Source organism: Python bivittatus, unplaced genomic scaffold, assembly GCF_059951505.1.
Source record: "Python bivittatus isolate LINGU-HERP-01145 unplaced genomic scaffold, Pbiv_v1 ctg000700_np1212, whole genome shotgun sequence".
Taxonomy (NCBI): Eukaryota; Metazoa; Chordata; class Lepidosauria; order Squamata; family Pythonidae; genus Python; species Python bivittatus.
This window is the reverse complement of record NW_028277098.1, coordinates 83,156,656-83,279,625: the sequence shown is the minus strand read 5'-3', so window position 1 is coordinate 83,279,625 and position 122,970 is coordinate 83,156,656. Positions and strand designations below refer to the sequence as shown.

The 122,970-nt window shown below is 37.9% G+C and overlaps 3 protein-coding genes and 1 long non-coding RNA gene across 5 annotated transcripts in view; 3 read left to right on the top strand and 1 right to left on the bottom strand.

Annotated features, from left to right (window-relative positions):
- Positions 1-8,751: 8,751 nt before the first annotated feature.
- On the top strand, positions 8,752-39,006 carry PKIG (cAMP-dependent protein kinase inhibitor gamma). Its single transcript, XM_088154553.1, has 3 exons — positions 8,752-9,052; positions 31,888-32,063; positions 33,454-39,006. Exons 2-3 carry the CDS (start codon positions 31,916-31,918, stop codon positions 33,531-33,533), a joined length of 228 nt encoding a protein of 75 aa, XP_088010679.1. The 5' UTR covers positions 8,752-9,052; positions 31,888-31,915; the 3' UTR covers positions 33,534-39,006.
- A 147-nt stretch (positions 39,007-39,153) lies between these two features.
- ADA (adenosine deaminase) lies at positions 39,154-65,662 on the bottom strand. The gene is made up of 11 exons (XM_088154551.1): positions 65,340-65,662; positions 62,251-62,312; positions 61,091-61,213; positions 58,063-58,206; positions 55,202-55,317; positions 51,222-51,346; positions 46,700-46,771; positions 45,592-45,693; positions 43,942-44,009; positions 43,557-43,686; positions 39,154-41,983 (listed from the first exon to the last, which is right to left on the bottom strand). The coding sequence occupies exons 1-11, from the start codon at positions 65,373-65,375 to the stop codon at positions 41,879-41,881; spliced, it is 1,083 nt and encodes a 360-aa protein (XP_088010677.1). The 5' UTR covers positions 65,376-65,662; the 3' UTR covers positions 39,154-41,878.
- LOC148214265 (uncharacterized) lies at positions 65,411-70,824 on the top strand. The gene is made up of 2 exons (XR_015798608.1): positions 65,411-65,551; positions 69,807-70,824. It is a non-coding gene; the product is annotated as an uncharacterized LOC148214265 (long non-coding RNA).
- A 38,883-nt stretch (positions 70,825-109,707) lies between these two features.
- Positions 109,708-122,970, top strand: part of CCN5 (cellular communication network factor 5) — an 18,604-nt gene continuing 5,341 nt past the window's right edge. For both annotated transcript variants that reach the window (XM_007420837.3, XM_007420836.3), the window contains exons 1-3: positions 109,708-109,860; positions 117,333-117,549; positions 120,136-120,390. In XM_007420837.3, coding sequence (XP_007420899.1) covers positions 109,813-109,860; positions 117,333-117,549; positions 120,136-120,390 — 520 coding nt within the window. In that variant the 5' untranslated portion in view covers positions 109,708-109,812. The remainder of the gene's footprint in view (positions 109,861-117,332; positions 117,550-120,135; positions 120,391-122,970) is intronic.

Here is a 122,970-nt window from a genome sequence, read left to right as displayed (position 1 = left end):
GAACAAAATATAATATCAAATTGTAGTTCTAATTTCTGTAATTCTCACTTTGATGAAAGCCTAGATCTGATCTTTACTATTACATTGGGTAGGGAAAGAGGTGGCTTGCATAGCAGAATGTTTCATATATAAAGATAGTGATTGTTACAGAAAGAGATTTAGATATCCGATATATCACAGATTAAACTTTTCCCTAATATTTGGGGGGGGGTGTATAATTTTTATTAAAGAAGTTTTTCCACAGAGTAAAAACAATCCCAATTTTAAGTTAAAGATAAGAGAAATAGAGAAAAGTAATAGAAATGCAAAAAAGAATTTAAAAAAGAGATAGGAAGGAAAAGAAAAAAAGAATAATAAAGACGTGGCTTCCAATCTTAACAGCAGTTATAAGTACATTTATATTTTACCCTTTCTCTGTAAGGTTACAGTACATCAAAGTTTCCTTCTTTCCATAATCTACCCTTTCTAATCATCAAATCTATAAATCATCAGTTCATTTTTTTCTTTTTTCAGCAAAAAGTCTATAGGAGGTTTCTAGTGACTACTAAGTGTAGTAGTTGATCTTTCTCTAAGCAAACAAGTTAATTTTGCCACATTTGTTAGTTCCATTATCTTCTACCATTCCTCCATTGTTGGTATTTCAAAATCTTTCCATTTTTGCACATATAGTTGTCTCACAGCAGTGATCATGTATAAAAATAATCTTCTATGGTCTAACGTTTAGTTTTTTAAGACTTACTACTTTAAGTTCAATGGATTTCAGCAAGTAGCACTCACTTGATTGGGATCCAGCTAATTGTCTTCTTTTTGAGAGAATTGCTTTTTCGTTTTTCAGCTTGCTTACACCTTTCCAAATATGAATGTATTAAAGAGTTAAGATTTTTTTCCCTTAAATAACTTAACATTCTCCTTAGCATCTTTGCTGATGTTTTTAGGTTCCAGATTTTTAAAGAACAGTAGAAAGCACTTCAGATGTTGTGTTGTTTACACAATTTTGCAAATGAGTCCCTCAGGCTAAGAAATAGTTTCACATGATCTCCTCTGTATACAGCTCTCTTCCCATGACTTTTTATTTGCTGAACTGTATAATATTTGTCACAGGGCAGATCATGTAAGTTAACTGCATTAGCTGACATTCTCAATTATTTCATTTAGCAATTTCAGGACATTTGGAATAATTTACCAGCCATATCAGAGCAGCATCATTTAGCTATTCTTATTTTGGGTTTGTTTATTTATCCAAAGTTGGTTTGGTCCTAAGGCAGGACTTCCAAAAATCTTTCTAGGATAATAATAAACCTTTTTGGATCACCAGAAGTGTGGATCATGTCTGTACTTATACTTATAATGCCACTTTATCTGTCTCAACTTTATCTGTAAAGAGGCTAAAATAGCTACATTAAGCCTGTGACAACCAGCTTCAAAATCCTGTTTTACCATGAAGTTCGTTGGGTGATTGCGGGCCAGGCATTGAGCCTTACTTATCAGGAGAAAATGCATGCAACCATGAGCTCCTTGAAAGGAAGGTAAAATATTGTACTAATAAAATACATAGTAATATCTTAATAATGCCTGTTTGGGTAGGAATAAACAACTTATTTTAAAGTTGAATGAATAATCCAGAATAAATTCAAGAGATCACAGTAACTTAGTTGCGTACCATCGAACTAGCAAGCTTTCCCCTCTTGGGCAAGCTTGAGAGGGGGATTTTAACTGATCAAGCAGTTTAGGAGGAAGGGGTTCACACATACTGTATATCCAATCCAAAGCCCTTCATGGCAAGGGTCCAGGTTACCTGAGAACCTGCCTCATCCCGGTTACATCAGCCAGTCCCACCCAGTCTGTCAGGGAGGACATGTTGCGGACCCCGTCAGAGAATTTCTACTGGCAGGGTCTAGGAGGAGAGCCTTTTCTGCCGGTGCCCCTGCCCTGTGGAATATCTTGCCCCCCCCCCCAAGGTGAGGTTGGTCCCTACTCTTTTGGCCTTTCAGAAGAGCCTTAAGACCTGGCTCTGCCAATTAGCTTGGGGATATTGGGGGTGGCTGGCGCCTTGAGGATGCTCTCTCCATCTTTTAACTTTATCTGTAGTCTTTTAATGTGTTTTGTAGTTTTTAAATGTTTTTATGTTTTTTGTGAGCCACCTAGAGTCACTGATATTGAGATGGGCAATGTATAAATATGATTTATAAATAAAACAAACAAATTCAACCTCCCCATAACAGCCAAATAACATTTAATGTAGAACCAGGTGGGGACTTCTCCCAAAAGTTTTTTTCAGCTTCTGGATTGACCACTTAATTCTTAAAAATACTATGCAGATCTTAATCTTTACTACTACCATTGATATGACAGCTGCCTTTTTGTTCCTTTTAAATTTCTGTTTCTTCTGTACCATATATTGTTAAGGAGTAGAGGGCACATTGGAACAGAAGACCTGTGCACTCCATCTATCTTAGGCAACAATTTGATTTCCACCAATCCTTGACCATTGTCCATGCTAGTTGGGGCAGATGAGAGTTGTAGTCCAAACATATGGAGGACACTAGAGTTCATTTGAGCATATAACTATATTAATGAATACAAATGACCAGGTTCATGTTACCATATTTTGGACACATAGTGCAAAGATCTAGGACTCTTAAAAATCTATAATGCTGGGAAAGGAAAAAGGAAGGAGAAAAAGAGGACAACCAGTACAAGGTGGATGGACTCAGTGGCAATGGGTGCACCATTAGAAGATCTGAAAGACCAGGTTGGGGACAGATTATCCTGGAGAAATTCTATGTGGTAACTAATAGTTGACACCAACTTGATGGCACATAATTCTCTCTCTCTCTCTCATAACTGAGGTAAACTATCCTTCCTCTACTCACTTTTTACTAAGAAAAGAGCCTAAATATAACCTCAAGGCTATAAAATGAAAAGTTTAGAACGTGCATGTCTTACTCATATACTTTTCTTAGATAAATGTACTGTTTATATTTCAGATATAATTTACCATGAGTAAGTGATTAATAAGGTAACAGACCCTATTTCAGGAACAAACCGGCTGCTGATTTTATACAGCATGATTTTTCAACATGTCCTGTACCATGAATAATAACACTAATGAAATACTATCAATAGAAATTCCTATTTCATGTGCATATTGAATAGCAAACAGTGCAACATTATCAGCGACCATGCCTCAAATACAAAGAAAAGAGAATTCCACACTTGTGGAAAAATCACTGAGATGGCCTTTCTTTGCCTCATGTCATAGTAGGATACACAATATGGGTAAATCTAAGGAAAGTGTTCTGGAACAAAAAAAGGCAAGATTGTATGTGCTGTTTAGACAAAAACATCCATTTAGAAAGACGTGCTTTGCTTATTTGAAGCTGGGACAACTTTGGGCTTGGAAACTAAGTAGAGTGTGCCTTATTAATACTTGGAGTGGGGACCAGCAGGAAAAAAAAAATCATGGTTGGGTTTTAGGAGGTCTCTGAACTTAGTTTTCTATTTGCTGACATTTTATTACCATGCAGATAACAACTTCAGTGCTGTTCACTTCTCCAAGATCATAGCACTGAAGGTATTACCCAGTCAGGTAATGAAATATTTGCAAATGAAAAACGAAGCTCAGAGGACTTTTACAACTCAGTTTTTCAGTTCTGAGATATATTCTGTATGATCTCTACAATTGCAAAAGAAGAGAGTGGCAAATCACTTCCACTTGCCAAAATATGCATGGATGTGTTCATGTAGTCACCAGGAGGTGAGCTCAACTTGAGAGCATCTTTACCGTTGTGTTAAGTGGAGAAAGTAAAAAATCTGCTTTGTCTAATAATTACATCCTACCTGATTTATGAGAAACTCTTTCTCCACTACCTAATACGTGATTGCAAACTTACAATTCTCAGTGTTGAGGTTTCTGATAAAATGTTTGTTTCACATCAGACACACTACAAGAACTATCCACTATATAATATTCAGTTCTTGGAAAACTTGCATCTATATTCCAGGGTGTGTCTCTTAAGAAGAACAAAATACTTTTTGTCTTTTTATATTCTTTGTTTTAAAATGTTTTAACAATTGTAAATTCCCAGAGTCTCTGGGAGTTGGGTGCATATAAATTTAATAAATTAGTAGTAGCAGTAGTAGGTAATAGTGGTATTCAGACTTATAAATGATGTCACCTGGATGTTCTGTGAAATATTTCCATTAAGACGTCTGTTTGCAAGCAACTATAGAGACTTGCTAATTCTAGTAAAAAAGACTAAAAAAAGCAGAATAAAATTGCATTAAAATTGCATAAAGAATAACAAAAGATAAACATTCATTAAAATATATTAAATACATGCTTCAACTCTCCCTAGAATATATGAATAAAAATACCTGTGAATAAAGCTTTACCTTGCCAATCATTTCTTATGCCACAGTTTCTTGGGTGTATCCAACACCAATACTGTACTAAAAACTGTGCACAAAGCATTCCTGATTTAAAATTCAAGCTGTTCACAACCTCTTCGATCAGAATGCAATAAACTGCAGGTGGGGAACAGTTTTTGAAGCAACTGCAATTCAAATAGAGGTGCTTGTAGAGATTTGAATTCAGCAGGAACCCTTGTTAGAGAATGTACTCCTGGACATGAGCAGTGTTGAAAGAATACTGAGTAAGTAGCAAAATGTCCCATTAAAAAAAAACCTCAGTTGTCTTGGGTGCATATATAGACAGTTCAGCTAGTAGGTATTTATTGTATTTGAAGTAAATGCTAGATTTATTAAGAAATGCATAAAGCTAGAAAAAAACTTGCTTCTGTCTAACTGCATCCTGAAGAGGGAGAAAACTGTAATGAAGTCTGAAGCGAAATAAGAGAAACGGAGACAGAGACTCATTTATCTAACAATTGTCCAGATGAGAAACAGACACAGTAACAGCATGTGAAGACCATTGTAACTATTTCCCAGCATTTGTCCTAGAGATCAAATAGGCTTATAGGTACAAAGAGATTGTGCAGTTCCCAACAGTACTGAATTCAAACTCCTGCCCCTTCAAAAGCTTTGTGCAGCATTAGCATTGGGCTTTTTAAAATCCTAAACTAATTCAGATGATGTTAGCAAAACCTGTAACTATCCTGTCATCCAAATCGGAAGAGGCATAGCTCAGTAAAGAACACATGCTTTGCATGAAAGAAGGCCTAAATTCAATCCCCAGAATTTCCAGACAGTGCTGGAAACTCCTGTCTGAAACCTTGGAAAGCATATGTTGCTCATTGTCAACAATACCAGGCTAGATAAACCCAGTGGTTTGACTCAGAAGCTGGCCACTATGTCTATTCCTAAATCATGGTCCAACTCAATGGCACCAAGAATTAAAACATTTCCTCTCACCATCCCAGCCTGGAATCTCCTGTTTGCCAAGTCTACTAATAAAAATCTGATATGTAATACCTACTGCATAGTTGCCATCAGGTCTAGTTTGGACCTCAGGCGTGTTCATATTTGGAGTAAATGCTTCAGCTCATATAGTTCTATAGAAAAATCTTTTAAGAGATTGGTCTGTTGACTTCCTCCCATCACTTCCAGCCAACATGCTTTTCCATGTTTCCCAGAGTTACTGCTGGACGGGAAAAGCGGAGAGTCATGCTAACTATAGGCAATAATTTGTTGGAATCTCTTTGCGATATAGCTTTGTTAAACTGAATATTTTGTGAATTCTTCAATTTCAAAGGAAACATTTAATAAGCTGTCATTTACTAGTATGTCCTTTATTCCAACTTCAGTTGAAGGAACAATGAGGAAGTCCCCATCTGCTGAAAGATGAGGAATTCAGTTTTCTGATAAATACTATATTTGAAAAATATGTTTGTGTTTTTCCCAAATATGCATTCACATTCTTATTCCTATTATCAAAGAAACTGAGACTAACACTTTAAAACATATCTGTTTATGCAGTACAGGACCAGAGAGCAGTTTTTCTTGGGAAGTAACTGGCTATACTTACGGAATGAAATCCCAAGGGATGGAAAAAACAGCACTATCTTGCCTCTCCTCCATAGTTTATCATTTCAGTGCAGATTACTACAGCTATAAATAGCTAGTTGAGAGTAAACATTTGCCTTGGTCTTCGGTGCAGTGTTCAAAGAACCATGTTTTCTCTTTGCACGTCCACACTTCTCCAGAGACCAAGAGGTACAAACCCTAATAGTTAAGATAATGTGCTTCTTAAGACACTTTTGTACTGTTGAAGATCACTCTTAGACACTTGAGTTTCCAGAGCAATTTAGGTTTGATGGCTGACTGGAAAATAATAACAAAATAGCAACATTCCAGGGTTTTGTGATTTTTTATTTGGCCTTTGGGAAAGTTTCTAGGGGAAAAAAAAGTATTAAGGGGATCATCTGTAGCTGAAGACTAGCTGCCTCCCGTCTGGCAACCTCAAAATGTGTTGAATTATACTTTCCATCCCTCTATATTTTGTTTTTAATTGTGAAAAATATCTCATTGTCCTTTATTGGATTTTGTCATCTTTGTAAGTCCCTATCGGTAGGTAGGTAGGTAGGTAGGTAGGTAGGTAGGTAGGTAGGTAGATAGATAGATAGATAGATAGATAGATAGATAGATAGATAGATAGATAGATAGATAGATGATACACACGCACATCTTTTAAATTAGTAAACTTTATGTAAGATGGATCCAGGGTATTATTGCTTCAATCAACTTGCCAAGACAGTGTACCTCACATAAGTAGATTGTAATGTACTGCTGAGAGGCAATTGTCAATTGTTTCTCTTATATGTATGTAATTTTTGGAAATGTTTAACTCAGGCACCAAAATATCTCATGGTATCTCTGAATTGCTAATTTACAAATAATAATGTTGAATGTTTATCGTTGCTTAGACAACACTTGCAGAAAAACTCTCTCCCCACTGTTTTAAAGAAGTTTTTGGCAATTCTTCTGGTTACTAATCTGACTTACTTTTTTCTACTTACATTGGAAGAAAGTTTCTATTGCTAATGGGAGTCTGTATTATGTTTTCATAATCCATTTCTTTCTGTAAAATGGAAATATCAAATAGATGACGAGTTGAAAAATCTGCCTTTCTTTTTCCCCTTCTAACAGAAGAAGGCATAAGTACATGGCCTGACTGGGCTGACTCCTCTAATAGCATTCTTGATAGGAGGGGAACAGAAAATCTTTTGTTGACTTTTGTGAGGGAAATCGAAGGTAGCGGGCTAAACTATTACTGATGATTCAATGACAAAGCTACCAGGTATATTGTTGGGGACATTAAACGTCTAAGAAGGCTAAGGTATGGTGAACAGAACTCTCCACATGCCACCCGTCCATTCCTCTTCCTTCAATTAGTTATGAGTGGAAAACAACAAAGCTGGGCTTAATAGATACCCAGATACCTACCTATTTTCAGACCTACATGTAAAGCTATATGTCCTTTAGGTATGAAAACTGCTTTTAGTACCTACCTACCTACTTACCTAGGAATAAGACCCATTGAATTTAATGGGATTACTTCTGAGAAAACATGTATAAGAGTGTCCTATTAAAATGCTAAATTCTTCATTCACGGTATTATATGGTCAGTAATTGCAGACTATTTAAGCATCTAATTTGGTCCTTAAAGCCTCCTCCCCACCAAAGTCTGAAAAGGTGGGTATTGCTGGGTATACTCCATGTAGCAGGAATTTTTTTAAAAGAAAAGTAATACCCACCTCAATGCAAGAAAGTTGCCTGTTCTGTTTCTTAAAAAAAGTAAGAAGAAGAAACAGCAGGTTTGTTAGAACCAGGTATTATAATCCACCTAGTGTTATATAAATTTTGGAATTTCCTTGAAGACAAAAGATTATATGTTCTCTGCAGTTTAAATCTGTTCTTACTCCCACAGCACTGACTGAAACTTGAGATGTATAGTAATGGCTGAAGTTGCACTCATAATATGGTTTGTTTGGATTTTACTTATGTGAACCCAATAATCATGGTTTGTTAAGTGTAATTTATCACTTAGTTAATTATACAAATCCAGCCAACTATTGTTGATTCAACAAACCACAGTTAAATAAACCATTATGTGAACCTGTCAAAGACCACCTAGTGAATTCTATAGTGGTTCATATACAGAAAACCTAGATAAAATATCTGTAAAATAGCATCAATTACTGATAAATTACAAATTTTAGGGCCTGGTTGTGTTTTGAATCCAATGACACAATTAGAATGGCCCAGGATTTAATATACTACTTGCTAAACAGGTAGAATATTCCATGTTTATTTGGCAAAGGAGTTTGAACCAATAGTCACTTATGTCTCAAGAAATATAGGTTACTCTAAAGAGTAAAGGATACTCTAAAACTTCTGATAAAAGGTTGGCCTGTGGTAAACAGTTGGTCTTAATATTCTTTCATATAACATCAGGCTTACTACATTTTTGTACTAATAGTTTAAATGGCAGTTACACAATGGAGTTGTGTGTGGGAGTTGGACTAGTATATTTCTCTGTGGAAATTGGTAATCAAATTTTCCACCATTTAAGCAACATTCTGGTTCTGTTGAGTCATGATTCACATACATCTGGCCCAAAGAAGGACATTCGTGCACAGAAGTGGGTCTGCACCTAAATATTTGTTGGGTGAATTAAGTAGGAAGCCCTGTTGAATAAAGAGAAAAACGGAGGAAGGATGTTTCAGTGCACACAGCTGTTGGGAGATGAGGTTACAATGCAGCTAAACAAAGCAAAGGAAATAGATCCCTCCTGTGTACAGTGAGATGGAAGCAAGCAAGAAGCTCTTTGACATCACCCAGACTGAGCATTGGATTACTACAAACAAGGACTTACTGACAAAGGAGTGAGGAAACGCCTCCTAAGCTCTGCAAGGACAACTTCATCAATCGGCGGCGTTTAGAAACAGAAACAGCAAGTCTGAAGCGAGGAATACTCTAGGAACTCTGGCCATTTGCCATCCCAAGCACACATGTGGGACTGAACTGTATCTGAGCCTTGAATTTTAAGAGACCTTAACTTGTTGGTCCGAGAGCTGCTGAAGCCATTTCTGTGAGTAAAGTTGTGCAGCGTGCTAAACTGTGCTTGATAACAACTGTAGAAATGAATAATTTTACCCCTTAGAGTTAAGGGAGTTATACTGAAAGGACAGCCAAATTCTAACAGAGGGATGTTGGACTGATGGCATCAAGTCCTCAGGATACTGGTTTTAAATGTATTATTGTAAGCATTTTTTCCATAAATATTTGTGCCAGCCTCCTGCTAACATAAACTTTAATTAGGGGAAAATGTGTGCTTCCTATCTATCAATCATATATTATGGGAACAACTCTGAAATAAAAGTATGAAGTATTTCTTGGGGTAAAAGAGGCATGTAGTGGATTAAAGTTGTTAGAAAACCTGTCTTTTTCAGAAACAGCAGTGATATGTCTCATTGTAGTGATCTGTACACAATTGCTTGGCTCTGAAGATTATTGCATACTGCTGATGAAGGAACTGGAAAAAGAGAAGCTATTCATCTTTATCTCTATGATGTCACTAACAATTGATTATTAAACTGATTCATTTCTTCTGAAACATGAATATGTACTGCTTACACTTTTTTTTCTAATTAACAATTTATTACATAGAGCCAGGATTTTTTAATGTTTATCCTTACAATTATAATAAAGCATTGAACAACAACAATGAAAAAATTAATTTGGGATACATTTGCTAATGTTTGATAGCAAGCTTTTGAGTTTTAAAATACTGGCCATATGATCAAGGTATAGTTTAATGGCCAAAATAGGAGGAGTGGGAAATCTGAAATGATAAATTGGCAAAGTTTTCTGGTAACAAACTCAGATGTACTATTAAGTTGTCTTACACATAGATCATTGATTCATCTAATCAACTATTGTCCATTCTAAATTGGCAGGATTCTTCCAAGATTATAGGCAAATGTTCTTCTTAGCCTGTCTATCTGCAGTATTTCCAGCTTGAATTTTTTTAGGGGGTTAACTTAAAACTTTCTGCATTCAGAGTATACTTTCATACAGTAAAGTGTAGCTGCAGTAAGATGGTCCTTCTACCTTTACAAACGAATGACTCAACATGAATAATCCAGTCCAAGTGTTATTAAATGATAAAAACCTATAAGATGGGACTGCAAGGGATTAGAATCATAGATACTTGCAAAATAGACTGGGCAGACATCCATTTTACCTGAATGTATTCCTGTTTAAACTATTGTAAACTTGTCTTTAACCAAAATATATTTTGTGCTAAACTCTGCTATTTTTTGTTCTTATTTTTAATTATGCATTTTCTCTAATGGGTAAGGCATGCAAGCACCTTATCCTATTATGGCTGCAGTTTAACCAAGTTCTGACCAGTCACATAGTTTTTTAAAATTATTATATCAAATAGACCAACAAAAGCCATTTATATATATAAAATTGATAGTAGTGTGATGTAATATAGAAAGAAGAAAAAAAAAAAGCCTTGGAAATTTCCATAGGAAACAAAACATGGCTAAAAAACATTGACTTAATTACTAAAAAGCATAGGGGGCAAATAGCAAAATATACACCACGTGCCACTTACATAGTTGTGTGTGACATCATGATAGAAGTACAAATGGGTAGAACTTGAATTGTGATGTCCCAATCCACATTTCATCATTTTGGCATCATTCTGTCTGGCTGTGAATGCCTATGCTCAAAAGCCATTTTTCTTGTCAGTTCAATTAAAAAGCAGCAATCTACTGCTCAGTCTACTTCACATAGCAATCCACTGCTCAACATTTGATGCAGACTCATCCTTCTAATGTATAATATTTTTTTTTACTTTCCCTGAGATGCAAGAAGTCCACAGTTCCCCTGTATTAGAAAGATATAGCTAAGAAAAACATTTCCATCCAATATGCAGTTATGGGTCTAAAGTTATGTTAATGTCCATTCTGAAAATTTCAACTCAAAATATGGCATCATTAGAACAAGCCCCACTGTGTTAGTTAAGGTTTGAACTCTTGAATTGCATCTTCAACAGCAATCATCCATTATTCTATTTTCTGAGGTAACCAATATGTACAAAACAAAAAAGTATGTTGTAGTCTCCACATTTTAAGATGAAAACAAATTCTTAAAGTAAGTTTCCATTATTTCACAATTACAGGGCCATCAATCTCATTATTCCCAAAGTCATAAATAATTAGTATGAATTTCATCTGTTTCCTATATAATGGCCTCCTGTCTTTGGAGCTACAACTGGTTTTTCCAAAACCTTTAACAAATATGGAATTTCAGAAGCAGCAATGGCCTCATGTCCAAATAACAAATGCTTAAACGGAATAAACTGCCAAAAAGCACTCCAAGTAAATTAAGCTTAATGTTGAGTTCAACAAATGTTTTAAAAATTACTGACAGAACTGAGTTGGCCCAAGGTGAATAATATTATGAGAGTCCCAGTTTATTCCTCCTCAAAATATTTGTTTGGTATTTTTAATTTGAGATAATTCCATAATGTAAAGTGTTTATTCTTTGTATCTGCAACCCAATGGTTTCCATATATATCATGCAGCATTAAAATCAGATATTCAAACAAATCCCTAATCAAGCAAGGATCCTAATGCTTTCCAAGAATCCAGTCCAAAGGAGTCACTTTCAAGTTGAGTCCAAAGCAGAAATGAATTTTGAAATCCCTTGTTCCAGCCTGACCAAAGCTAAAATAAACACATAATGATAGAACTGCAAATGTGGAAAATTAAACCTACCTTTCCCAACGTGCCATTTATATAATGAAAATCTCAAAGGATGCTCCTGTCAAAAAATGTTACTTAACAGCATATAAATTCACTTAAAATAATGTGAAGGAATAAAAATAGGAAGAGCTTTTAAAATATAAATGAAGCTCAGAGTTAAATTCATGTAATCAAATTACCTTACCTCTAACAATCAGAGGAATGCTAGACCATCTATAGATCTTGTTTAATTTGTGTAAAATTGAGGATATGTTAAAATTTAGCAGGTTAGGGATGAAAAGGAATCTTTGTATCAACATAAAGGAATCAGAGTAGAATCTAAAATACAAACCCTCATTAGTTTAAGTCTTATATCTTCCATATATATATGTGTGTGTGTGTGTGTGTGTGTGTGTGTGTACATACACATACATACATACTGTATGTATATCCCACCCTTTTTATATATACTGTAACTCAAGGCAGCAAAATATCTAATACTCTTGCCACCTATTTTTTCCTCAGTAACAACTCTGTGAGATGATATATATTATATCCTATATCTTCAGCAGTTTTTTTTTTTCAGTTTTACTGCATGCATCTTCAAATATGTGGATGGATGAGAAATTTTATATGAATATGTTCATTTTGCAGTTCTGACTGCAAATGCATACTGAAATCTGTACTTATCAAAGTTTTCAATGTAGTTCGTATCTCAAGACATCTTAAGAAAAGTCCATACAAATAAATGTATATATTACTGGGAGGATATGTTTGAACAAAGTGGCATTTAATCGCAGAATATTCCACAATGAATATTCTTTAGCATCTTTTGAGCATATTCTCATGATAAATGCATATTGACTCCAATACATTTTGAATGTCATGACTGTTCCTCAAGGATTCTGGGAACTGTAGTTCTATATAGGCAATGAGGGCTCTCCACCTCAAGAGAGAGGTCATGTCTATTAAATCAGTCTAGTGCATAAATCTATCCTTCACAATGAAATGAACACCTTTAAATTAGGGATAGTGAATGAGATTATTTCTGGGTTTACCCACACTGTTGCAGCAGTGCATGCTATCTTGTGGTTTACTCAATTAAAAAGAATGTAAAGGTGAATTTCAAAGCATGACATCAACTTGGTTTGCCACATAAAAGGATTTCCTTTCTGGAACAAACAATAGCTTGTAAAGCATGTGCTTAGCAGCTGCAGTGTTAAAACATCTGGACTGACATCATTGGTGTAACTCAGATCATAATCCTTACCACCTTCATCTCCATCCATATCGAAATTGTATTCTTTTACTGTATAATCAAAGTCTCAAAGTTTGACTCCTGGTGTCTTTATAGATATGATTGTGTAGTTTATTTGGCACCAACACAGAAGTGGTTTGCTACTGCCTTCTTCTGGGATGTTCTCTTATCTTCCCATTCTAATCTTCAGGCCTGGCATTTACTGATGGTCTTCCATTTAAGTACTGCCTAGGTACAACCTTGCCTAACTTCTAGAGAACAGCCAAAGCTGGCTAGGTTCTGCCACTTTCTAACTGGGAAACCAGATATAACTGTACATAACTAGAAATAAGCTTACCTATTCTAAAACCAATTTGTCTTTTTGAGAAAAACATACTAGGTTTTGAAAAGGTTAATGCTTTAGGGTTGAGATACTGTATGTCAGTGAAAAGATATACATTTATGAAACCTAATATTTGCTTTTGGGGTTATAGGAAATTATGATTTTAATTTTTAAAAAAACTACTTGTAGGGCATAGGCCAAAATCTATCTACTGAAATTCATATTCATGTCGGCACATTTAATAAAAGGCCCCAAAGAGTATGCTTTTTGGGCTATTGGTTTTAACAGGCTTTATAGCCTGAAACTAGTTGTGACTAACCTGATGTGAAATCTGCTAAATTTGTGGTGAGTTGTTTCCAGCCAAACAGGCATACAGTTGCAAACCTTAAGAATAAAAGGCCATTCTCTACACAACAGCCCATTGGATAGATTGGGAACTGAGGCTGAGATAAATCTGTTACTTTAGCTCTTTACCCCAGAAAAGACCTATTGTAGCCATAGAAGACAGAAGCTGCTAAATGAGCATCATCTTAGAGAAGCTTCCCAGACCCTGGCTTTACTCAGATGTGTTGGATTATAGCTGTCATCATCTCTAGTCCCCTCAACAGCATTTGGTAGGCCTTCTAGTCCAAGACATCTGGATGGCAATAGGTTATCTGGTGATTATGAATCCAGTTTCTTAGCAGCGGGATGACAAAATGCTTTACTCTCTTGCTGAATATCTGGAGTCATTTATAGTTAGTTTTTTTCTTTGTGAATAATGAACCCTGCTCTTCTCTTCCCCAGATCTTTTGATTTTTCCTGGGGGCATAGTTTCCTTTTCAGTCCTCTTTAATTTCTCTGGTCCCCTTGAATATAAATACATTTTATTTGTAAATAGGAACAAAGTTGAATTCAGGACTTGTAAAGAAACTACAGAAAGTGAAAATCCCATATGAGAGACATATACGTGTGCATACACACAAAGATAATTACCTGAGCACCAGACATAATTAAATCAAAGCAGAAAAAAGTGTATGCAAGCTAAGATAAAACATATTCTGATATTCCTTTATCCTGGTATTTTTAGCACAGATGATAAAAAGTGACTGGAAGTTTGTAATGTGCCACAAAATTCAGTCCAAAACATGATATATGTACTGAGAATCAGATGTAACCCCCCCCCATATTTTAAAACATATTTATTCAGAATTATGTTAAAATTGTTAACTGCTGCTTTTCTCTATTATAAAAAATACACAGGAAAACAAAACGTGGGTAGGTATCAGTTCCAATACACAGCATGAATTTGGAGGGAAAGAGCTGAAGCTCATTGGAGTTCCTTTATTTGTAGCACCAACACAACTTATCCAAACCAGGGTCCTTCCAAATATGACATACTGGAAAGCCCATTGATGGACTGATTATGTGTAATCAAGTCCATCAGTGCTGTAATTGAGTCCATCCATCTTGATGCAGAAATCCGATAATCTTTGCCAAATATGGCAAGACCTTGTGGACTGAGGACTTTGGGAAATGAACCCATTTGCTCAAGTTGGCAAAGACTAAACAACATCAAAAATATTTTTGCCTGAAACCTTAGTCCAAATCGACAGTACTAGACCAAAAAGAAAAATTGTTTCAGTTTCATTTGTAGTGAGGAGTTCAGAAAATAAATTAAGGAACCCTGTATAATCTAGATGGGTTTACTAATTGCAAATCTACCAATTAATTGTGATTCATTAATTTTTTAGAATTTGAAACTTTCTATTGATTCAATTTCTGATTCAAATCTGGTGTTATTTTGACATTTGGGGTCACATGGTTGGTTTAAAGAATCCAAAGGAAGAATTTGCTAAGCACTAAATGCCTTAGGATTTTTTATCATGTTTATAATACCCTCAAAATACTTCTTGGAACCTTAAAGTGTTGATACTGGACATTTGTGAGCTGTCCTGTACAGAAATAAAATTAAGTCAGGTATGTTTGAAGTGGTTGGTCATCTTATTGTTTTAAGGGCAACTTCCCACTGTGTACATTGTAATGAAATCCACCCTCTGCAACCTCTGTACTGTTAATAGACTGTTATGTGATCAGAGTAGATGGAGAGAATGCTAAGAAAACAAGAAGATCCTCTATTTCCTTCATGCTGTATCAAACCAAGCTTGTTGATGCAAATCTGTCCCATTGGTCATGAAGTGTTATAGAGAACCAAGTGATCTAAATATAGCCTTAATTCTCTGCCTTATGAATAATCTACCATGTGATGACAAGACTGGAGTAAATTGCCTGAATACAACCTAGCTAGATTAGTATATATTTTGCATTCTTGCCACATAAAGCAATACTGTATGTCTGGAGAGTTTTCTAAGAGCTTTCTAACAGTATATTCCAAAATTGGAATTGTTCAGTTCTTTCAATGGCAAACTAAGAGAAAGATTACTAGCTCATATTTTTTTTAATCAAGAAGATAAAGGAATAAAAATAATCATGTCTTCAGAGAATAAAAATCTCTGTTGCCACTGGGCAAAACCTCTTTCCATAGTGATACCCTCCTGGGTGCTGTTTTATTTCTGTTTACTAAGAGCTGTAGACTGAGTGAAGGGAATTTCCTACTTTCCTACAGACAACATGAAATTCATTTTCTGTCAGGGCAAGCGTAGGCTAGGGGAGAAGAGATTCATCCCCTTACGAATATGAAGCCCCGTAGTCTACATTGGGAGTTTAATGTGAGGCAGTTCTAGGTCTCTTTGAAGAGAATCACTGGAGATCTAGTAGAGATCCAAAATCTGCCAGGCTTCAATAATGAAGTTCCTAAAACCTGGATAATCTCATGAAAGTGAACAAACAATATTTATCTGAGAAGAAAAACATCAATACTGAGATGCAAGACAAAGTGGAAGAGAAAGTGACCTAATTAATTCTAGTTCAGAGGTGAGGGTTTTGGGGGGGGGTTTGCAGCCAAGGGATGCATTTTATGTTGTTCTCCTCCTCCTAGGGGTCAGAGATAGCATGGCTAATGACACCATGATATCACAGTAATAGGCAGAGGTAACATTTTGGGCCCATTTTTGGTTTTAAATGGGGTGGGGGTGGGGGTTAAGGGGCAAAAGCCTGAGATGAAATTCACCCTGAATGGTGGTGATTTTTAAGGGTGAAATGACAGAGTTCCAAGCCACCTTAGAAAAAGTGAATAAGTGGACCACCAAACTTGGGAGGTCCCATTATGAGTATTTCAAGCAGCAGGGGTGGCCAAGTGTGAATGACAATGTTTCCTGGTAGTATAAGCTGTCTCATACTTAGATAATTGATGCCTGCTGAGAAATTTTTAAACTAAATTTCAGGGATTTCAGTGGGAATCTTCTGCATACAAAATACTGTATATATTCTTTCACTGGACTGTAGACCTCCAAGACAACAAATGAGTTTGTATAAAGTAGATTTCTATCTGAAGGGCTGCCTAGGCAAGGCCCAGGCAAGGAATAGCAGTAGGAGCCTTTAAATTAGCACCTGGATAGCAGACTGAACAGTCATAAAAATCTCTACTGTATACTGTTGGTTGTATTTTAATTAAAATAAGTGTTTCCATGTGTGGGATTCAGAACAGGATTGGGCCCAAGGGTTAGATCCTTCCTTTGTGGGCCTGTGTTGGTAGGGCCAAATTCACCCTCCATCCACAATTACATGATCTAATATCAGGAGCTTTTTGAAGCTGCTGCTCTGAGCACTTGCAAGAGCTCTAGCCAATTTGCTTGCAAGTAAAACTTTGTCTGATCCTTCCCATGAAAGCTGTTTTCATGGGAAGACACAAGCACAAATTCTGTTTTGGCTGCTGTAAGTGTGGCTATACTTGATCTTGGAATGATGCAGGGAGAGAAACTTGAAGGAGAAGGTAGAGTTTTGAGGAGAGGCTGATGGGCTTCACCTGAGGTCTGTAGGATGGCCTGTGGTCAGAGGCTGCTATTTCTGAGATACATATGTAAATAAGCACATGCAAATGATATGCAAAACTCTTACATACCTTTTGGGAGGGTAGTACATAACTGGTCACCTATTTGAAACCTAACCCCAATACAACTTAAATATTCTTTTTAAAAGCTACAAATGATTCCCAATTCTGGGGGATTATCTGTAGGGGAGGGGTTGCAAGGAATATCCTGACCAAACTGCATATGCAATGACAGGAGCAAATCTATTGTTCTGCCTTTGTGAAAATTATGGGCATTGAAACTACCTGTCCTATAAAATCTGACAGGATGGCCATGCTCTGGGTCCTTTTTATAAAACAATGTCATATTAGGACCCAGGAGGCATGCCTTTTCTATTGTGATGTTGCCCTTTGGAACATCCCACCCAAGATTTGGAAAAGAGCTAGCTTTGCCTCTGGGCATTGAGCAAGGGTGGTGAAGCTGGTGAAGAAGCCCACTTGTAGTGGGTGATTGAGAGGATTTTAGGTTGGTGTAGAGGGTAAGGAAAATTACCTTGATGGAGATACCCAAGATCCATCTCCAGGTATCTGAGCCATTTCCAAATGTTATCTGAATGTTCTGGACTCAAAATACATTTTACCCTGGCAATGGAACTTGCATATCTCCATGAAGGACATCTTCCTTACTCTCTACAGCTGGCCTCCATTACATCATGCTGTTTTGGTACTTTTATTTTTGTTGGTACTTTGTGTTTGGCCATCTAGAGCCACAATTTGCAAGTTGGATAGCCATATAAATTGGTCTAATAAACAAATGCAAGCAGAAATACAACATTGTCAATATACCTGCACAAGAATTAGAAACAAGAAGATCACTCTTTAGAAACAAATGCTTTCCAAAAGTACAAAAAAGAAAGTTCATGACACCTTCAAAGACTGAGGCTGCAATCCTGTACCAGAGTATCTGGATATAAGCCCTATTAAAATCAGTGGCACTTCTTAGAGCTCTGAAACAACTGTAAAAGATGTGGTGTGGACCTTGAGTACCAGTGATAATGAAATAGCGTCTTTCAGTGAAATATATACAGAAAAAAATGAAATTGCAGTTGGCCAAGACATGATTAAGTTAAAAAGAATATATATATATATATATAAGACACATGTTACACCTAAGTCAGTTTAAGTTGGAAATAAGTTGTGTGCAAATTTTTTGGTGTTTTTTAAGCCTCCCTTCTGTGCAGTGTGTGCAACCTTAAGCCAGATATGTCTTGTTCTAATGAGAAAGTTGCCCAGTTATGAATCAGTGGTCAAAAGGTCAAAAGAAAAAAAACGAATATAACATTCCAGAAATATGTTGCAAAGTATACCAAGTGGTAGGAGGCAGGTCTATGGCTGTAATCTTCCAAATGTCTTGAGTCGAATTTTGGGCTTGAGTTTGCTTCTTTTCTCACACTCCCGGAAGTGTTGTGTTCAGATTTTAAAACTTGATAATGTTGCCTAAGAAACTCAGGCACCCAAGTGGCGTGAAGCTGGAAACAACCTAGTCCTTGAATTTGACAGAGAAACACTCAATACCTTTGCAAAGTTGCTTTTTCACACACCCCATCCCCAATAACAACCAAAAGTACCACCCGGGGTTTGTTTCTTTAACACTTGCAACAATCAAGGATTCAGCATACAGCCCTATTGTTTGATTGACAGTCCCCAAAAGGGCTAGTTTTTGCACGTCAAAGGAAATGGCTTTGGCTCAAAGGAAAAACATGGTTTCCTAAACTTCAGAAGGAGGCATAGATGCCATGCTAAAAATGCTAGTAATGAAGCCTAAAATTCCAGGTAACAATAAGAATCCTCCATTAAAGTATCCTAGGGGGAAAAAACTGTATATGTGTATATGTACACACCCACAGACAGACAGACAGACAGACAATATATATATATATATTATATATAATAATAATAATACCTCTGTGTGTATATATATGTCCTAGAGGTGGCTTATCACCATGTTCTTGGGCAGCAAACAGGGAGATCTCACAGCCTGTGAAGAGCTCTTCCTTATTCATACCACATTGTTGTTTTGGACCCATAAAACCCAAGGCAATGCCCCAAGACCTGCATTTTTACAAAGTTAAAGTAGTAAATGACTCCGTTCTGACTTCTCAGAGCCTTGGGAGTCACGTGGGCACTTCAGTTGGCCTCACTGATGAAGCTGTCGGAGCCTAACTGCCAGGTTATTTGAAAGGGGTGCTACACGGGGAAAGAGGTGCAAGTCTCCCATTCTCTATGTCTGAAATGAGGTCAACAGGGCTAGGTGGATGGGGAAGGCTGTTCCGTAAAGATATTTCCCCTGAGGCTGGCGCAAGGCCTAATTTGAGGCCTGGCTGGCTTGTCACCTTTGGAACTAGGCCCCTGGTTGCCATGACACTCCCTTTATTCTGTAGGGGGGCTCTGTAAAGAGTAGAGCCTCAGACCAACACCAGATCCTGCAGCAGTCAGGCCCCCAGGTGAGGGTAGAAAATAAGCCAGGAACAGAGGGCTCACATTGGCAAGGGGCACTCCGAAACAGAGGCTGGAAGAATAACATGCCCTGCTACAGAAAATAGGAGAATTTTAGAATGAAATGTCCGTTTTATTCTATCTCCATGTCTCTGTTGCTACATTTGCTGCTAGCAGGAGTCTGGGAAAACACTGGTTTTTGGGTGCTTGTTTGGTCCCTATTTTTACTGTAGGGGAATCTAGGAAAAAGATCCTGATGTGGGTTGCTTTAATAATACTTGGGATTTAGACCCCTCTGAGTTCATGAATTAAATCTGCAGGTGGGGGAAGACCTTGTCTTAAACCCTGATGAACGATCAGGCAGAATGTAGTGTGCATTCTGCCGTTTCATGCATTTTGTTGCTGCAATTTGCTTTGAATTGCTAATACTCTCCAGAATGACTGTCTTTTATTTCTCACTTACCAGTCTAGTAAAAGAAAAGTAGCTTATTTTAGTAAAGGAAAGCTGGTACGGAAGCGCACACACACACACACACACACACACACCCCTAACCCCACATGTGAAAATGTTAAACATGCCTTTGAAAAAGGGTGTTTAAAACAATGACTTAAAATTTTGAAGACAGCAGAGGAAAAAGTCTATTTTCCCAGTAGTGTCTTAAGGAGTCTTTTAGCATCACCCAGCCATTGTTAAGGCAATATAAAGTCTTCATCATCGTTACATTGGCACAAAATGGGTGGATGACTCAAGAAGTCATTATTAAATCGCTAGTTGGGTTCCTGCCAGGGTGAATAGTAAAGACTTAACTATTTTACTCAGTCTCAGGGGGCAGGGCAGCTATGACTATTTCCCTAAATGAGTAATTATTTATAGATGTGTTCCTGGAATGTTTGATTCCCAGTATATCTTGGCTTTAATCTGTGATTATTATTTATTTTAACCCAAATTATGGTTTGTGGAGTGGTACACCACTCAAAGTTGATTAGGGTAGCTTATAAGCCCAATAAATAAATGAATAAATAAACAAAATAAAATAAATGGTGTGAAGGAAAGATGAAGATAGATTTCAAAGTCCAATGATTTGGTTGCCTGCACTATGGTTTAGCAAGTGGACATAGGCATGCTGAACTGTGATATGCTGTGGGTCCTATTACAATAGATGTAACTGCTTTGACCAAAATACCTGCTGTTGCTAAGTTGATAAAAGTTTTCCACATTCCCATTCACTGCAGTAAATCCAAGAGTGCTGAGCTGACCAGGTTAACATTTAGAATGTCTGAAAACAGAAAGGGAACCTTTCTCAGACAGTGTCAGAAATGCCATGTCAACATGAATGGAGACATGTTAGATGCACAAGGTGTTTGTCTTCACTGCAAAGATGAGGCAAGAGAGGAGCACCCAAAAAATCAGAAAAGCAGAAGGTAAGGCAGAGTAAAACAATAAGCTTGGATTATATTACAGAACTCATTACAAGAAGAGGGGTGATAGCTAGTGATTAGTTAGAAAGACTTTAAAATAAGCAAGCAATAAACAAACAAACCCAGGGACAAGTTGTCTTTCAGTAGCTGTTGGCCATGTTAAGACAAAGTGTTGAAGTTCAAAGGCATTATAACTCTAAATCAGGGGTGGACAACCCACCAGCTGCATGCAGTCCCAAAGTCCCCTTTTTGCTGTTCCAGGAAGAAAGTCCAAAATCAGGCCACTAAAATTCTGTGCCAAATCACTGAATAATTGTCACAACACTTTCCACTGAATTTGGATGGAAAATTAAGTAAAGTAGATGTTAGTAAACATACAAGAAAAATTGAACCCACTCCATTATTCAATTGCTTTTAACTCTTCATGTCACCATGGACATTGTTTTGTCAGGATTGTCTGTCAGTAATTGCTTCTTTGAGTTCTTGTAAGGTCATACTTGTGTCATCAGTGATGGTATGTAGCCACTTTGTCTTCATTTTCATTTGACTTTAATTTTTTTTTTTCCCCAGCATCAGGGTCTTCTCAAATGACTCTTGCCTTTATATTTTGTGCCCAAAATAAATAAGAATTAGTTTTATTATTAGTGATTTCAGTAAGTAGTCAGGTTTTATTTTATCTAGTATTGAATGATTTGTTTTCTTGTGGTACAAGTTATTCTCTAGTAACAGCTGGTCCACCCCTGGAGACTGATAGGCTCAATTGGGTTCCAAAGGGAGCTGGGGTTATACCCGAGGATCTGCTGCATGGTCTAGCAGAGGCCTTGGCCACCACCTGGAATAGGAAGGCGGCCGAGGCCTTGGACAAGATCGTGCCCGTGCGACCTCTCTTGTTTCATCGAGCCCAACACTCCCCATGGTTTACGGAGGAGTTGAAGGTCTTGAAAAGGATTAAGAGATGTCTAGAGCGCTGCTGGAGGAAAACAAGGACCGAATCCGACTGAACACAGGCTAGAGCCGCTATTAAGGCCTACCTTGTGGCAGTAAGAGTGGCGAAACGTAAATATTTCTCCACTCTTATTGCATCTGCAGAATGCTGCCCGGCGGCCATGTTTAAGATCACCTGATCCCTTTTGGGAAAGGAGGGCCCAGTGGCCCATTTACAGGGCTGTGCAGAGGAGTTTTCTGGGCATCTGGAGGATAAAATCGCTTGGATCCATTCCCAGTTGGATACCAAGCATGGGGCATGGCCTACTGAAATGCCCAGGGTATGGACTTACCCTGTTACCTGGGAACAGTTTGATCCTGTTGGACCTGAGGAAGTGGACAGGATCCTCCAGACTGTTAATGCCACCACTTCTAGATCCATGCCCCTCCTGGCTGGTCAAGACCACTCGGGAGGTGACATATGGGTGGGTCCAGGCAATGATGAACACCCTTGAGGGGTGTTCCCAGTCGTCTTTAAAGAGGCGCTGATGCATCCCCTCCTCAAGAAACTATCCCTGGATCCCACTGTACTGGACAATTTTCATGCAGTCTCCCACCTCCCCTTTTTAGGGAAGGTGGTTGAGAAGGTGGTGGCGTTGCAGCTCCAGAAGATACTGGATGAAACGGATTATCTGGACCCTTTTCAGTCAGGGTTCAGGCCTAGATATGGGACAGAAACAGCATTGGTCGCACTTACAGATGATCTCTGGGGGGGGGGCAGGATGAGGTAGCGCATCCATCCTCACTCTTCTTGACCTCTCAGCGGCTTTCGATACCATCGACCATGGTATCCTTTTGGGCTGGCTTAGGGAGCTGGGAGTCGGGAGCACAGTTTTGTGCTGGTCCACTTCCTTTGTCCAAGGTCGGTACACCAATTGGTGTAGATTGGGAGCAAGAGGTCTGGCCCATGGTCCCTCTGTTGTGCGGTACCACAGGGTTCGGTACTCTCACCACTCCTTTTTAACATCTGCATGAAACCATTGAGTGAGATCATCTGCCATCATGGGATGAGGTATCATCAATATGCAGATGATACCCAATTATACATCTCCATCCCGGGTGATTTGAGTGATGCTGTGACCACCCTTTTGCGGTGCCTGGAGGCTGTAAGGGTGTGGATGGGGAACAACAGGCTTGGTAAGATGGAATGGCTGTGGACTGGAGGCTCCTCTGTATCTGGAGGTTTACCATCTTTGGTTCTCAATGGGGTTGCACTGCCCCAGACAAACCTGGTGTGTAATCTGGGGGTCCACCTGGACTCATGACTCCTGCTCAAGGAGCAGGTGGCAGTCGTGGCCAGGAGGGCCTTTGCACAACTTTGTGTTGTGCGCCAGTTACAACCCTTCCTGGATCAGGAGTCCCTCCAATCTGTCACTCACGCCCTGGTCATCTTTCATTTAGGCTATTGCAATGTGCTATACATGGGGTTACCCTTGGAAGAGTATCCAGAAGCTACAGGTGGTTCAAAATGCAGCTACGTGGGCAATCTTGGGTGCCCCAAGGATGGCACACGTAATACCTTTGCTGCGGGAGCTGCATTGGGTTCCACTTTGTTTCCAGGTCCAATTCAAGGTGTTGGTTATTACTTTAAACGATGCTCCATGAGTTTAAAGCATGGGTCCAGGTTACCCGAGGGACCGTCTCACCCCCATTATATCGACCCGTCCCACCCGGTCTGGCAGGGAAGGCATGTTGCGGATCCCATCAGTGAGAGAATGTCCTAGGAGGAAGGCCTTCTCTGCCGTTGCCCCCGCCCTATGGAATACTCTCCCACCAGAGGTGAGCCGGGCCCCTACCCTCCCAATTTTTTGGAGGGAATTGAAGACTTGGCTCTGCCAACTTGTGTGGGGCGAGGAAAGATACAATCAAACCTGGGGATGGCTGGCACTTTGACGATGCTCCCTGAGTTTATTAACACCTAATTAACATCAGCCTCTTGGAAGTATTATAAAGGAAGTTTGTTTTTAGCATATTTTAATTAATTAATTAATATTTATCTGTTTTAATTAATGTTTATTCTATTTTAACTGCAAACCGCCCAGAGTCACTCCACAGTGAGATGGGTGGTGACAAATTTGAAATATAAATAAACAAAATACAAAGACATCACAGGGATTTTTTTTTTTTTTTGGCCTTTTTGATGGTCCAGCTTTCATAGCCATGTGTTACAACTGGAAAAATTATGACCTTGACAGTACATAATTTTGTTGTCAGGTTGATGTTTCTACACTTTAATATTTTGTCCAGATTTGCCATATTTTTTCTCCCGAATAACAGATATCTTTTTATTTCATGGCTACAATCACCACCCCTGTGAATAGATAAATCTATTACTACTTCATCTTACCTGCACTGGGTCAGCAATACCTATTGACATAATTTTAATGTTTTAATATTGAGCAGCAATCAGTTTCTGCATTTTCTTTTTTTCCCCTCAACAAGGGATTTCTTAAGTTTTTCCTGCTTCCATCTACCAAAGTAGTATAATTAGCATATTAAGTTGTCGCCTAGCTCTTTTAATTCCAATTTCTATTTCTTTATATCCAGTATTTCTCATAATCCATTCTGCATATCAGTTGAATAAATAAGTTGCCAGTATATAGCCATGGCACATTTCTTCCCAATTTTGATCCACTAAATTGCTCCATATTTCTTTCTAATTATTGCTTTCTGGTCATCATTCAAAGTCTTTAATAAGCAGATGTGGTGGCTTGGTACAACAACATTTTTAAGAACTATCCTAATACTCTGCCAAAGGGGAAAATATGGATCAAAATTCCCATTCTCATCCCTACTGTTGATATTATATTATTATTCCAATCTTATAGCCCTTGGTAGATGGGAAAAAAATATGGTCCCTGTCCACTAAAAGTTGCTTTCCCCCTTTTTAAAGAATATACTTTTAAATACTGTATCTAAATACAAACAATGAGGGAGAATAGTTATTTTCCAATCCTGTAAATCTCTTGAAATCATTTGGAATGATTTGACACACAATGCTGTGTGTCCCAATGGAATGTTAACACACAATGCTGGATTTGAAACCTCTTTTGTCTGATCCAGGAGTGATCTTATTTAAGAACATAAAAAGAAACTTGTTGAATGAGGCCAACTTTGAGAAGTTGGGGTTCATGATAGAGAAAAAATTGTCTACTGTTACTTAGTTGATCAGCATATAATGCAAATGATGCACTCTTTGCAAGGATTTGTATTAGTGCTGACCAAACCTGATGATAGTGATGATGATTATGATAATTTTGGAATAAACTCACTTCATATTGCATAGTGGTTAATATAAGGTGGCTTTCCTTAGATTTTCAGATGACAAAAATTTTAAAAAATACTATCTGAAAATAGTTTTCTGCTGATACTTCAAAATGGGGTCTTATCAGATGGGAGAACTCTTCTAAATGAAATTGGGAGAGAAATGTCATCTTAGGCAGACATTCCATCTCTTAAAATAGTTTTGTGAATTAATTGCCATAATCCACATTTATATTGAACATTGACAAGATAGTCTATCAAATTCTCTAATCTCAATATGTTATCAAATGAATATAGCAATCACATTATATTTAAGCATTTTCTTAATTTGCAGCACATTCATATATATTGTGCATCCCCACATGAAGATTCAGTCACCAAATTTCAAATCCCAAAATTCTTCACATTTAAGCAACTTTGCATCATTTAAATGGGCATTGTCTCATTACCTATGGCTTTTACACTGGACTAATTATCCTGAAAATAAAGTTCTGTGCATGCATTATAACAAGAGATAACTTACTACAGGTTCTTACAAAAAGCAGGCTGGCATTTTATTAAGTTAAATTGAGCCAAAAATGACTGTAAAATTAATCAGATCTTAATTATATAAGTTTTCTTTAGGTATCTTCTGAGAAGCTTGCTTTGCTGAAGATTTTCAACCTTTGGGTTCAATAATTTATAGTCATTCTAGGACCTACATTCTCTATGACCAGTTTTGTTTGTCATCATCTCTAGCCTCAAGAAAAAAGAGCTATTTCTGTAAAACTTCATCAGCTGTTGTCATATGGCATTCGATATGTAGATTTTCTTCCTTCTCTGCTTCTGACATTACCAAGACCTATGTGTACATTCAGTATTTCTCCTTAAAAAGAAAAACATATCAGGCAGCATTTTATATAGGAATCTGTTTTCAAAACATTTCCATGCAGTTCAACTAGGCCATTTATTCTGCTTGTCAGAGTAACCAAAACTGTTCTATGAAACAGATTTTGTCAAGACTCCACATAAGTTACAGTATTGTCTGTAAGTGGGGAAAATATAATCCACGACTGCCATCTGCTGGCCAAGCACGCACTGAATTTAACATGTAAAACTGTCCTCACAACCACAATTTTAAAATCAAAGCCAAGATTCCAAAGTTGATCCCTACAGTTACCCTCTTAAAGAATTTATATTTAAGAAGTAACAAAGATTCTGTCTATCTGCCTTATAAAAATGCTGTAACCAACAAAATAGTCCATCAAAAGAAATGCATTGGTCTTTAAAATGCCTCTGGTTTCTTGTTTTCCAAACAGCACAGTTGTCATGTAAAGTAGTATTATCACATATTTTAATATTTTAAAAAAAACTATTGATAAATATTTAACTCTTAATATAATTAATATCCAGATACAGGTTCATCAACTTTTAATACTACATTTTATACTACCTTTAGAAGGAAGTTGGGTGAGGCTTGTCAGTTTCATTCACCTGTTCTTCACATTCCAATTATTGATTTAAAAATGTGAACAAGAACAACAATGTAACTATACAAAACTCAGTAAACTAAGAGGGCACATCAATATTTTCTTATCAAATTGGAATGAGATACTGAATGAGGTGGCACAAAATTCAACGCTGGTCCTCATAAAAAAATAAAGACTTTGAATGACGCTCAAGTCCTGGTGATTATAAACGTCCATTTAATTTTCCTAGTAGTATTATGGAAGTGATTTGCCAGTGTCATCTCCCTGGATAAATTCATCAATGTTTTTAATTAATGATTTGGATGAAGATGTGGAAGAAAAACGGAAAACGTAATACATTTGTAGATGATAAAATTAAATACTTAATACTCTAGAAGACAGAAATGTGTTTATAGGTCATGATTAGTGCGCATTTGAATAGTATGAAATTTGATGTAGTGTGATTTATAAATTGATACCTTAATGTGAGCCAAAATTCAATTAATGCAAGGCTAGAGCAGGCGTGGTTGCCATTGTGGTTTTAGACATTAATCGTCATTTGTGCAAAATGGAGAAAAGGAAGGTTCTGTTTGAGGAAAGTTCAAGAACTACATCAGAATACAGGAGATAGCAGGTATGTTTTGGAAATGGGTTTATCCTGTTTTACTATTATATAGTGTTTCATTAATAAACATATAAAAATTACATTTAAAAATTTTAATTGCTTATTTCTGTCAAGCTGGAACCAATTACCCTATTCCCTATAGAAATATCACTTTGAATAGTGCACATTCGAATAATGCGACCATTTTGTGGGATTCATTAACCGCACTAATCAAGACCTACCTGTATTTATTTATTTATTCCATTTTTAGCCTGCTGTAATTGAAACAATTCTCAGATCTAGGCGGAATACAATAATAGGCTCAAAACAAATCCAAATTCTTAAGATAGGAAACAATTATCTTGTTTCCTCAAAGCTTAGGAGGGGAGATGCTTGATTTGGTATTGAATTTGTGACAAACATATTGAAATTATAATTAATTACAAACTGAATATGAGCCAGCAGTATGATGTGGCTGCAAAATATATAAAATAAAAGAGCAACTGCAATTTTAGGCTGCATCAAAGCAATTGTTCTGTTTTATTCTGTGATGGATAGATCCCACTTTGGTTACTGTGTTCAGTTATGGGCATCACACTAAAATAGATTCAAAGAAACTGAAACAGGTTCAGGGAAGGATAACAAGGATGATGAAAGGATTAGAAACAGTTTTAAAGAGAGATTGAAGAAACAGGGAATGTTCATTCTTAAAAAGATTGAAGGGGCAATATGATAGCACACCTCAAATTCCTGAAATAAATTCACACAGAAAAAGATAATTCTTTTCTCTGTTGTTCCAGAATGCTGGATGTTTTCAAGTGAGTTTGGATAGGAATCCAAGCTATCAGGAAAACTTTAACTTAAGTTCATGCATTAAAGGAGAAGTGATGGACTCAGTGACTTAAATGGCCCCTTCCAACTGTACAATTCTATAAATCTGGTATATGCTTGGTGAAATACTGTATTTATTTGAAAGAATCTCTAGGTTTTTTTCCCCTCAAGTAATTACACCATAGATTCTTTGGCAATACGATATTAGAGGCAGGTGAATTGTTGCTGCTGTTGTTAATTACTACTACTACTATCACTACCTCTATTATTTTGTCTAATCTTCTTTTTGGTAAGTCATTATCATAAATATGGGGTCACTTTCCTTTCAGATAGATATGGGAATTATTTCTCATCTTAACTCCAGAATTTAAAAAATATATTTCTCCGGATAGGCTCATCAACAAGCTAGAATGAATTAATTCCATCAGGAAGAATTTAGGATTGAAAAGGAAAGAGTTCTTTTGTGTAATTATTGTTCCAACAGAATGTATTGTCTATGCTAAATTTACTTTCTGTCCTGATAATACAGATATCATTCAGTATACAGACCAATACTTGTACATTCTTCCCCCTTATTTTTCCCTGCCATGGAAAATCCAGTTTTAACTCAAAGATCACCTGATATCATTGATAGCACTCAAGTGTCTATCATTTCATAATGCTTTCCAGTCCTCAGGGAAGGTTTCTCTATGATCTTTGTCTAAGAGTGTTTTCTCACTATCCTACTATGTCTCCAGGTTTGTTTTATGCTTCTCTACATACCTGCCCTATAACTTCTGCCCTGCTTCAGAATTAATGGACTCAGATATCTATTCCTGAAAACTGTTTCTGTCATTTCCAGGTTTAGAAAGGAGCCTTAAAACATCTCATTGAAACTATTGATCACCTGCTGTGGGATTGTGTTCACTTTATTGTTGAACAAGAGTTTGTGTGTGTGTGTGTATTAGTTCTACTGGTTCTACTATTTCTATTTAGGGATCACCACTGCACTCTTTTATATGTCTAAACCACTGTGTATTTGTACATGTACATCATGTGTACTCCAATTCTGAGTGGTGACATTTCAAGGACTCTAGCAATTATTTTGGATTAACTTTTCTTTGAATGAGGTCAGTTTGAAATTAATTGGCATTTTGTACATTTGTTTCCATAGGCCCAATGTTCAAGATTTACAGGATTAGAATATCTAATCCTAACAGGTATTCTAAAGTTCACTCCTCCCTGATTTTTAGGATAAAAACATCAAGACAATCAAAATTCTTCTGGCTCTTTCCCCAGTCTGATGTCAGCTGCAGTGATCAAGCTGCTTGTAGACCATTTTAGGAGCAATGCATAGCCACACCCCGTATATTGTAGAGCAGTGTTTTTCAAACTTGGCAACTTTACGATGTGTTGTTTCAACTCCAAGAATTCCCCAGCCAGCATGTTCTACCAGATGGGGAACATTCTAATCCCAGAACAAAAGGGGATTCACCTAGTTATACTGGTCTAATTGGTGTGGGTCCCTCCTTTCAACCCCATAAATCCTGAACAGAGCTATTGGATTAGGAAAAAAAATCTCTGAATTTCATAAGAAACTCCATTACATTGCACTACATTCTATTTAACCAAAGCAAATACACATTAACATCTATTTCTTAAAAGTAGACTATTACAAAAGTAACATTTTAAGGTTGCAATAATTATACTAAAGTTTCTGAGGGTACAAGGGAACCATGTTAATTTTACGTATTGTAATTTTTAAAAAGATAAATGCAGTTTTTGTAATAACAACTTTGATTCTAATGGTTCTGCTTTTATTTGTAGTTTTTATCCTACTCCATGCTGAGTTCAGTGAATCCTTTGCATTCCTTGTTTTGATCTCTGTAACTTCCCTTCAGTCTAAATGTGAGTTCTTTCCTTCTGCCTGGGGGCTCATCTTTTTTGTGGATTCTAGGTATGAATCACTTGCTCTCCATAGTATTTCCTTGCATTCCTGTCCTATTCTACTTCCCTTTGATAGCTAATCTGTGTTTCTAAAGCAAGAAGCCTTATTTCTTTCCGTGAATTATTTTGTCGTCTTCTTTGCTAAGAGTGATCCATCTGCACTGTACCCCAAGGAAGGCAAATTGGTGCATGCCTTGGAATGCTGTAATCTGTGAATAGCCTATTTGAATTGTTTTAGTGCCTTCTGAGGTGCTCTGCCCTATGTTTGAAATACTGGCTTTTATATCAGTGATTGTGGCCAAACAGGAAATGTAGAGTTTGAGGCAATTGCTGCCAAAGGTCTTGAGCCAATATTTAGCCCTAATCATAAATATAATCTCATACTTGCTACACTTGCCTGTGTATGTGTGTGTGTGGGGGGGGGGGGTTTCATATATATTCATTCCATTATTAGAAATAGTATAGCTGGGTAGAACCAGGGTATTAACTAAGCTGCTTTTCAGTTTTTTTATGGATGTATTTTTTCTTCTATGCATATATTAAAAATGAAGTTTGTTTGGATCTCAATGGCTGTTTATTTATTTTCTGCTTTATAAATAATAATTCTTCACTGTCTGCCTCCCCAGGCAGTTGCTCCAGAAACTCAACACAACACAGCTAGGGGAATTGCATTTTATTGCAACCCCAGAAGTCAACCTATTTCTAGCAGCTGATTGCCTCTGACTGCTAAACTATTGCTTTACATTATAACACTTTGGGTTCAGTTTCGGTGACCTTTCCTCTCACCTTTTCCAGAGGTTACATTTTCCACAGCACATGGTAAGAAGCTGTGTATTAATATTCTCTACATTACCACTCTGAGAAGCTGTAGTTACCAACATATTTCCCTTCACTGAAAACCAATATATAAATCTGCTATAGTGTGCCACACCTCTAGAAAATATGTGTATACAAGTTCACATGTGATTGTGAAAGAGGATGCATTATAATAGTAGCCATTTCTAATTATCTTCGGTAACATCTGAAGAAGAAGCCAACAAACCATTTCACAGTACTTGTACTTGTCTCAGTACAGAATGCAAATGATTTTTTGATAGGATGATCTTTATTTAATTGGGTCCTATGACAGTTGCAAAATATTTTTACATTCTATCTCTACATGACAAATTTTAATTTTGGAAACTTACTGACATTATGGGATGCAGTGAAGACAACTTATTTTAATACTTTTTTTTTTTAAGTAAAGATATTAATTAGCAAGTTCAGACTGTACTATCTTTTCATTATGGAATCCTAGACCAGTGGTGGTTAGACTGTTTATTATCTATGTTAACAAGTTGTCCAAAGCATAAGGCAAGGTGATGGTGCTAGTTTAGTGTGCACCAGAGATACCCTACACCTTTCTTCTGCTATCACTCACAATGATGTAACACAGTATCAACTTTGGTATGGTAAGCTGATAAACAGATCATAACATAGCATAAGGAAAAAGACAGGAATGCAGAATTTAAAGCTGACCGTCAAACATTTCATCCTTTCTCCTTCCATCAAGATTTTATATTTGTTTTATTGGATTTATATCCCATATTTTGTATCATTTATATCTTGGGACTACATAAGTAGGTTCATGTGATATATTATTTTAATAAGAATGTATCCTATACCCATTAATAGTTTCTTATTACTACACATCTTTGTTAACTAGGGATTCTGTCACATACAATGTCAGTGAGATGATGGAGACTGAGCCTGCCTATTCTGACTTCATCAGCTGTGACCGGGCTGGTCGGAGAAATGCAATTCATGATCTTCAGGGAGATGCAGCTGCCCTTAAATTGGAGAAACTAGCAAACACCATGGATATTTCTATTGCAGAAGAAGGTGAGCTGTTCTTTGTTCAGGATCATTCAGAGCTTCTCAAGCAGCTAGTATCATTCAGGAGGCTCAGATGTAAATGCTCTCTATAATTCATATTGTATTTGTTTGAATATTTATGCAAACTGTATATTATGTGATATTGTATTCGCCAGCATGTCACTATCATGACTATCAGGACATTTCTAGCCAACGATTCAAATTCCAAGGAGAGCCAGTTTGGTCTAGTGGTTAAGGCATCAGGCTAGAAACCAGGAGACTGTGAATTCTAGTCCCACCTTAGGCATGAAAGCTGGCTGGGTCTCAGCCCATGATGTCCGGCTCGGGCGACAAGCCGGTTGATCAATTACTGTCGCAATCAATGGATCAACATTTGGTTGATCCCAAAAAAGGGGACCCTGCACCTGCGGAAAAAACACTAGGAAGAAAAAAGAAGTGCCATCCTTCCTGCTTTTATATAAAGGGCCTGTTATATCTTTTGTAGCCTATTCTGTGGAAGATTCTGTCCCTCTGTGGTTTCCTTAGTCAGCATACCTTCTTTGAAATTCTGAATAATACTATCCTATTCTTCCTTGTGATAATAATCTACTGTTTTTTCTGTTTCATTAGGTTTTTCCTATGGCCAATATGTAAATATTACCTTTCTAATCTAATTCACATATCTCATCTTGGACTTCTCCCATTAGCATATAAACTCATATATGACAATTTGTACAGCTATTGGCTCACTATTAAGTTGTTTAGACAAGAGATCCATAATTTATTTATTTATTAAATCAATTTATATAGCCGCCCATCTCACCACAGGTGACTCTGGGCGGCGTACAACAAAGCTAAAAACAGTAAAATACATTAAAAATATATAAAAGAAAATAAAACATAGAATAAAAAGAAGTTAAAAATAAGGGAGCCACTTCGCTAATTCCACCGTCCAGGCCTTCTGGCATAACCAAGTCTTAAGGGGCCTCCGGAAGCTCAACAGTGGCGAGGCCAGTCTCACCTTGGGGGGGAGAAGATTCCATAGCACAGACGCCACAGCAGAAAAGGCCCGCCTGGGGCCCGCCAAATGTAGCTCCCTAGGTGACGGAACCTGTAACATGCCCTCTCTGCTGGATCTGGTAAGATGGGCAGATGAAATCGGGGAGAGGCGGTTTTGCATCAGACAGGCAATTTAGTATGCAATCTCCATACTAGTAACAAACAGTTACGTTAGTTTCTAAACAAGCCTTCTTTTTTGTACATGAAAGTCCCAAACTGAACTAGCCAGTTTGGAATAAAATACGATTCTCCCAATGCAGCTAATTATAGGCAAACAACATTTATGTTCAATTTTTTTACTGGAAGCATTTATTGGATCAAAAATATTTTCTCCACAATAGCTTTTCTTTTTTTGCAGAAAACCAAGGAAAGGAAGCTGCTAATGAGAAGGACCCTGGAATGATCCCTGAGAGGAAGAATGATAGCTCAACCTTCTGATTTAGGATGCAAAAGGTGGAAGACACTTGATAGTCCTCTATAGGCTAAGAAATCAAACTGCAACAAGGAGATCTTTACTTATAGATCTCTGCAGAGGCCATCTGGATGACATAGTCACTTTGTGTGGCAAGTAACTGGTACCTCCAAAGTTATTTCTGTCTATAATGCTACAAAACAAGATCTGTTCTGGTAACCTGAGCCACTCAGAGAGCCTTAAGCAGCTATTTTCTGTACAGATAAACAAAATTTCCATAATATGTACTTCATATTTTATTGTACAAGGTACATTTTGTTCACTTAGTAAATATAAACTATTTATTTCTATGTCCTGTAGATTATTAGATGACTTGTTGTGTCCCTCACTATGCATATATCAAGCCCCAGACACAATTGATCTTTTAGGCTGTGAACATGGGAATTATAGGATGTAATGTACCAGACATTTCTCCAGTATGAACCTCATTAAATAAATGAACTTGATACCAGCAGCAGTGCTCTTGATAGCTCCAGTTCAGTTCACCATATTGTGTTTGAAACAGATACTAATGAAATGTCACCACTTCTGCTATATGTTATTAACCAGTAGGTGTCACCAAATGATTCAGTATTTCTGAACAAGTACACTTTAACATTTGGTTTACTTGGCTTTCAAAAAAGGGAAGGTGACACAAGCTAATACATAAAATTTGTTGTGTACAATTCAGATTACTCTGATAGATTTACATCTTCTGTTAATAGTCATTTCTTTTAAGGTGAAGGTAAAATCTCCCTTAAGCTGAGCTTGAGTTCTGGTGACTACACAGATGCAGGCATGCTGTTTTCTTTGCAACAATCCTTACATTTTTGCCACTGCCTTCTTCCAGCATGTCTTGTAAATATTATGCAAATCTATAAACTTGTTTTTCAGCAATTAAAACTGAGTATTATGCATTTTGCTGTTTCCTACATTTATCTCCGTAGGCTTGCAATGTACTCTGCTGGTTTTATAATCTGACATTAAATATCAATATGACAACAAATATTTGCAAAATATTCTGGGATGTTAAGATTGGCATGGCAATCTGGAGGAACAAATATATACTGTAGAAATATATAAAATCAAAGTATCAATCCTGTCTACCCATGGAGTATGGCAGGGTTCTCAAATAAACATCACAATGCTGGTTTGTATGAAGGCTGGGATAAGTTATACTTGCCTGCCAGCTTACTGCAATATGAATTTAGCAGCATGAATATTGACAATTTAAACGCATAAAAGCTCTGCTGGTCAGACTGAGCCTATTTAATTCAGCACCCTGTTTCCCAAATGGAAACCTATGAGAAGCTGCGACAGTACATGAGACCAATCTTTCCCATTGTTGTTCTCTGGATGGTAAAATCCTTGGTCAGCAAAGGCAACATCCATTGAGAGATGCATTATCCATCAATGCATTTAATTCTTTCTTAAAGCTACGTAAACCAATACATTCAAACCTTCCATAATTTAACTGTGTACTATGTGAAGAAATCCTTACATGTATGACCCCAGGTTTTAAGTTTTAAAAGGAAAAAAACCTATTAACTTTCCCTGCACAGTTTCATATGCTTTGTCTTTTCTTCAGAAATAAAAGCCATCAAATGCTTCAGACCACAAATCACTGTAGTTGCTATCTGTATCTTTTCTGGCTCCACAATATCCTTTTTGGGGGGTGATGAACTAGGATTCCAAGTATAGTCACACCAAGGGTTATATAAGACATTGTAATTTTGCGACTGTTATTTTTATATTTCTTTTCTATTCACTCTTTAGCAGTTCCACATGGGGGCAATGCTTTCATTAAAATGTCCACCATGATTTTAAGATTCCTTTAGTTAGGTATTGCCAATTTCAGACTACATCAGTGTATAATGCAATTAGCATCCTTGCTCTCTTGTCTATCCTATTTGCATTTTACTGTCCATTCACTTAGTCTGAACACATCTTTTAGATTCTTACAATTCTTTTTTAAAACACTCAGAATTGGTGTTATCAACAAATGTGGATATTCAGTTGCTCATCCCTTAATCTAGAACTTTTACGAAAAAACATTAAAAGTGGTGGCCCTTACAAGTTCTTTGTTGGAACTTCTCATCTCCCTCTATTTTGAGAACCCTCCATCCACTCCAACTTTTTGTCATACAACTAGGTAGTTACTGAACCATAGGAATAACTGTCCTTTTATAAGATTGCTAAACATACAGATGTCTTGGTGAAGGATTTTGTAAAAGTGGATTCTAGGTATATAATAGCTATCAATGTGTTTACAGCATTACTGCTCGCAAAAGGAAGCCATGGAAGAAATTAAGACAGCACCCCACACTGGGAGAATAGGCAACAAAAAGTCTCCTGGACCAATCCATCTATACAATTGTTTTAATCCTCAAATAAACAATCAGGCAGGGGCTTCTTTTTTCAGATGCTGTTGATTCTGATATTTTCATCTTCATAAACCCTTCCCACCCATTTATGTGAAATAGATATTAAGCAAAATGCCTATTAAATTCCTGTATTCAAAGACTGCTCTTCAATAATTTCTCATCAAATTAAGGTACAGTATAGAGTAGGGTGCAAAAAGATTCAGTCCTCAACATTTTTATTTGTGACTTCAATAAAGAAATTAAGGAAAGTTTATCAGATTTGCAAATGACAAAATTTGGTGATATAGGTAATATTCTAGAAGTCAGAAATAAAATTCAAAATAAACTTGTTAGGGTAGAGAAATGGACTGAAAATAATAGAATGAAATTTAATGAGAGAAATGCAAACAGTGATCAGGTGTACAGATTTAGAGGCACAATACCTGCCTGGGTAATATTACATATGAAAACCTTGAACTGCTATCTGAATACAAATGGTATGAGTCAGCAGTCTGATGTGGCCGCAAAAAAAAAAAAAAAAAGCAATTGTTATTTTAGGCTGCAAAAACAGAAGTATAGTTTCCAAATTAAAATAAGTAATTGTTCCTCTGTGATAGTCAGATCCCACCTCAAACACTGTGTCCTATTCAGGGCACCCCAGTTTAAGAATGATACAGTACAGAGAAATTGGCATAAGTTCAGAGAAGGGTAATAAGGATGATGAAAGTATTAGAAACAGTCCTGAAGAGAGATGAAGAACCTGGGGATGTTTAACCTTGTAAAGATTGAAGGGCTCTATGGGAGCAGCCTTCAAATACTTCAACGGCTGGCACATGATAGGTCAAGACTTCTTGTCTGTGCTTCCAAATTGTAGGTCGCAGACAGTGGTTTCCTGCTTTTGTGAAGAGGAAAGCAGCACTGTGGCACTGCACTGCCAGCTCCAGTCCTTTTCTATATTCATGCAATGCCATGACACATGCATAAAAGGGGTGAGGGCTTGCATTGCAATATCTTGATGCTGCTTTTGTTCTTTTGCCCCCTCCTTCTGCCTCTCCCCACAGAATTAATTTAAAATACTGGGAGGTAGATTCCAATTAAATTCTAAGAACAGTTCAGATGTATAGATTGGACTACCAGCCGTCAGGGAACCATTAACATTATTTTGTGAATATAGTCATTTCTTATTACCACTTTTTAATCTGGTTTCTTAAATTATTTTGCTGAAAATATCTCAGGCAAGGGTAATCGCCCTACATTTTCTGCAACAAAGGTACAACAAATACCGTTTCTCTGCAATCTCTTTATTATCCTTTAAAATAAAATCTCCTTTGAGCTGAGCACTGCTTCTGGAAACTTTGCAGACACTCTCAGTAATAATAGGCAAGTGATTTGTTCTCCACAAAGTGCAGAACCCCTTTCCCCCGGGTTCTGCCCAATAAGACCCTGAAGAGAAGAATTGGCTATTCCTCTTTTTATTGAAGCGCTCCAAGAAAAAGGACTCTGTCTCGCTAAAGGGAGAGGAGCCCCAAGCAAACTTTTACATCTATTTTTATACTTGTTGGGAAAAAAGGGAATAAACATAATTGGTTACATTGAGATAAGAAAATAGGTATGATTGGTTACAATGTTGTGCAGATGCACCTGATTCCATGTTACATATGAACATCCCGTAATAAGCTTAGTATGTTCTGTTTTCTAAAATCCCCACCTTTTGGGTGTGCATTTTGCTATGCTAATTAAGCAAAGGTTGCTTCTCAGTCAAGCCTCCAGTTTTCTACATCTCTAACATTCCTCGTTTATGCCTGCGGTTTTTACATGACTCATACAAATCTCATCTTCTGACCACAAGGTCTTATTGCTGCTATCAGATTGATCATTACCTTCAATATATTTTCAAATTCCCAGTCTAAACTGCAGCCCTGCTATTTCCTAGTGCTTCTCTTATAAGTACTAACCTGGTTCAGCCTTGCTTAGCTTTTTGAGATCGGCCAAGGTTGGCTAGCAGTTGCCACCTAGATGGGCTATCATCCCTTAATATTCTTTTAACTCTTTTTGCCCTTTTGAAAAGTTGATTTATGTTTCACTGTCTGCTCTCCCACTCTATTGTTTGCAATAAGGAAAAAATCCTAGTGTTAGGAAGTGTATTCTAAACCAGCTAGTCTAATGCCTTACTTGATTAGGAAATCCAAGACTGGAGCATATCTCAGGAGATGACCCTTCAGACTATGACTGAAGATTTCCAGTGAGGGACAGTTCACCATTCCTCTTATTTGTTTTCTCCTAAAATTCAGCTGAAATGCATCCTCTTGTAAATTAAGCTAATTCAATTCTAATTCTCCTTTCTGGGGCAGCAGAGAACAAGTTTTGTAACAGTCTATATGTATCTAAAAAATGCTATTGTGTTCCTCACCAGTCTTCCTTCCAGGCTACATATGCCTATTTCTTTCTTAATTTGCATATCACTGCTTTTAAATTGTGAGAGTTACAACTGACTTAAGGGATGGACAAGTTTTCAGAAACATAGCAATTGTCTTGTTTTCTTTTGCATGCACCCCCAAAGGGACAGAGTCAGTGTAATGCTCCCTGGCAACTGTAATATTACAGAAGATATCCTAAAGTTAGGATTCGTAATCTGTAAGAGCTGCTTGAAAATTACACTTGAATAAATCAGCATAAAATTTCACCAGGATTAGTAAACAATAACCTACAATACAAAGCCTCCATTGAGTTAACTGCAACCTTTATTGTATCTGAGATATACTATAGTAACATCCACATCCCTACTATGGTCTAATCGCTAAAAGATGGCAGATTATGGTCCTCACTTATATAGCTCCAGAAGAATAAAAGAATACAGTTTCAGATACTATAGACTGATCAAGACAGTTTAAAGCAAGTTCCTATTTTTCTAAAACCAGACCTCTTTCCCTTTTGTGGAACCAGTTCCCCATTTTGTAAAAATCAAAGAGCCCAATGGGGCATGATGGTAATGTCACAATGAGGGCAATACTAAAATTTTAGGCCCTTTCTGGCTTAATGAAGATTGTTTTGCTTCTTGTTTTGGTAAAAGACTATGAAACATCCACTTATTTTCTACTGAAAGTTGAAACAAAGATGGACTACCACACCCTCCTTTTCATTTAATTGTTTTAATGTGTAACTATTGTATTTATTCATAGAATCATAGCTGATTTTGGCTTGAATGTTTTTCTGATATTTCAGAGACAAAAATGAAATATACATGTAAGTGAAAATGGATTTTATTTCATTAAATGAAGAGTTATGTTCTGTTTTGCCCTTCAGAATGCCAGCTATTTCCTCAAAAAGAATTCTGAAGATATATTGTGGTATACAGCAAGAACATGGATCACAATATTAAAACCATTTACAAGCAGGATAAGTTTTTACTGGCAGTACAAAAATATTAAAACAATTCCTTTATATAATCCTGTATATAGACAACATGTCCATTGACATTAAGAACATACTTACTTAACATTAATATAAACCAGTATTTACTGGCTTGCTGTTTTCTGAAACAAGTAGTATGCAAAACTAAACCTACAGCCCCATACACATTTGACATTTGAATGTAAAAACTGTTCTTCAGAGGCAAAGTTTTGATGTTTAAAACTGCGCTATCTGCCCACAATACAGTACCACAAACATGTATGAGTTCCTCAGCATTAATTGCAAACTTAAAAAACATTATCAAACCAAACCACAACCACTTCTATAGACAAAATAAGACAAAATAAGTAATTCAGTGACAGTTTGTGCCTGGAGACAAGCTCTAACAGATCACAAGAACCACTAACTAAAGATACACAGCCAATTATGAGAAGTATAAGAAAGGCTTGGATTCCGATTATGTTTTAACCCTCTGATCAATCTTGTTGAGTGACAGGAAAGCATTCCAAATTAAATGTTTCAAGATCTGGCAGCACTATTACATTCCTACTTTCATTTTTTTTTCAAAACTTGGGTTAACTTTTCAAGCAACCTCTATAAATTATTCACTTATTCAGTATACTTTCATAATGTCCCAAGCACATGCAAGACTAGAAATGTGGAACCCAGACAGTAAATAAAGCCATCTTTTGTTGACTGAGAAAAAAAGAGAAAAAAATTAAGCAAATTACTCTCAAGTGGCAGATTTGTCTCTGAACTGAAATATGCTAAATGTGCAGCTGCTCCTGAAAATGGCAGTTGAGTGCTTAGCTACCACCCTCTCTTCATTATTAGAAATTACCGTGCCTTGATGTCACAATGACTTCCCACCCCAACTTCATGTTGCTGCTACTTGCAAGGGTAGAGAAACATACAACAGTATGATTTGCACATAATACTAAATTGAGATCCAAGCCCTTAGACCTTATATTTGGGATGTTCTGCAACAAAAAGTGTGAATCGATCTAAGAGGCAAATTTCATGGTATACTAACTTAATCCTTGAATGTACAAGACATCCATACTGTAATATAAAAACCTGGATCTAAGTTCCTGAGCAGATAAATAGGAACTTCATGGATTGTTTCTTTTTTAAAAAAAAAATTAAACACGCAAAATAAAAAGTTACAATTACTAAAGGCATCCAGCATATCTATTTGGGAAGGAGAATTCTTGCCTTGTATTGCTATGATTTAGCCTTACATTTGGTACTGTATTTTCCTGCTCAAAACAGAATTGTTTCGTTATAGTACATATAAGATATTTGGTTACAGCTTTACTCATAGTCCAGTTAAACTGAAGCACTTACATTTAAACCATTTTTTAAATTTCTTTATGGAACAAAATCCAGCAAAATAGTCAGTTTGGTACTAGCTGTTTAGTCTAATTTATTTGGGTATCACTCTACTAAGCAGCTGCCACAGTTAAAACAAGGTAACTGAGCACCATTAGATAATGTTACCTTGCTGTTGGTCTGAATAAAAAACAAACAAACAAATGTCAGTATTATATAGTTTAGTCACATAATTCCCAGTTAAACTAAGCAGTATAGTGCAGGTAAGGAACAAGGCAAATGGCTCAGTAAATACGCGGGAATACAAACTTTAAATCTTCATTTCTATAAAATCCCAAAATGAATAGAAATTCTGTGAAATACCATTTCTTAAAATACTGTTTTTCCCATGGCACATCTCCAGCATAAGACATTTTAGGCAAGACTGGTTTTGAGAAGGCAAATGCTGAATTTGTATTATAAGCACTTCTCCCACACAATTTTCTCCGGATCAAAGACTCTATTTTTACATTTTGACACCACAGAAATGAATGAAATTGAAAAAAAACTGAATTGATATTTACTGTAAGAAAAATAAAGTACAGAAATAAAATCAATAGATAATCAAATTAAATAAGATAACATGCTTGTTTTTATAAGATTTTTGAGTATAATGTGATGTTCTAAAAAAAAAATTCAGTGGTAATAAATATTTATGATCTTTCTTCCTTTCAGTAATATAAGAGTGCATAGAAAACACCACTTGCAGATAAATTAGTGAGGCAGATTGTTTTTAAAAAATGATTTTAAAAAGTGTCTGAAATAGGCTTTGTCTGCTGTTGCATATAAACAGTTCATTTGACCTTCTGGTAAGCTTTTGAAACAATAAATGGCCTGTAAAATTGGTGTACCAGAGTTGGAACTTAAATGAATGTAATTACAATAAATGTATATATTCCAACCTCTAGGTGCCTGAGCAGCTTATATTCCAGCTTTAAAAAATTAAAATTAAACACACAGTACCTACCATTATAAGAATACTGTTTTGTATATCTATGGTACATGCCCTGCCCTGTGGATAATATGAGTAAACAAGGTAATAATACTTAATAATAAGGTAATAATAATAATAAGGTAATAATAATTAAAAAAGGTTTGCACATTGTCTTCCAAGAAGCAAAACAAAGATCTTGGACAAGCATAAAATTGGTCAAGAAAAAAGTTCACACCAGCTAGCACAGAAGAGATCAGAATTCTTTGCTTTTTACCATCCCATAGGCTTCATATAGCTTGTACAGAAGCTCCTTTTTCTCTTTCTCTATCAAGAAGCTGGACTTCGCTGCATTTATATTCTGTAAAAGGAAGAATAAAATTAAAGGTGCGTCTGATTATATTCAGAAAATATTGTATTCCACTAATGTTTAGTGTACTGCTATTTTAAGTGAATAGTTGACAACACTGCTTCTAAATGTTATACTTTTAACTTTAAAAACGAAAAGAAAGTGTTTTTCACAAAAATCTAAAATGGAATTAATGCAAGGATGTCGCAGATGGGGTTTGTATGTGTGCTCCTTTTCCACTTAAAGCTCACATGAAGTTGCTCAAATACTGAGAGAAATTTATATATATTAAGGCCACATGCTGGAGATTTGACTGCTTTTATATTGAGACAAAACAAATAAGTAACCTAGTATAAACTTTATAGACTGACAGGGTTCTTCAGTCTATCCAACTGTGTTGTTTGTTCTTCTGTTTCTGCTATCAGAGATCATTTAAGCAATTAGGAGATTCGCTGGCAGCAGCCCCAAACAATAGAAAGTTTGAAAGTCCTATGATTTGGTGTAGCACTCTAAGACTGCAGTAATGCAATCTAATCACTCAGTGACAGTGCTGACATGGGTTATTAAACCACAAACTTCCCAACCACATTTTAGCCTAACATGTTGTGCAACACCCACCCGTATGTTTGTAGTTCAATGTGTTGTGCCATCCCAGAAAATTGGGTTAAATGATGAAATGAAAGGTAAGGTAAGGTAAGCTGTTAACAAGTTACATCTTTTAATTTTGAATGCAGTTTAACTGGGACCAAACCTAGCCTTTCATCCATTGTAGAAAGCCATGTACATTGTAAAGAGCCATGGATAACGCTGTATAAATAATTTTCTTGCTGAAAAAATAATCCAATATACCAAAACAAAATGTCTGTGAATATGCACAGATTTAGCAGAAATAAGATATTATTGTTTTGAAGGAACAAAAATCCGAATGGTCAGCAAAATGGAAAAACAGAAAAACAATGAAAATATTTTGAGGAAGCAAAAAAAAAAAAAATCCCAATCCATCTATCAAGTAAAAAGATAGGGACAATGACCACAATGTAGTATATTATGTCGTGAAATTAAAAAGAGACAATAGCATGTTAATGAGCCTACTATTCTCATAATTTTCTTAGCATCAATTTTTTAATTGATTCCAGTTTCCTAAATATTTCAGATTAGGAGTAAATATATTCCAGACAGATATTAGATTTTTTTATATAAAGTTCTCAGATGACAGAGTTTGTGAAAACATGCAGATCCATATGGAATATACAGATGGCCATTTACTATGCAATATCTTCCCACATTGGACCTATAATTATGTAAGAATCCATTTACCTGCAGGATGTATCTAAATGGTAATAAAAATATTAGCATTCCCGTAGAACCAGAGTACAGTAAATTGTTCCTTCTGTTCTCTACAGAAAGCTCTTGATGTAACCACCATGTTCGTTGCCCATATTACCATTTCTTGAAACTTTGAAAAGATTAACCATGCCTACACTTGTAATTTAAACGTACTTGGAAGATTTTACTTTAACACAAACAAGCTGTACATTACTGCAAGGGCAAAGTATTACCAGTATGAAAATGCAGACCAACTTACCAATCTCTTGAATTCCTCTTCTGTAAAGTTCATGGAGTCCCGAGCTATTCTGTAGTCTGTATCAATTGTGGAGTTGAAAATGAGTGGATCATCGGTGTTCAAAGAATAATTTGCACCATCCTTCATAAATCTGGAAAGACAAAAATGAAAATGTTAAAAGTGATTTATCATCCATGGATAAAAATACAGTACAGCCAGCTTTCCTAAGGGTTCTATCCTATTGTATCTTGCTACACATTTACCCAGACCTAAACTGGTGCTGCTAGCTTTTCAAAATATCTGGTAACAGAGTTTATTTCAAATTCAAAGAGTAATATAAAGAAACTATAAGTGAGCTGTAGAATGATTTATCTGAAATAGTTATAGTAATAACAACAAAACTTACCTTATTACGGGATGATTACAGAAGGTGGTTTTACATGCTCCAGTGAGATAACTAGACCAAGGACAGAGCTGTATATTTAAGCAGAGAAAAAAAATAGAGAGACTCAATATCTCTGTTTATGTGAATAAATATTTTATTAAAATAAATTGAAAATGCTACATCAGAGAGAATTTTTTCCAGAAACAAGCTCACAACAGCTGAGAGTAATTCTATTTGTATTCATGTAGGCCTAATAATCCATATTTCTTGTTTATCATGAAATATTGTGCTTATGAAGTCACTTGAACCACTTAAAGTGTACACATGAACTGAAAAATGCACACAGTATGATTATTACTGTGTACCTCTCCAGTCAATTTCTACAGACTCTTCATAGAAAAATTATTGAACAAACTACACCCATCTAACTAAGAATGAACTGTTATCAGTTGTAAAGAGATTAATTAAAGCCAGATAAAGAATAGTTACTTCAAAGGTTTGAGTCCATTTAGACACAGACCAAGAACCAAATCTTGTTTGTCAAAAGAGTTCATTTACAGTCTCTAAAATGCAATGGTATGGATGTGACAACCATCTTATCATTCTAGTTATGGCTATGACGACTCTAGCATATGGATTTGTCTCTCAGTATCAAGATTTAGAGATTGATACCACTCAGTGATGTCTCCAAAAGCAAAACAATAAGACATGAAATATTTAGCAGTACAGGTTTTTCTTTTTTTAATATTGTTTAATTTAGCAGTACAGATTTTTCTTTCTTTAAAAGCTGAGCAGTCAGGTTTACACATAGGACAGTATATTTATGATTTACATCATGACAATTAAGAATCAGGTTTGCATTGTGTATATCTTGTAATCTACAGTTACATTCACAAGTTTAGACACCCCGTCAAGTTGTATGCTTCAATGGATCCCTAAATGAACAGAAGCTGACCCAACCTCTACATAATACTGTAGAATTAAGAATTAAATGCAACATCCTTTCTGTGCAATTGTGTTCATGCGGCTAACTGCAGGCCTAACAAATCAATCACCTTTTGGAGCCTTATTAAAAACTTTATAGTTTTTAAAAAAAGCAGTGAATCAACATGGAATAATGTCCAAATTTCTCCATTTGCCATTTTTGCTTTTTTATTTTGAATCTGTGAATGACCAAAAATGAATAGTAAGTATTCCAATTTATAGAAAGATATTGAGTTCAAAGTTGTATCATGTAGAGGTTGTACTAGCTTCTGTTCACTTAGGGATTCACTGAAACATTTAATGTGACTGGGAGTGCCTAAACCTTTGCATGCATCTGTAAATACTAGTTAAAAATAGTTTGCTTTACAGTCAGAATGTTCACAACCATAACCACATTACTGACTTCAATCAAAAAGGAGGATCATTTCAACATTACAGACTTAGAAGATTCCTCTTTTAGGAAGACTCATGATATGCATTTTGTACTGCAACATAAATTTCATACTAATTCAGGGGAAAAGCACAAGATTTGAGTTTAAAAGTTCCCAATTCAAGCTCCAGCATTTCCCAGAAAGGCAGGAAAATAGCATAGAAAAGCAGACTGATTAGTGTTCTGACTCAGTATTTCTACTTTTCTTTGTCTTTAAAGTTGTTAAGAGATTTGCAGCCTGGAAGATATTCCATTACCTCAAAATGTATATTTTGTTTCAACAACTGTTTGTAAAGCTGTTCATCATCAAAGATGTGATAGCCATGGCCAATTCGTTCTGCCTTAAGGATGTTGACTGCCTATAACAACATAAAGGAGAAAATATGAAGAAATGACTATTTGCAGATTAGATCATTTACACAATTGGCACATCAATCCTAAAGCAGCGAAGTTAGATGGTACTAATTAATTTAGTCCATATTATTTAATGTCCATCTAGCACAATGGGATAAAATCAAGTACAGTGCACATACATTTATAGCAGTTCAAGTGAGTATAGTTCAGGAATACATGATCGTGCCTTGGATTTACACATTACCTCCTTCTATTGTGATTCCCCTACTCATTTTTTTCTGACCAAACCTCAATTTCTCTTATGCGGGAATTAACAAATCACAGAGTTTATACTCCAGACCAGAACCTCAAATCACATAAACCACTTAAGAGAAAGCACAGTAAAGCTTGAGTAATTTAGAACTACGGGAAATCATTAACTGATTTCAGGAAAAGGTCCAACACTGTAGGTAGTATAGTGGAGATCTCCTTTGGTCTGTGCCAGTATGACATTTATAGCTTGTGGTCTTGTGCAGCTGGATCTTTTCTAATTCATATTTAGACAGAAAAGAATTCAGCTATAGTGTTCTGCAACTGAATACACTTTTGTATAACACAAAATGATGGCAGATTTTGTGGCAAATATCTTACATTGTTTGCAGTCTGACCCTAGAAAGTCAGAATGTATTATTTGATTTAAAAAAAATAAAAGAAGGATTTTAATAGAAACTAGCATTATGGAAGGAAAAGGAAATATATGAGAATGAAGGGCTACTATCTGATTAAAGATTAAGAAACAATCTGGGGCAAAGATTGAATTTATTGGAGGACAAAAGTTTTGCAAAAATATCTTAATTATTGCTGTTATATAAATCACCAAAGGAGTATTTAAATTACTTCTAAAATAAACTGGAAACAAACTTTTTTTTTTCTAAGCATTACTCACATGTTTTAAAAATTTTCTGCATTAGTTCTACATGACAGCTTTCTAAATGACATCCAAGTTTATTGTTCTACGGAACAATTTCTTACCTCTTGGATGACCTGGGGCTTTCCAACCTCTCCGGCATGAACTGTCCGATGAATACCACATTTTTCAGCTTCCTGAGCAGCAGAAAATAGAAATTAGCAATTGCTGAAGAAGGCAACACATTTTTGAGGAAGGTATCTGCTACTTCATATCCCATTGGTGGTAAACATGGAATTGTCCAAACAAATAAATCCTGCTTAGAATTGTTTTTGCTCTTAAAGAGTAAAAAGTTATTATTAAAATGAATGCAAAGCTCAAGATGTTGACATTTTTAGCTGAGTTACCCACATACACATTCATACACACACATACACACACACACACACACGGTGTACTAAGAATCAGGCTCCACAGGCCAATCACATTATGTTTTATTAATTAATTTTTTTTAGAAAAAATGTTCCTATACATAGGAATGTTCTATGCATTCCTATATTCTAATCATGCATCTAACAAGGAAGTGTTTAAAAGAAAATGGCAACAAATTCAAACATTTAATGTAATTTATATAACAAATTTTCTATGGGGCCCGATTTTTGGTATACCCTGTGTACATACAAAGGTTTACATATAAACTTTTACATTTAGGTCTGCAAACCTACTGATCATTATCTGAAATAAATTTCACTAATACATTAGAGTTTATTTTTCAGTAAAAATAAAGGATTCTATTACCTAGCATGCAACCACAAGTGCAGGAAAAATACTTAACGATATCAATTATTTTAAGGCTTAAACCATAACAAGATTATCATGCTACTGAAAATCAACATTTTTCTACCTAATAATGATGCAAACCTGGAGGGCTTAAGGGACTGCAAGAATGTCTCTGGAGGACTGTGAGTTGCCTACCTCCGTATTATAGTAACACATTTTATGTGTGAATTTGAAAACAATCATATACTTATATATACATATACTGAAAAGCAGATACCAAGAATAAGATTACTAATAAAAGGCCATGCAAGTCCATACTGTATACTAAGAAAGATCACTGTTCAAATATTACCAATTGCTTACTAAGATGATATACTAAGAGACTATATCACTGTGCTATTAATACACAGAAGCCTAAGTAATTGTAGTTGAATTACTATGGCCATTTTCCAATCTTCCGGCACAATGTTTCTGAGCTTCTCTGTTACCAATAGGCTAGAAAGGTTATGATGAGCTAGGTCTCTTCCAGGAAAAATGGAAGATATATAAACATTTTGTTTGCACTCTCATGACTGATGCATTATTGCATCCTTCAAGATATTGTTGAACATAAGGCAAAATACACAGCTGCCATTTTTTCACAAATTATAATGGGCTCATGGGATTGTTGGCACATGATTGAGAACTATGGTTAATTCAAACCGAACAATCTTAAGAATGAGGAAAAGTATTTAATTCAATTACATGTAAAAGCAAGACAAACATTAATAAAAATCAAAACTTGATTCTGTATCTATTTGCGTGGTCTTAAGTATGACTCACTAGTGCAATTTAAATTTCTTAATGAACACAGGCAACTTTGTAGTAGACACACAAACTCTGGGATAGTCACTGGGTTTGTCTCTTCCCTGCTCTCCACATCCAAGAGTGGGAAGGGAAGAGAAAGGAACCTGGATCTCTTCCTCAGCTCAGCTGGGAAACCAGCAATTTGAATTGTTTCTTTTGAAAGCAAATGGGTAAGAAAATCTGTAACTTCAGATTCCATTACAGTTCTATTTCCCTTCTCTATGACTCAAAACCCATTATTGCTTTACTGTCATAAGTACAAGGAAAGGGATCCTAAATGACCCTGGAAGCCTTTCCTGACCAAAAAAAAAAAAAAGGATGAAATAGAAACAGTTCAAATAAATAATGAACCATTTGAAATCATATAGATTTTACCATCACTCAAGAGAGCTTGTGTAGAATGGTTTCTACAGAAGCTTTTCTGAAATGAAGCAGACACCATCTCTCCAAAGTACTATCCCAGCTTATGATTTGGAGGATTATTTACTCCACGGGCACTCAGAGTCTTTAGACTGAAACCTTCAATAATTTAAACTCACATATTGCTCTTTACATTATCTATTTACATTAGGAAACAGAGACATTACCTAATTAGACAACAACTGGTTCCAACAATAAAATTATAGGTTACACAAGGTCACATGATGATATTTGGCACAGAATTTTGTTTTGGTTTTAATAGCAAGTGTCCTTTTTGTGAAAAGCAACAGAAAGCTTGAGCTGTAGAAAAAAGATTAGTTGGCCTCTCTATAGGGAATGCAATACGTCTTTTTCCACCCATTTGTCTTCCATTTCTCCTTGTCTAGGTTTTTCAGTCCACATTTTCTCACCCCAAATACAAACCCACCCTCCTCTCTCTTCCCTTTCATATAGACTCCAAACCATCCCTCTTCTCACCACCCTTCCCAGGGCTTTATTTGCAAGCCTATGCTTGCATATTTCAAAATATTTGATCTCAAGGGGTCTTCTTTCCAAGTAAACATACACAGAATGGGACAGTAAAATTCTAAAATGAGGCACAGAGAGCTTACTTCTAGGTTAAGTTTTATTGTTGAAAATCTAACCTACACACTCTGCTTTAAGCAACCGTTCCTACCATATCAAAACTTAAAATCCTTCTAAAGTTTCTCCTTTTTATAATTTTTCCAAAGTTTTTTTTTCCTTTTTAAAATCCTTCCAAATTGTTTCCTTTTCCTTAAACCCAATCTTTTCTATTACAGATTCTTGCTCAAGGATTCTCTCCTGAAGGAAATATAGCAGCAACTATGGGAACTTAATTATTTTTGTTACACAAAATAAGTGAATTAAAAAGTCCAAATAGAGGGAAAGGAGGGGCCTAGGGAAAAAAAAGAGGAAAGAGAATAGAATCTCTCTCATTGGAAACGAATGCCATACTTATTACCAACCAATTCTCCTATGTTTTGACTTCTTGCCTGAACAAACTCAGAGATCACTGAGATGGAGGCACTGATACTTTATGAACAGAGAACAGGTGATTGTGTGACCGAGGTAGTGAATGTGAATTAAGAAGAATCCAAAATTTCAGGAAGAGTCTTAATTGCAGCCAAAACAATTCATCAGGTATATTGTTTTGCAGAGTGCCTTGTATTGGGTTAATGTCTAAACAAAAACATATCACAGCATTTTTAAAAAACTGTTAATCAGCATAAATACAAGAATTGTAAGAGTGATACGTTTTCTCATTAAGTTCTTTTGAATTTCCCAATTTTCTCATCAATTTGTCTTTCCTCTATAATAACTCCAGTTACTGAGCAGAAAAGTATATTCAAAGGTATGGTTTTGTCTTGTTTCAAATTAAGATACAGCAGGACAAAAGATTAACCTTCTCTTTTTATGACATAAGCCTGACTATATATATAGTCCTGTCTGATTTTTATTTTTATTTTTAAATCACCCAATTACTAAATGGAAATGTTTCAAAACTTTGTCTTCAGATTCAAGCAGTATTCTACTATTCTTTTTACCCCAATCAATTATGCAATAATCATCAGCTAGAGACTGAGTATTTAAATACTGATCCCAAATTCAAAGAAGATAGATATTCCCATCTTTTTTCTTTACAATTATCAGAAATGATTTGCCAGAGGATGAAGCCAATCATATGTTCAACAGCCAGCTTCCAAGATTCTAATTTTGGATAGTTCATGGCAGAAAATATCAGCGCATTAGAATGGAAAAGAAAGAAGAATTATATTATTATTTAGTACTTTTGGAAACTATAATAAGTGAAAAATAACATGTGATTCAACTTTTCTCTACAAGAAATGAACAAGAGGAGAGGGATATTGCATGCCATGAAGGCCAAAGAAAAACAACAGTTTATGTCAAGGAAATGTTTTTGAAAGGATGTCCGTCTCACCCTGAATAATCTTTAATGTTTCCTAGAAGAGTCTGGCCAATAATAAGTAGGTTACTCCAAATGTGGGAAAGTAGTTTTGAATAAAAAACCTCTACCCCTCCCAGTTCAATAGATTAGGTTTGTCCTAGGTTCATACTGATGATATACATACTATGGCTATGCAGACTTGGAACAGTTAAAGAAATCCATTCATTAAAGATAATGTGACTCTAAAGCACTAGAGCTTTTTTCAGGCTCAGCAGAAATTTGACAAAAGTCAGGCTGTTTTAAGGAACAGAAGGAAGTAAAGTCATGTGAAAGCCAAAGGAGTTCTTCCAAATCATTTTTAAAGCAAGGACAGTCCTAATACATACCAGTAATAGGCATAAGTGATTATGTAAGTGAAGTCTAAAACAGAGGATCAACCACATAAATCCTTTCCTCAGAATTTTAATCAGAGATCTTTCAATTTGTGGCTGAAACTTTGCTTGTAGCTGTAATGTGGATATTGTATTCTAGTGTTACACATGGGAAGTAGAAATTTTGATCTGAACATATGACATGGGAACATTAAATGTTGTTGAAAAATAAGAGCATGATTGGTTATGAACTACCTCCTTGCAGTGAACCTTAGGCTGATTTTCTCATAAAACTGAACATACCTCATAAGCTTTTCGATGTTCTGGGCAAGTCTCAGCAATTATTGATTCATCACCAGCTAAGTCTATAGCAACTACTGAATCATTCTGATACTTCTTACACAGTTCCACTACTTCTGGCGACCAGCCTGGAAAGAAAAGCATAAATAAGGGTCAAAACTGATTTTTTTTTTTTCTTTTTGGCAGAACCCAAGGTCTTGCTTAAATAAAACTTGTAATCATTAATCAAAAATGATTACACATAAGTGATACTTTTGTTTTGTTGACTTTCCCTTTGACAAGACTTCTGTGAAGATCAAGCAGATGTTGTAGACAGCAGAACAGCCACAAAGAATTGCAATGTTTAAAATACATTCGTTTATTTCTGGTTACTTTTTGTCACTTCAGTATGATTATTGAAACTTCTAGAAGGATTTGAGGACTTTCCATAAACTATAGCATGTTACAGTGTAAAAGGATTGCCTTGCACCAAAACCAAGCTTTCTTATCCTTCATGATCAATGGCAGGCCTTCTAAAAATATGAGCACAGACAGTCCTCACTTACTGAAGGTAATTAGGACCACAAACTCTGTTGCTAAGCGACGCACTTGTAAAGCATGATGTCACATGACCACACCGACGTATGACGGCAGTTCTGGCAGTTCCAGCTGCCATTCTAAGGTGAATCCCACAAGGTCATAGCATCCCACAGTCTCATGATCACCATTTGCGACCTCCTGCCAGCTTCCCCGTTGACTTTGCTTGTAGGAAGCTGGCAGTGAAAGCTGCAAATGGCAATTGCGTGACTGCAGAAACCTGCGACATTGTAATTGAGAGCCAGTTGCTGAGCACCTAAACTGAGATCACGTGACTGCGGGGACACGGTAATGGCCGTAACTATGAGGACCCATTATAAGTACCTCTCATTCAGCACCACTGTAACTCTGAACAATTACTGAATGAGTGGATATTAAGCGAGGACTACCTCTATAGCATATGCTTTTAGGGCCATAAAATTATCAAATAGATAAAATATTATCCTCAATAGTCATCTATGCTTACAGATGTGGGGAAAAACACTGTTCACTTTTTGGTGAGGGAAAAGACCATATTGTTTGTGGGAACATGTTGCACCTTTTTAGGTGGGCCGTATACTTTGAGGGAAGTTGGGAGATTATTTTTTTGTTGGTGTTTAACTGTAGTGTGCCTATTTAAGGGCTTAACTACAATTTCCATGTTCCCCACCATTAGTCATCAGGAAACATGGTAAGAGGGGCCTCCGAAGGTCACAAAAAGGGGACTCAAGGGTTGCTTACAGCCCTGAAACTGCAGGTTGCCTATCCCATGCTAGAAGGTTATTTATTTTTATTTTATTTGTACGCTGCCACAATCCATACAGTCTCTATGGTTGGGAGAATCAAGATAACCCAACAGAGAATAAATGTTGCTTTGCAGTAACATTAGTTATATAAAACAAATTTAAGCCATTCATTTGGTTGCTATTTTACTACTTCCTAGAATTTCTCGCTAGTAATTTTTCAAAGAAAGCACACAATAAAAACCAAGAAAACCCAGATTCAAAATTGTGGAACACTTTTTTGCATGCTATACAAGCTTGGTTCATATAGGATAGAGTCAAAAAGGTATTCTATCAATTACAAACAGTCTATGTATCCAAACATGCACTGTTGTCAAAACTAAACTTTTCCTCTACTGAAAGGCTATTCATATATGAAGATGTTTTATATATAGTTTTTAAAATAACAAATTTATCTTTTTTCACATTATTCAATCTTCAGACAAAAATTATTTCACCAATACTGTACTCTGAAACAGAAGCCAACAAATTAACAGAGCAGTTCACATGATGGTTAATTATAAAAGAAAAAAATATGCTTCACAGAGTAATGTGGCCAATATAAACTATAGGCCTTTTATGAAAGAGTATAAGATTAACTGATAGTGGCTTACTGTACAAATGCAAATCTGTATTAAAAAGAACACATTACTACTAGAGAAATAATTATTTGAATTGGAGTTCACTAGATACATTGCTTAATTCACTAGACATATTGCTCAATTGCAGTTCTGAATAACTGGAGCACATATGGGAGTTATAGCAATAGTCAGATAAGAAAATGTATGAACATAATCTGGAGATTCCCTTGACTCTAAGAAATAAGAGTTGGCTCATAAAAATTATTCAACTAATCAATCACTGAAACGTCCACCTCTACAAGCAAGAAAAATCTGAATTTCTACCTCCAAATCAACACATTGCATCCTGTCCTGGCAATTCTCAGTACATCCTATGTGATATTTTCTACATGGATGTAATTAGCACATAACGTATATAGAAATAAAGCTGTGTGCAAAATGCACTTTCAGATTAAAAGACTAATTCTGAAAGGTTGGTGTAGCAGCATCCAGCAGGGTTATCGTTGCAATGACTGGACATATTGAAGAGAGTTGTAGGGGCACAGCTAATTTATCAATTAGCATGATCAGTTTGATATCAAGCTCCTTAAAAAATAGCCCAGTACTACAGAGAAGCACTAAGTAAACTGTAGTAACCCTTTTCTGTTCTCTTCTGTACCTCTGGGCCCTGCTCAGATCTCTGACTTGACAAAATATGGCTGTAACAGCCTAACCATGGGCTGCTTGGAACTGGCTGCTGTAAGGATATGCAACATACTCCATAACTAGCTTCAGGTGATCCATGCCAGTCCACAACACATGCCTTTTGTTCAGGCAAGGCCCCCAAACCCCTGTGTTTCAGCAGAAGTGCTTTAGGGTAGGGGTGTGGGGAAAAGGCAAGGTCACTGGCAGTGTTGTGGAGGAAGAGAAAGGAAATACTGGGAAAATCAGGGGAGAGTCAGTGGACCAGCTGGATATATTACAGCTGCCACTGCCCTACCCAGTGCCTTTCTTTCACCACTTCCCCTTAGCCACTGTGACTAAGATCTAAATTGGGAAGGGGGGTAGGTTGGCTAACTGGATATGCTGTGCTTGAATTGAAGGGTGGTGGTGGTGAGTAAACTACTTTATCATTGGCTTAGTTCATCTAGCATAGCATTATAACTAAAGGGAGGTAGGGGAAAAGTGCTGTAAAGATCAGTGGGTGGACCAACGCACAGGCACATGGAGGATGAGAGAGAAGAAGCACAACAGTCTTGCCCTATTCATCCTATAAGATCCCACTGAAACCTGGAACAACTAAGGTGCTTCTTGATTCAGTTCAGAGCCATATGGAGTCCTTGGTGTTCTGAGCTTGGTTGTTTGATTGCAGACATTTCATTACCCAACTAGGTAACATCATCAGTGTTTGTGAGTGTGGGAAATTCTTCTATTGCAGAATTTCCTTGGTTTCCTTGATTAGGGTATTGTTTTCTGTTGCATACCCTAATCAAGGAACTACCAAGGAAAAAACCACACCCCCACCAACACTGGCAGGACAAGCTACTGTATATAAACAGGGAACAAACCCCACACTCACAAGCACTAACGATGTTACCTAGTCGGGTAATGAAACGTCTGCAGTCAAACAACCAAACTCAGCACCAAGGACTCCATAGTTCAATCCTCAGCTACATATATTCTCTTCTATTGGTATCAGAGCCATATGTTTGTTTTATGCATGAAACACTTTACCATCATGTATACCTCTAATGTGGGAACACCCATGAGCAGCTTCCAAAGCAGCCATGGGAGTCTGTAAAAAGACCTGACTTCTTAAATGATTTGAAACCACATATTGCATATATCTCTCCTGAAGGATTTACACAGTCCAAAACATTAAGCACATCTTTTATGCGAGTATGATTAGCCATTTTTTTCAAGTTTGGATATTGCATTATCAAATCTTGCTTTTATCTCAACTTGGGATAAGTAATTATTCTTTGACAAATTACAGGATTTAAATCTGAAGAGTCAATGTGTGGAGGCAGGAGGATAGGGAGGAAAACACAGAGAGCAGAACCACCAGTAAGCTGTTATACATTACTTGGCATGTTGCGCATGCAGCATAGAATAGACCTGGCTTTGATGTTGAAAGCCTTTTCTCCAGCTTTTAATCCTCGATTAACAAGGCTAACCACTTCATCTGGAGTAAGATCTCCCCTGTGTGAAAGAAATAATCAGTATATTATATATTAGACCATTAATTCTCAAGAAATTGTTTATTAACATATTAATATATAAGAAAATATTAATAATTATTATTAATTGGATTAATGTGGTAATTTAATTATTAGATTATTAGAATATTCATTGTTCCCATCACCACTGTCCAACACAGAAGGAAGAGATAAAGAATGGTTCATAACATCATTGCCAATCGTTCCAGGGTCAAATTTATTTTACCATCCTCTTGTTTATTGATACCATCCTCTTGTTTATTGATTGTATTTAGTAAATACAATTTTTTGTATTTACTAAATTGCTTTTTTCATAACTATGGAATTGAAGGTTTATTTAAGCTTTCTTATTATAGGGTAAATAGTTTCTTTTCTACTTGGAGACAGCACTCACTGCTTCTCCAGGTAAGCTAATTAGTATGAAAATATAGCATGCCAGGCTAACCCTGGCAGGAATTTACAGCCAACAGGAAGAAGTAAATCTTCTAGACTTCTTCAGCTCTTCATGAAGTTCTCCTACAAAGCTGGTTTGAAATATAAATTCACAGTAAGTTGTCAAATAATGCTTCAATTCCATCTAAACAAATTAAGTGTGTTAACGGTCTCCAGGGGGGTCAACCTACTATGTGTAACAGCCAAAATTAACTCATATTTTTAAAAGAAGAGTTCGGGGTAGATAGTGGATAATGCTTTTGCTTTAACCTTTGGTCCCTTTCTTGAGCAAAGGCTAATTACTGCCAGACTTCTACAACTGCTTCTCTCTGACAAAATGAATGCAATATTCAGATCAAGAAATACCACTAAGATGGATATATTCTTCAGAGTAACTGTAGAAAAGATATGTAAAAATAGGGCAGGGTTGTTAAAAGATAGCAGCCCTACATCCCAAAAGAGAAACCTCAATGTATTCTACGTGTTCTTTAAATATAAAAATGTTAGATTTTATATTCAGAAACTGACACTAGGCTGCAATCCTGTAACATATTGCCTTGATTGGATGAGTGCAGGGAGGGCAATTTTTTCCATCAGGTCCTACTTCTTTAAAGTTTTTTGCAGGTGGGGGGAACTGTAAAAACCATGGTGTGGAGAGTTGAAAATCTTGTGTGTGTTTGGCTTGGCGGTTTTAAAAGTTCAATATAGATACACTAACTATCAGGGAGACTTGACACACTTATTTGGACCCCCTGAAGCAAAAAAAAAAAAAAAGGCACACAACTAAATATCAGGGTTTTCACCTCCAAATTTCAGCAACATAATCTGGAAATGTTCTTGGGGCTGCAAAACTTACACTGTCAGGATGGGCAGCCTGCCCAGCTGCTGGACTATAAGTAGAACTTACACAGTTGAATTGTAAGATTTTATGATGATTATATTTATCTTTTAGCTTGACACTGTATATTTTTAATTGCTGTATTTTTGTTTTGAATACTATTTTAAGCTCTTTCAAGGAGTGGAAGAGCATTTAAATAAAATAAACAATAATAAACCAAGGTAACTGACAATTACTGGGATACACATTGAAATTATTATTTTGTGCTTTTGATGGCTTCAGAGCTTCTATACTGGATGTTTACCCTCAAGATTAGATTGCACCAATTGCACAGTGCAGGTATAAACCCAAATAAATTATCTGAAGAAATCTTTAAAATGAAGATAATCTAACCTGGACAACTACAAATAGATAATTGGCTATCTTTATTTCTTCATTAATTACTAGTCTGCTTTATTTTGAAATGCTCAATTTAAAGTGCAGTTAGAGCTCCAACAGAATTGCTTGTAACAATGATCCCACAAAGCGAGATACAGGTGGTCCCCAGTTTAAGAACAAGTTCCGTTCCTACGGTCTGTCCTTAACTTGAATTTATATTTAAGCTGGAACAATATTATTGCATAATACTGTATAAGTAGTATTGCATAATAAACTCAAAAACCGTTGTGTATTTAACCTGAATTTTGCTACAATAGGCTCTGTTCTTAACAATGGGTTGTCCTTATATCAGACGTTCTTAACCCAGGGACTACTTGTACTTTAACTCACGCATGAACCAGTTAAAGTCTTTAGAGTGCCTCTGGTTTCAGCTGGACAGTGAAGCAACAAAACACCTCATAGTGATATTAATAAGATATTAACAACACAATATCATGCATGGTTACATGGAACTATATTCAGTAGGTTTTACACTTTAAAAGATGTTCACAAGATTGGAGCATAAAATGCTTAATCTTAGTTGCATTGTGTATTTTTTATTTGTCATTCTCTACAAAATGATAAAACAAATAATCTATGCAAATCGTTAATCAGAGCCTCAGTTTTAAGCTCTTTCAAGAAGTGGAAGAGCATTTAAATAAAATAATAATAATAAAGAAGAAGAAAATAGTAAAGAAATGTCCACCTTTTTAGTGAGCAAAGTAATGTATACTACACTGATCTCTTGTATGGTATGAACAATTAAAATATATGCAGAGTCATTACAACATCACTATTGCATGTGCACTTAATACAGATATGCCATTAGTCCCAAAACTGTATATCTACTGCCATCCAATAATCATTCCTCTTAGAATACTATAATTTATACCTTTTTACTTGTGTTTCCAGGGGTGTGGGCCTCAACTCCCAGATTTCTCAGCAATTGCCATGCTAGCTGGGGAAGTCTGGGAGGTGAAGTACATTAGGAAGTTGCCAAGACAAAGAAGCACTGTCTTATACATTTAAAAAATTACTCACTTTTTTTGGTTCCATGGGATAGGATATACTCCACAATTGGCAAAGAGATGAGGGCTGTACCTCACTTCAACATAGATAATTCCCTCCTTTGCTTTCATTTCCACAAACTCATAAGCAATTCTTTCCACAGCTTCTCGGTCACCTCTGCAAATATAAAAGCTTTTTTAAAAAAATAGTTTTGGCTAATTCAGAGTCTGTAACACATGGATCTGCAGACCCATAAGAGTAAGTGATTCCAGGAGACAAAGTTCTAAGCTCTAGCAACATACTGTTTACAACTCTGATCTGTCCCCAACATACATACATACATACATACACACACACACACACATATTCTGGCTGTTCAAAAAAGTTTGGTAGCATATAAAAAAGATCATACAAAAATATCAAGCACATTTTGATTCAGATCCAATCCCTACAATGTGATGCAATAGGCTATATTTATCAAAAAAATGCATGGAAAATACTTTCCTTATTTGAACTTGAACTAAGTAGATTCTGTTAAAGGGGAAGTTCAGAATATTTACATTTCCAGTTAGCTAAAACATGGATTTTTTCCAGTCCTTTTTGCATTCAAGTCAAATAATTTTACTCTAACATATGCAGAGGTCATCTGTAGATAGGATTAGGGAAAAGTACTTTTAGCTCTAGCTGTGCAAAAGAGCAACATATGAACGTATAAACAGGAATTACTGGATATGGTCCCTGCATCAGTTCTGATCTGGAACCAGCACTTTTTGTACTTGCCAATGTACTTCTACTGTTCATCAACATCTGTCACTCACGATTGCTTAAATTCTAAGAACGGTGTCTATAACCTATGAGACTGTTTTAAATTGGAAAAAAAAAATATGAGCCAACAGTGTCAGTACAAAACCAAGCAACTAACGGAATGCCAAGAGGTTTATGGCCTCCAAAGAAATATGCCACTCGTTCGTCCCAGTTTTTAAATATTCTGGCTCATCTAGTTCATTATTAGCATTTGTACCCAGTGCTTGTATGAGTACAAATGTAACAAAATACATAGCTTTGAGCTGTTCGTATGAGATTCAGAGTCACGTATTTCCTCTTTCGTATCCTTTCTCCCCTCAGTTTCTCATCTTAGATCTAGGTGCTCAAAAAGGCTTAGTTTGTCTATTGTAAACTAGGATCAAAACCTAGGTTTCAGCAAACACCTGCCCCATACCGATGAAACAGACTATAATTAGCTGAAAATCATGATACAAGTCTATATTGAGGCAAAACTGATAAATGCAACCCAAAAGACATTGTCTGGTGTTCTATCTAATTTGATTCAATACAGACAGACTAGCTTTTATCAAAATGTTATTTTTCCTACCCACGAGTCTTGCCAGTCCTTCATTTTGCTCTTGATCTGTGAATGAATTAATTTAACATAGACTGCCTTTGTATCCTGGGTTTTCTTCTTTAACCCTCCCTCCTACAAAGATTGTCTTAACCTTTATAGTGTAGCCTAGGAATGCTAAATTCAACATTAAGAAATAATTACAAATTACAAAGAGCACAGAAGGATTCAAATGCCATGGAAGCTTCAGATAGAAAATGCAAAAATGTACAGTCTTTACTGAATTAATTTATTCAATAAAAACTGCATATCCTCACAACTTCCCCTCCAACAGAAATGTATATCTGAGTAAGTACGGGGAGCACTCTAAAATCTGAAACGCTGCCTATCAGGCAAGAAGGTGCTTTCAACTGATTTTTGGACTAAATCCATCAACCCCAGCCAGCCTGATCAAAGATAAAGATTGTGGAGACAAAAGTCCAAATATCTGGAGGATACCAGATTGCTATTCCTGCTCTATATAAATGCCAGGTATATTTTTCTGTTTGTTATCCATTTTTGTAATTATATCTTCTAGCAAGAATAAAATGCTACAATATGCACTTTGGGGTCAAGGTTCAATCTGCTATACTAGCATACCTGTTATATGAATCTATACGTATGTGGACTTAAGTCAAGAACTCAACTTAGTGAAAATTCACTGCCCACATTGGAACACAGTCCATCTAGAAGTGATAGCAGTATTCCACTGTCACTCCAATGGAATTGCTATCACTGGATGTATACTGACAGCTGTGAATCAGTGACTCCAATCCTCCTTAATTTCAAACACCCCCCCCCCCCCGTTTGGTTCAAAGTTGAAAGACAATATTCACCCACTTTCCTATAGCAATATAACAGAGATAAAAATGCCATGTAAGACAAACTTTTCACATTGGTGATCTCTATGGTAGGCTTCATAACAATGCAGGTAAGTATAATAGAACAATTCCAACTTGTTATCCAATTACAACCTCTAATATTCCAGTTACCAAGGATTACCAATAGTCTGTGATGTAAAAAAAAGTAGACTACCTTCATCCTGGAACCCTGAAAATAGCCAATTATGGACCAAAATTCAATTAATCCCAAACCTAAAATTGCAGACATTTTGTTTACATGAGGATATTTCTCTAGTGATAAAATTAGGACATTATATACATTAAAGCAAGAAACTCTGTAAGGAGCAGGCATGCAATTTTTATTAAGATTCCACACATCTCAAGATCAGAACAAGTTGTGCTGTCTGCACATTGTGCTAATCTCAGTAAATCTCTTGTAATGGCAGTTCTAGAAGTTCTCACATGGCTTCAAGAACGGGATAATTTTCACATGCCCTTAGAAACTGTTCTGCTTACTGAGTGATTGGTAAGCATAGAGGGTTACCATTTACCAGTAAGTTGTGTATGTTAGAGTGATACTCTCTCAGTTGGAATAATGGCATTGATCTTTAAGTAGCCTTACAAATTAGTGTGGTGTGTGTGTGAGAGAGACAGAGACAGAGAATGCATTAATAGAAATGCATAACACACCCACAAGCACACATGAATAACAGGCAGGTAATAAAAAATGATAAGCATGACATAACAGATTGCTGAGCTGGCAAAATGAATTAATAGCAGTTCTAAGATACTGAAAAGAAGATTTCACAATCAGTAAATTGGAACAAATTATTTCACTTACGCAATCGCTGGCATGTATAAAGCAAACTTTGAAAGAAAGCCAGTGAGACTGAGCGGCATATTATAACTAATATGTTGTAGAAGGCCTTCTCCAGTATCCGCAGGGAGACGTATTCCTCTTTTCCTAGAATTTAAAAAAAGGTGTCTATATCAACTGCTGAAATTTATTTTGGATTAGTTTTGAACAGATTCATTTCTTTTGTGTGTGCATGTGCTGATAAAGAAACCTAGTAGTCAGATAACCCTGGATAACTGATATATACTAAAGTTTACCATATCCCCAGCTAACTTCTAACCTTAAACATCCAATAAAGTACTTATTTCCTTCCTTGGTATAAAGTTGCTGATAAACTATATTTGTGCATGTCAGATGCTTCCTGACTCTTACTTCTAATTCTATTGTCCCATTTCCTTTGTCATGGAAACCAGTCCCTTAGTAAACAAAAGCATCTTGCTATTAACTCACAAACAGGAATTTCTAACCCAGTAGCCTTAGACAACAGCATCGATTTCCATTGGAATGGTAACTTTTTAGTTACTGAAGTTATGTTGTTATGCAACAGGTCCTATTGAAATATGAGCCTTGTTCTCACTGTTTTCCATCTTCCTAGCATTTTGCCATAATTTTGTCATACAGTCTGTTTTATTCACAAATGTCTTCTAGCTTTTAAACAGATTTTCATATTCAGAAATTTTAGAACAGTCAGATATGGTGGAAGGGTCAAGTCCCAAGTTTTTGTGCCCTTCCCTTTCCTGACTTTCAGATTTTTCCATCTTTCTTACTGGGAATCAAGACTGAGAAAGTGATAGAAGGGATGATTCATACAGTGGGAACCATGATGTTACAATTGTGTTACCCACTTTCAAGCACGGGTGTACAGTTGAGTAAATGTGGATATGACTGCACCATTAATTTACTTCCTGAAACAAAATCTACTGCTTGTTCTAGAATAGCTATGTGGAATTTTTATTTCTAAATTTATGAATCAACAAAATTACATAAGTGGGATCAAAAGTCAAAATGTTTAACTTTCTAAACATAAACAGAATAATTGAGAAACAGTCTGCAAACAACACTGATTAATGATATGGTACCAATGGCAAAATATCAATGACATTTTTTTTTTTTTTGAAAAAGAGGACCCAAAGTTATTCACTTACTTGCCAAAGTATAGAATAGTTTCTGCTTTAATGGCTCCATCCAAGTGGACATGAAGTTCTACCTGCAACAGAGGTGAAAAGTTACATAAAACTATTGTAAATGGCACATTAGCCATCTAAGTTTCACATTGAGGTGTGCTTTTTCACTCTCTTATAACAGATGTGCTCTCTCCCTCCCCCTTCATCAAAATGTAAGCAGTTTTAAAATTTGATAAAAATTCAAATCAGCATGTGAAACAACACAGAAAATTTCAATTTCAAAACAAAACAACAACAAAACAAGACTGATTTACATAAACATAAATTGCCTTGCTTCTGTTGAGGTGTTCTTAACAGAGGCTGATGACTATCTGTGACTACTTCTTATATGGCAAAAATAACATGTAGCCAAAGATATAAGAGCACATATATCCTATGAAAGATCTTTGTATCCAATATATTATTTTTATTTAATGCATTTTTAATCCTATGAGGAACTTTTAATCCTATCCTCATTTTAATCACATGAGGATACGTGATCCAAACTTCATTTTTACAATATCCTTGTGCAGTACCTGATCACTAGGTCTCCCCAAAGTTGATCCCGTAATTGAGGAATCGAGGTACCATATTTTATTACCTGGCACCCTGTACTAACATTAAGAAAGCTTTATTGACATATATTATTCAAAAAATGACTTTTTCCCTCCTTTCTTTTTTGATTTATCACTCAAGCATAGATTACTTGCAGACTAGAGAAAATACTCTGATGAATATATAAGTAACATCCAATCCGGATGAATTCATTTTTTTTCCTATTACTAAGTTATATTAGTTTCCCATATGATGGCACCAAGAAACCTCTACAAAGCAGGACTAATAATGATAGAAATTATTTTTCATAGCAGTGACAAAAACATAATAAAACGTATAGAATTCAGAATTATGAAGCAAGCTTTCTGGGGGGAAAATACCCTGTTTCTGCAGGTCTCAGATTAACATATACAAATTAGAATTTTTATTTGTCACGTCATAAGAATAAAGAGACTTTCCAAAAATAAAAAGTATGTAAAATTAAAAAGAATATGCAAAATGAAGTGAATATTGCACATTTATACATGTAAATTTAATTTATACAAAGTAACTCTACTGACTTTGGTAAAATAGTTGAGATATGCAATGTTTAACTACACTCAAGAAAACTGTCCATTTTTAGAAAGTCTTCCTGAGACTTCCTAACGTCTTTTAAATACCCTTGCATTGAATAATACAACAAATATACAAGGATTTAAAAATGTAGAATGTCAGAATATGTACACACACGAGGAAAAGGATGAAATGGCAGCACATTTCACACAGCATTCACAATTGCTACTAATGTGCAACCTAAGAAGAAAACTACTTCTTTCTCAGTGATAAATTGTGCGTAGAGAAAAATGTAGCATGCCTATGACACAAGCAGTACCTTGACACTCCTGGATGGCCTGCAACAAATTAGAAAAAAAGTTATGCGTCTATTGCATTTCATAGTAAATGAATGGGCCTTTCTGAATATTAAGTGAATAGGGACTTAGGACCGTGTTGCTTCTGATCATCAAATAAAAACTTGCACTAGTTATTAGCTACCAGTGAATAGGTAGCATTGTAAGCAATTTCTTGAATTTACTAGAATTAAATGGAATTATTGCTAGGCTTTCCAGCTAGTTGCTAACTCCTATCTGAAACTTCTACCAACTTCTCCACTGAATTGCAGTGATAATCAAATGCCCTCCTATGAATGAGATGTGCTTTGAGTTTGTTTATTGAACTATTACATCTAATAGAACATCCTATTAAATTGTTTACTTCAGAGATCCATAACACCTCATACATTATTAAGCTGTACTTAGCTTACTGAAAATTATGTTATTATTTCCAAAACTGATTTAAATGTTTTAATTATTACTATCAGCTTCTAAACTCACCAACACCTGCCTCTGCTTACTGATGCAATTATAAAAACTTAGTAGCATCTGAGTTTCAAGACTATGAAAGTCCTATTATTTCTTCAAGAAAGTGTAATTCTCTAGTCCCTTCTCCTTGAATAATGTCTTCTTGCACAATTAAACAATTAAAAAAATTTTTTTTAAAGTTTCGCCAACTGTTGCACAGTAGCCTTACAGAGGAAAAGGAGATGAAAACCTTCTCTGGATTCCTTCTGACTCCATAAAGTTTCTGTTATGAAGTCATGTGTATGGAGAAGCTGCACACTCATTACGGATCTCTGAACAACCTTCTCTTATTGTAAACAAGTCAACATTCTCCAGGGTAACTAATTAACCCTCTTCTGCTTCCTCTTGGACAGGAGAGGGCTAATGAGGCCAGAATAACAAAATGTATTAATTAGTAGTCCAATGAACAATTGCCAGGAGCAGATTACCCAAGATCATCTAGATGTTGCCACCTGGCTGGACAAAAATTAGAGCTCCCATGACAAGACTTTAATTAAACAGGTGCAGAACTACTGAAGGAACAACTAAGAAACTGCAACAGATTAAAATGATGGATAGCTGTGAGAAGGAAGGGACAGAAGAAAGATAACAAGAGGCAGTGAAGACAGGAAAGAGATGAAACGTCTTAAAATGTAAGTAACTCAAGAGCTGATTAAGGCAGGACGAGATAGCCGCAATCTTAAGGCGCTGCTGTCAAAAGGATGAGAAACCACGTGTTAGGTTGGCGACAACCGGATGCAATTGGGGTTACCTGTTTCAGACATTTTCTGGCGAAAGGCAGGCGGGCCGCCCGTAAGCGGCTGCGAAGAGGCTGCTCGAGGACGAGGGAAATACACGAGGGGAGGGGAGGGGAGGCGAGGGGAGGGGGCCCTCAGCCGGTGGGGAGTGGACCGAGACGGGGAAGCGAGGGCAGCTGAAGCCGTTCTCCAGTTACAAGGAAATACGCCCCCGGCGCGCTCCGAACCAAAGAGCCACCTGAGGGCATAAGGGGAGGCGCTCCGGCTTCAAGGGAGGACAAGCGGGGTCTCGGTGGGCGTCAGCCCTTCCGACTCTCCGCCGAGGAAGGAGCGGCTCCTGGGAGAGGCGCCCGCCCAGAGCCTGCCCCAGCTGCTCACTCACCTTGGGCTTATCGAAAACAGGCGGGCTGCTTTCCATGCCGCCGCCTGCTGCTGCTGCCGTGCTCGTCAGGACTTCTGTGGCTGCACCGGCCCGTCCTGTCAGGCTCCTGCAGCGCTGGCTCCGCCCAGCGGTCGTTTTCGAGGCCGGCCCGCCGCCGCCGCCGCCGCTCCCTCCCTCCCGGTACCTCTCCGGGATCTGCAAGCGCCGTCGGGGTGAGAACCGTCCCCGCGCTTTTGCTTCCCCGCCAAGAGCGGTTGTGCCAATCCCGGTCTCGGCCGAGGACTTCAGAGGCTGAATTGCTGCTGAGCAGATTAAAGTTGTAGCTGTGCATGCACAGGGGTGTGTTTTATGTGTGTGGAGGGGGGAGGGGCAGGAGGAGGAGCCTTAGAGCTGAATTCGAAGCAGGGCTTTAAGAAGATCAGAGGAACGCAAAATAATGGTAATGGGGCGAGGGTGGTCGTGCGCGTGTCGGAGTCCCTAAGTCTCACTAGGGATCCCGTCCAGCAATGCGGTGGATAGTATTAGAGTAGACCTCATGGTTTCAAGCATTCCGTGGTCCTGGAGAATGAGCTCCATTTGGGTTCAGGGAAGAATTGCCTGTTTTTAAAACTAAAAATTAAAACAAAAAGCGAGTATGTGAAACTTTTTGCCGAAGCGACGGCGCTTATTCAGCCCGGTGTTCCAGTAAGAATTTGGTTTTTAAATTAATTCTGTTCCTATAAATGTTATGTTTTTAAAAAGACATAAACGCTTGCAGGGCGGAGAAGTGTAAGGCGCTGATGTTACTGAAAGCGTTCTCCAAGTATGTCATTTGTACCAGCTGAACCGGTTTAAATTAATCTTTGTACACAACTCAGAATTAAGTGTTTGAATTATGTATAATGCGGTGCATTTAGAGACACAAAAGTAATGCTCTTGAACAGACAGCCAAGAATGTAACATGCGATTAACTCCACTGTTAACTGCTATCTACAAGCTTGTGTCATTGGGCTTTGATATACGATGGTAAATAAAATGGAGAGTACTTCAACTGAGTCAAAATTATAAATAGCCTTTAGTGGGTTTTTCAGTATTAAATTGGAATACTTCTCCAGTTACTCATTCTCTGCATTAGTAAAAAGACTTCAAATAATAATGGTGACCTTGCTATTGTCAGAGTTACATGACCTTTGTGTTAATTATATAGCTCTATAAAAAGGCTTAATATTTATAAAATTTCATATCTCTGGTTGTCACTGTTTATTTTGTACTGTTATTTAACTTATGTGTAAATAGATTCTAGTCTCTAGATTAAAACAAGAATATGCTGCTATTTGCTGAGTCACCCTAGGGCCTCTCCCCACCTGTCGGTAACCACAGCACAGTCATGTTCTGGCAACCTCTAAAGTCATCCTTAGCTATACAGTACCAGCATTAAAATAGTATTTTCCCCATTCTGACACCAACCAGAGGTAGCCTCAGGGTAAAAACCTGTTAGGCATTTCACCCATTACCTTGAAGGGAAGTCAGGAAATTGGCTGGGAACAAAGGCAATAAAAGCAAGATAAGGATTACAGTAATAGAGTAGATTTCATGCCTAACAAATTGTATGCTGAGTCAAGGAATTTGTAAATAGCACTGTAAGGCCATAAGGCATTTCACCTTCCATTAGAGCAGAAGTGAGGTTGAAACCTCAAGATGTTGCTGAACTATAGTTTCCAATGCCCCAAACCATATGCCCAATAGTAAAGGATGCTGGGAGTTGTAGTTCAACTAGATCTGGAGAGCCATAGATTACTTATCCATACATTTGAGTTTTAGAAAACACATATCTAGTGTTAGCTTTATCATGCAGACAAGCCAGATCTTGGTATTCGCCAGTTTGGGAGCTCCGTCTTCTTCACTTCCAACATGGCTCACTATAGTTCAGACATCAATTCATAACAGAAGAAATCATATTCAGAAACAGAATTGTTCCATACCCTCATGCATTCCCCTGTTTTCTCTTTTCCTATTGTCTTTATGCAAATTTATTCATGCAAGTCTATATTAATACTTAAATTAATGCAAAACTCTCATGTTTCTTACAATTTGCAGCGAGGTCTGAAGTGGCACTTTGGAGTTTGGAACTAGCACTTCAAACCATTGTTTAATTCAAATGGTGTATATTCATTATGTAATAACCACTATTTAGGACAGACAGACAGACAGACGGCTAGCAGAATGCATCCATGAACACCAACTAGCAGTCAGAAGACATGATGAAAACTCCTTAATCTCACAAGTATTGTGGGCAGACTTAACCATAGTTTCTACTGGGAAGCTGTCAGCATCTTAGACCAAGCTAAATCCAAAAATGTGAGAGAATTCCTGGAAGCTTGGTATTCAGACAAGGCAGCCATCAACAGGCACCTAGAGATAAACAATATCTACATACAAAGAGGCAATAAAAAGGAAATAAAAGATCAGAATACCTCCTCACAAGCAATCATCACCCAGATAAGCAGAGATTAACACCAAGATTATCACCAGGAAGAACCCCCCCCCAACACTGGGAGTGCAAACCACTGTATAAACAGAGAGCAAACCCCACTCATTTCTATCACTGAAGATGTTACCTAGCCAGGTAATGAAACATTTGCAAGAAAACAACCAAGCTCAGAGAACCCCAAGGACTCCACATATTCATAATGACATACTGCCTCATCTGAAAGATCCTTCCAGATATTATGGCCATTAATAGAACAAACCTTTGTATTATGTAAAACTCCCTTTAAAAGTTACTTTAGCCCATGAAAATAATGAGATTATTGAGACAGTGAAATTCATTATTTTTTCTGTTCTCAATCTTTTGCAAATCTGTTTTATTGCATGATATGACTCCAAGTTACTAGTATTGTGAGACTGGGGAAAAAACTCACTACTTATTTATAAGACAATTGTTTTGTAAACCTCATACTTCCCCTTTTTTCAATTATAAAATACCAGAAGTTTTAGCTTTCCTATGCAGAAATATGTGTCAACTCTCTAATCATTTTTGTTGTGACTTCCTGTAGCTTTTCAATTTCCTGCAGTCTATTTGCTAGTTTGAATGTTACCTTTTTAGCATTACATCACAGGTGGTTATAGCATCAATGAGACATTTGTGATCTCAAGATTTCCTCTTATTTAAAATACCGAACCAGTTTATACCAGAAATAAGGCCTCTTAAACTAGTTTATATATAGGAAAGCAATTTTTTTAAAACTCCAGAATGTCTTCAATCAGCAAGACTAGCCTTAATAGCACACTTGATAGACCACTTGTTTTACTGGTGGTTTCCAGATCTTCTAACCTTGTCTTATGATTGAACAAGTATGCCAGAGATAAGTAAAACGGATATGGCTTTTAGCTAACTTTTTCTAGTCTCATCTTCTAGTAGGAGAGTTTTCTTCTCTTCTAGATCTAAAATGTAACAAAAGATCTTCTTGCTGATGAAATTATGTTAGGTGAACATAATATAACAGAATATAATGTCCCTTCAGCCCTTACTAAACATATAAACATGAAACATGTTTCTTATTCTTTTATTGTCATTTTAATCAAAAGACTCTAGGTAGCTTACACAAATAAAATCCAAACCAGAGTAATACAAATGATAGACAATAAAAGACTACAAAAAACAGAGAGAGGACCAGTAGTCCAGTATCAGCCACTGTTCCCTGAAAACTTGGTGGGAGAGCAAGGACTTAAAACAGTTTCAAAAAATTAAAAGAGGATGTCACCTTGTCATCTCTTCTGACCATCTAAAAATGCTTTTCTAAAACTCTCCAAGTGTATTGTGAGCATTTTGTTTCCAACATATTAGCAAAATGTTGAAAGCTATTTAACATTCATTTTGGTGTTCCCATTCTATTTTCCCTGTTGAGTGGTTTTGTAACAATATATGGTTTATTTGATTTTGGCTTAGCATGTTGTGCAGTGCACCCTGTTGTGGTTTATTTAGTAAACCATGATTAAACAAAGTATGACTGGGTTCCCATGTGTAAACTATAATGTGTTTTGAGCTATTGTTCCTTTTTTGTGTGCCAAAAAAGTTTCTCTCTGCCAGTGAGTTTCACATGCCAACTGAATTACGTACACTTACATCGGCTGTCTCATGTGTTTTTTCTTGCCAAGTAGGTTAGAGTTATTGATTGATGGTTGATAGTTACCCCTGCAAATTTCTGTACTTATAAATATAACAAGGTTATTGCACCAATCTATTATCTTCTCAGTGACCATGAGTTTTTAATACTAGTAGGCAAAAAAGGAACTAGAACTGTGCTTTAATTTGAATGTTGCTTATTTCATTGTGTGAACCCAGTGGTATGTGATTTATTAGCATGCTTTTATGGGCTAGCATAACATGCGCTTATATTCCCAACTAAATATTTTCTTTCAGTTGGATTTAGGCTTGTTCATTAATTCCCGACAATCTAATGCAGACTTCTTTTCTTGTCTGTCTAGCTACGTGGATTCATCGACTTCAGCCAGCTGGGAAATTAAAAGACAGCAAGAGACCAGGGGCAGGGTTCTCAATGGTTATCTCCTCTCTAAAGCAAAGGTGATGGCAGAAGCTACTACTCAGGAGTGTGTACAATTGGCCTGTGTCACAAACCAGTAGCAATGTAGATCCTTACATGTGCCTATGTTAGTCTCTTATAGGAATAAGTCATGTAGGACCTTTAAAAACACGTTTTTGCACCATACATTTCTGTGCAGCCACATCTTGTAATTAGGCAGAGAAAATAGCAGAGAGTCAAGGAGGGCGATGGAGGGGGAGGAAGGAGAACCCCCTCTCCAGTGTCACGGTGCAACTGAGAAGGCAGCATACTGCACATTGCGCCACCAATGCCCTCATCGACTATCATGAATGATTTCATCATTGGCACAGCCTGATCAGCTGCAGTACTGAGAAAGTTGCCAAGAGTGTGGCTGTACAACTTTATACTTCATTCTGAATGTTTACAGCTGCACTAACTACAAAATACTGGATTCCAGTATAAATGTGTTAATAGCTGCTTTTTATCTATCTGCCTGTTTTTAACTTAAATATTTAATCAATATGTTACCCTGATCTGATGCTTTCTTATTCTGCATTTTCTTTGAAAAAAAAATTAAGCAGCCTATATATGGGAGGCCTTTTCAGTGCCCTCTGGCTCTGAGGATATTTTCTCCTAGTAGAATATGCTGGATACTGACTTTGCTCTTGCTTCAGGTCAAAGTGAGGATGTTCATATTCTCTCTGGCATTTTAATTATTAATGTGCTAATTGTAAATATAAATGCTGCTTTAAAACTTTTTGTTTACTTTCATCTTTTATTGTTGAAATTAACATGTATTTTCATTATTCATTGGACATTTGGATTATTCTGAATTTGAATGTTTATTTTGTGATGTTAGTTGGGCATCAACCATTCTGGGGAAACTTGATTATGAAGGATAGCATACGATTAAAAATAAATAAATAGATAGCATCATACTGTGTATGTTTGGCTTGGCACAATGTGTTAACTGGGGTGAACCAGTTCTAATCTCTGATCATAAGAATACCAGGACCTCCCTTGACCCTGGTCATTTTCCATTAATGTTATTCATTGCTTCATTTGCTTCTTGCTTCTAATTCTAATGAGCACCTAAAACAAGAACGATTGCAAATTAGTGATGATGTATACAGGCAGGCAAGTGCAGACAAGACTGAGGAGACCACACTGGGAAAGGAAGTATGTGGTTTTTCTGCTTACCTCACTGGTGAAACTGTAAATAAATACCAAAAGCAGAATAAGAAAGTCCCTGAAATGTTTTTTTTTTAAATATGATTCATTTAAAGAATAATTCCTAACAACCAGGAAGCTGACATGACTCTAAATCTTACATAAGCTTCATCATTCTACTCCATGATAGAAAAGCTGCAGCTGAAATCTTGTTGCTGATAAACACAGATATTCTTTTGGATGCAGAAGGGATGTGCAATTGAGTGGGTGGCGGTTGCTGCAATATCTCTAAAATGAAACCGAAGTCTTAACATTAGGAGTAAGCAACCTGGTGTTCTCTAGATACTTTGGAGTTCACCCCTTATTCAGAGTCATTTCTAAATTGGTTGACCTTACAAATCAAATCAAGTCAATTAATAAGCAAGCAAGCAAGCCCCACAAACTATACCAAAGGTAAGGGATTATAACATTTGTAGTCCCAAACTTCTGGAATAGAGTTGGATTTTTTAAAGCTTTAGCCATACTATTTTTGTTGTGATGTAGTTGTTTTTTCTTGTCACTCTCAAACAGGGTTTCAGAGCCCTGTTAATAAAGTAATATTTATCCTGTGTGGCCTTACACACCTTACTTCCAGGAGCAGCATCAAAGAACCACTCCAAAGCCAAGAAATTACCATGTCTTTCATTCCATCATTCCCCTGAGCATACTTTTTCATAGTGCAATTCATGTAAGATTCCATCCATTCTGTTGGGAAATCAATCCATCTTTTATACTTTTTTCATACAGTATTTGTGCTCCCTTTTCCTGCAGTCCACTTTCATTCTCGTTTCTTGTTTTTTGTTTGTTTCTTTCTTTCACTTCTTTCTTTTCCTTCCATGATCCTTTCCCCCCAAGAATCACTTTTAGTACTACCCAAATAATGGTCAGGACTACGTTTAGAACCTCTCATTGCTTTTGTATCCCTTGGGGATTACCCTAATGATTTGGGAGACAGCTTTGTCTCAAGCCTGGCGGATCTCTGAAATGAGACAACCAGAACTATAGCTGAGATTGCCCTTGCCAATTCTGACGGGCTTCCTGGTTTTCAGAGTAGCTAGGAGAGATGAAGCAAATCAGAACTGCCTGGAACAATGATGGCATAAGTTCAAAAATGAATATAGCCAAACATTAGTATGTGGTCACATCTGCACAGGGCCAATAAGAATAAAGTGTGTGTACTCCATAGCTAGAGTACAGGAGTGCATAGCTGCAGATTCCCCCTTCCCCCAGCCCTCTTGTACAGGATGACCCAGACCCTTTTGAGGAAGGATAGCAGGAACAAGATGCTTGCATACTGCTCTGACGTTTTAGCAGATTTATCTACAAGTGAAGTTTTACTTGTATTCAGTCAGGTCTGGATGCCAGTTGAGCAAATCATGCAACATCTTGAAATGTGAACGGAGATTCATTTGAGTTGTGGAACCCGAGGAGGTAGATTGGGTGTTCTATAGTATTAGCTCTGTCATTTGGGCTGAATTCATGCCCAAACTGGTTCCTTTGGGCATCCTAGTGTAGCTAGATTCAGAAGATTATTAATGCTTTTCTAAGGAAGAACAACCTGCCATTGTTTTGAAAGGGATGGTAATGTGACCCCTCTTGAAAAGACCACCTCTCTATTCAACTGTATTGGACAATTTCTGCCCAAAGTGCTAGTTATTACCTATCAACTAGGTTACAATAGGCACCACATTGTCCAGATTGATTCTGCCACCTTGTCCATGATTCTGTCTTGTCCAGTTTGGACAAGAAGGCAGGCCTTCTCTGTGGCCACAGCAAAATGAAATATGCTGCCCCCAGTGCTATGCCCCCTCATGTCTGATATTCAGGAAAACACTTAACACATTTATTTGAAAATGGAATATTGACATCTTTGATGCCTAGTTGGTGGTGTCTGAGTGAATAGATCAGTGTTTCTCAATCTTGGCGACTGTAAGAACTGTGGACTTCAACTCCCAGAATTCCCACGGCTGGGGAATTCTGGGAGTTGAAGCCCACTGGTCTTAAAGTCGCCAAGGTTGAGAAACACTGGAATAGATTGACTTATATATGCTATGTTGGGGAGTTGTTTTATTGATGGGGTAGATAACATGCTTTTGGGTAGTTTTTATGTTATGTTGACATGCTACTGTTTACTGCCCAGAGCCATCTGATTGGAAGGTATAAACATTTTGTGAATGTGCAAAGAAAGGTGTATGTGTGAATTGAGACCTTTCTCTAAGCAAATATTCACTAGTTAGTCGCTATTCTCATTCATTCTTGGCTCTCTCAGTGAGTCAGTCATTCTTTCTGAACATTCTTCCTCTCATGCCCTGAATTACATTCATTCAGAAAGTTGCACAATTTTTACAAAATTCATTTCTGTATAACTGTGGGCTTTATATAGAAAGATCACATGCAAAGCACTTCTTTCTCAAGAAACTAGTAACGAAGAGAATAAAGAAAATAAGTAGTGATGGAGAGCCAAGTGGGTGTAGTGGTTAAAAACATTGGGCTGAAAACTGCATGACCATGAGTTCTATCCTGCTGAGATGCTTTTGGGCCAGCCAAGCTCTTTTGGCTCTAGGAAGGAGACAATGGCAAACCGTTTTCAAAAAATGTTGCCAAGGAAACTGCATAAACTTGTCCAGGCACTCAAAGGCACTAAATAAGAATTACTGAATGAACATATTTTTTTAAAAATGTAAAAGTCAGAAACAATAGGTGACAGCAATATACAACATTTGAATGTACTTTCCTAAGACTTAAACACAAGCAAAAGTTATGTAAGGTATAGCAATAATAAAGCAAACAGTTTAAAGTAAATGAAACTACAAGGCCAATTTGGCTGTGCTTAGGATCTTCAGCTTTCCTTTGCTTTACAGACCTGCAAAAGTCATAAATGTGAGGATTGGTTGTAAAGTTACTTTTTGTCACTGTTGTAACTCTGAACAGTCACTAAATGAGGACTACCTAGTACATTGTTCACAGTTTCCTTGCAAACCTGAGAATAAATATAATAACCAATATGGATGGTGACTCCAATATCCAATCAAGTCAGTGCAGAACAGCTGCAATTTAAATACAGTGGCTGAATATGATTTAAACATGCTGGCTGGGGAAAACTGGAAATTGAAGTCCATGCATCTTAAAGTTGCTAAGATTAATAAACTCTGAATTACTTTATAGCTATTTGACTGTATTAAATATAAATATAATTGATTTATCAGTTAACCTGGTGCATGGCATTTATTGGTCTGAAGGTTTTATTTACAGCTCTAGAGCAAGGTTTGTCTTTATAGCTTTGTGCAGAAAAGGAGGCCCAGCTTGGCAATGCTCAGGTGACCTTGGCTGATCTCAAGAAGCTAAACAGAATTGAACCTCGTCAATACTATACTTAGGTGGGAGACAGCCAGGAAATACCAGGGTCATAGGCCTGAATTCCCTTGTTAGGAAAGTAAACAACAAACAAAACTCAGTCCTGACAAAACTAAATTTGATTTAATGTAAATGTAAACTCAAATTAATAGAATGTTGCCTGTTCAGTTATTTGGTGTACATCTAAAGCTTCATGTTTCTCTTAAACACAATTTGATGAGAATTTGGAGAGTCTCTGGCCATACCCAAGAACTTTGGATGGTACTTGTACCTCAAAGGCCTCAGGTTGTATACCCCTAAGTTACAAAATAGAACCAAAGATCAGCACCTTCTTGGCTTTCTAAGTAGTTTATTAAGAAAGCAACAAATGGATATGTTTTTGATGGTTCTTAATGAATTCAGTTTAGCAACCCAAGTGAGACCCATTCAGAGTCTGGCTGGCTTCCAGTCAGAGCCTCTCACTTGTCACTCAGGTCAAGTAGGAGATCAAGTATCCTGTGGATGTGGTAGGCAGCCTTTGGCATGGGGCAACTAAGGAAGCTAAAGTTTTATGCCAGTGCTTTGTCACAGGGAGAATTGTAATTGATCTATGAGACACATTAATCCCCTCTTATTTGCAGTTCAACCATCCTGTTCTTTGCTATAGCTGCTGTTGAAACTGAGAGAAATTAGTTGGGCTTATCACTTGAGCTTGGGGAATTAGGAGAGGGGTTTAAGCTATCCCCAAACTATTCACCAGCCTTCCACAGCTGCTTCCTGTTCAGATGTGCTGGACTTCCTCCCAAAAATCCCATTGCCCACATGGGAATTCTGGGAGTTGGAGTCCAACACCTGGTTGAGAATGGCTGGTTAACACACTTGTCCCATGTAGGAATCTGAGAACTGCCAGAAACCAGTGCTGGGATTGTTCTTAAAATGCCACTGCTAACTCTGTACTTAATTGAGATAGTAACACTGATTTGTACTCTATAGAGAGACTTCATTAATGAAATAAATAGGAACAGAGAAAGACAATTGTTATTGGGAAAATGATGCCTCAGACCCTGTTAATTGAAGCACAATGATGCCTCACTAGCTGACTTAAAAGGACCCACTCTCATGAGATCATCTTTGTCTCATCCCCAGCCTGCTGTGGAGACAGCCTGTACTGTATTGGCTCTTAGCATGGCTGGCTGGGGAATTCTGGGAGTTGAAGTCCACTCATCTTAAAGAGGCCAAGTTTGGACAACACTGCTCTTAGCTGTTCCACTTTTGAAAGCATTTTTAACATATCCTATCACTGTACCTCATTGATGATACAACTGATGACACTCACATAATGGGATTTGCCTAGCACCATGGCTTACTGTGGACCAGCATTTCACAATCTCAGCAACTTCAAGATGTGTGGACTTCAACTCCCAGAATTCCCTACTCAGCATGCATGTAGTGGCCTAATTAGGCTGTTACAAACTTCCAGAGCTGCTTCTCTATCCCTCATTCCTAGTTCATCCAGAGAAGGTGAAAGAGTCCATCGTGAAATTAACTAGAGAGAGGGCAAAACTGATCACTGAGTCCTATTCCACCTGACCAAGGTATAGTGCTGTTCTTATTGTCTGACGCAGGACAAGTTAAGGAAAGCAATTGGCAGATCCCTTCATTTGCCCTCCCACCACAGGTCAGCAAGGAAAACATCCTGGGGAATGAGACAAGTTTTGACAGTTGCCCAGAGTGACAGGTTTAGTCATCAGTCAAACTTTGCTCTGGTTCTGCATAAATGTTTTGCAAATGAAGCCGTTACAGTTCTCTGTTGATTTAAGGACAGGAAGAAAGACACACAGAGGCAAAAATGGTCACACTTAATAATAGCAAATGATTGAAATAACGTCTTAGAGGCATGCAACTGAGTCACGGAGTTCTTGTAGAACTGGGTATTTCCCCCCCCCCCTTAGCTTAAAATAAATTTGTGCCCTCTCCTCCCCACCCTCTATCCCTTCAGTTTAACATTCAACCTAGTGAAGGCTTCTTGGGAAATCAAAAGTCTCCTCACTTCCCGGGTACTTCTTAGTTTGTTCTAATAATTGTAATCCTCTTCTTCCTGGAAAGCCTCCCTTCACTGCTCTTGAACAAACAGACCTTGAATTTTAATTTGCTGCTGTACATGTTGAACTGAATGGAAATTTTGTCCTGCACGTGCAAACCAGCATTAGTATGTAAGTATGGCAATGCTAACTAGTGGCTGGATGGTAATTTGCTGCAGGCTATATTGGGAGAAATGAGTTAAAGCCATTTAAACTCTTAAAGCCATGACAATCTTTTGCTTGGCATTTATTTGTGTGTGAGAGCATGTGTTTCTTTTAAAAACAGCAGGACAAAAGAAAGCTGAGCATCAATATGCAACCTAGGGCTGAATCACAGATTGGACAAAAGCGTTACCCCAGTAAGTTAAATGTGCTTGTTCTACTGAGTCAGCAAAGCCTGGGGTACTTTTCCAAAATAATGTAAACACCAATATTCTTGTTTATAAGGCACACATTCCTCTTGTTCAGAGCTTTGTCTTTAGGGTCAGGGTGCTTTAAACTGGGCTGATCTTGATCCAGGGCATCTATTTTTATCCTGACATAAGCAAGGGTTGCTATGGCTTCCAAGACCAAGCTATTTTCTTTTTAAGCAAGGGGGCTCCCCTGTTTTAAACAAAAGCGAGAATGTCTGCCAATGGCATTAGAAATAGGTTAACAAATTTTTCTCAAATAGTATTATGAGGTCACCATCTTAGGTGTTGGGGGAGGCAAGAGGAGCTAATGATGATACCTGTGTGATAAAGTCATCGTGCCAATACTGTGACTTACTGTATGTATTTATGTCAGACGTTGGGACAAAGGAAGTAAAGATGGTACAGTAATTGTCTGATGACAAATCATGTGTCATGATCTTTGTGCTTTGCTGATAACCCCATTGGTTACTCTTCAATTGCAGGAAATAAATCTAGGGTTTCGACTGAAGACAATGAATGTTCCTTAGTTTCAGGCAGCTGTCTCTTTAAAAAGCTAAGTTCACACCCCCAAGCTATGTTTTGGCTTGCTTTCAGCACAGTTCATTCAACCACCGGAGGGTATATATATCAATCTAAGTAAAAAAAAAAGTTACAGTTTACAAACCATAAAGTGGGTTGGGCCAAAATCAAACATACCACGTTAAGAGTTTACTGCAATACGCTAGCTCAGTTATATACAGCATGTGTATGAAATAACCTGAGTGTGTAAGCTGTTTTAAGTACAGTATTACTTGTTAAACAAACCACAGTTGGCTGGATTTATGCAACATGCTAAAGTAAAACCAAACAAGCCACATTATGTATGATGCATATGATGTATGAATCCAGACGAACTACTAGAAAGAGTTTGGAAATGCAGAAAATTGTGACTGTGTGTGAGAGAGAAGCAGGATGGGGTCCATTTTTACTGGAAGACCAGATTGTCTGCTCAGATTATATTCCAGTGAGGAGAGCTTCCAAAGGACACGATGGCTGGTGATGGGCAGAACTACTTGTTTGCATTTTTACTCCTTCAGCCACACTCTTATCTCTCTAGGCCTACCACATCTGCCCTGCAAAAATCCAGACCACTGTTCTATATCACCAGCAGATACAACCCCCCTCACTCGTTGCCCATCTAATGGCCGTCTACTTCTGCAGCCCCAGTCAGATCGCCCCCATTGTGTTTGTTTTTTCTTTAGCATGATTTACTGAATCTCTACTAAGGCTTGTACAATCCATAGTTGAAGAAAATCCTGTGCTAACATTGATCTGTGATCCTAGCATGGGATTAATTGATCCCAAATACTAGAAATCATGTTCATCTTTCTAAAGCATGAATCCATCATGTGGCAAAAAGTGAAAGAATGTATTTTAAAAATCTCCCATCTCTGGTTAAATGATCTAAATTTGCCTCTCCCAACATGTTGCCCGGATATTGTGGACTCACATCATTTCTGACCGTAAGCCATTCTGCCCCAGAATGATAGGATTATAGCTTAAGATATCTGGAATTTAGGGGATCTGATGTGAGTCCCTGCGTGATAGATGGGATTTAAAAAAATAAAAATTAAAAATTAAATTAAATGATGATATAATCATCATTATATTGTGGTATATACTTTGATTCAGAGCCAGCGCTGTGACTTGCTTTCAGTTTAGGATGTTTTGGATTAAATAAGGATACTTCATGTTGATCAGCAGATTTTTCTGACTAACCAGTTATCTCCCTTTTTAATTTGGCCCAAGGAATATGACAGTATGTTTTCTCCTTTCTGAAACTTTTTTTGCCTGAGGGAAAGTCTTTAAAATAGCTGCAGGTTTTCCCACAACTGGAGTTGGTGGAAATCTGCAAGAAATGCTTTTTTTCAGCGTTGAGACAGATGCTGTGTTCAGATGCCATTCTATTCCTTGGAAAGGGCTATATTTATCTGAATGTGGAGTCTCACTGACCCTGAGACATTAAATCAGAAAAGATTAGGGAAACTTTCTCCTGACTAATTTTAGGGTCCAAGTCATTATTTCTGAGGAACATAGAAAACTCTCTTTTGCCAAGTCAGTTTTCTTTTCTCTACAGTTTAATAGCTGTCCTTCAGCAGCAGCTCCCAGTGAGATACTAATAAGCACTTTATTATCCATAGGCAAACATGAGAAATTAAAGCAACCAATTGACAGTTACTAACAATCAGAATTAAAACAGTAGAGATAAGGCTGATTAAAAGCTGTTGCAACATAGATGCAGAAAATTAAAATTAAAAGTTCAAAGGCTGGGAGGTATTTGTCTGGCACGAAGAAGACAACAGAATAAGCACCAACCTTGCCTTATACCCCTGGGATTTCCTTGCCATCTTCTACTGAATTAGTAACCAGGTCCAATCCTGCTGAGCTTTTTTTGAGATCAGCCGAAATTGGTTAGGTCCTGTGATCTACTTTATCTGTATTAGAGAGAATATTTACCCCTATTGATTTAGTGGCTGCCATTTTATAAATTATTTCATTACCTATTTACAGATAATTTTCACAGAATGGAAGGATTGGAAAGGACATTGGAGGCTATGTAGTCCAATTCCCTGCCCTTTTCCTTCTAGCTGTTTAAAATGTGTGGTCATTATTCTTTTATTTATTATATTTTTTAACTTTGTGGGGCAGTTTGGAGATAAGGGAAAGTGACCTGAGGGATAAAATAAATGACATTTGCTTTCATCATACAACCATTCTTTACAGTTTAATCTTGAACAGAGCCATGAACAATGGAATCCCTTGCAACCTTGTCAGGAAAACATATCTCTTCCCTGCCCTGAATCTCATTTCTAACTGGCTGGAAGCCAAGTGTTTTCTCTGAAAGGCTTGTTGACTTTAGTTTAGTTTCATTTAGTTTAAGGAAGGGATGGGTAACCATTTGGTGATCAAGAACTGAAGTTTGCATATTTCTGGGAACTGATGGCCTCAGACAGGTAGGGCCACTTTGGAAAAGTGCCCAAGATTGGTTTGAGAGGTGAGTTTTGAGAAATGTCTTTCTTTTCCTGTGATATGGTTATTTTAGGGTTAACACTACTAGTTCTTAGTTGTTTGCAACCTGAATTTTCAGCAGTCATGGTAGGAGGAGCTCCAAAGATCACAAAAAGGAGTCCTGGAGTTACAGGTTTCCCACATCTGCATCAAGGCATTTATCTCTCTCTTTCAGAGGTGGGGTAAATCCAACGGCTAGCAAAAGGCTAAACTATTTCAGGCATTAAATCTAAAGTTAAATAACTTGTTGGTGAAGCAAATTAACAATTATAGACTTTCTTTTCAAAAGCTGGGGTCAAAGGGAGCAGGATGAGAAGTCATCCAAAGAAGGGCTACAACTAACAACCTTTAATACCAGTTCTAGCCATTCAGAAAGGTACAGACCTTATTCTTTTTAGGCATTGTCAAAGGACACTGATTTGCATAACAATATATGCAATTGTTACAAGAGCTGAAATTTAGAAATAATTGCTATCATTTAAATTAGGAATGCATATCATTCTACTGAGTCCCTATGCCTTAAGTATTTTGCACAGGTTTGGAATTAGTACCAGATCCAAATGTTCTCATCATCTAGAAATGCCTTTAATCTGCTCACTTGACAGGCAAATCCTGAAGGCTGTTTAAGTCACTTACATGCAAATGTCTGAATAACACTTGTAGAAATGAATCAGATCCACATTCTACCATGGCAGCATGAATTTAATTTAATTTAATTTTTCCTTTTCCATTCATTTATTTCAGAAAAAAAAAAAGAATGAATGAATGAATAAAACACAGCCAATACAAAATGATATGATACACATGTCATACCTTTGGAAACCCTTTCTAGATTGAGGCTTTTCTTCAGTGAAAAAATGAAGAAGTTTATCAACCTTCACCATATAGTTACGGTGAAAACTGATATGGCCTTTCTTTTTCTTTAGGAGGCAAACACCCCACATAATCAGTTAGTATAGCCATTTTTCTATGATGCAAGATTTAAGAACAGAAAAGCCCTACTGGGTAAGACTTTTCATCCAATGTATTTATTTATATTTGATTTACTGCATTCTCCCCTCTCCCTGCAAATTTTCAGACAATTACAGGCTCCAAAAGTAGCTCATTGTTTCCTGGTTTTCTTTCTTTAATATTTGCAAGGAGTCTGTTTTACATATTCCTCTTGTTTCAAATAATATGTGCAAGAGAACTTTTGTTGATGATATCGTTGCTCAATATCAAAATAGATAAGTAAGAGAGATAAGATTCAGCACATTCCAGCTGTGAAGGAAAGGTATTTGGCAAAACCTTCCATAAATATACTTTCTCTTTTATTCTCAGAGCAACATGGCCTAGGGACAGAAATTATCTGGAGGTCACAATTTTGGAGAAATTGCTTTAGGCCATTACATCAGAGGGAAGGCATTTAATTAAAGATGTTTGTTTCTTCCTCTATGGTTTTATTTATTTATTTATTTATTCATGCACTCATTCATTCATTCAATTTAAATGGCTGCCCATCGCAAACCAGTGACTCTGGGCATCTAACAACAGTAAAAATGTTGTTAAAATATTACTAAACACACTGTCGCTAATTACACAGCTCCATCCTAATCTCACATACAGCAATATGACTAACTTCTGGAAGATTAAATTATCACAGCTGATTTTCACAAATGCTGTTTGAACCATTATGCATGGCTCCCAAATAACAAAAGCCTAGTTTATACTGTTGTGGTAACATTATGCAGTATTTGCAAAGATGGAATGAACAAGCCCTCTTCCACAACTCCTAGTTGCTGCTACCAGTCTTGGACTAGATTATGGGTGGGCAATCTGCAGCTGTCCAGTTGTTGCTGAACTATAACTCCAAGCGTCTCTCATTGGTCAGGTTGGCTGGGGCTGCTGAGAGAATAAATTCAGCAAATCTAGAGGGCTGTAGATTTCCTGCTCCTGGATGACCTGTATCAATGGACTGAGATTGATTGATTTATAAAGTAATTGCTGATTTCCCCTTTGGCCTGGAAATGTCCCTGTGGTGTTCAACACCTCTTCTTCCGTCCTTTCTCTTACCAAGGGTAGAATATTGGTGGGTGGGTTCCAGATTCCACTAATGAGGCAAGGAGATTGTGAAATAAAAGCCTCAATAGGAAGCATCCTTTGGGGAAAGGAGGGAGGGAACACAACGATAATGTCAACAGACTTCTAAAACCTGTGAAGGTAACAAACAAAACAAGTAGACAATACAAGCTCTTCTGAAAGGATTTCTGGTGACTCTTTCTGCACTTACACAGATTAGCCACTAGAGGCCACTATGTGTTAGCTGCATGGACAGTAGTCTAGCACATTGTTATATTTTATCCATATATTCTTTGAAGCTCTCCAGCTTGGCACAGCCTAGAACTGAAGCTTGACTCCAACACCTTTTTAATCAAATATGGCAGGATCTTCTCCCAGTTCCTTTCCTGGGGGCAGGCAGGGGTTGCCATTAGGTATTTGAGGGTTTCCATAGAAGCAAAGTGGCCCCTGCAGGCATCCTAACAAAACAAAAAGATGGCATCTGTGGAATCCCCAAACTAGATAAATGTTTGGTTTTTTTAAAAAAATGGTCAAAACTATCAGTGTTGCTCTTCCCTTCTTAAAATTGTGCCAGATTTTGAGAAAGCTGAAATAATGGAAGATCAAATTACCAATTTATTTTGGCACTCTCATCAAGATACTTGTACTGACTGTCAGTCCCAGGAACACACTAAGAATCTACATATTTTTATGACTTTTGGTTCTCTATTTCTTCTGACATCATTTTCCTTTTAGAGTGAAGTTTACATTTATTTAAAAGGCGTTACAGATGAGGAAAGTAGAAAACATGTTGATTCAAGTTTTTTCTGCACTGGCTTATTGCTGCTTATGGTCCTCTTTCTCTTTCTCCCTCTTGGGGACAGAATTTAGAAATCAATGAAGTGTGAGAATGCTTCACAGGTTGAGGCTATGAAAATACATTATGTATTTTGCAACTTGAACCACAAGCAGAGCAAAACTTGGGGAAAAGGTTGATTGCAGTAAAGATTTTCACATGACAAGCTTCATCATAGTTTAGTTACCCAATTAGCCCAGTATTATTTTTATAGGTTCATGTGATATTATGAATTGTTAACATACAGTATAGGCTAGTTTGACACAGCCTATACTAAATTGCAGAGTCATAGAATGGAAGGGTGGAAGGGATCTTGGAAGATCATCTGGTCAAACTCTCTGCCCACTGTAGGAATCCACTACAGGTAGTCATCACTTAACCACAGTTGGGACCGCTTGTCGGAAGCCAGCTGTGAAGCTTGCAAATAGTGATCACATGACTGTGGGATGCTGCGACAGTAAATGCGAGCCGGTTGGAAGCGCCCAATTGGCGATCACATGACCGCAGGGATGTTGCGGGGGTTTGAGGACTGATACTTTGGCCACCTAATGCAAAGAGAGGACTCTTTGGAAAAGACCCTGATGCTGGGAAAGATGGAAGGCAAAAGGAGAAGAGGACGGCAGAGGATGAGATGGTTAGATAGCATCACTGAAGCAATGAGCATGAAACTGAGCAAACTCAGGGAGGCAGTGAACGACAGGAAGGCCTGGCGCAATATGGTTCATGGGGTCACGAAGAGTCGGACACGACTTAACGACTGAACAACAATAACAACAACAACATAAAGTCACTTTTTCAGCGCCATCGTAACTTTGAACAATTGCTAAACAGAGCAATCATTAACTGAGGACTACCTGTACTATAGCATCCCTGGCAGATGGCCATTGAAACTGTCCCAAGACAGTCTCCCATTGCTGAATAGCTCTTACTATTAGGAATGTTTTCTTGATATCCAGTAGGAGTTTGCTTCCATGGAATTAAAATCCCTTGTTTCTGATCTGTCTTCTGGAACAATTCAGCTCCATCTTCTATAAGATAGACCTTCAGATACCTAAGGACACCAGTCATGACTCCCCACAGTCTTCTCCAGGCTCAATATAACCAGCACTAACCTTTCCTCATAAGTTTTTCTTACCAGGCCCCTGATCATCTTTGACAGGTCCAGTTTGTAAATGTATAATTCCTACACAATTAGATGTAATATTGCAGGTGCTGAATGATAATGTAGTATAGAAATGAATGATATTGTTTAATGTGTTGTGCAGACATTGCCCAGATGTGATTCTGGATATTATGAGAAATGTTCTTTGCTAATGACATATCAACCAACCACTTCATTAATCATTTAATGATTAGTTTGTTTCACATAATCAGCTGTATAGTTGCTTCTTTATTATCACTTTGTTACTTTGTGAGTCTATATTGTTTCATGTATGTAATCATTGGTTTGGTTTGGCTGGGTATCATTCTTATCCTTCTGAGTTTAACTCTGTTTGTTAGCCACTATAGTCCTTGTAGATTGGGGCTAATCATAAATAGTAAAAGAAATAAATAATAATATTTGGTCTTTGCAAAATAGGAAACATGATCACAAGCAAATGTATGAAACAAAACACCTGAAATGCACTTTTTATTTTAGATGCTGTCTCGTGATACATGGGGAAAAGGTTGGTTCTTTTCCTTCTCGTAATTTATACAAAGTGCTTCTTCACTAAGTGGGAAAGAAACCTGTTGGGTGAATTGCTCCATACAGAGTGAAGGAGGGCATTCTCTGCCTTAAGTCACTGGGCCTATTTTTCTTTGGAACAAAAGTTATGGGGGCCAGTGCTTCCCCTTGTCCTCCAGCATGGGGATTGTGGGACTGGATCTGTTCCCTATCCTGCCTTATGTAAATAAAAGAATTAAGCCAGATTATTCATCCATCTGTCTGGCTAAATATTGTCTTCACCTACTTTCCCCATACTGTGGCCCTCCAGCTATGATGGTACTGCAACTCTTAACCAGCATAGGAAGACCGTCTTGCCTGGGGAATTCTGGGAGTGATGCAGATGTAATCACTGTATTGGAGTCAAGGCATCTGGAAGGCATCTGGCTATATTGTATTGACTGGAAGAAGATTTTCAAAGTTTTAAAGTTTAAGATCTTTCCTGTTCCTGTCTGCACACGGGTGCCTGCAGGAAGATGACAAGAGCGAGGCCAAGTGATGGAATGTGCATTGTGATGTCATGATGCAAACTCTGCCCCTTACATCCTTTTGGGTAACATTGCAACACAACAATGAAGCACAATGCACATTTCACCATTTCGGTGTCATTGTGGTTAGGGACAGACGCTTACGTGCCCATAGTTGCAAGAGATTAAAAACAAACCCCAGCAAGTATACATGCACGCACTCAAGGCAAGTATAACTTTACTTATTTGTTCACCTTCTTCAAGGGAATGAGACTGCTAATTGCTCAGTCTCCTATTGCAGAGGCAGGAGTTAATGTTGAATGTTTAAAGAAGCAACACCAGAAAGCTGTGGGATAATTTTTAAAATAAATAAAGCCGAAATATCCTTCTGGAACAGGTGTCATCTGTGTTTGCTGTGCATTCAAGAAGAAGGTAATGGCCAACCATTTTCCTATTGCTCCCAAGAAGATACTCAGGTTGCTCCCTCAGATACTCCCAAGAAAATACTCAGATTGCTCCCTTAGATACTCAGGGCTGGAAAGCACCTCCAATGGTACTAGTTCTATTTTATCCAGAGACTGACAGACACATGGAAAAAAAAGTTAGGTTTACAACTTTTTAATGTTCACTTTCTGAACTCAAAGCTCCATTCATTCACACATTCACATACCCAAAAATATCTTGGGTATACCCAATAGAAACAGTTCCTTAGGGCCAGACTATTCAGCATCATTGGAGGGCACTGCAGAAGGACCTGCTCCTCCAGGACTGCTGCACAGAAAATTCTCCTTGTAATGGGCACTTACAGTGTTGCAAGATAAATATAAATAGAGCATGCATTCATTCATTATTCATTATTCATTTCATTCATTCATTATTAATTCCATGTTCGTGTGTATTTATTTTTACATGTTATATACCATCCTTCAAACCTCTGGGTGGCTTATTATACCTTCAAATTAAACTTGGAACCTTACTTACAATATACAATAAAATAAATACCTTCGTTAAAATACACTATAAATTAACAATAAATGAAGCAGCCAAGGTAATTAAAGATGTCTATGCAGTGCCTACATATAAAATCAGCATATGGCTTTATTAGAAGGGCTGAGAGAATTAAAAAGTTTCTCCTTGGTCCAGACAGTGGCAGGTCAGCAGCAGGTATTTCTCACTGGAGAAGGTAGTCTGGAGACAGGGGGCTATCACCAAAAAGGCCACAGCTCAGTATGCAGACATACCAAGAGAAGGGCCTCTCAAGATGATTTCAGGGTGCCGGGGGGAACTACATGAAGAGACACTCTTTCAAATACAGGTAGTCCTCAGTTAACAACGGTCATTGGGACCAGAATTTCTGTTGCTTAGCAATGTGGTCATAAAGCACAACATCATGTGACCACATTGCTCAGCGATGGCAATCCTCGCACTCCCTGTTGCCATAGCTAAGTGAGGATTGTGGGTTGTTAAGTGAATCCCAGGCACCTTGCAAGCAAGTCGGCAGGCAGATAAGTGGCTGCTGCCGGGTGCAGGAAGGTGCAAGTGACTTACTGGAGCAACTTGCAACCTTCCCAGCTGGCTTCCCCATTGCCTTTGCTTGTGGGAAGCCAGCAGGGAAGGTCATAAATGGCGATCACGTGACAGCAGGAAGCTGCAACCATTGTAATGTGAGCCAGTTGCCAAGCACCCAAATTGTGATCACGTGACTGCGGGGGTGCTGGGACGGCCAAAACTTTGAGGACCGGTTGTAAGTACCACTCATTCAGTCCTGTCATAACTTTGAACAGTTGCTGAACAAGTCATTAAACAAGGACTACCTGTACTGTGTCTCAAGCCAAAGAGGGCTGTTTAAACTAATATCAGCACCTGAATTTGGGACCAGAAACAAACTGAGAACCAATGATATGTTCTCAACTTGTGGTAACTTGCACCTGTTGAAATATATTTATACAGCAAAGAGAAATTAAAAATAATAGAACATTCACAGAAGGATTTCTGGAGCTTAGGATGGGTTAATCTTCCTCCCTCCCTCCCTCCTTCCCCTTGAAAAAAGTATTTATTAAGCAACTACATTTGGATACAAAGCCTAAATATCTGACCTTGCTCTGTGCTAAGAAAAAAAAAAGCAAACCCTGTGTGATCTGTTAGACCAAATTGAGTCTGGCATGATATTCACTACAGGAGGGAGGGAGAGACAGAGAGAGAGATTATGGGGAGAAGGAACAGAAACTGGAAGTGATTAAAACTCTGAGAATATCTATCAGGGTTTCTCAAACTTGGCAACTTTAAGATGTGTTGACTTTAGCTCCCAGAATTCCCCAGCCAGCATGTTAGGTAGTGTCAAAGAGGAGTTAAAGAAATTCCTACACTAATGTTAAACTTATCATTGCTTGTGGACTGACAAGTAGCAAAAAGACAATGCACAGAGAAGTAGATCTAGCACTACTAATGGAGAGCAAATGGCAACATTTAATTACTAGGGCATGGATCACTGTAGTGAGGCAGTCTTCATCCAAGTACTGTAAGTCTATACCTGACACACCAGCGTGAGTGCTTTGTGCCACAGCAGACACTTATGTCACTAATGACAGAGATGGATCTAGAAACAATCCCAAGATATGAACTTTTGAGGGACTGGATACAATTTCTTCCAAAATAGGTTGGATACTAATCTCCTGAACAGATAAACCAGTACCTCTGTCTTGTCTGGGCTGAGTGTCAGCTAGTTGGCCCTTATCTAGTCCATTACTGCATCCAGTCATTGATTAAGCATTTCCTGGATTTGAGGAAAAGGAGACATAGAGCTGTGTGTCATTAGTATTATTATCTCATAGATTAGATAAATATCATCGGGAGAAAGTGAAAGCTAATAAACCCCACAGCACAAGCACCATGAGGTTGAGCAGAAATCCATAGCACCACCTTCTGGAAAGTGACATTCAGATGCGAGCTGAGCCACAGCAAAGCTGTTCTGCCCACAAATAACTTGGACAATTTATCCCGAAGGATGGCACAGCTGATGGTATTATAAGCCACTGAGAAATTCACAAAGATCAAGAGGTTTGTCTCTCTCCCAGCGAAGATCATCCAGCAGGATGGCCATAGCAATTTTAGTGCCAAATCAAACCTTAAATTCTGACTGAAATAGATCTATAAGCTCCATTTCAGCCAAGAGAGTTTCCATGTGCTTCAATCTGTTTTATGTACATTAGAGTTTGCCAGCCTTGGTAACTTCCAGAATTCTCAACATGGCCATGCTGGCTGAGGAATTCCGGAGTTGAAGTTCACACATTTAGAAGCTGTCAAGATTGGGAAATATCTTTAAAACCTTGAGACAGCAGTTGCTGAATTATAATAACTTTGCCATTGTCATGTTGGCTGGGGCTGCTGGGAATTGTAGTTAACATACACAGGACCACTGTCCATTTTCACTGTATTATATGGACAGCTTTGAAAGCCAATGATACACATTTCTTCCCCAGAAATTTCAAGAGACCCTGTCTTCAAATTGTTGGCTACTCTGTATAGAAACACTAAAAAAATTCATTTTGTGTGGATCTTGGCAAGGAATAAAGTGTAAAGAAACTAGAAACAGATCATTGGGGAATCATCAACTTCAGTTTGTAGGCGGCTGACCGTCTCTTAGGAAATTGGCACTCCTTTAAACCATTCCTTGATTGTGATGCAAGTCTAGGCTAAAATAAGTTTTTCCCTAAAGGCAGCACAAAAGTTTGGATTTTGAAGGAAAGGTAAGTGAAAAACCATGTCCCCTTTTGTTTTCTCTAATACATAGGTGTATGCAGATGTATCCTGAAGAAAGTTTTTTTTTTTTTTAAGAAAAGGCATTTCTGTCCTGCTGCATTTTCTCGAATAATTAGAGGTTCTTTCATTTCATGGAACACATTCCCCCAAGTCTATTCCCCCTTCCACAATATTATAAGAAGTTTGGGCAGGGGTATGAAACTTTTCAGCAGCTCTGAAGATCATGATGTAATAATATCACACAACGGGGTAGGACCAATATTTTCAGACTGACTTTTTGGGGAGTGGGTATTCCTTTAAAGACATTAAGGCTATCTGAATATGTACATACTGTTTTTCTTAGCTTCACCTTTGAAACGTGCCAGAAAGTTGCACCTAAACAATATAACATATTGAGTCTCCTTGACGAGAGACAGCTTCAAAAACAATAGATTAAAAAATATGCACTACTGGAGGCTGTGCTTTGATTGCACAAATACTCATAATCATTCATGTTCATGATATCTCTGAGGCATTGACAAAAATCTTAAGGATCTCTGAAGATAAATATAAAGTCAGCTGGATTTAGGGCTGTGGGTAATGGCCATTGGAGCCAAAAATGTTTACAGATGCCCCTAGGCTCAACCCCTTCTCTCCGCTTACCCCAATCATTCCACTGTCTCTTTTTGCAAGGTGATTTTCTGTTTCTGTTTGCTTTTTGTAAGTATTTGTTTTTAAATCCAAAAACAGCTATCCATTAGATCATTGGACTGGGTGGAATCTGCACTTTAAAAAAATACCGCAAAGTGGCTGAGCGATTACTTTGTTGAAGGTTTAAAAACCCCAACACATTACTACAATACGGGTCTTTTTTCTCTGGTACTTTCTGGAATGACTATGTGACTATACAACATTACTGTATACAGTCACATGAGCAGTCCAGGAAGTAACAGAGAAGCAAAGAAACTTCTTTGAAAAAAGCATAGCATTGTTATAAGCTTCACCAAGATGTTTAAAGTTTAAACAAAACACGAATAGATCCCTCAGCCATATTGTATATTTATGGTAAAAGAGGTGAGTGCTTTCTTCATCCATCCTTCTCCAATCTGGTGAGTTTTTTCCCAGATCTTTAAAACCCTTACAAAAAAGTATCACCTCCAAGCCTTTTGCAGATTTGTTTGAAGGAAGGATAAACGCCATTCAACCTTTATTTGTGTTGATCCCACCACAGAATTCTTTGCAGGTATTATCCAGAAATCTACTTTCAGAGAAATTTTGGAGATTTTTTTTTTTTAAATGATCTTGTGCTACCTGTTCTCTCAGTAGCACTTGCAGGGTATAATTCCCGGGCTCCAGCAACATGTCAAAGTAGCACACTACACATAAAGCTAATAATCACCAAATGTTGCTACCTAGGTCATTTCTGCATTAGTAATTTATACTGTCTTCTAAAGTCATCCAACCCTCCTCCTCCTCTTCCTCCTCTCGCTTTCCCGCAGGTGCAAGGTCCGCTTTTCCAATTAATGAACACCATTTCAGTGTCCTGCCATGACATTGTATATGGCTGTTGATCCATTGGTTATGAAAGGAATTAACCGAACGGCTTGTTGCCTGAGCCTGATGTCATAAAGTTATCCAACCATTGTTGTGCCAAAATAACAATAACACGGACAGTTTTTATATCCTTTCTGTGATGGGTGGATGATGCTAAATGCCATAAGTCACTACTTTGGAAATGACCCCAGTGTCTATATACAGATCAGTCCATGTGCTGTCAGTTTTTATAACTGCTAATAACCTCTGTGGTGTTTGGCCATGTAAACACTCCATGTAGGAATTAAAAGCACCCAAAATTGTTGTTTTGTTCTCTTAGTAGGTTTGGACAAGTATAACAAGTGCACCATGTTCTGCTCAAATGATGTCTTTGTTGAGGTCAAGTCAACAGACATAGGGATGAAAATGTGCTCTTTGAACAAGAAATAGAAAAGAAAAGAAAGAATATGAAGCAGTGGGAGAAACATCTCCCATATTTCAGTTTTTCATCTGCCAAATTTCAGTCAGTCTAATTACTCTATCTGGGAAAGGTTTACTACAACCATCAATATTTGATCATGTTGTTTTAATTATTTGAATGATTAATTAAAATTTGGTCATGGGATTGCCCAGAAACTATCCATTTTCAGTGCTGCCAAAAAGTTTGCAAAATGACTCTCCTTTTGACTCAGATTTCTTACATACCAGTGATTTCAGTAATACTGTTGTTAAATATTGGCTGAATTCTATCACCTCATAAAGCCAGTTCACCTTCACTTCCATGACTAGTCTGTTGCTCTGAATACCTTTGTCTAAAAAAAGAGTTCTAAGGATTTTGGACTTAAGTTTTTACAATAAAGGCAACATCATGTTGCAAGAAAGGGAAGATACAGCTGCTCCTGGTCTGCAGTTGAGTATGGCCCATACTGGCAAAACCACAGTTATGATGAAAAAAAAACCTGCCCTTTGAGAGCTTATGAACAGATGCAAATGGATGAACAGATGTAATTCAATTTGCCCATTCATATTTGCCCTGTTTCCTCTCAAATGTTCTTAAATACACATGTCAAGAAATGGCTGAAGAAAATACTGGGGGGAAGGCAGGAAGCCCTCAATTTTCTTTTCTAAATTTGCTGCAGCTGAAGATGTTTGTAGTATTTAAAAATAGCCAGGAAAGGTCCTAGCTAGTTCCTGTTTGTTTTTATCTTCCACACCCTACATCTTTTTTGCCCCTCTCTTTGCTGCTTGCAGGTATGAGAAATAAACCTCAGCATGTAAAACAAACACCAGTGGGTCTGGATCGTATTCCATAGCATCTGAAAGCAGAGTGATCTACTCCAGTAGCTCTGCTTAGTGGTCAGTGTATTCAGTGTTTAGTAAATACTTGACTCTAACATAGTTCATACTCTGTCCCAATAGCCAAGTACACAGTTCTTTTTCTGATCCAAATCCCAGGAACCCTGCATGTACTTGTCCAGGCATTGGAGGACCAAAGAATGTGTTAAAATTGAGGTACTTAACTGCATCCCTGTTTTTATGGAATGTCTGCCAATACACAAGGTGATGAACCAAAGCAAGGACTCAACAGGGGTTGCTACGTCCATTACTAACATTGGTAGGTATTGTTTAATAATTTCAAATACTGCATTAGGTAATAGCCACTATGTACACTACCTTGAGTTCCTGGAGAAAGTGTGAGATACAGACCTACAAGGAAGTAAATGCCTGATAATGGGAAGTATGCAGGGCAGGGTGTCAGCACCTAGCTGACCTCAAAAAGCAAAGCAGACTCAGACCTAGTTAGTACTTGGATGAGGGATCACGCACAGATACTGAGTATGAGAGCTAGACTGGAAAGTTGAGACAACATCTCAGAAGAAGGCAAGGGAAAACCACTTCTGTATGGTTGCCAAACGTTTACACAGCAGTACCCATACAGCCACTAGAGTTTAGGGTATCTTAAACTGTTAGTATTGGGGAAGATTTAAATCGGTTTCTATACCATGGTCCTAAATACTCGTCCACAATTGTGATCTCAAGCCTCCCTCTTACATCACAGTTTCTACTGGAGACCTCATGCTGCTATCTGCAAAAACATTAGAGAGCAGGGCTATATTCACGTGTCTCTCAACATGCAATGTCCTCCTTGTCTATTGCCATCACAGTCACTCCACTTAAACAACAAGCAGCTTACAGATAAATAGGGAGGTTGCTGGATGGGTGCAAGCCAGTCTCCCACAAAATTGGTGCCCCTCTCCCACAATATGATGTCCTCACCAAAAGTCTAGTGAATAGAAAATACACAGACATCTGCTTTCCATAGTAGCAATGTCTGCCTGATGTTAAATTTTCTTGCCATCTCATATTATGGAGATCCAGACAGTGGAAACTTCAGCTGCTGCCCGTTCCACTAGGAAATTCCTCAGATTCCACAGCTTCCCCAGAGCCTTGTTTCAACTATTTCACATTGTGCTCTTCCTCTCTGGAAAGCAACTCCACTGAGAAACAAGATAAAAATTGGATCAAAAAAATTAGTGGATCATAATAGTCACTGGGGAAGAGACAGACTGACTAAGAGGCTTAGATGAAAATTCAAGTTCTTTTATCTTACTACCACTGAGGGGAAAATGACACAAATAAAGGATATATTGGTCTCATCTGTTTTCAGCAAAGCATGTTGTTCGGATTGCTTTCCCAGGCTTTCTCTATTAGAGAGTATGTTGGCAGATAAGAATATGGAATATAAAGAACAGGAACAAGAGGAGTTGAGCTACGAAAGGTACTATGTGAAAATCTACACCAAGAAACACCCACACAGGACTTCCTGATTCTGAGCTTTTCCCCACTATTGAGTTATAATGCTATCCATCCTCTCTTGAGCTGGCAGAAAACTATACTAGCATAAAATTTACTGTCCCCATTGTAATTCTTATCCTGCCCCAATTGCCTCTGTTCCTAGTCATTGAGCCTTTTCTCATGCCTACCTAACCATGCCACAAATATGCCATGCCAATCTCTTTTTTTCTTCCATGTCCTCATGATTGAGGTAGCTTCAGATTGTCTTTAGCTGAATCAGGGCTAAAGAAGTGCTTTCCCTCTTATTCTATCACCATCCAAGGGCAATCTCAAGATGAACAGACTCTGTTAGGCTTTGCCACCCATTAACTTGGAGGGAAGTCAAGTACTGCAGTAATCAGGTGTCTGTGTGTGTGTTCCTCATGACTAAGTTAATATGCTATGCACTAATCCTTGAACCAGCAGAAAAGTATGGCACTGTAATATTTGCTGCCCCACTGCTGATCCCTATTCTGTCACAGGAATGAGGCTGCAAATGGCACTGTCCTTATTTACTTATTGCAGGCCAAAGTTAGGAAAAGAATTGGTATATTTCCTTAGTTTCTTCCCCCTTCTACTCTCATCAGCTGTCGCTAGGAAAACCGCCACCCAAGGCTGGAGGATGCTGTGAAGATGATGCATGTCATTAGCATGGAAATAACTACAGCCCATCTCACACACAGACTGGTGACAGGATAGGCAACATCATGAAGATATGGCAGGAAAAAAAATGTGTGTTGAAGTGCAAGTGAGAACATGGTCTTTAACTGTAGCTCAGAATTTGAGCAGAGAAAACTACAAAATTACAGTCAGAAATCCCTTGGTAATTTAAGCGAAGTGATCTGAATGTGATAAATGCATGATTCAAAAGCATACCTACACTAGCTACATCTTCACTAAGATGTGCAAGATTCCTTAACCAAGATTGGATCTACAGCATGGAGAGAGGAATTAATATTTCCTCCTGATCTCTTTTAGAGGGCTGGGCATTTATTTGGATTTTAAGGCAGAACGTCCTTTGGACCAGGCAGAGGTGTGCAAGAAGCACCAATCAGCTTCTCCCTAAAATTGCTGTATCTTTTCTGGGATCACACAGCTACCCACTGCAACCACAGCACAATCCTGGGGAAAGATGTGTTTGGTTTAAAGAGTAGCAGATGGGTGCAAAGCGAGCAACCTTGCGTGCTCTGAAGTATCTTCTTGTCTTTGGATCTAAAGTATGCAGCATATGTAAAAGATGTGGGGCTTCCATTGTGTGGCCTCAGCCACCATCTTTACTCTGTGACACCCCCGCTCCAGCAGACGCCCCTGGCATGGGTAACTGAATGACTCCTGAAGCAGGATCTGTTGGGAATGGCTGTCATGGTATTGCTTTGCTCATCTGGTGGTTTTTGCTTGTTAGGCTTAATAGTTTCTGATTATGGGTTGTGGATCACTTTGACAGAAGCACAGTCTTGGTCAAGAGTAGCTGTCCCATGAATCAATGTGCAATGGATTGTATGGGGGCTCCTCCAGGCTAGATTTTGAATGAATGAATGAATGAATGAATGAATGAATGAATGAATGAATGAATATATAGATATGTAAAACCATCCCGATCAGGTGCAGAATAGATTTCCACCACTACTGAGTGCTTCTGTGCGCAGGGATGAAAGGAAACAGCATCCATTATCAGAGAATATTGTTACTAGAGAAACATAAATCCCATCATCATCATCATCACCATCTCTCTCTCTCTTTCTCTCAATATTGTTTCAATAGCTGAGAAACTGCCAGCTGCTCAAAGCTGAGTCCATCCAGCCTTACACAGCAAAAGCAACAACATGTTTTAACATTGAAGCCAAACACCTTTTACAAATTACTCTGCATACCCTACATTCTCAGTCTCTTTATAGGCACTTTAGTTGCTCAGATAGATCACGGCTGGAGCCAGAGCAATTATATTTCCCAATGATTCCCACTGATTTTGAATCCATCCAACTCCTCCCATTCCCCTACGCCCCCAATACAGGATGTTTTTTTGGCCTTACATAGTTTTTAGGCAACATCGTTGCTTTCATAACCAGACTAGACCAAAAGTTTATTTTTCTCAGCTGAATCACACATGTATAATACAGGCACATTCACTGTTTCTCTCACACACATAGGTTGCAGCTGCATTTTATTGATTTTATTGGCTCAAGATGCTGAAAAAATAAGCCCCTAATTAGCTTGGTTTACAGTTTATAAATTGTGCAAAGTGGCAGCACTTGGCCAACCTGATCTGTTCAAGGTCAGAACACAGAAGATGTCAAGGACAGTCTTTTGAAACTCCTGTTAAAAGGCTCTGAGAAGCAAGTGAGGGGAAAGGTCTATGCCTTAAGACCTAGAGCAAGGAAAAGCAGCCATTTCCAGCTGGGAGAACATTTGGAAGTCTGAGAGCATGTGATGGGTGCACTCACAAAATGATAGCTATGGGAGGCTTGCTTATTCACAAAATGGCTGCCATTTTGAGCATTGCCAGTTGAAAAACACCCATTTATTAGAGTAGAAAGTCATCTGCCAGCTTGCAAACCACAGGGACTCATTTTGCTGCTGTAGGGTGACCTCCTATGCAAAATAATAATAAAGAGACCTTCTCAAAGTATACCACACACACTCTTTTTTTTATTTTGGTCAAATCACATCAGATGTACAAAAGTGAAATTCCATAGAATTCCAAAGGAATGAAAAATTCATTCCACAGGATATATTTGAAATAGAGAAGAGCATAACAAAAGCATATTTTTTGCTCAAACTTAATCAAGTGATTATGAGATCAAGTTGTACTTATAAAAGAGTCTATATTTACATTATCTCTAAAAGGGCTTTTTAAAAAAGGCCAAGGGAAGAAAGAGACAAGATGGGGTCCAGATGCTGAAGTTAGCATGAAATCAGGGACATTTCGGTGGGGGGTGCCAAAAAGGTCAAGATGACTGAGTGGTCAAAGCCCCACCCTTTTTTACATGTTCCATGCATGCAATGCATGTTAAAAATTGGCAGGGTTTCAATTGCACGGCCACAGCTGCTACCTTGATATTTTTACACACATGGGCACACACATACATGCGAATACACACATGCTCCTGATTAAAATTAAAGGAGAGAACAATTAATTTACTGAGCCAGAATAACACATAAATCATGTCTTTGCACAAAACAATGATCAACAAACTAGCCATTTTCATTTTACATATTCCAATAGACATTTAGTCTAGCATACTGTGCAAACCCAGAGATGGGGTTGGCTGATGATTCAGTGGGTTGTGCAAATCCAAGAGAATTAGATTGAATAAACTATGATTACTTAATCATGGGTAAAAATGCTACACAATCGCCACCATTGTGGTCAGCATCTTCTGTGACTGATACAGTGGCTAATAATTTGGTGTAATAAGTGGCCATTTTACTTTCCGACTTTAGGGAATTGGGTTGTTTAGATAGCCAAATGGCACCTCCATTTCCAAGAGGGAAATAGAGCATGCTTGGGAATGCCAAGTTTGCAGAAATACCAAGCTGCTGCTTCCCCGCCCCCCACCTTTCTGTCAAGTAGATTGCCCAGGGCCACTGAACGTGGACTGATTGCTGCAAAACGGCCAAGCCTTCTCATCCATAATGACAGCATGCCACAATAACAAGGTCAATAACAATCTGCAGATCTTTCACAACATCCCAAATCTATACTATATTTGTGATGGGTTGCCTAGTTTATGGCTCACTGAGTTGTGCAAAGCCAGGCCATGTCTAATGATAGTGAAAAATAAATTTAAAAAAGCGGGGGGGGGGGGGGATGAAAGGAACTACCCTGAACAGCAGTTCTTTACACAATACTCTATTGCACACCTCATTTCTAATGTTTATTATTTTTATTTCCTATTCCATAATGTTCCACATAAAGCTGCCATTAAAGAGGGATCTGATAGCCCTTTATTTTGCCTTTATCCCAGTCAGACGGCTTTTCCAGTGAGTGAGGATCTCAGCATGCAGAAAATGTTAATTGGTATGCTAGTAATTCTCTCCTGGCAGTGGTCAGCAGTCCATTTGCCAACAGGCCAAGAGAGAGAAAACGTTTGATCTTGGCAAGCAAATAGCTCAGGGATGAAGCTTGTATTACAGGGACTAAATTAGACTTCCAGAAATTGAGAAGATAGAATTCTTGAGACAGGGGGCTCTTCTGTAGATATCAACAAGGATTTATTTTCTTTTCCCCTGATTTTTTCCCCCTATTACTGGAATGGCATGGGCAATGGGTGGACTTGGAGGTAGTCAAATCATTTTCTGTCTCTTCCTCGTGCTATTCAGTACTGTATTTTTGTGCTCCTTCTCCATGTTCAGACCTGCTTTCCCTACACAGTCTCTTGTGCTTTGCTCCCATAGATTTATCTTTTCCTCAAGCCCCCTTGGAAATCTTTGCAGCCACAGTCTCTGCCTCTCACCCTGACAAACTGTTCCTTCTAGTTCAGTGTTTCTCAAACTTAGTAACTTTAAAATGTGTGGACTTCAGCTGCCAGAATTCCCCAGCTAATCCCAGTGACTGAGACTCTGCCCATTTTATTAACTGCTTTTCAGAAGCTAATGAAAATCTTTATTTTTTAGGAGGGTTTTCAATCTGTAATCCTTTTGTTCTTTTAAATTTAGGTGTCTGAATTGTGTTTTCTTGCTTCTGAAGAAGTTCCTCAATTGTTGTGTTTTATTCTTCTCTGTTTTCAGTGATGATGTGATGCACTTAGAACTATAGAAAGTCTACCTCAAGTCAAGCTTGACTCCTGCTGACTTCATTAACATGTCCATGTAGACATTTTCTGGCCACAGTACAGAAATGGCTTGTCATTGCCTTCTTCAAGGATGGTTTTTCAACTTCTCAGTCTAGTTTGTGGACCAGGGATTTTGTGATGGTCTCCAATCTAAGTATTAACCAGGTTGACACTGCTTTTGCGATCAACCAAGTTCAGCTACATGCTGCCATCGGCTATAGTCAGAATTACACAAAAGGTAGATGGATAGATAGTGTGGGATATCAATGTTATTGATAACATTCTGTCAAGAAGATCCTACAATTTCATTCCAGCTAGAATGGGGTTTTGTTGTTGCTGTTAGCCTACTAGGTTAAAGAACAGAAAATTTTGGTTTGTAAATATGGTTTGACTAGATGGCTAGGGGGAAAAAAGTGGGGAAGCTCCTGCAAAGAAGGGAGAATATCTGGAATGGATTTTTTACCCTGATTTTAGAACCAGAAGCTTGCTGTTCAAAGATGGTACTAGCTAGGGAACTCTGAACAATGTTTGTTAAGGAGCCAAGACTTCAAGGGAATAATGCCACCTGGACTGTTACTCTGTTTTCTTTGCTTTGAAGGATAGGCAGACTTTCTACTTAAAGAGAAAAGGGCACTCTGTATATATTAAGAGAAATTTGCATATATTCTTGTTAGATGGTAGAAATAATTCCTGGGTACTGTAATGTCTGTGAATCTGGGAATGGGAATGATGATTTCTATAATATTGTAGGGCTAGAATATCTATACATCCCTTTCTTATCGTGCAAGTGGGTAGCAGTATCTCCCCTGTGTGAAGAGGCACTTTGAAAGAGGATTAAAGGGGTCAGGGAAACGCTTCCTTAACACGCTTACTGATAAATGGAGCACAAAAACCTTCCTATTCAATTTCCACGATTTTGCAACCTAACCCCTTTCCTTTTCAACAAATCTGATTAGCAAGACTTGGTTGTGAGCAGTTGTTAGGGCTTGACAACTTCTGAGCTCAGATATAATGTGCTGACTGCCACCTGTGTGCCCTGAAGTACTGGGAATAACTCCTTAGAGGTTGCCTTTCTTGTTCCCTAGATCCTGTTGCTGACCTCTATAGTGGATCCCCAAATAACCATTGACATCTACACTCAGATACTTTGCAAACAAAATTGGATGCAGACTCTAGCACTGTTGCTCTCTGCAAAGGTGCAACTAACCAGCATGGAAAAATAATCTTCTAAGAAAAAATCAAGGTAAGGTTTCTGAAATGGGAAAAAAAAGGAAGGACTTCAACCCCCCACTCCAAAAAGGGAATGAGGAACAAACCAGCCCTACCACACTTTCCTTCAATCTGGTGGTCTCAAGAAGTGTTGGAAGTTCCAGGTTTCTGGTAGTGCTTGACCATGATGACTGGCAGTTCTGGATGCTGCAGTCCCAAAATGTTGGCTTGTGTCTTCTCTCCACAAAAATGCAGCTTACTGCAAGAAGTTACTCATGTAAAGAAATTATCTGTGTCTGATATTACAAAACCCATTTCTTACCTGATTTATATTCTCATTTCCTCCTTTATTCATAATTCAGTATGCAAGCTGAGCAACTATGCACTTTGCTTTCCCTAGGAACATTTTTTTCCAGTGTATCCACTAGATGGAGTATAATGTAAGGAACCAGATTGGTCCACTGTTTGCTAACACATAAATAAAAAGTATACTTTTGCACACAATTTGCTCAAATTCAGTTAGGCTGAAAACATTTGGGAGTGAAAGCATCAGTCTAAGGCAGTCTTCTCCATCACTGGCATTGCCCAGGTACGTGGACTTCAACACCCAGAATTCTCCAGCCAGCATGGCTACACCAAGAATTTGTACATCCACATATTTAGAAGACATCCATGTTTGGGGAAGGCTAGTCTAAGATTATTTTGAAAAATATAGAATGAACCACTTAAAGTCTTAAAAGCTATGGGGAAGGATCATAGCTTAGTGGTAGAATACATGATTTGTGCATGCTCAGATAAATGATGGGAGAAGCTATCAATTTGTACCTAGTGTTAAGTCATGTAATGTGTACGTGTGTGTGTTTGTTGGTTTAGCATGTGATTAGGGCTTTGAGTTTGGAACTAAGTCCACAGAAATCCAGATTTATATTCCCACTCAGGCATGAAGATTCTGGGGGATTTGGGAACCCATAATTCATCTCTCAACTTAACGTATCTCACAAGGCTACTTTGTTGGCGCTCTGTTTTTCCAGACATGATAATAGGTGTATCCTATTTGGGAGAGAACTGGGTAGGAAGAATTAAGTGGTTACATTTATGAATCAGATCCAAGGTATCTAGGAATCTGTGGAAATATTGTGCTAAAAATCATATAATCCTTTATTCCCTGGAATAGCCTTGAGAGTCTTTCTAAATTCCTGAAATCATTGAAGTTCACCCTGACTCTAGCAAGAGCATATTACAGTGAGTTGCATTGGTTCCCTATGGACTTCCAGAATCAGTTCAACGTGTTTGTCATGTTACTGCATAAAGCCTAAAAATGACCTAGGTGTGATTGAAGTTTCTCTAGATATTTCTCCACATGTTGCTGAATTATGGCTCTTAGTATCCCTCACTCTTGGCCACAAGGGAATGCTGGAGTCAGTGCAATATAATGTATACAGTTTGGAAAGAGAGGTCCAATCCCTCCCAAGTCATTGAGCTCTGCATGGGTTACTTCTGATAGTAATTATTCCTGAACCTATCTTATCTCACAAGATTGTTGACAATACTGCTGCATTAGGGGTAGAAAAGTGGGTGGACTATTTCTATAAATAAATTAGAAAAGTTGCCTGAGTTGGAAGATAGGAACCTTCTAATGTGGTATTGTCTGATAACTTTTGAAAGCTGTAAGGAGGGCAGTTGGCAGTTGGAAAATAAGCTCTCCTCCTTCTGATGTGCAGAAAGGCTGTGCTATCACACAATGTTTGCTATTTACCAAAAGGGAAAAAGTTATGCCAGTGGAAAAAGGCTGACTGAGACACACTTTTCTGATCAGAGCAAATTTAACAGTTGAAATCCTCCACAAATCCCTGAGGGTTTTTAAAAAAAAAATGAGAAAAGACAAAACATTTACAGAACAAAACGAATGCATCTTCATGTTTTGCAATAGCCATAATAATACTTGAAAAGCCCTACTTTTTCAGGATTGTGCTGCTTGATGTTTAATGATATCAGATAGACTTTATCAAAGTATATTTAAATGATGGCAAGGATTAGGAATTAATTTGTGTCCAGACTTCTGATGACCATGTAGATCATGACCAACAATTAGTATCTGGGATTTGAGGCAGTTGTTTGAAAGCACAGCTCAGGTGAATAGCAAATTGATAGAATCATCGATATTAAAATAATTGTCCCTCTGCCATTTAATTATACACTCTTTCTTGTTTTGGGGTGACTTGCTGACAACACTCAATTTAATGTCCTCCTTGGAAAGTCTTGCTTCTTCCTGGCTGTTGGGAAGGGAATCAAGTGGTAAATGAAGTCTATTCCTTACATTAAATATATCATGTCTGTCCATGGTTCAGGTAGCAAGGAATGATCATGATCCACCCAGACCACAAGGCAGGTAAGAAGGAAGTGAAGTCTCCTTCAGTCCTAGACCTTGAGAAAAGACTAGGGGGCTGTTGGCTCATTTGGGAAGTTGAAGAAAATATCCCAAAAGAAAGCAATGACAAACCACTTCCATACTGGTACCATGAAAGCTATATTAACATATCCACTAAATAACCAGAAGTTGTGCTTGACTTGTAGGAGAGTTTATCTTTAAAGGACACATCTGTATAGTTTTCTTAGCAGCAGTATCGAAATGGTTGGTTGCTGCCTTCCTCTGGGATTTTTTTTTTTTTAATGTTTAGCCTAAAACCCTGTCTTCCCTGGAGGTCTCCCATCTAAATAATAACCAGGCCTGAGCCTGCTTAGTTTTCAAAACCAAAGTCAGCCAAGTTTGAACCTGCTCAGAATTTAACAGGGGGAGCATTAAAAACCAAAATCTTGCTCCTCATCTCATAATGGTATAATCTGGTACTTTTTGATTTTACTAGCTAATTTATTTACATATGTAGACCAAATTTCAGATAATTCATATGAAGTTATTTGCAAAATTTTGCATATGAAGGATGACTGGAATATTAGCTTAGTGTCAGAGCTAACAACATCAGTAATATGTCTAAAGTATTTGAAAATCTGGATTTATAATGCTTGAAAACAATATCTGAAAATTTGTCCAATTTATTTGTAGGGGATGTCTCAATCACAAGCTGTTTTTATACTTGTTGTTGTTGTTGTTCAGTCGTTAAGTCGTGTCTGACTCTTCGTGACCCCATGAACCATATTGCGCCAGGCCTTCCTGTCCTTCACTGCCTCCCTGAGTTTGCTCAGTTTCATGCTCATTGCTTCAGTGATGCTATCTAACCATCTCATCCTCTGCCATCCTCTTCTCCTTTTGCCTTCCATCTTTCCCAGCATCAGGGTCTTTTCCAAAGACTCCTCTCTTCGCATTAGGTGACCAAAGTATCTGAGCTTGAGCTTCATTATCAGTCCTTCCAATGAGCAATCAGGGTTGATTTCCTTTAAGATTGACTGGTTTGACCTCCTAGCAGTCCAGGGGACTCTTAAGAGTCTTCTCCAGCACCACAGTTCAAAGACATCAATTCTTTGGCGCTCAGCCTTCTTTATGGTCCAGCTCTCACAGCCATACATTACTACTGGAGTTTTTATACTACTCTCAATAAATTCAGTAAATATTCTCTTGCGTAACATAGGATATTGATTTTCATCTGGCAAAGGTTAGAAATTCTGTTGAAAATCTTCCTTGAAATGGAAACGGTATTGCTATCCAGTGGCATGTACTTGTAAACCTAGTTACTACATCAAACTTGTACCCATTGCCTTAATTTTCCACTTTCTATAGTACAAACCCCAACCTGCCAATTCCTAATGCAAAGGAATTTTATTCTGTCCTTATGTCAACTCTTCTCTTACACAACTGTCCACAGGAAGACAGTCCAAGTGTTGCACACTATGGAAAAAAACTGTAACTAACATCATGATTTAATTAAGCAAATAATGAAATTCTATGCAAAATATAGAACACATTTTGGGCATACTGTGTGATGAAGGAGAATTAATACTTACTGCTCTTTTATAAAAGTCTCATGTTGGCTGGGTTAAAAAAATGAGGTGAAAAACTGTTATTTATCTTTTGGCTCTTATTTTCAGGCAATGTGAACTGATTTCTTCTAATTACAGCCAATCTGCTCAGACTATATCTGTAAAGGAGATGGGTTGTTTCTAGGAGGGAGAGAAAGGAAAAGCATCATGGAAGAAACATGATGTGGAATGGTGGGACTATCCCTCCAGGTGATAGATTGGCTTTTATTGTTTGGTCATGACCCTGGATTTTATGTGATTACAACGGATGGTACTGTTTTCAATTTGGTTTGTATCTGTTGTTTTCAATCCCAGCTACATAGTGCAGAATTGTATGCAGCTGATGTCAGTTGATTAGAGCAGCCTATAAGTCCTAGAAGTAAATAAACAAACAAACAGCAACATACCAGGAGATTAAGGGCATCTGTAGGGGAAGTCAAAAAATCAAGATGACAGTTGGGACCATGCAATTGAGGCCCTGCTCTTTTTTTACACGTACTTTCATGTCCACTCTAATCAGTGAAACTGGAAAGTGCTTTATTACCTAATGGTGTTGAGCTGGCCTTTGCTATTTAAAGATGGCCCAGAGTTTTTTTAAGGACATGACCTTCAGTCTTCAGTCTGGAGCATGTGGTCTTTCATATAGATATGTCCTTTGTTCCAATGGATAAAAATCCCATTTAGAAGTATTTGTTTTGTGTCTGCCCATAGAATCGCTGGGGGCCCTTTCTTGTCTTTGTCTTTGACACCTGAAGTCAGGAAGACATAATGCCATAATTGCTGGAGAGAGGCAGTGGAATCTCTCTGTGGTGGAGACACCGTCTGGTTCCCAGGCTGTTTTCCCCGGAGAGATGCTATGAAATCTGATGCGGGCAGGAGCAAATCATTCTGTGGGACACTTAGTAAACAATCTTGATAAAATCTTAAGTATGGGCCGTTGGCTGTTTTCTTGTTTGTGGTTTTGGCCTCCTTGCTTGGTATTTTCAGAAAATTGTAGTAGCTTCTTGACTTCCTGAGCCCAACTTGGTGGTGCCAATGGTATAAGCACTTATGGGGTTTTTATTGATTTCTGATGAGCAGTGCCTAAAGGACATAATTGTTTCTTATTGTTACATAGTCCCCATTTCTGCAGATTCTTGAGGCAGTGCTGCTGGGGTTTGATTGCTAGAGCACTGGAGATTTCTGAGATTTTTGTAAAACCTATGTTATATAAAAGTATGCATAAAGGGAGCCAGTAGAAACTCCTATATGTAGATCTTTGGAGAGAAACATAGACATCTCATTCTAAGTCTGCACCATCCAGTTTTAACTAACTTTGGTTAATAATGCTCCCTTTTTTTCATTCCTTGTGTGGGATCACATCCCCGCTTGCACAAACATTCTGGGGCAGCCTCTGTTTTCTGCCATGTCCCCATGATGTTGCCTTTGTCTAGTCCCCAGCCCATGAATGAGACAGGGCAAAGTTGTCCTTAGCTATTTCAGCATTAAAGTATGGAATATGGAATATCTCCCCCCTCCCTTTCCAACAACATCCAAGAGCAGCCTTAAAGTTTTGTCACCTTGGAGAGAAGTCAATTGACTGCAGTGTTGTGAAACAGAGGCGAGATAGGGTTCAGCAATGAGGACAACAAATTTCATGCTGGTACAGTTTCTGCCTAATCAAGGATGGGTGAAGAATATATAAGAAGAACTATAACATGTTAGTATGGAAAGGCCTTTAGACTTGTATGTATTCTGTGCATACTTTCTTGGAATTAAACTTCATTAAACTGAAACAATGACATTTATATCTGAGTAGGCATGCATAGGATTGCAATATTAATTAACTGGGAAGAATGTTAATTCCTGAAGCAGTAGCTTCTGCATTGCTTCTATTTATTGTAAAAAAAAAAAAAAAAGGAAATACCCCCTCCTATCTTTTTAGTGTGATGCAAATATATAAATGTTAAAACTAGGCCATTAAAAGTTGGTTGTCTTGTGCCAGCTAGCATCTTTCTGCTTAATCTGTCTCACAGGATTGTTGTGACCATAACATGGGAGGTAGAGGGGAAAATTTGTGAGCAACTCTTTCCTTGAAGAATGAGTGGGATTGTTATTGGCCAGTCATTCAGCTGTTTCCAATTCTTTGTGACCTGATAGACATCAGTTTGCCAGGATTGTCTGTCAGTAACTGCTTCTTTGAGTTCTTGTAAGCTTGTGCTCATAACGTTAGTGTCAGTTACAACTATCTTTTGTTCTGCTGGCCGCTTTTTCCAGTGTGTTAAGTTTTTCCAACCATCAGGGTCTTCTCCAAAGACTCTTGCTTCCACATTATGTGTCCAACATAATGAAGCCTTAGCTTTAGCCTCAATATTAGTGCTTCCAATGAGCAATCTGGTTTTACTTCATCTAGTTTTGTAGTGAGTGGAATTAAACTAAATTAAGTTAAATTAAATTAAAATAATATTCCTTATATTGAAGAAAGTCATTGCTTCTGCCACTGCACAGGGTTACAACTTGCTCACCTTCAAATATAAATGTTCTGGCTATCATCTTTATTACAGGTATATGCTTTCTATTATATTTATAATTATCATAGAAGGTTTAGCCTTGGAGAGCATGATGCTTTGGAACTGCCAAGCTCAATGCATTCCTAATAGCTTGGGACTTTTGTCTATATTTCTACTGTAGGCTGAAATGGATTAGGGTTGATTTTCAAGTAGGAGAGGATGGTCAACCTGGAAGATTAGCTGTTAAAAAAAACAAGAAGAAGAGGTGGAGTTCTTGTGCTCTCTGAGCTTGGCTGTTTGCCTGCAGAAGTTTCATTATCTAACTAAGGAACATCATCAGTGCATGCACATGTGGGGTTTGCTGCTTCTTTATATATAGTAGCTTGCCCTGCAAATTCTTCTTTGGGGGGGGTGTTTCCTCCTTGGTGGTTCCTTAATTAGAGTATCGTTTTCTGTCTGATTGTCTGGTATTACTTATCAGAGTGTTGGCTGCTGGAGGAGATGTATTCAGGTCTTTTTGTTTCCTTACTAGGTTTTTTTATTGTATCTTTTGAATGGTGTGTAAATGTGGTTTATCTCTATGTGTCTGTTGATGGCTGATTTATCTGAATGCCAAGCTTCCAGGAATTCCTTAGCATTTTGGGATTTTGCTTGATCTAAGATGCTAAGAGTTTCCCAGCTGAAACTGTGGTTGAGTCTGTCTATGTGTTGCAAGAGTAAGAAGTTTTTGTCAGGTCTTCTGACTGCTGGTTCGTGTTTGTGGATTTGCTCTGCTACTCTTCTGCCTGTCTGTCCTACATAGTGGCTGTTATAGTCCTTGCACTGTATTTTGTAGATGGCCCCTGTTTTTTTTCTTTTGGGGCTACTGGGTCTTTTGGTTTGTTTAGTTTAAGATATTTTGGAGGGCTTTAGTTTGTTTGTGTGCTACAGTGATGCCATGTGGTTGTAATAGTCTGTTGGTTGTTTCTGAGATGTTTTTGATGTATGGGAGTGTTATCCTTTTCATAGGTTGTACTGTTTCTGCTGTAGTAGGTTGAGTAGCCAGGCACTTTTTGATAAAGTTCCATGGGTATCTATTTTGTTGGAAGATGTTGTGTAGGTGATTTGTTTCCTTTCTCTGGCATCCCAGGTTGTTGCAGTGTGTTGTGTTAGTCTGAATAATGTTCTTACGCAGCTGCTCTTGTGGGAAGTTGGACTGTTACTTTTGTAGTGGAGCACTTGGTTAGTGTGGGTTGTATAGGTAAGTGTGTGTGTGTGTGTGAGCAGAGATGCCATAGTCTGAATTTTTTGCAAGGAATTGGAAAGGTTCTGAATGTAAGGGTGATCAGAATAAAAGTGCAGGTGAACAAGGGGAACGGAAGGGCCAGATGTACACAAGACAATGAGAAGTGTCTTGCATTTAATGTGAAAACTTTTTTAACATTCCAACAGCTTCAGCTGGGAGTTGAGTCTGGTAACTTTTAGAATCACAGCAGACACAGCCCTGCCCAGAAATAAAGATGTAAATCAAAACATACCAGCTTCAGTGGAACAATTTCCTTTAGGGGTGTTTTTTGTCCTCCACATCCTCTCTTTCTGTCTTTGTTTCACACACACACAGACACACACACAAACAACCGTTATGATTTGATTTTTTTTAAAACTGCATGTTGAATACAATGATATATTTAATGTTACACTTAGTTTGGCTTTTTGACTTTAGTCCCATTTTTGATTGCATATGAAATTGTAGCTAAGGCTGATGGAGTAAAGAAAGTGGTGCAGCTGGAAATCACCAAAAATGTTTACAACCACATTCCAATGTATAACTGCAATTAAATACAGATGCTAAGGGTCCAATTCAGGCCAGGTCGTCTCTCTTCACTGATTTGCTTTTGCTTTGTTTATCTTCAAGCCTGGTGGAAAATTCTAGAGAGTCTGAAATTTTGACCAATTTGGGGATTAATTTGTTTATTATTGTTTTTCATTATAGCTAATCCCGTACATTTATCACAGCCTTTCCCCATCAGATGCTCTTCAAATGTGCTGGCAAGGGATTTGGGTAGATGAAGTTTAACACATCTGGAAAGCACCAGGTTGAGGAAGTCTGGTTTAGCCTATGCACATCAGGCTCTGATTAAATCAGTAGGGATCATTTAATTGTAATGTACTTTCCTACATGCATCATGAGGCAAGATAAATGAAGCAAGGAAGACTACAAACCAGTAGAAGGACCAGGTTACCTGTGTATGTTGACCATGTGATGACTCCAGCAGGACAATTAACTGAGTTAATTCCAATTCCAGCTCCAGTTAACTGAGACATTGCAGCTGAGACACCATGATAGAATATTCATGTTGACTGAGACATGGTGCTTTTCATCTGTGTTCTAATACTTCCTTACAAACATGCTGTCCATGTGTTATTTGTGTGTAGGGAAAAGGAAAGTGATGATCAAAGTACTTTTCTCTTTGTATCTAGCAAGCATCCAACAAAATATTCCTCTAACATACCGGATGCATGTCTCAAAAGGGACTTTTCCCCCCAGCAGGCAGGATTGGAGATGGGAGAAAAGCAGCTTTTCTCTGTGTATTAGGTAAGCATGAGAGTGATTGCCTGATACATCAAAAGATGGGCTTTCTTTTTGCAGCACAGCCTGTAATGACAGGCTTTCCCAAGATGAAATTAACAGCCTTCAGAAATGTGGATTTTAATCTGAAGGATTCCCTAAACACCATGACCCTTGCTAAGAATTCTTGGAGTGGATGTCTATGCATCTGGAGGGCACCCAGTCTGTTGATGGAAATATAAAATTTACTGTGTTAAACTAGGAAAGGGGTGATACTTTTGACCCTACTCTCATGTTATTTGCTGACATCCATGTACTGAACACAATTGTTGGCAAACAGCTGTTCACCTGTAGGGATTTTCCAAGATTGGGATTCTACTCCAGCCAGAAACTCAGGTCACATACAGGCCTTTCTATGCAAATAGCAGCTCAAACATTATGGTCCCATTATGCAAACAACCACATTTAATGCATAGATGTCAAAGGTGTGCTGTTGGGACCAAGGATAGAAATATGGCCTCCCTCCTCCTGTTTCAATATGACAAGGCCCCTTTTTTGTGTTTGTGCCTTCAAGTAAGTGTTGACCCCTGGTGACTGCCTGGATAAGTCCCTGCAGTTTTCTCAGCAAGATTTCAGAAGTGGTTTGTCATTGCCTCCTTCCTAGGGCTGAGAGAGAGTGATTGGCTCAAGGTCACCCAGCTGGTTCATGCCTAAGATGGGACTAGAACTCACAGTCACCCAGTTTCTTGCCTGATGCCTAAACCACTTCACCAAACTTCACAGCCTTCACAGTATAGCTGGACCTACATGTAAGTATTTGGCATTAAGAACCCTATGCAATCTGGCTTTTTTCAGACCTAGACACTGAATGCACAGACTTCAGGTTGACATATGTGATTCATAGGATGTTGGAAAGATAGGGCTTCCTGCATTTAGATGATATGTGTAAGCCATCCTATGGAAGATATTCCAGAATTCAGGTAAACAAATGGGTTGCAAAGGGTAGGAGCTCATAAAGTTGGGTAGAGGGTAGTAAGCAGTCTCTAAACAGTTTACAAATGTGAAAGAAGAGTAAGGCTTGACTAGGAAGCACAAGCATGGTGATCCAACAGCAACTATTATCTCTATCTATCTATCTATCTATCTATCTATCTATCTATCTATCTATCTTTCTATTCATTCTCCTTTTCATTTCCAGTCATGGAGGCCACCTATGAATATCCACCTTTTCTTACAACCTGACACTGGTATAAGTGAGCCCCCCTTGTACAAACAGTTGTAGTACACAGAACATCTTGTTAGCACAAAAATTGTCTTATTAGAATATGTATTTTATCTATTTGCTATCATTATTCTTTTTCTTCAACAAAGGTCTGCAGTCAACACACAACAAACTCTCCCTTCTTTGCTTTCTTGATGGGTTGCATGTTATCACCTTGAAGTGTGTGGAAATGTTAACTGGAATGTTGGGTGGGAGGGAAAAGAGAGATTGAGAGAGAGGGAGAGAGAGAGAGAAACTCCTTGATTCTTGCCCAAACCAACTTGTGTTTATACTGGAGCTTAGGAGTGACATCAGAGCAGGGAAGAGTATAAACACTTGCAGGAGTTTACTTGCAGGCTCTAAAAACTGCAGACATACTGCTGCCTCCAAACAGCTTGGGGAGGGATGTGCTGAAGTGTCAGAATGAAACTCCAGTTTCTCTTGATCTCCTTCCTCTGTCTCCTTTCCAAGGTAAGGAAACTGGAAAATGTTAACTTAGGCAATAAGGAATTTTAAAAATAATGTTCAGTGTGCATGCTCAGCTTAAGTATCACATGTAAGCAAAACTGAGGAGAACATTTTGCTTTGAATGAACTATGGAAGTCCAGCTTTTGAAAATTCATAGGACAAAGCAATTCCTTTACAGTGACTGGTCCCATATTTTGCAGCCACATCTGGGTCTTATTTGTTAATTATGCCAGTATAACATAGACTCATGTTGGCTGAGAGTCCTGTGTAGCAATCAATTAAATAGTTTTCTTCTTCATAAACAGTTTTTGCTGTTACAACATAGGCAGAAAGCCAACCAGCTGGCATTCTTTTTCCAGATTGCTCAATTGTCCAACTTTGGCTCTGTACAATATCTAAAAGCACATGTTCAATCAATGCTTCCTACAGGAATATGCAGGAGGAACAACATAGTACATTTAAAACAAACACAGTCTCTTTCTCACACACACAGCCATTTGAACAAAACATATATGGAAAAACAAGCATTTGGTAGATGTCCCAGTGGTTTTGGACTGCTCTTTGAATTCCAAATCTTGGACTTAGTAAAAGAGTTGAGATTACTGCAATTGCATGTCTCTAAACTCTGCTTTGCAGCACATAGACTTTATGTCTGTGACCATAAGATTAAATGTTACCTAATGACACAGAAAGCTACAATAGGCCAGGCAGAGAAATAAAATTAATTAATTGTCCCAACTTTTCAGCATCTAAGAAGAGCAGGTACAGTGCTGGACAAAAGCAAAACAATTAAAAATACTAGTATGTTTAATAGTTCTTACCAGCTATTCATTGAAGGCAGTTCTCTCTTAGTGATTGAAATCTTTTGTTGACTCCCTGAAAAAATGATAGCTTATAACCTTACTTATGTTATCATAGTCAAAATAGAGAACTTTCCTTTACTACATGCTGTTATTAAATCTAGATATCAGGAATAATTCACCATTACTCAGTTATTCAGACATGTTGGTTGAATGAAACTGGGTAAGTTTTGCTGCTCAGTTCTGACATATTTATTTAGTTACTTGGATAAATGCAAGAATCAGGACAAAGGTGATTTGGAAGCAGATGGATTATAAGAGGAAGAGGAGCATTGTTGCACAGCTTCTCTTGAGCAGGTTATTAAGCAAGTAAAGTCTATTTGTTGCCCTTTATCAAATGTCAAGTATGTGTTTCTTTGCAAACTTGTTAAGCGACACGCAGAAAGGAAGGGACATGTCAAATGGCACCCATGGGCATTCCATTTTTTGAAAAACGTCTTCATTCTCTACTTCCCTTGGAACTTTAATGAGTGAATTCCTTCTCTTCTATACAAGGTGACAAGGTTGGCTTTACTGCAAAGCAGCCCTAGCTACTGTTGAACTATTAGAATGGTAATCACAGGGCTATGCTTTCCTCATACCTGATCACATCACTTCTGTCTCCTGCCATTTCCCACAATGTTGCCTTCATCTTGTTCCCAGCCCATGAATGAGTCGTTCTTAGTTGTACTAGTGTTAAAGGATAAGAGTAGGTTGCCCCCTTATACTGACATTATTTAAGGTCAGCCTCAAGATATGTAAAATCTTTTAGGCTTTGTAACCTATTACCTTGGAGAGAAGAAGATGAGTTGACTGTCAGTGGCTTTGAACACAGGCAGTAAGAGCAATGGGGACAGCATTCCTCTTGCTGTAGTTTTCTGCAATCCACTTAGACAAGTGGATTGCGCTTCAGACTCAGCAGTGAGGAATGACTTGAAGGATCATCAAGCTGGGAGGGGCATCAAGTCTCTAGTGCTGGAATCTGAATTAAAGCATCCATGGCAGATCGTTATTCAGCCTTTGTTTGAACACATCCAGCGAAGGAGAGGCTTCTGCTTCTATTGGTCATTAGTTCTAGTGTTGGACAGCTCTTTCTTTCTGCTAGGAACTTTTTTTCTAACATTCAAAATGATTCGCCTTCCTGTAATTTGAATCTATTACTCTATGTGCTGCATCTAGTCCAGTGTTTCTCGACCTTAGCAACTTTAAGCATGGCTGGGGAATTCTGGGAATTGAAGTCCAGACACTTTAAAGTTGCTAAGGTCGAGAAACACTGGTCTAGAGTGATAGGGAATAGGTATTTCTTCTGTGTGATACTCCTTAAGGACATCATACATTTCTGATATTTGTAACCTATCCTTCCTACAAAGGACTGAAGACAGAGTACAAGTTCAGAGAAACTGACTAATCTAACCTAAGGTAACCCAAGAAGCTTCATAGTCAGGTGGAAATATGAACCTAGGTGTTAGTCAATTCTAACACAGAGAGCTAGTTCTGTGTACAAACCTCCCCAACATTGTCCATCCACATGCAGATCATATATGTGATAATCAAACTTGGATCCACATATGACATGAGTGTTATAAGAGGTTATGGCATGGCCCAGGTCATCATGGTCTTAATAGCAGCCATGGGTTTTTTCAAATGATGTTTGGATGTGTCATTCAGCAGAGCACTTCCTAGATCTAATGTTTTATGTTGGGTGGAATAACGACAATGTGGTATGAAGGAACTTTTCAATGTCAGATCATCATGACTAGATCTCTAACTGGTGGGGTTTAGATTGACTGGGAACCAGAGCTACCAACTTCAATATATTGGAAGTGTAAAATGATAGAGTGAATGCTAACATATACGATGTGGGCTAGCCCAACTATTGTCCCATTTTGATTTATTATCCATATGTTAATATGGTCTGAGAAGGGTGATATAGTTTAGAGACATGATTCTGAATTAAATATTAAAAAAATGAAATTATTATATGAAGAACTATGGCTTTTTCAAGCATGGGGAATAGCAGTAAATATTACTCTTTTACAAAGAAAAACAGTGTCATTCTGGATTTACATTCTCTCTGATTATGAATTCATGTTCTGTTGAAACACTGATCAAAATTTCTCTGTATGGTCAACATTTAATTCTGTGTTTAAAAGCAAAGTATTTTCTATCTTTATAATATGTGATTGTCCCTTCTCTAGTTTTTCTCTCTCATTTTTATTTTCCTTTTTTTGTATCTTTTTTCTTTGTATATGAAAGCAAATACATGAATAAATAAAGATATTTACAAAATTGGACAACTTAAAAATGTAGGTTTGGTTTTCTTTTACAAGAAACTCATATCCTTGCACAAAGGAAGGGTCTCTTATCTATGGGCTGAGTTATCTCAAGGCTGGGAAAAGAATGGCCAAACATTGGTTGACTTGAAAGGGTGGGAGGAAAAGGCTTAAGATTTACACCCTGGGGCTGCAACACATAGAGGTAGGGTTTGTTTATTGATTAAACATATTTGTATGTTGTGCACTGCAATATGCTATGTGCTGCAATCAAAAATGACTCTCGGTGGCTCACATAGAAAAATACAATATAAATCCCACACAAAAATAAAAACACAATAGTACAAGAATAGAAAGAAAATAAAAAATGGCAACAACAACTCAAACCAAGGGAAAGTTCTCCAACAAATCTCAGATTTTAGGAGCTTGTGAAAAACCAGCAGGCAAGTCAGCCTGATCTCCATGGAGAGACTATTCTACGATGTCCATGCTGCAACAGAAAAGCAGCACATTCTTGCTTCAGCCCTCCAAACCTTCCAAATGTGTGGGATTTGCATCAGTTTCTCCCTGCTAGATCTAACAGGTCAGGTTGAAACTGGCTGGAGAATGTGGTCCTGAAGGATTTCCTTTCTGCATTCTGCTGTAGGCAGACCTTCTGCAAATATTTGACTCCACTCTTGCAGTTCTAATCTAGCAGTTCTCAGTCTATTACAATAGTAAAATCAGTCAGCTCACTTGAAGTGCTAATAATGAAGCTAAAGCTTAAATATCTTTGCACATATAATGTGGAAGCAAGAGTCTTTAAAGATCCTGATGCTTGGAAAAATTGAAGGAAACAGAAAGCCATCAGAAAACAAGATGGCTAGACACAATCACCGATACAAGAACTCAAGAACAATTACTGGTAGATAATTGTGCTTGGCTATTATTCATTGACTCACAGAGTGTTGGAAGCAACTAAACAACAACAATCGAAATCCTTCAGGTTTCTGCAATTATGTAGTTTCTGAATCCAAGGTTGAGTTTCTGGATGAGTAGAAATTATAGCTGTGCTGGCCCTGGCCAGAAATGTGACAGCAAGATTTGTTTACTCCTACTCTGGAAGGATAGCCTGTGCTCTGACCCGATTCCCTTCAACCCTGTTGACCATGGATCAAGTTGCCACTGCCTTGGCCCAGTATCAGAAATGGTGGCCTAGATGATTAATACAGATAATGAACCAACTCATCCAGCAGGTGGGACAAATTTTGTCACATCCAGTGGGTACAGCACCATGCCCAGCCTTAGACCAGCAGCAGCAATAGCTGCTGTAACAGGAGCTGTCTGGTGCTAAGTACCTGCCTCCTTGCCTGGCAAGTATAATTGGAATCCTGGCAAATTTCCCACTTGATGGTTGATGATAGATAGATAGATAGATAGATAGATAGATAGATAGATAGATAGATAGATAGATAGATGATAGATATCTCCTGAAGACCTAAGTGATTTCTTGCAGGATTTATGATTAGCCTAATGACAGAAGGAGCTATATTTGTATATTGAAATCATCATCATCATCATCATCATCATCATCATCATCATCATCATCATCATGCTGACATCCTGCAATGATACCTTTAACAGCAGAGGGACAAAGGTTCAGCTCCTCATTGACAATATGATTTTGGAAAACTGTAAGAGAAGAAAGACCAACTTGAATGTAGCTTGGATTGATTACAAGAAGGCATTCGACTCCCTGCCACATGATTGGATAATCAAGTGCCTAGAAAAAACAGGAGTCAGTAGAAACTTCAGAAGCTTTGCATAAAGATCAATGGCACAATGGAAGACACAGTTGTTGATCAATGGTGATAGACTGGGAGAAGTTAATATCAAGAGATGAATCTTTCAAGGAGACTCACTATCACCACTACTGTTTGTCATTGCACTGATTCCTCTGTCAACAAGTCATGCCATAGCTATCAAACATCAAAAACATCTGTCAGGCTATCCCACCTTCTTTACATGGACAATCTGAAGCTGTATGGAAAAACACCATCTGAAATGGAATCACAGCTCAACACTGTCCAAATATACAGTCAAGATATTACAATGGAGTTTGGACTGGACAAATATGTCACTCTTACCATCAACAGGGGGAAAATAGTGAAAACTGAAGGAATCAAGATGCCCTATGGAAATAACCTCAAGAGTCTGGATGAAGAATATCACTACAAATACCTGGGCATCCTTCAAGATGACAACATCAAGCACATTGAAGTCAGGAAGAAGGTTAGGAGTGAATACATCATGAGAGTGAAGAAGATCTTAAAGTCCAAACTCAGTGGAGGAAATATCATCAAGGAATTAACACCTGGGCAATTCCAGTCATTAGCTACACAGCTGGAATAGTGGACTGGACTCAAGCAGAATTAGAAGCCCTGGATAGGAAGACCAGAAAAATAATGACAATGAATTGTGCCCTTCATCCATGCAGCAATGTTGACAGACTCTATTTACCAAGGAGCATAGGTGGGTGCGGAATGTTGCAAGTACACCAGACAGATGAAGAAGAAAAAAAGGCATTGGAAGAATACCTGAAGGATGATGAAGAAGATACACTGAAGCTAGTACACCATGAAATACACTTTGTGTGAGATAGGCAGCTATATAAATTAAATACATACATACATACATACGTACATACATACATACATACATACATACATACATCTTACTGAATACTGAGGAGACCAAAATGGCCTGCAAGAAAGACCAAATGAAGAATAAAAAAGAGACATGGCAAGGCAAAATATTACATGGCCATTACAGAAAAAAACTAGCAGGCAAAGCAGGTAACAAGACCTGGCAATGGCTAAGAGCAGAAAAGTTGAAGAAAGAGACAGAGGGGCTAATTCTGGCTGCACAAGACCAAGCGTTAAGGACAAATGCATACAAAGCCAGAATCGAGAAGACAGCAACAGACAGCAAATGCCGCCTCTGCAAAGAAGCTGAAGAAACAGTGGACCACCTACTCAGCTGCTGCAAGAAGATCACACAGACTGACTACAAACAACGGCATGACAAAGTAGCCACAATGGTGCATTGGAATATCTGCAAGAAATACCATTTGCCTGCAAGCAAGAACTGGTGGGACCACAAAACAGACAAAGTAATAGAAAATGAAGACGGTAAAGTGCTCTGAGACTTTAGAATTCAAACAGACAAGCACCTGCCCCACAACACCCCTGACTTAACAATTGTTGATAAGAAAGACAAAAAAAGTCTGGATAGTGGACATTGCAATACCTGGGGACAGCAGAATAGAAGAGAAAGAACTGGAGAAAATCACAAAATACAAAAACCTGCAAATAGAAATAGAACAACTGTAACAATAGAAAGCAAAGATAGTACCAATAGAAATAGGCACCTTGGGTGCAATCCCAAAACATCTGGAGCACCACTTGAAGACCATCGGCATTAATAAAGTCACCATCAGTCAGTTGCAAAAGGCAGCTTTACTTGGAACAGCTTACATCCTGCAACGATACCTTTAGCACCATCAAACAACAACATCTGCCTATCCCATGTCCTTGAGAAGGACTCGAAAGGTGGATAAAAATGCCAAATCCAGTCTAAATATCTGGCTGACTGTGTGACTAATAATAATAGCCATCCCTGCACTAGGAGCTTGATTACTGTTGGGATTAGCCTCTAAAGAAACCGTTTTTGCAAATGTATTAGACTTCTTCAGGTGTTCAATTTTTATAATATATGAAGAGATGACAAGGGTCCTTCAATCTGGATCTTCCTGTGTTGATGGGGAAGGTTTATCATTTGAATGTGATTAGTGTTTTGGTCAATCAGGATCTTTGGTAATTGGCTAGAGTAACCATCCTCAACCTGTTGGACCCAGAATCATTTTGACGTTTTGAAATTCAGCACATCTGAAAGACAAAAGATTGGCAATTTACCTTTTGCTACAACATATGAATCTGTCTTTTCTACATTAACTGAAAATTTAACCTGATAATGGCTATTTTAAGGTCTGTCTGGAGATTAGTGGGTTTCCAGGCCCTGAGCAATCAACTATCCTCATTCTTTCTCAGAACTATTATAGTCCACCATCTTCCATTTATAACTCTTCCCTATTTATTTATTCCATATTTTTTCTTAACACTAAAAATCATTAAGGAAAGAAAGTTGGAATACCTACACATTTTTTTTAAAATCAGTATTACTAAGAACCATCTCTCTATCCAAGAGCTGAACCCAATTAATAGGGGGAAGATGTTCTAGTAGCAAATTCCCTAAATGTCAACTTTAACAGATATAAATTGAACTGGGCATTTTGTTATAACATTATTCTCTCTCCTTCTCCCAGGTGGACGTCCAGCACTGTCAAACTCCATGCTACTGCCCATGGCTCCCTCCCCGTTGCCCACCTGGGTCCCCCTTGGTTCTGGATGGATGTGGCTGTTGCAACGTATGTGCTCGCAGGCTGGGGGAGCCATGCAGCTACCTTAATGTCTGTGATCAGAACCAAGGACTTATCTGTGACTACAGCAATGCTCCTACACAAAGGGCAGGAATCTGCAACTGTGAGCAATCTTTGTCATTCTTAATTGAAATTTTTCAAGTATGAGGGGAACATCAGCTTCCTAGAAGTGGATGGACATATCTAAGTTTAATGCATGCCAAAATAATGCACTGTAATTAGGTAACTCATTAAACTAAGACCAAGAGCTTAATTAAGAACCAAAAGCTCAATTCCTAAATCTGGTACAAAATCTCTGTAGGGGATCAGGGTCAAATAAGGCATGGATATTATTCATAAATGTTCACTGCTTCCAAAGTGTCAATAGCAACTGAAAGAATGGAAAACTGGGAGAGATAATGTGATGAGGGGAAACAAATCAGCTCTTGCTTTTTCCTTTTTATCCCGGTTAAAACCTGTAAGCCTGAAATTGGGTTGGTCCTGGACTGGAAAAAAGCATATAGGAATTGTATTGTGTTACAAAGAAGAGAATAGGCTCGTAGTCCTTACGGAGACTTTCTTTCTTCAACCTGCCAGCTATTATTGCTTAACAATAATAGTCATCCTATAACTGAATCTTCAGCCTGTCACATCTAATATGCTGCTCGATAAGCTGCTTTGCCTATTTTTTATTATCTTATTTCTTTCATATACTAGAGTTCTCACAACCATCTCCCTGGGAATTTAGGGAATAGTCAGACCATTATGACATCAGCAGTGGAGTAGACTGATATTCTCTTTTCCCCATCTTTCCTTATTTTTATGCTTGAGATTTAAGTGGCATATTAGACTCATGTTTCTGATGTCAAGCATTCCCATCATTTAATAGAGGTCTTGCTAGAAAAGGAGTATTATAGTTGCAATCACATAAATCAAGGTGATGGTTATATTCCAGGAAGTAGGCAAGCAATGTTAGCTTGGTTTTACATCATAAAACTTCTTTTCTATTCTGTCTCTGATGCTCCCATGGTAGCTGAGAGGAAGGCAAACAAAGCTTAGCAAATACAGTGGTACCTCAGGTTACGAACGCCTCTGTTAACGAACTTTTCGGGTTACGACCAGCTCCGGCTGCAAAAATTTACCTCGGTTTGCGAACTCCGCCTCGGGTTACGAACCGGATCCGCGGCCATTTTCCCTCCCGTGACATGGTCCGCGGCCATTTTTCCGCCCCTGACACGTGGTCCGCGGCCATTTTTCTGCCCCTGACACGTGGTCCGTGGCCATTTTCTGCCCCTGACATGTGGTCATAGGGAGGGGGACTCTCCCTCCAAGCAATAACCGCCTCTCTGTCCTCCACGCCAGAATGGATTAACGGTAATTACATTGAACCTTATGGTGAAATTTCCTTCGGGTTGCGACCAATTCGGGTTGCAACCAGAGTCACGGAATGAATTAAGTTCGTAAACCGAGGTACCACTGTATGCTCCAATTTCCTATCCTACTTGGAGAGTGCAGGTCAGGTGACAGAGATGTGAGCTGTTCAGGTGCTACTTCTGCATCGTCAGAATTTCAGTAAGCTGATATTGAAGCTGATATTTGTTGCTTCCCACAAAGTAAGATCTAAATAGGAGACAAATCCCTTTCTTCCTTAGGAAACCTTTGAGAAAAAGCAATAGAACTATGGTCAACACTTGGACATTTATGCTCTCTCCATCTAAGAAAGGCTTGGTTGTGAATTTATCTTGTCTTGTCTTGTCTTTGATGAATAAAATAGATATATTGAAGGCTTCTTAAAAACAACTAAGAGATAAATAGCCCAGTATTTTCTGCCCTCACTAATAATGATGCCCCAGAGTCTCAGGCAGATATTTTTCATATCCTGTCCTTCATTGAAAGTGAGAGAAAGCAGAAGTTGGCACTAGATTTTCTCTTTTGTATGCAAGTTATTTGATGTAGCAGAGATGTGGTCCTTACCAGTCAAAGAGGAATTTTATTATTGCCCCTCCCTGTAATATTGACATAAGTCTAACAGCAACAACAACAACAGCAGCAACGTAATTACTGATTTAATTATTTGCCAGTTTCCAGGCCTGACTCAGTCTATAATGCCCTCCCTTTTTGCCTATGGCCTCTCCTCCTAGGTGTCCCCTCTCTTCAGTCACATCTGTTCTTCCTGAGTCCCACTGGGATTTCTTCTTGTACTATGTTCAAAACTGCCAGTATCCTCCCAGTGCTCTTGTGTTCAGCCTAGAGATGTATACTGTAGAGTTGGAAAGGCCATTTAGGCCATTGAGTTCCACTCCATACTTAGTTCAAGAATCAAAATTAAAGCACCGGAAATAGATACTTGTCTGCAAATTCAGTAAAGAGGAGTGCACCACCTTTCTGGGTAACTAGTTCTACTATAAAACTGCTTTCACCTTTGGAAAGCTTTTGCTGACATTCACTCAGAATCTTCCTTCCTGTAGCTTATGCCAATTATATGTTACATCCATGGATACTAAAGAACAGATAACCTTCTATGTGGCACTCCTTTGTGTCCTTAAACAGTAGCATCAGATCCTATCTCAATCTTCTTTACTTAAGGCTACAGATACAATTTCAGAATGTGAAATAACCATAGTCCAGTGTTAATGTTAGGTGTGAACTCTATCCCAGCTCTAAATACTTACATTTGATTTATCCCATTGACTCCCAATGTTGGCTGCAGATGAGGAAGATGACCAAGACAGTTGTGAAGCGAATGGAAAGATCTTCCATGACGGAGAAGTATTCCAGCCAAGTTGTAAGCTCCAATGCCGCTGCTCAGGAGGAGGGTTCATATGTGTTCCTCTCTGCAGTGAGGATGTTCGTCTTCCCACACCAGATTGTCCATTTCCAAGGCGTGTAGAAATACCAGGGAAGTGTTGTCAAGAATGGATTTGTGAAAGAGAACCCAGACAGATCTTGCAAAACAACATGGCAGGTAAAATCCACAGATCCCGGCTCCCTTTTTCAGTGTCTTTTTATTGGCTGAGCCGCATAAAAAGCTGGAAGCATGTGCCTGGAATTCCATTCAGATGAATGGAGGAGCAACTGAGTATTTCAGTCTTTCCCTGCATGAGTTGCTGAAGAAAGGACAGAGCCCTTCTTTTCTCCTGGCTTTCAGCAACGAAGTAAAATGTTTTTCAGTCTAATATGTTTCATGGAATTATTTGCCAGTCTGGCTTAAATGCAAGTTCTTTTTAAAATTTCAGTTTGGTGCAGTGGTTAATGTGCTGGACTGGAGACTGTGAGTTCTAATTGTCCCTTAAGCATGAAAGCCAGCTAGGTGGCTTTGGCCCAGTCACTCTCTTTCCCAACCCATCTCACACGGTGGTGGTTGTGGTGAAAATGACTGGCAGGAACGTTATGTGCACCACCTTGAGTTGTACAAAATAAAGGTGGGATGACTGATGATGATGATGATGATGATGATGATGGTCACGCCTTACATGGTTAAAGATAAGTAGTGCCAAGCAGATATGCATAGAGGTAGAGCATGGCTATTATGACAACTGGTTCTTCCTCCTATCCTGGATATTTCCACACCACTTTTTGCACCAGCTCAAGATCAGTTCCAGACCTGATTAATCTCACAATTTTTTTTAGATTTTTTGATCCTGCCTTTCTTACTTTGTATCAATAACTTAAGGTGGTGAACGTACCTAATATTCCTTCCTCCTCCTATTTTCCCCACAACAACAACCCTGTGAAGTGAATTGGGCTCAGAGAGAGTGATTGGTCCACAGTCACCCAGTCGGCTTTCATGCCTAAGGCAGGACTAGAACTCACCATCTCCTGCTTTCTAGCTTGGAGCCGTCACCACTAGACCAAACTGGCTCTTGTTGTTTGCTTTGGGGAGCTGATCTTATTTTTGACATTTTTCATTTTAAATTGCAGCAAAATTGGTATATTCCTTTACATTGCTTTGGCTGTGCAGAATGTGTGGGTAGGAATTCTTGTCTCATCCCATCTCCCATTACATTTACTTTCCCTCAGAGGTGCAACATCCTGTTTCTGGAACTTGTCTTCTTCTACACGTATTGGTTAGAACTTGCCAACAGAAGGGCTGCTGCAACGATATACAAACATGGTTGCAGCTATTGGGAACAGTCCAACATTGCAGTGTTGCTATCATGTTAATATTACACCTTTGCAACTTGCAGTAAGGTAGCTGGAAAATCTTTGCTGAATGTTAATGTTCACCTTTAAAAAAACAACAACCAAATTTCACTCACATAGCTTCCCAGGATACCAATCTCTCCAATTTTGGGACAAAGGACAAACCACCAGATACATTCTGAAAAACATGGAGTGAGGTGTAGCATTTTTGTTACTCCATGTCTCTGACACTAATTGAATGACTTTTTGTGCTCTCCTATTGGTCAGTTGAAGGGAGAACTGACTAGCTCATAGCATCTTATGTGCATTTTCTGCATTTCAAGGTCAGTAGAAAGAAAGAAATTGTGGTTGGTTTTGAACAGAACTGCATTCTGAGAGATTAGGGGGATAGAAATTCTGACGATGCAGAAGTGGCACCTGAACTACACCGTGTGCCCTGTTTAGCGACCATTTGAAGTTAACCGCATGGAAAAAGTAGCTTTACATCTGGTCCTTGAACCTGGGGCCATCGTAGCATCCCTGTTGTCACATGATAACCTTTTGGTGTGCATTTACAATGATGCAGTGTCCCTTAGTCATATGATTGCCATTTGCATGCTTTACAGTTGGCTTCTGACAAGCAAAGTCAATAGGGAAGCCAGCAGGAAGTCGTAAGTTGCGGTCACATGATGTGCTTAATGACTCACAGTGATTGCTTAAACGGATGGAGCGGAACTGCTGTCATAAGTCCAATGCGATCATGTGACTTTTCACTTAACAACTGCATCACTTACCAACAGAGGTGCTGGTCCCCATTGCGGTCAGTAAGTGAGGACTACTGTATTAGACCAGGCCTGCACAACTTGCAGAAGGGAAATTGCTACATTGATAAATTAAAAATCATTGTAGGCCACAAAGGAATACCTGGCATGCCGACCAGCTGTTCGGTAGCTAGTGGAGAGGTGGCAGTGCTGGAGCTGGCAGTGGCAGTGAGGCCTGGAGGCATTGGAGGTGTTTGACAGCGTGTCTTTTGTTAAAAAAAAAAAAAAAAAGTCCGGCAGACCACACAAGGCTGTTGGACAGGCTGTATGTGATCTGTGGGCCATGTGTTGTACAAGTCTATATTAGATTGTACATGACAGCATCTTGGTTGATCTAGAAAGCGAAGCAGGGTCAACTGTGGTTAGTACAGTACTTGGATGGGGAACTATCTGGGTAGTTCAGAGCTATAGACTCAACTGGAAAGTTGAAAAAAAACGTTCTGGAAGAAGACAATGGCAAATCATTTGTATCATATCACAAAAACTAAGAATGTGTCACCAACAGTCATGCTTGACTCAAAGGAGACATTACCTTTTTTTAGAGCTAAAAATGTTACACACATTCAAAATTCAACCTTGCTTCTGGAATGTAAGAGATGCTT

Coding starts and splice junctions, on each gene's coding strand:
- PKIG (XM_088154553.1), top strand. CDS start 31,916: ATGATGGAGACTGAGCCTGCCTATTCTGACTTCATCAGCTGTGACCGG. Junction 32,064..33,453: donor TATTTCTATTGCAGAAGAAG/GTGAGCTGTTCT, acceptor CTTTTTTTGCAG/AAAACCAAGGAAAGGAAGCT.
- ADA (XM_088154551.1), bottom strand. CDS start 65,375: ATGGAAAGCAGCCCGCCTGTTTTCGATAAGCCCAAG. Junction 61,214..62,250: donor ACTATTCTATACTTTGGCAA/GTAAGTGAATAA, acceptor TTTAAATTCTAG/GAAAAGAGGAATACGTCTCC. Junction 46,772..51,221: donor AACATCGAAAAGCTTATGAG/GTATGTTCAGTT, acceptor TCTGCTGCTCAG/GAAGCTGAAAAATGTGGTAT.